General features: G+C 41.9%; 9 protein-coding genes and 2 pseudogenes across 9 annotated transcripts; 8 read left to right on the top strand and 3 right to left on the bottom strand.

Moving 5' to 3' along the window:
• The first annotated feature begins 4200 nt into the window (after positions 1–4200).
• On the top strand, positions 4201–14916 carry LOC127782155 (1-phosphatidylinositol-3-phosphate 5-kinase FAB1B-like). Its single transcript, XM_052309231.1, has 11 exons — positions 4201–5342; positions 6607–7308; positions 7571–7724; positions 7844–8188; positions 8673–9590; positions 9662–9990; positions 10059–10182; positions 10251–10421; positions 10538–11998; positions 12996–13259; positions 14208–14916. Exons 1-11 carry the CDS (start codon positions 4639–4641, stop codon positions 14529–14531), a joined length of 5496 nt encoding a protein of 1831 aa, XP_052165191.1. The 5' UTR covers positions 4201–4638; the 3' UTR covers positions 14532–14916.
• Positions 14917–15627: 711 nt separating this feature from the next.
• On the top strand, positions 15628–16443 carry LOC127782157 (transcription factor MYB77-like). Its single transcript, XM_052309233.1, has one exon. The coding sequence runs from the start codon at positions 15716–15718 to the stop codon at positions 16301–16303; it is 588 nt and encodes a 195-aa protein (XP_052165193.1). The 5' UTR covers positions 15628–15715; the 3' UTR covers positions 16304–16443.
• A 464-nt stretch (positions 16444–16907) lies between these two features.
• On the top strand, positions 16908–27633 carry LOC127782156 (conserved oligomeric Golgi complex subunit 3). The gene is made up of 25 exons (XM_052309232.1): positions 16908–17224; positions 17322–17405; positions 17946–18044; positions 18189–18233; positions 18315–18389; positions 18495–18590; positions 19475–19552; positions 20189–20274; positions 20363–20429; positions 20517–20579; positions 20657–20758; positions 20884–20988; positions 21073–21165; positions 21705–21793; positions 22374–22593; positions 23142–23225; positions 23547–23663; positions 23767–23799; positions 23915–24001; positions 24092–24154; positions 25165–25281; positions 25565–25657; positions 26128–26253; positions 26326–26426; positions 27251–27633. The coding sequence occupies exons 1-25, from the start codon at positions 17147–17149 to the stop codon at positions 27378–27380; spliced, it is 2331 nt and encodes a 776-aa protein (XP_052165192.1). The 5' UTR covers positions 16908–17146; the 3' UTR covers positions 27381–27633.
• Positions 27634–37198: 9565 nt separating this feature from the next.
• On the top strand, positions 37199–38510 carry LOC127781363 (uncharacterized). Its single transcript, XM_052308310.1, has 2 exons — positions 37199–37731; positions 37933–38510. The coding sequence occupies exons 1-2, from the start codon at positions 37337–37339 to the stop codon at positions 38117–38119; spliced, it is 582 nt and encodes a 193-aa protein (XP_052164270.1). The 5' UTR covers positions 37199–37336; the 3' UTR covers positions 38120–38510.
• A 3525-nt stretch (positions 38511–42035) lies between these two features.
• Positions 42036–51906, bottom strand: LOC127781386 (AT-rich interactive domain-containing protein 4-like). The gene is made up of 17 exons (XM_052308333.1): positions 51598–51906; positions 51382–51503; positions 49453–49671; positions 49189–49380; positions 48148–48201; positions 47593–47681; positions 47250–47502; positions 47100–47156; positions 46032–46063; positions 45493–45628; positions 45235–45408; positions 44191–44766; positions 43954–44091; positions 43731–43829; positions 42631–42731; positions 42456–42546; positions 42036–42359 (listed from the first exon to the last, which is right to left on the bottom strand). The coding sequence occupies exons 3-17, from the start codon at positions 49615–49617 to the stop codon at positions 42231–42233; spliced, it is 2286 nt and encodes a 761-aa protein (XP_052164293.1). The 5' UTR covers positions 49618–49671; positions 51382–51503; positions 51598–51906; the 3' UTR covers positions 42036–42230.
• Positions 51907–56475: 4569 nt separating this feature from the next.
• LOC127781388 (AT-rich interactive domain-containing protein 4-like) lies at positions 56476–67258 on the bottom strand (annotated as a pseudogene).
• Positions 67259–74377: 7119 nt separating this feature from the next.
• LOC127781387 (AT-rich interactive domain-containing protein 4-like) lies at positions 74378–89338 on the bottom strand (annotated as a pseudogene).
• Positions 89339–99715: 10377 nt separating this feature from the next.
• On the top strand, positions 99716–100957 carry LOC127783257 (E3 ubiquitin-protein ligase RSL1-like). Its single transcript, XM_052310495.1, has 2 exons — positions 99716–100596; positions 100718–100957. Exons 1-2 carry the CDS (start codon positions 99722–99724, stop codon positions 100788–100790), a joined length of 948 nt encoding a protein of 315 aa, XP_052166455.1. The 5' UTR covers positions 99716–99721; the 3' UTR covers positions 100791–100957.
• Positions 100958–102687: 1730 nt separating this feature from the next.
• LOC127783350 (probable E3 ubiquitin-protein ligase ARI9) lies at positions 102688–103371 on the top strand. Its single transcript, XM_052310607.1, has one exon. It carries the CDS (start codon positions 102688–102690, stop codon positions 103369–103371), a length of 684 nt encoding a protein of 227 aa, XP_052166567.1.
• Positions 103372–106364: 2993 nt separating this feature from the next.
• Positions 106365–109838, top strand: LOC127782791 (subtilisin-like protease SBT1.5). The gene is made up of 2 exons (XM_052310059.1): positions 106365–108929; positions 109145–109838. The coding sequence occupies exon 1, from the start codon at positions 106499–106501 to the stop codon at positions 108887–108889; it is 2391 nt and encodes a 796-aa protein (XP_052166019.1). The 5' UTR covers positions 106365–106498; the 3' UTR covers positions 108890–108929; positions 109145–109838.
• Positions 109839–129685: 19847 nt separating this feature from the next.
• Positions 129686–130646, top strand: LOC127782495 (auxin-responsive protein SAUR76-like). Its single transcript, XM_052309701.1, has one exon. It carries the CDS (start codon positions 129772–129774, stop codon positions 130183–130185), a length of 414 nt encoding a protein of 137 aa, XP_052165661.1. The 5' UTR covers positions 129686–129771; the 3' UTR covers positions 130186–130646.
• The last annotated feature ends 13533 nt before the right edge of the window (positions 130647–144179 follow it).

Below are 144179 nucleotides of genomic sequence, written 5' to 3' on the forward strand. Positions count from 1 at the left end.
CATTGTATATAATAATAGTTACACTTCACTAAGCATTTAAAACTCAACTACGTGCAACCCTAGTAATCACATCTACAATTATATTACATTCTAAAATACAAGCATTCTAAACCATAATTGTTCTTCACATTAATTTAACCTAAAACTATTTACCATTTCTATAACATTTAAACATATATTCATCCGTATATTTCGCAGTAAAACACATGACGTCATCATCTAATTGCCTTAGTACACAATCCTATTTAATGGGATCATCCGATGGAGAAAATAATCACCATATGATCTCATGTTGTCTCGGTAAATATCTTAGAGAAAAGCAATCGTGTCAAGAGCTACAATCGGAATGTCGCAAACGAGAAAATGACCTATAATAATTACGGACGTGCATATATGTGAGGGCAACAAACAATTGGTCAAACATTGCACAAAATAATTGAAGATGGCGCTACAACGTACCATGTGTCCATTATATAGTCATGCTTATGATCGATTTTCAAAACGGAATTGCTATATGTCATTCGAATGAAATGTTATAGATTTTGGATCATTGGATCCATGCCAAGATTCGTGCATCGGCTTCTCTCCTCCAACTCCGGCGGGCTCCCCTTCTTCTCCGGTGCCGGCGACACCCCTAACTCCAGCAGGGAGCATACGGGTTAGGGTTTGGAGTTGGGGTGGGGGTAGGAGAGGGGTTGGGCAAGGGGGAAGAGGGGGGTTAATTTCCTCGGGGCTTCGAGGGATGGCCGTGGGCAGCGGAGGACCAGCGGTGGGCGGTGGACTTTGGCGGGCGGCGAGGCGGCGGCGGCACCGCCGAAGCCGCGGGGATGGAGGAGGGCGGTGGGCCGGCGTCGGCGGCGGGGCCAAAGCAAGCGTGCGGTTAGGAGGCAGCGGGCGGCGGTTGCGGATCCGGCAGCAGGGAGCCACCGGAGACAGGGAAGATGGCAGGGTAGGGGCACCTCGCCGTCGTCGCCTTGAGGAGAAAGAGAGGGGGGAAGGGGGAGAGGGGAGAGGGGAGAGGGGAGAGGGGAGGGGGAGGGGGCGAGCCGGGGGGCCTCGCTGACGCTGTTAACTCTTTCCGATCAGCCGGCGAGGCGGGCGGCGGCGCGGTGGGGTGGTGGCGGCGGTGGATCGCGCGTGGGATGGGAGGAGGAGGGTGGCGGCGCGATCTGGAATGGGGGGGAGGAGGAGAGGAGTTAGGTTAAGTGGTCTGCATGAATCTTGAAGCATATCCAATGGTCTAAAATTCGAATGATAGGAGGTGGGATTTTCTGTCACAAGATGTATAGACAACACCTTTTCAAAATGTAGAATTTCAGCATGCACCATGATTGTTCATTTTGCATTTGGATGCTTCACAAGGGGAAAATACAGGATCTGAAGAGAGTTAAATACAACAATTTTTTTATAAGTTCCAATACGATGTCAGAATTCTTAATATATATATTAACATATTGGATTTGATGAAGAATAGGAATTTAATGGTTAGTCATAAACTTTATAGTGCTATGAGAGAGTGTGCAAAAGGTATTATAGAAGTATTATAGAAGAAATTACAACATAAAAAATAAACTAGGGAACTGAAGTCCAAGTCATCTCATCTATACTTTCTATATAGTTGGTACCCACTAACAATTATTAGAAGCTAAAGCTCAACATACATGCATGCTACATCATCATCCACTAGCAATTATATTATTCTAGCTCATTTAAAATCCCATGCAAGTATGCCACATCTTCTCTCACTAGCAATTACTATTCTATCATATTTTAAATCCTATGTAAGCATTGACACATCATCTATAATACTCCCTCCGTTTCTAAATATTTGACACCGTTGACTTTTTAGCATATGTTTGACCGTTCGTCTTATTCAAAAACTTTTGTGAAATATGTAAAACTATATATATACATATAAGTATGTTTTACTTAAATTTTTTGAATAAGACGAACGGTTAAACATATTTAAAAAAGTCAACGGCGTCAAATATTTAGAAACGGAGTATTATATTATAGAGATCAACAAGTATGTGTCAAATCATCTTCCTCACATTATTTTCTCAACATTTTAACTTTCATCATTTCGATAATATTTATCATATTCATGAATCCCGCAGCAAAGCGTGGGGCATCACCTAGTTTAGAGAATGCATGTCCGCCGAAAAAAGATTTAAAAGCATACTGCTTGTTATAAATATAAAATGCCTACGAAATCCTGTGCACAACCCATTATTTCACATTTTTTTTACTAAATATATTCATATTTTATGACAAAATAGAGAATATTATCTTTACCATATACGCAGCTGACCAAATTGCCATACGAGGTAAAAAAGAATATACCATATGGAATAATATGATTTGGTCTTTAATCTGCCAGAAACCTTATAGGGTTTCAATTTAAATAGATCAAAGGCTATTACCCACAAGTCAAGGATAAGTTAACCCATAAAAATGGTCGATACATCATCCCGTACTTGTTGTACTGCCAACTTAATTAACCCCTTAATATGGTCAAACACTAATGCAAGGTCTGTTAAATAGGTTACTTGTTGAACACAAAATCTGAGTTAATTTATCATATTTGGTTTAAGCTGGTTATTCTAACCCCAAACTGAACTCATCTTAGATCTTTGGTACAAAGTGGAGGCAAATAGTATAACGACAAATCTACAATCATCACAACTGATAAAGGTAGTTTGAGAAATAAATATCATGTTACAGTTCTTTCTTTTGCTTCTAAAGGTAATACTCTATCCATTCCTTTATATTTATCACAGTTGACTGGTACTGTTACAACTTTAACCACTTAAAAAATTTAAATGAAATCTTAATATTTATGTTTATTATGCTATACATTTTGACAATATGACATCTATTTAAGTATGTAGAATTTCTTTTTGCAAAAAGAAAGATGGTCAAAGTTTAAATGTGAATATTGCTTGGTGATAAATATAAGGGAACGGAGGAAGTAGTATCAAGAGTTAGTATTTGATGAGGACTTAATTGGGTTTAGATGATATTTTTGTGAGAGAATCTACTCAAAGACATTGAGTTTGTTCTAATTTAATAATTTTTCATTGACATTATCTTTTCCTATAATTACCATTATTTTAAAATGTACCACTGGGGTCGGTCTTTTTTTTTTTCTAACAGACCTATTACCCGTAAGATGCAAGGCTAATATTTATCTCATTAGAAGTTTCAAAATAATATATGAATTTTTTATGTAGCCTCCTTATACAATATAGAAATTTGCATATAAGTTCCATTTTTCATTTTTATTTTTTAAAAGTTATTTTTGTGCGGTATATGAAATTGTTTACGCAAAAGATAATGTCACACAAATATTTTGTGTACAATATAAAAGATGATTTACATTAAAAACAACAACTGGAAAATTTTATATATATATATATATATATATATATATATAGCATCTAACAAATAAATTACATTTTAAAAAAGAAATGCAAAAATCTTTTATACATATCATCCTATGCTAATGTTTAGCCTATCAATTCATGACTAAACATTAGCTCTCAAAATTAGCCATGAGCTAATCTTTCAAACATGGCCTTATTCATGTATGAAAGATACACAAAACAATTATTTGTTCATGAAAGGAAATGAAAGGAAACCATGATCATTCTAGAATGATTGAAAGAAATTCAGAAGGCATCAAATATGCTCATACGCTTTAAAAAGTTGTAACAACATCAATAAAAAGAATGTAGAATAAATATGTTTTGACAAAATTAATCGATTGGAGCTCATGTCCTCGAGCTACATCACGTGGTGAGTGGCGACTGTAACACAAAATTATAGTCTGCTTACGACAATGAAGCATACGCAAAGATATCCTATCTAAACCAACATACTGAAATTTGTCTCCTTTTTCTAAAAAGGATTATCAAAATTTACTTCTTTAAAGGGAAAACATCAATAAATCGTGACAACGAAGTCGATGAAAGAAAATCGTGAAAGAAAACCACCCAAGCGTCTCTTTCACACGCCTGTGAGATGAGGTAGCCGGAGGCGGCAAGAAAAAAAAGAGAAGCAAATAACCAAAAAGCCGAGGAAAAGAACAGAAACAAACAACACCCAATCAAGAAAAATGAAAATGAAAAGAAAGAAGAAAAAACAAAAGAATTATCTGCCTGAAAAAAGATTTGAAAAAACCCGGAGACGCGTTGGTTTAATCCATCTCCCCCCCTCCCCTTTTCTATCCCTCTCCTCGTGAATCCTCGCCTCTCCAGCCGTCCCGTGCTTCGCTCCACTGGCGCCCTTCTGGAACCCTCACCCCCTCCTAAATCCAACCAAATTTCCCTCTTCTCTTAGCCCAAATCACTTCCCCTTGTTCCAAATCCCGCTTCGATCCAGCAGCCGCGGTCGGGTTCGTGGCGAGGTTGGAGTGCTCCTGCCGAATTCGGGCGGTTTTGCTGGGGGCACCGAGAGTTGCTGCCATCTGTGGTGATCTGATCCGGCGGCGCGCGGCGGGAGTGGTGGTGGTCTCCGTTGGTTCTGGAAGTGGTGGTAAGAGCTATGTGGATTGAGGCGTCGCCGGATTGAGCATGAGGGGTAGGGTTGCTGGTGGTGGTGGTGGTGGTGGCGGCGGCGGCGGTGTGCGTGGCCTGGATGATGGGATCACCGGAGGGGCGGTTAGTGGAGCTGTTTGGCGCGGTGAAGTCGTGGATGCCGCGGCGGGGAGATCACTCTCCGCCTCCGCCGCTGCCGCCGCCGCCGGCGTCGCAGGTGGGTGCTGGGGGTGGTGGTGGCGCGGCATCGCCGCAGCCGCATGATTTGTCGAGGGACTTCTGGATGCCGGACCAGAGCTGCCGCGTGTGCTACGACTGCGACGCGCAGTTCACCATCCTGAACCGGCGCCACCACTGCCGCCACTGCGGCCGCGTGTTCTGTGCCCGGTGCACGGCCAACTCCGTGCCGCGCGCGCCGGGGGACGCCGCGCGTGAGGACGGCGAGCGGATCAGGGTCTGCAATTACTGCTTCAGGCGCTGGCTGGAGGAGGAGGCGGCGGCTCGGAGGGACGTGGCGCAGCCATCGAGCCCGGTGCTGAGCCCGTCGGCGTCTGCCGTGAGCATCGGGAGCGACAAGTCCAGTTCGACTGCGCGTAGCAGCGCCGGGACGAACGGCCAGATGTCGTCTTACACGAATGTTAGCTACACTGACTTCCCATCTATGGCAGTCGAGGGCCAGGGTGAGTGCTGCGAGAGGGAAGGTTGTGCAGAGAAGCAGCTGCCTGCAATGGAGCACGCTGGGGGCGTGGAGCCTGCGACTTATGTGGACAACACATCGGATCCATACAATTTTGGCATAAATAGGTATGCCTTTGTGAGCTTTTTGCTTTGCTCAATAAGAAAATGAAGCCTAACTAGTTGTACTGCCATCTAGGAAGTAAGATCACATATATGCATGGTTGTCTGATATTCTGATAGGAACTTGCATTCAGCTTCTGAGAACATTGCTGCATATCATGTTGGATTTTGTTAAAAGGCATTGGACAAAAGGTAGCTGCTAATTTGTTCAAAATATTTTTGTTTTCCTTCTGGATGCTTGGACTTGAAAATCCATGTAGTTGCGCTTTGATATTTTATATTGGAGAGCTTGCCCGCTGACATTGCTTTTGATACATGCGCACAAATGCTATCTCAAACTTAGAGTATACTCGTTGCTTTCATTTGGTGTTCATTATAGGGTGCCATCAAATTAGTCTCAAATCTATGCCTTATGGTGCTCATTTATGTTTGTTCATGGTAGTGTAATATAAGCAATTAAAATTAAGCATAGGTTATGGGCTGGCTGCTGGTTAGCCAACAAGTGTGATTGGAACTGGTTACACGATTTTGCTCTTAATCATCAGCATTGAAACAGTTGTCTGGAAGGTGCAGACAGGAAAGTATGGTCACATGCTATTTTCCATTTTTCAATACTCCAATTGTGTGGTACTACCTCCATTTCAGGTTGACTTTCTAGCATTGCCCACATTCATCTAGATGTTAATGAATCTAGGCACACATATATATCTAGATTCATTAACATATATATGAATGTGGGCAATGCTAGAAAGTCTTATAATATGAAACGGAGGAAGTATTTTTTTTTTTCAATTCATAGACATAAAGATTTACCCAGCTTTATTTAGTAAGCTTAGTGCCTTATAACTTCCAACTGACAATTGTTTAACTCATTATGGTGACATTCTGTTTTGCTTTTCCTGCTGATATCAACATGTTTCACACTCTGTGCCAATTTTTATTGTCTAATTGGCATAGCTGCCAATCTGTTATTGCTCATCTGTGCCAGAAACCATGTCAAATTGTTGCATATTCTGTAGTCCTTTTTTTTAATGAGATGCCACAAAGTTACTTGATAATCAGTAACCCAGTTTTTGCACTAGTTTAGCATTAGCACTTAATTTCATGATAATTAGTACCCCAGTTTTTGCACTAGTTTAGCATTAGTACTTAATTTCATGCTTTATTCTCTGGAAATATCTTGCACATGAATCAACAAATGAAAGGAAGATATGCATTATTAAGGTTCAAGGAGCATTATTTTGACAATCCAACACCTGTTTTGTGCCAGGAGTGATGATGAGGATGATGATTATGCAGTTTTCCACTCAGATTCAAAAACACAACAGTTGCAAAATTCTGATGAGTACTTCAAAACTGTGTGTTTTGATGCTCATCAAGTTGATTGTAGTCATGTAAAAGAATCTGTTTCTCCGATGCAAGATACGGAAAATTTTATTGGTTCTGTGGGAGTAGATAAGACTGGAGATCACATCATGGATAATACTGAGGAATGCAATACTCGATCTTCTTCCTTGTATAGCATGGAAATGCTAGAAAATGAGCCTGTAGATTTTGAAAACAATAGCTCACTCTGGCTGCCTCCTGAACCTGAGGATGAAGAGGACGACCATGATGGTGCTTTATGTGATGAGGATGATGGGGAGGATGCCACAGGAGAGTGGGGATATCTACGCTCAAACAGTTTTGGCAGCGGACATTGTCGAAGTAGAGATAAGTCAGCTGAGGAACACAAGAGAGCCATGAAAGACATTGTTGATGGGCATTTTCGGGCATTGGTTGCTCAACTTCTTCAGGCGGAAAAGGTACAGTTGGTTGATAAATCTGGCAAACAGAGTTGGCTAGATATAGTTACTTCTCTGTCTTGGGAAGCTGCATCTATTCTAAAACCAGATACCAGCAAAGGGGGACGGATGGACCCTGGTGGCTATGTGAAGGTGAAATGCTTGGCTTGTGGTCGTCCAAGTGATAGGTAAACAAATTTACCCTTCTGCAGATTATGGTCAAACTGTTATGATTTTATATCTGTCTGCTTTGGAGTATTCATTTTCCTTATAGTTAAAAAAATATGAATACGACACTGACTCAGCCTTTTGTAATTCAAATTCATGATGCAAACTTGCTGGCAATTTTGTTTTATCAAGTTATTGGCCTTTGAAATTTCACACTTTATTACTTTTTCGTATCTTATTAGTGCTCCATGTAAGAGCTTCATTTTGGTTCTTTATTTCCAGTTTTGTTGTAAAAGGAGTTGTTTGTAAGAAGAATGTTGCTCATCGGCGCATGGCGTCACGGAAAGAAAAGCCACGCATCCTGATCCTTGGTGGTGCACTTGAATATCAGCGCATATCGAATTTGCTTTCAAGTTTTGATACTTTACTGCAGCAGGTATTGCCATTAATATCTTTTTATGCATATGTTGTAAAGCCGAAGTTCATTTTAAGGGCAGTATAGATTGAATGTTATGTTGCTATTGGTGATGCGTTGTCATGTCCTTTTTGCTCCAGGAAACAGATTATTTGAAAATGGCAGTTGCAAAGATCAAAGCCCACCAACCAAGTGTCGTGTTGGTAGAGAAATCTGTGTCTCGATATGCTCAGGATTTATTCTTGGAGAAAAACATTTCACTTGTTCTGAATATCAAAAGGCCACTTCTGGAAAGGATATCACGTTGCACTGGTGCTCATATAGTTCCGTCAATTGATTACGTGTCATCCCAAAAGCTTGGGCATTGTGATCTATTCCATGTGGAGAAATATGTTGAAGAGCATGGGACTGCTGGAGAAGGTGGAAAGAAAATGCTGAAGACTCTTATGTTTTTTGAAGGCTGCCCAAAGCCCTTGGGTTGTACAGTAAGTATTCAGTTGCTAACTCAGTATCTCAGTTATAACACTTACCATTTGTCATATGTTGCAGCTCCTTTGCTTTATCTATTTAATCCTTAGTCTGTGAAGCATTCCTTTAAACCATACTGTACTTTATTTTTTCCTCCCTAAACCCTAATATGAGTATTCAGCTGAAATATAACAATGGAAAGGGGGAAAAAACAAATCAATGCATTTCAAGGATACAGTGAAGGTTGAGGTTGAATCAAATCAATACATTGAAAAATAACCTGCAAGTGATCATGTATTAATTTCTGTGCAATATGATTTGTTAAGAACCTATTCCTTCACAAACAACTAATATCATTTGGTATTACCCTGGCGTGGATGTTTGCTCCTTGAAGAGTGTAGCGCTTCACGATCAACGTTAATACTTACTCTAGTACTTTACGAAAGAATTGAATAATAAAATTGAAGTCAATTTCATGTGCTAACTATTCCTAATCTGTAGATATTGCTCAAAGGAGCTAATGGCGATGAGCTGAAAAAAGTGAAGCATGTTGTGCAATATGGAGTCTTTGCAGCCTATCACTTGGCTCTGGAAACATCTTTTCTTGTGGATGAAGGTGCAACACTTCCAGAACTCCCTCTTAAGTCACCAATTATTGTTGCTTTGCCAGATAAGCCTTCTAGTGCCGATAGATCCATTTCAACTATACCTATTTTACAAATGCCTACTGCTTCATCACCAAACGATAGCTTGCAAGCATTTGATGTGCAAACGGATGGTTCAACATTTAATGGTTTTCAAACAATGGACCAAACAATGGTAATGTGCTCTCCTGAGTATAAAAGCTGCAAAAAACTGGGAGCTGGTTCTGCCCAAACCGAATCTGCCCATTTCAATGGCCAGGATAAAAATATTGCCTGTTTGCATGGTATGGTTCCTTGGTCATCTACTGATCCCTTGGTTCAGCAATCGGCCAGTTCACTTTGTCATTGTCCTTCTTGTTCTAGAGATCTAGTTAATAAAAAGCATTTTGAAGAATGTCAACCTGAAACATCTGGACATACCCTGGATAATGATTTCAATGCGTTGTCTGCACATCGAACAAATTTGGAGTCTGTTGAGAGCGGTCACTTATTTGCCTATAATTCTGAGAATGGTGACAAGATAAGAGCTAAACTGTCTGTTCCTCTCAATGTGCAAATTTCTCTTGATGATGACAGTTCAAAGGATGATTCAGTAATAAAAAAAGATGAAATTCCGGCATCTCCTGCTGACAACCAGAGTATATTGGTTTCTCTGTCTTCCCGTTGTGTTTGGAAAGAAACTGTTTGTCAGCGGCCACACCTTCTCCGCATAAAGTATTATGGCAACTTTGACAAGCCTTTAGGAAGATTTCTGCGTGACCAGCTCTTTGATCAGGTTAGATTGTCATTCTCGAATTCAATTTATAGAAACTTTATATACTGCTTAACTTTGACATTTTGTTTCAGAACAATAATTGTATCTCTTGTGAGTTGCCACCGGAGGCCCATGTTTATTGCTATGTCCACCCGCAAGGCAGCTTAACAATTTCAGTGAGGAAACTTGCAGTGAAGTTGCCTGGTGAACATGATGGTAAAATATGGATGTGGCATAGATGCTTACGATGTCCTCGTGTTATTGGGCTCCCTCCAGCGACTAAAAGAGTAGTGATGTCTGATGCTGCCTGGGGCTTGTCCTTTGGAAAATTTCTGGAACTTAGCTTCTCAAATCATGCGGCAGCTAGTAGGGTAGCCAGTTGTGGCCATTCTCTTCACAGGGATTGCCTTCGTTTTTATGGGTATCCCCTCACTCCTCTTCAATTTCATTAAATTGGTAAATACTATGGCTTACATGTTTGTATTTTAGCTTTGGTGAAATGGTTGCTTGCTTCCGATATGCATCGATCAAGGTTCATTCAGTGTATTTGCCACCACCGAAACTTGATTTCACTTCTCAGCACCAGGAATGGGTAGAGCAAGAAGCAAATGAGGTAGGCTGTTTAATTTTGTGAGCAATTATGTGATAATTTCTGGTTGACGCTAATTGTCTATGATTCAGGTGGTTGACTCAGCTGAACTTCTGTTCACTGAAGTACTGAATGCACTCCACCAAATTTCAGAGGGAAGGCCAATTACAGGTTCTTTTGATGGCAACATGAAAATCCTCGAGTTAAGAAGGAACATCATGGAGCTGGAAGAGATCCTGCAAATAGAGAAAGCAGATTTTACGGTAAATTATTATTTTTATTTATGTTTTGTTATGGAGCCATGGCTCCATTTGGCTCTGTTCAAAAAAATGACACATTATTAAAGTTGTATGCTAATTATTGGAGCATTCACCTTTAGGAATCATTGAAGAATCTACTGAACAAGGAGATCAGAAAGGGGAAGCCATTCATTGATATTCTTGAGGTTAACAAACTAAGGAGGCAGCTACTGTTTCTGTGTTACCTGTGGGATCAGCGGCTAATCTTTATAGCAAATTCAGGTGGCAAGTACTGTGACACACTAGGAGGTTTACGGGTTGGGAGTAGGAGTTCTGACTCTAACGATAAATCAGTTGATACCAATGCAACTACAAAACTAGAGAAGAGCTCAAAGGGCTCCGAAGTTCTTTCAAATGCTAAGGAAGGATCCTTGAAGCAGAGCCAAAGTCCACTTCATGCTAATGACAAGGAGCCCAACCAACCTGATCAATCTAATGGAAATAGTTCAAGGATTGGTGCAGGGTTGAATGGCATGGAAGATGCGATTGCCAAAATCAATCATTCTAACAGCGCAGATGTTAAGGATAACCTGGATCATCAAGAATCCAGTATTGGTGTTCGTAGGGTTCTTTCTGATGGTCAGTTTCCAGTAAATGCTGATATTTCAGACACATTGGATGCAAAATGGAGAGGTGAAAATGGAACAGTTCCTGATACAAGTATCCTGAAACCATTAGCTCTGCTAGAAGGTTCAGCTGATCTTAAAAACCAAGCTAAGGCAGTGCCAACCAATGCTTCTTTATCTGTCAGGTCTGGAGATACAGTAGAAGACTTATCAAGCTGGCTTAAAATGCCATACATGACATTCTATGACTCATTAAACACAAATTCTGGGACAGCACCGAGATTTGGGGCCCTGGCTGACTACAATCCTGTGTACATTACATTGTTCCGTGAGTTATCACAGCAAGGTGGAGCAAGACTTTTTCTGCCAACTGGAGCTAATGATGTTGTTATTCCAGTATTTGATGATGAGCCGACCAGTATAATTTCTTATGCACTTGTTTCACCCATGTACTGTCACCAAATGTTGGATGAGAACAGCAAGAACAAAGATGGTCCAGATTCTTCACTTCCATTGCCTGTATATGATTCTGGAAATTTTAATCCTTTTCATTTATTTGAGGATTTCGGATCCGCTGATGATCTTGCTTCGTCAATATCTGGAACCAGAGGGTCATTTGTTCCCGATCTAGTTCACCTAAGAGTTCCCTTTGAGGATGGTGGCCCACTCGGGAAGGTGAAATACACAGTGACGTGCTACTATGCGAAAAGCTTTGAAGCTCTTAGAAGGTCTTGCTGTCCATCTGAACTTGACTTTTTAAGATCTATCAGTCGATGCAAGAAATGGGGAGCACAAGGTGGCAAAAGCAATGTGTTTTTTGCAAAATCTCTGGATGATAGATTTATAATAAAGCAGGTCACAAAAACAGAACTTGAATCATTCCTTAAGTTTGGACTAGATTATTTTAAATATTTATCAGAGTCTATAAGCACCGGAAGCCCTACATCCCTTGCAAAGATTCTGGGAATCTATCAGGTATATCCCTTTGACCTTCTGTTTTCTGTTTTATTGATCACTTTGGTTCTAAGAAGAAACTTAATTTTTTGATTCAAGAGAAAAATAGCTAGGGGCATTTGGCTATCAAGCAGAGCCTCGATTTTAAATGTAGCTCTGTCTGTCACTCATGAGTAGTGACAAATCTTTGGGCCACAGCCAAATTGTACAGCAGGTGGAAGAAATAATAAAATGTTTCTTTCCATCCAAGCAACTTATGTGATACTCATATGTTGTTAACTTACTTGTGGGTTAACTTATGTACTAGTTCCTATTTTACAGGGAAAAAGCAAAACCTGACTTTTCTAGAAAAAAAAACCACATTTATGTGATACTATTCGAGTTATCAGATTAAAATAGTAGCATTTGTAGGAAATCTCACTAAAGTTCTATGTTTTATGTGTCTGATATTTTCTGGTGTTTAGGAGCACAGTTTTTATTTCTTATCCAATTATCCACTTTACAATCATATTTTAAGTTTAACATGGTACAAGTTGTAACTGGAAGGGATATGTATTTATTCTGTTTACATTTGCTTGTTTAAGTTACATTCAGCTCTATTTCTTTATCTTTAAACATGATCAATTGCAAATTTCATTAAATATATGTAAGAACTGCGATCTATACAGGTTTTGGAGGTCTATTTTTTTCGTACAACTTGTTAGGCGACTACCTGCAATTGCTTAATTTGATCTAGTATGTGTTCCATTAAACGCTCCTTCAGAAATCTCAACCCATAACCCAGTATTTGGAGGAAGTATTGCAACTTTGGACCGATGGACCTATTTTTCTCTCTCTCAGAAGCTCCTGGATTAATCAAGAGCAATAATCCATGATTTATATAGTCATAGCATTATGCATGCTGTATTGATGATAGATGCTCACATTTATTGGCTGGAATGGCCTTGCTGAAGTATCTGATAGGTAGATTTTCCACTATGAAGCTTACTTATACTAAAAGGTCTATGTTTTTGCTTAGGTTACAATTAAGCATGTGAAGGGTGGCAAGGAGTCAAAAATGGATTTACTTGTGATGGAAAATCTTTTATTTGGACGGAATATTACAAGGCTCTATGATCTCAAGGGATCTTCGAGGTCAAGGTATAATGCTGATTCCAGCAGCAACAAGGTTCTTCTTGACCAGAACTTGATTGAGGCAATGCCAACGTCACCAATTTTCGTTGGGAACAAGGCAAAGAGGCTTCTGGAAAGAGCTGTTTGGAATGATACTTCCTTTCTGGCAGTAAGTTCAGATTCTGATAGTGAGAATTATCTCATTCATGCATGAATCCTTGAGCTAAGACTTAAAAATTATTCAATATTTTCAAATCTTCACCTTAACTTTGGCCTCTTACAGTCACTACCTAGGGTGCTCTTTTTTTTTTTTCAGTCTTCATCTTGATTTATGTCTAGAAGTTGCTTACAATTTATAAGAGGGTAGGGAATGTTGCACAGTTTCCTTAAAGATCTTTATTTTTCACTCACAAAAAAAATCTTTATTTCCTTGCAAATTATTCGTTTTCCCTTACTAGTATGAAAATAATCAGGAGAGGAGCCACTGCCCGGGCTCAGTAGCAAAAACACCATTAAATTTATATGTTGTTGAATGAATTTAATGTTCATTCAACAATAATCTTGTGCTGTTTTGTCAGACAATATATTTAGGATTTAGTGTTCTCATGCTTGAAGCCTTGAAGATCATCCTGTCTTCAGGCCTGTTCACTTTGATGTCATTTTCAACATTACCAAATTTTGGTAAAGTTACCAAAAAAGTGGCTGCATTTAGTTTGCTGCCAAATTTTGGTAACTATATAAGAAATCCTGCAAAAATTTTGACAACTTGCCAAAATTTTGGCAACTAACTATGCCAAAATTTCGGCAATGCCAAAATTTGGTAAGGTTTTTTTTGGCATCAAAGTGAACAGGCCCTTCGATGTTTTGGCTGTAGCTCCTGAAGCTAAGGTTTATAAGTTCCTAGCAGAGGCATATAGAATGTTTTTTTTTTTCAAGAAAGAGGCATATACAATGTTAACTTCATACTTGCCGCTGTTGTCTATTTCCTTATTGTATTTCATTCTCTTCAATTTTGGTAGGGTTTATGAGACAGGCTGATAAGATTTATTGCAGGCCAGTAGCAGCATTCGATATATCTTCTCATATGACTCATTAATGAAGTCTTGTCCTCTTGTAGGGAATTGATGTGATGGATTACTCATTGCTTGTGGGAGTTGACGAGGAGAAACATGAATTGGTTCTGGGAATAATTGATTTTATGAGGCAGTATACATGGGACAAGCACCTCGAGACATGGGTCAAATCGTCCGGTATTCTCGGCGGGCCGAAGAATGCCCCTCCAACTGTGATTTCACCCATGCAGTATAAGAAGCGGTTTAGAAAAGCTATGTCTGCTTATTTTATTGTAATTCCGGAGCAATGGATGCCTGCAATAATCAATCCGAGCAAATCATCATCAAATCTTTGCCAAGAAGATCCTCAAAATGCTTCACAAGAGTAGTACAATATTCAGTTCATTATGCCAGGCAGAGAGCACCTGGTTTTTTGTCTTGATCCAATCAAAAGCGCCAAACGATCAGTCTGGATGCTGCGGCATCAATGTGGTATTACGACTGCAATTATCAAAATGCTTGGACTCTCATTTGCACAGATCCGATTGCAGTGGAGTCGTCTTGGCTCAAGAATCATCGGGTGTATATATCCTTGAAACTGTAATTATGCATTAGTTTTTTTATTTTCTTTTTGATTTATTATGTAATAATATAATGTCGTCGCTTCTCTCTAGTTCCCATTCCATTTTGGTTGGATGTAAACAATAGAAGTGGGGCATTTTTTTTTTGTAAGTGCTCGTTGTATATTATTATATATATATGCCATGTTATTTATTTGGGGGGGCTATTGCCGTCTGTAATAACAAAAATAAGAGTAGTTCATGCAAATGTCCTGCGTCCAAACTCTTCTGGCAGGAGAATGTTGAGGTCTGGAATAAGAAACAGAAACTGCCATAAAAGAGAGGCCAGAAAGCTCCTTCTGTGTGCATAACAGCTACTGTTCCGCTTATGTGCATATGTTTGGAAACAATGGCTATATGGCTTGCCTAATTTCGCGCTCTGAAGAATAATAACTTCTTTTGCAAGACAAACGATACTGAATTGGCTAGACTGGTCGAATCAGAGGTTTGAAGACTTCAGATATAGTATTCCACAAAAATAAGGTTTGGATAATTTCACTATCCTCCACCGACTTTTTAGTACAATTATACATGATGGGATTGAGGTTGAAAGACAATATGAACATTTTCATGTGTGTTACCGGAAAAGTTCATTTCAATTCCACCTGCCTCCATATTGATTCGAATTGAAATTTGGAAGTAAGCTATTCATTTTTCTCTAGCAACCAGTAACCCTCTCCCGATCCTTCTTTATGCCATTAGATAGGCCGGTAGTGCCATATATTGGAAATCCATCCGGTTTTGGGTTGATTTATTTCCTCCAATTATCCCATCCACTTTCTTTCTATCAAGATTTCAATCCACTTTCTTTCTATACATTTCTCTGATTCGTGTAGTTTATACTATATTAACAGCAGCTTTTGTGTTTCCAAAAAAAAAAAGTAGTATTGGGTTCAGCTTAACCCCATGCCTCCACACGTTAACTCCGCCCCTGCCGGGATAGTTTGAGCAAGATGGCGGCGGACGGCGGCGGCAGGAAGACGCCGTGGACGCAGGAGGAGGACGAGGCGCTGCGTCGCGCGGTGCGCGAGCACCGGCGGCAGAACTGGGCGGAGATCGCGCTGGCGCTGCCCCGGCGCGGGCCCAAGTCGTGCCGGCTGCGGTGGTGCCAGCACCTGTCGCCGGAGCTGGACAGCCGGGTCTTCACCGCCGAGGAGGACGCGATCATCCTCGCGCAGCAGCGCGTGCACGGCAACAAGTGGGCCACCATCGCGCGCTGCCTCCCCGGCCGCTCCGACAACGCCGTCAAGAACCGGTGGAACTCGGCGCTCCGCAAGCTGCTGCAAGGGCAACACGCCCGCGGCGCCGGCTCCCCGCCGGCCGCTGCCGCCGCCGCCGCCGGAGACGACCGGGACGATGCCCCAGTCTGCCTCCAGCTGTTCCCCGCGAGGGCCGGGGGCGTGAAGGAGGCTGGCTTATTCGCCGGTGAGAAGGATGTGGAGGAGGAGGACGTGGCGACCAGCCTGACGCTGGGGTTGCCGGTGCTGTGCGAGGCGGAGCTGGAGCTCAGGCTGGGGCCTGCGTGGCCGGCCACCGCGTGAACCCGTTTCGTGGCTGGCCATTGCGACCGGCGTCGAACCGTGCATCTAGCTAGAAGTTTAAAGGTTTACTATTGTTCAATTTGGGGACATTTGTGCGAGTGCAATTCATTTTTAATTCCCAAAGCTAGGAGAAATCCCAAAATTAGCTCTTCCACCGTGCCACGTCAACTACTTTCTGGAAAATGTCACCGGATCCACCTCCTGATTCGGCCGGGGTAAAATTCTAGCGTCGCACCAAGGCTAAAATGCAGCCCAGTAGCCCACCAAGGCCATGTTTAGTATGGGCCAAACCATGTCGATCCTCCCGAGAGAAGGCCCGGAATTTTGAACTAAATAATTCGGCCTATGCCAAACAAGGCCGAAGTGAAGCCTCAGGTCCATTATGGAAGCCCATAATCTTTAGTCCACTCCTATTACAGGCCGAAATCTAAAACCACAATGGGCCGAAGATGTGGGCTGCCGAAACAGGCCTTACAAACTGGTGTGGTAAGCCCATAAATGTAAGCCCGTACGTGGCCCACACAACACGTGAAGTTGGGCCCAAGTCCCAAAATTCCATTTGACACAACCAAAACAGGCCCTACGTTTCTCGCTCTTCCAGTCTTCCTCCTCTTTCTCTCTCTCTCGCAAGTCTCGACTACTACCGGGAAGGCCATTCCCAGTGCTCCGACCGCCGCGCCAATCAACCGCCGTCAGCCACCGGACAGCCGGCCGCCGCCGCCGCCCGTCCCACTTGGCCCGCATCGCAACGCCACCAGGGGACGCGACCGCCGCCTCCCCACCCCTCCGGCAACGCCCGCCCGGGGCCGCGGCCGCATCAGCCGCCCGCCGCCGGGGACGCCCATGGCGACGACGCCGGAGACGCTGCCCAACTCGGAGGCCGTCTCCCACGCCTACAAGTTCGCCTCCACCTGGGAGAAGGTCGGTTTCCTCGCTTCGCTGCGCGTCGGGTGGGTGTGTGATCCAGTGGTAGCACTGGTGGATCTGATCTGATGGACTTGGGCTTTCGCTGCTGCAGAACGCGCCGCTCACGGAGCAGCAGAATGCCGCGATCGCCGCGCTTTCCCGCGCCGTGTCCGAGAGGCCGTTCCCGGCCAACCTGGTGAGGCGCCACATCTCGGGATTGTGTGCGATGGTTTGATCCATAGGCCCTGTTGCTTGCGATGACTAAATGTTGTGATCTGATGCTACCATGGTTTGGTTTAGTTTAGTTTGCCGTGCTATGCTCGGGATAGACTAGCCTGTCAATTGTACTTGAAGGATTTGAGATATTTCATTAGTTGCAACACAGCATACATACTCCATTTGGTAGTTCAGCGGTAGCGGTTAGTTTGGTTTATAATTGACAGTACATGAGTCAGGTGAATTTGCAGTTCTGTTTCGTTGGTGATGTTTCTGTGCCACTATTAGCTCACTCTCCACAATTCAATACTCTAGCTAGTGCTGGATTTGTGATGATGTTTGATGTTTCAATTGGGTATCAAATGGGTTTATAAGTGCGTTGTTTTTATGGTCTTGTTATGTTATTTCATTGGAGGGTTGCTTTTTTTAATTTGATAGAAGGCTGTATTTTGAGGTCTATTTCCCTTCCGGCTTTATATTATTGCTTGACATTAAAACATATTGCTGGGTGTTACATCAGGAGAAAAGTTTAGTGAAGGATGGGGGTGTGGTTGTGCCAGAAAAAGAGGCTGCATTAGAGGAGGGTGCAATGGATGCAGTCTTGGTGAATACGCATCAGGTTAGTTTCATAATCTTGTTGATATATCACTTGTATGATTGATCAGAGAATTTCGGTATTCTATCTATTCAACCTTAAGTTGTGTCAGGATAGAAGGTAAACTATTTCTGCAGGTTGAGCTAATACCTTTATTACCTCCTGTAGTTCTACAAATGGTTTTCTGAACTGGAATCAGCTATGAAATCTGAGGTTTGTGCATGTTCATTTCTTTTGTTAGTGATGGCAACTTGTGGTAAAACAATGATTTTACCCCTCTAGTTTATTTGACAGACGGAAGAAAAGTATCGTCTCTACGAGAGTACATTAGAGGAACGTGTTAAAACATGTGATGGTATTCTTCAACAAGTAGGTTTATGAACCCTTTTGTTTGTTAATATTTGCAAAATCTTTTAAGGAATATGGATGCTCTTATCCTTTTCAATATAACATATTTAAAATATGTCCATTCAGGTGGATGACACACTGAACTTATTTGAAGAACTGCAATCGTTGCATTTGAGTGTTGCCACAAAGACAAAAACTTTGCACGATGCTTGCGACCAACTTGTATGCACCCTTTTCTCTAAGATTCTAAATACTTGCACTTTTGCTATTCTTTCTGTTATTTTTTTGGCATTTTGTCAGATTAGTTATTTATAGTGAAACTTCCACTCTAAAGGACTGTTACTCTGCCATGTGCACATAAACCACTTTTAAGAATGTATTCAATATTAGTGAAACTTAACAGATCGCCTGCCTTGTATTGTGCAGCTTTGGTAAATTTACAATATGGCATTTTAGGTGCCCAAAGGAAAAACTCATTGGCCTGTTTGTCATCTTGGACCTCATGTTAATGATCTTATTAGTGATATATTTTGTATAGCTCTTATCTACTCTTTTAGTTTGAACAGAATTACAAAATTCTTTGATGCAGTTTCAACACATATAGATTTAACATTACAAAACTGTTGCATTAATAAAAACAAATCATTCTAGTAATCTTTTGTTTGTAGGAACTGTATTATGATCTACAAGCATGCTTCATTTCATATACCCCTGTTTGAGATAATTTTTTGACCAGATTATTGCTAAGGATTATCTACTTTAAAAGCAGGGAAAAAGGAAATATTTTGAGAAATAAACTTAACAAACAGCTTAGAACAAGTGATCTAAGCAATGCAGTAGTTTTTTTTTTGGAAAACGTATTTTTCGAAGCATGAAGCAAATAATCCGTTTCAACAATCTGGTGAATAATCTGAAAAGAACAGGGCCTAAATGAACACACGAGTTACCTTTTAACTACCCTTTTTTGTGTAGTATTTTCTTAGTTTATTCATGTCGTAAATGCAAATATATATTCTCATTTTGCCATATTGCTGGTCCCTCTTCCGTTTTTTTAATGAAGTGTTTCAGTCAATGGACTATCATTTCTAAATTCGAATGTAATGCAGTTGTTGGAGAAACAAAGGCTGATTGAGTTTGCAGAAGCACTTCGAAGTAGGTTGAACTACTTTGATGAATTGGAAAATGTAAGGTTTGGCATCCCTAGTTTGTCTATTGAGCATTAGATTAATAAATTTGATTAAATTAATGCCTCTCCTACAAGTTCTACATCTCACACAAGCATAATGAATTCTGCCATACATCTACTTTGAAATTTAATTGTTGAACTTATGTGAAACCTTATTCAAAATTTCCAACGTTATCTACTACATCCTAATGCTTGCATCCTTGATCATTTTGTTAGTTGGAGAGGTCAGCATGGTCTCCGTGGTTCATTTGTTCCAGAAAATGTTTATTCCATGTTTCGGAGGATATATACTTTAGATTTGATCCCAATGGATGTCTTAGATCTGAATTTTGAGCTGATTCGTATTGTCACCTTGTGGTTAGTGCTAACTTGTACATGATGATGAGTGGCTTGTATTTTTGAAGATCCCACTGTTTGCTACTGTTCTAGTATATTCTGTAGCTGCATAATCTTGAACATTTCTGGCCACTAACCACACTTATTCAATTCTACCATCCAAGTACACAATGTATCCTGATGATCTCATTCATACATTATCTGTAATGTTGATTACACAATCTGTTTTTTTTAAAATCCTATTTTTTCTCTGGTTAACCTGCTTCATATGGTTTAAAATACTGTCTCCATTTTGCAGGTCTCTACTAGCTTTTATTCTCAAACTATGAACATCGGAAATGAACAATTTCTTCCACTTTTGAAACGGCTCGATGATTGTATTTCGTAAGTAGTAATAGACAATGCTCTGTGTGTAGTTTTAGGGTGCTGAGATTTAAGGAGTTCATGCTGTATCCTGTTTGGGTGCTTATAGGTATGTTGAAAATAATCCACAATATGCTGAATCTGCGGTGTACTTGGTTAAGTTTCGCCAACTTCAGGTAAAGGTCTACTTGAATTGAACTACATGGATAGTCATCACAGGTTAGATACTTTGACCTGATAATTATATGCTTCTTTTATTGCAGTCTCGTGCATTAGGTATGATTCGGTCACATGTCCTGTCAATACTTAAAGCCGCTTCATCCCAGGTGATTTTCAGTTGAACTTTGGTAGGTAAATGCGATATGACTACTAAATACCAGATAATAGCTTGATTTTATTTCAGGTTCAAGCGGCAATTCGAGGTAATGGTTCAGCAAAAAATGTTGTTACAGAGGGTGTGGAAGCATCCCTTATCTATGTTCGCTTCAAGGCAGCTGCTAGTGAGGTATACCTTTTCATCAAATGATCTACAGTTATATAGAAAGGCTTAAACAAACTGTAGCTATGTGATCTATATACCAGTAACACCTCAAAGTTATAACTCTGCTGCCTCTGGTTCTTGTTTTCCAGCTTAAACCAATCTTAGGTGAGATTGAAAGTAGATCTTCTCGGAAAGAATACACGCAGATTCTTTCAGAATGTCACAGCTTGTTCTGTGAACAGAGGTTATACTTGGTAAGATCAAACAATTATTGGTTTTATATTTTCCTTTTTTGGCATGGACCTGATTATTTCTTATCACTTGTTATGCAACTAAAGATACGAGGCATGGTGCAGCAACGAATTTCTGAATTTGCTAGAAAAGAAGCTTTGCCTTCTCTAACAAGATCTGGATGTGCCTATCTGATGGAGGTAACTGCATGTTTAATACTTTCTAGTTTTCTTATTTTCATCTGTGTTGTAGGTTTCTCTTTCCATATTCAGAAAGTTACATCTTACAGTTGTACACGATAGCATTCTGTAATGTAGAAGAATTGAGCAACACATTGTATATTTAGTTTCCTAATATTACGTGCTCTGCTTACTCCTCATGCTGAGTATGATGCACTTATCATTATTATTTTTGGCATATTTGTTCTAAAGCATTGAAAGTTCTTGATTTTTAGTTTTATACAACTGAAAGTCTCGGGGTTCACTTATTAGTATCTCAAGGTCACCCAATTCCTCATTTTACCATTTCCATCCTTTTGAGGCCAATAGAAGTTAGTTATGATGGCTTCCCCTCAACCTGGGACTTTCAATGTCATAAAACTGAATTCTGAGCCTTTGACGGCACATAACCAATTTTATCTAATCTCCAGTATTCATGCTTTTATTTTTCTCTCCTCTTATAATATTCAGCTGATTTTGACTGCAAGACATATTTTACTACTTTTCCTGTTGCTTCTCAGGCATGCCAATTTGAGCACCAGCTTTTTGCTCACTTTTTCCCGGCATCTGCATCAGATGTTTCAAGTATTGCTCCTTTAATGGACCCACTGTAAGCTTTTAGTCCCTCTGGTTCTTATACTGCAATGTAAGCATCTGTAATTTGTTCTGCAAATTCGCTAAAACCTGACTTTAGACTTGCATAAGTTTTTCTATTAGCTAACCAACAATCAAGGAATAGGCTTTAGAATAAATAGGATTTTCAGGAACTAGAAATTATCTGGATCTTAATATAAGACCCCCCAAAAATTCCTCAGGCCTATACCAGCTTCCTATTAGTGGGCTAGTCAAGTATAAATGTGTAATCGAACCTTAAATTCCTATGTTAAGATGAGTTTACAGAAGATTTCATCAACTTAAGAAATAGATAGAAGTTCCTTTCCTAAACAAGAGAGATGATTATTGAAGTTCTGTCATACAAAAAGTTTAGAACCTATAGATATGTTGACATTGTAAATATATTTTCTTGTTAAAACATATGGAACACAGATTATTTGGTTAGTTTCTGCAACACCCTTGTTGTATGATTCAAATTTATATTGACGTGTGTATTGTGTAGCGTTCATACTTTTATGTTATCAACTTTTCATCTAAGGTGATTAACTGAATATCTGATATGCCTTTGTATTCAGGTGCACGTACTTGTATGATACTCTGAGGCCTAGACTGATTTATGAGGGAAGCATTGATTCTCTGTGTGAACTCGTTGACATTCTGAAGGTCGAAGTGCTAGGGGAACAACTAAGTAGACGAGGAGAATCAGTAGCTGGGCTTCGACCCGTATTGCAAAGGATACTTGCAGACGTTCATGAGCGGTTGGCCTTTTGTGCTCGGACTCATATTCGTGAGGAGGTACTATTTAAAATATGCCCCTTATTGGTGACTTCATGTTTTTTTTTTTCAGTCAGCATGTTTTCGTTTGAGTACGTGGTGCATATTTCGTTCATTTGTTCGCAAATAATGTATGGTTCCAATGTTGAGAACAGCTGTCATGTGGACTTATGTCAAGTTTGTTGTAGAACCTGCAATGCTTTTAGGGAAAACTTGATGGTTAAATGGCACTTAAAATAATATATTAGTTATTTGAAGTGCTTGACGTTCTTCACTGGTGATCTGAATGAGATTCTTTTATGAGCATTGCTGGATGTTGCATGCCAATTACAAGGGAAATGGTTGATTATTGTGTCATTTGAAGTTTTTGATAGTGAACATATTGTTAGCAATGTCTGCAGAACTAGAATGAACTAGCCATGAATTGAAAACTGAACTTGAAGATCCCCTGAGTTTTAGTTATTATTTAGACAATCTTGAGCTCAGGAATGAAGGAGACTTTTCTTATATATTGTTTAATCTATTTCATCTTTTTTTTTTGTTAATTTTGTTTTCTTACTATTGTTCAGATTGCAAACTTCCGCCCTTCTGATGAAGATCTGGATTATCCTGGAAAGCTTGAGAGATCCGTAGATGCAACTACAAGTTCTAATGTTAGTTTTGTTCTTAGTTTAATGAAAGTTCATTTCAATTTAACTCTTTATGGTCCTAGTCATTCAATAAAAATCTGTCCTAACAGTTGGTTCACACACAGTTTTACTGGCTCAGATGTGTGCTTAAGATGGTACTATCAGTTTTATAGATTTTGTAATTTCTTCACTCCCTTATGTGCTAACATCATTTTTCTCCATGCTGTCATCTGATGTTAAACAAAGCACATGTTGCTTATAACTGAATCCAGTTTTAATCACGAGCATTATGAATTATCAGTGTAGTTAAAACATTAATCTAATTTCTTATGTTTCAATCTGTAGGTTAGTGGCAACTCGGACATATATGTGACATGGTATAGACCACTGGAGAAAACAGTGTCTTGTCTGTCAAAGCTATATCACCGCTTAGAACCTACAGTTTTTACTGGATTAGCCCAGGTATTGGACCTCTTAAAGCTTAAGATATTTTCTGTTGTTCATTGTTCATTTCTTGATCGAGGCCATGGCATCGAACTTGACATATAATTTCGATCTTCACCAGGAAGCTGTAGAAGTTTGCTCCACATCTCTTCAGGTCTGTATTCTCCTTCCCTTATTGTTCATGTCTTAACAAGATCTAAAGAACATGTTTTATGTGTTGAACTGCACTCTTTGATATTCAGAGCGTATCTGTTTGATCCTGTGAACAGAATGCAAGCAAGGTCATTGCAAAAAAAGCAACTGCAATGGATGGACAGCTTTTCCTAATTAAGCACCTTCTTATTTTAAGAGAACAGGTGATACAATTTGTACAGTATGTCAAGTCAAAATTTTATAGCATGCATAAGTCCATCGGGCAACTCATGTGGTACTATACATGTTTTCAGATTGCTCCATTTGATATTGAGTTTTCTGTCACGCATAAGGAGCTGGATTTCTCCCATTTGCTGGTATGTGCAACTTTGTTCTTTTCATTTGAGTATGAACTGCTTAGCCGTTGCATAACCATGTGTACCATTTTTTACATGAAGCTTGATGTTTGAGGAAGTTATGGATTGTTTTTGCTTGTATTACATGTATACTGTTCATGCTTTTTACGGAAACTGTTTCACATGTTCACCTTTTTTTATAAGAAAAGGAGTATTCACTTGTTACATGCATGGAAAGATGTCGTTAGAACTATTTCACTGATATATAAAAAATGCCAGTATATTTGATAACTCTTGTCACCATGAAACCAGACTTCTAATAGACCATCTGGCAACAAACAAATTACTTGCGTTTTTTATTGCTTTCATCAGCTGTTTCATATTTGTGGTAAGAACACAAAGAATCATTAGTACTAGATGTCTCCGTAGACAAATTCTTATTGTTATTTTCTGTTTTTTCTTGCGCCCATATAACAAAAGGCTTTTGCTTTCTTTTCTCTTGCCCATTCACCAGATGAATAAGTTGAGAGATTTCTTTTTGCCTGTAGTAAGATATAAAGTAGGAAAAAAAGTAAAATGACCTCCCTGGCTCATCAGCTGAGACAAAGATATTAATGTCTATTGCATTCTATCAAATTCAACTCATGGGTTGGTCAGCTGAACTTAGCAAACATAAGGTGCTATCCCTGAAATATGGGTGTCAAGTACTGGTGTGCGGTCTTGTCCTCATAAATGATACGTTGACAAGATCAACTGTTACATTCTAGACTTTATTTAGAGAACTTTCTAATTGTATTGATGTTTGTCAGAAATCTTTGTAAAATGTCTGAAGATTCTAATTAGGTTGCCTTGTTTCGTGATGAACCATTTGAACTATCTAATATTCTTTGAATTAATTACCTGAAAATCCTCAGTAGAAAGGTTATGTTTTATTTGCTAGTTACACTTGTGCTCCCATAAAAATGCATACCGTGCACATGGTTTGTATCCAATTAACTAATTGCTGCATATAACAATGTTTCTTTTTACAGGATCACTTAAGAAGGATCCTCAGGGGGCAGGTCTCGTTATTTGATTGGTCAAGGTCAACATCACTTGCTAGGACGTTTTCTCCCCGTGTTCTGGAGAACCAAATTGATGCCAGAAAAGTAACCATCTTGAACTGATAGCTGATAGTTATTTCTTTTTGGCCTAAAAGTAAAAAAAAATGTTTATGTTAATTTCTCATTAGTTGATCTCATAAATTTTCAGTCCACATTGTGAAAATTAAAATAAGTCCAAACGTGATGCGGCTGTTCATACATAGGACTTGCACGTGCAACTTCACATGCATAAAATAAGGCAGCAGTCTAATGTGATTGCTTTGTAGATGCCCATATCCTCGATTTTTTAATATTTTTTCAGCTAATTTTGTTACTACTATTTTTTCAGGAATTGGAAAAAAGCCTCAAATCTACCTGTGAAGAGTTTATAATGTCCATTACAAAATTAGTAGTGGATCCAATGCTTTCTTTTGTTACTAAGGTATGGAATTGACCTCTTTTCAAGTGAGAAAGGGGGAAGCCTTTGCAGTAGTTGACTCACTTCTCAATCCATTTTTTCTTTTTTCTCTTTTTCTGGGAAAGGCTCAGTTCTCACTTTAAGGCCTCACTTGCCATTGGCAGTTGGCACCCTTTCCCCGTGAATGGATAATAAGGGTTTTAGTTCAAAATACCAGTCCACGTATGGGGATTGGCTGGGATTTGGCCCATGCCAAATGAGGCCAAAACCTCTTTTGATTCTTTCAGTTTGTCCATGCGGTATTAGGGTCCAATTCCTTAATGCAATGTTTCACAGTTCTCCTGCGATTTCGAGAACAGAAGTATTAGGGTCCAATTCTAACATCCCTTTTTGGGATTTCGAAAATTTCAGATTATGAACCTGCATTCTAGTATTCTTTTCAAAACCGAAAAGTAGTTTATTCTAATGGAGATGAACATGATTGTCTGGGCCAGGTAACGGCTGTCAAAGTTGCACTGTCCTCGGGTAGCCAGGGTCAGAAATTGGATTCTGTTCTGGCTAAACCCCTTAAGACTCAAGCATTTGCTTCTCCTGATAAGGTTGCGGAGCTGGTTCAAAAGGTATTTTCCAAGATGATGCAAGTCAGATCATGCTTCTTTTTCCATGTATTTCATAAAAATCCCTTTTTGTAGGTTGGGACTGCTATTCAGCAAGATTTACCCAAAGTAATGACCATGATGAGGTTGTATTTGCAAAATCCATCTACGCGGTTGATTTTATTCAAACCAATCAAGTAAGTATTTACATCTCCACAGCATCTACAAACCTATCTTTTGTTCACGTCTGCTTTTTACATAATATCCTGGTGTGATGGCTTAATAAATAATGTTATTTCAAAAATAATATCTCAAATTAAGTTCATTTTGCCAGAGTGATCAATCAGTACAATTTGTTGCCTATAAGAAATCTTATACATAAATAATTCATGTAACCCTATCCCTTAAACCATACGAGGTGAAAGAGAAAGCTATCATGGGCAAGCTATCACCAGTTGGTCACTAATAATTTTTTAACCTAGAGTGCATTATGATGAATGTGTATACATAGCATGTCTGATTTCTCTAGTTGACTTCTTGAAGGATGGACTTAAATATCACTGGGGGCATTTTCATCTTTTAACTACCACAAACTTTTTCGCTCTCAAGTCCTTTTAGTTGAGCAAGCTTTAACCTTTTAGTTGAGCAAGCTTTAAACTTAAAATCCCACTACTTTTACAAATTAATGTAGTTCTATATTTCACCCTTGTCAATTCTTTTGGTACATTTTATGTGTAAGTTATGTTTAGCGTCAGAATCTTTTATCTGAGTTCCTCAATGATCAATTTATCAATTCAGTGAACGTATAACTATCATTTGGTGTTATTCTTCTTTACTTCTAATGATTTGGGGTGTAAAAAATTGAACTTTGTACTTTTGAAGAAACATCAATCCCTCTGAAATGGATTAGAACTAAGCTGTACTTAGATGTGTGCGGAACTAAAGAAAATGTTCAGGCATTTCTGTACTTGCAAAAATATTGCTCTTCTCTGTATTTGTTCTAATTCCATGTTTGTCCCAGGACAAATATAGTTGAGGCTCATATACAGCTACACTCCCTTCTGAAGTCAGAATACACAGCTGACGAAATCCAATCAATTGGTATGTTGCCTATACCCGACCTCCAGTCTCAGCTCGACGCTCTTTTGTAACCGTTATCAAGATGCAAATGCGACCCTACGTTTTGTTCGTTGAGACGGTAAATGGTATCCTGAAGTACAGTAACCCCGTTGTACCAGAGTGATCAGTGATGTTGTAAAAATGTACTATGTTACTGTGGAATGGAGCATCATTCTTGTGTGGAGGTCAGTGTGCACAATGCCATGCTTGACGTGATGTTCCCACTGGGCCAGCAATGGCGGGTCCGTCATTGCGTCTTTTCAGCTAACAAGTTACTGTACACAAGTGGTTCCGTTTGGCCGAGGATAAAGTGCTGGACCACCACCCCCAACCCCTGCAGTTGTATCGTGTGATCACACTTTAATTTCTCCCCTTTTAATACACCTGAGATTGCTCTGTCTTGTGATTTTGTGAGGCCTGCCGATTAGCGTTGCAGTTCGCGAATTTCTCCGGCCAGAACACCTACGGCGGCCGGCGGCGTCGGCCATTTTCGCCGGTGTGGGCGAGCACCGGCGAGCCGGCCGGAGAAGAAGCAGAAGCAGGGGCATGGGTATTCTAGCCGCTGCAACGGACCAGCCTCGAACCCATCCGTTACCACGCAATCGGGACCCTACCTCTTGGCTCTTGTCGCAATCCAGCTCGCTCTCTTTTAAGCGCGACGCACGCTGGGTTGCTCCCTCTTGCTGTCAACCGAGCTGGCCAGGATATGCGATAGAACTGAGCACGTTACATGCTCGATATATCAGCTTCGAGGGCAGCAAAACTAATCGCTATCACATCACATCGCATTCATTATGTGTGATCTGTGTGCCAGCTTAGATGCTAAGCCCTCTGTTCTAAAAAAAACTCAACTTAGGACAACTCAACATAGAACAACGAATCCTCCATCCCATAGAAAACCATCTTTCGAGGATGAATCTAAAGAAGTAGCTGTCTAAGTTTTTCTCTGAAAGTTGATTCTTTTTGGAACGGAGGGTGTAAGCGTACAACCATTAGCTTCATCTCTGAAAGTTGATTCTTTTTGGAACAGAGGGTGTAAGCGTACAACCATTAGCTAATCATTCCCGATAAGACATCTTTCATTTTGAGCAATGGCTTGCTCACTAATCCCTCATATTAAAATATACATTTCAAACCTTTTGTTTTTTAAATGTTAAGGATGAAAGAAATAAGGGGTGTCTAAAGAACGGGAGGATAATAGGGGGTAAGATTAAGTGAAAATTAAATAAAGGATGATTGGTATAGACTGGGCAGTAACAAGTTAGATTTGGACACATTTTAGCATGGTGTTGTGATGGTGCTAGGTTGCTATATTCTGGAACGGAGAGATTAGTTGTTAGCAAGTTGGTGTTGTAAGCTTTCTTCAGTTGGCGCTGTTTGAAGTGCTCGGCGAGGTTTTTGTTGTTGATGTGGTGGTTTGTTTTTTCACAGGTCTCGGTTTTTACTTTTACTTATTAAAATATAATTGGTAGTTCCCTTCCGGTTTATTTTTTACAAAGACTAGAAGTAGCTACATTATATTATGGGACGGATGGAGTAGTAAAAGCAATTTGTTGTAAAAACTTGTCCGCACCAACAGTAGATGGATGTATTTGCAGAAATGGAACTTTACTCTTTGCCACGGTCACTTGCTTCGAGATTAATAGCTCACTTGTTAGCAACTTATCATAAATAGGTTCCGTTTCATTAGCATACTTTTCAAACTGCTAAAAGGTATATTTAGTGAAAAAATTCCTATATGAATTTTTTTTAAAATCAAATAAATCCATTTTTCAAGTTTAAAATAACTAAAACTAAATTAATTATCCGCTAATAAGTTTCTCGTTTTGTGTGTCAGTATTGATAGTCTTCGAACGGGGCCATATACGTTATAAGCCCATAAATATTACCAAAATAAAAATTTATACCTTCATCTGATCTCCGGTATTTGAGGGGAGTTCAGAGGAAGGGTGGTAATTGATCGGATTAAACGTACGTAGCATGGTGACTTGTGTGGCTCGTATGGATTTGAATATACCATAGATATTTTTCCGGTGAGGACAGAGAGTGACAAGCTCAGAGAATTCGCTAGCTGGACCACCCTATATGTTAATGCATCGATCGCATGAGATGAAATGATTAAATGAAATAGTTTGAAAACTTTCGTCGTTCAAAACTTAAAAAGGCAAAATAGCTCCATGGATGGATACTGCTGGGAAGGTGACTGGCTTGTGGCCCCACGTAACCAGCGACAAGTGTGCCCTACAGGAGAAAAACGAAATGCTGGCACGGTCGACGTAGCAAATCGAAGCTTTGCTTGGCTAAGAACGCATCAACCATCTAATCCAAGTCGCCCTCGATCCGTTTAATAAGAGTATTGAGACCAAGGAAAAATTTTTGTTTCGGAAAAGTTTATAGATTTTACCTTGATATATAGATTAGTATATGTTGAATTTGATGGTGCATATTCAGGCGCATATTCATTTTAGCCTGGAAAAAGAAACTTAGCCTGCAGGTCAGATTCTATTTAATTTTGTATGGGTTTGTGTACATTTTCACCAATTTATTGTGATTCTATATGGGATCGGGATTTAAAGGGAAGTCTGAGGCCTGTCTTAATTAATCCATGATTAGTATGTAGTGTGACATGAAAAGTATCACAATGTCGGCTTTAATATACAGGGTGATTGTGTTAGCGATTCTTATGTCCAACAAAAAAGAGATCAGCAAATGTACATATATGGGTGAATTTTTTTACTTAGGAATATTCTAAAGTATTGAATCCATGAGAAACGGAAGTGCACTTCTCCGATCAATCCTTCGGTATTTTGAAGTTTTCTTAAACAAGGTAAGAGATAGTTTTGTAAAAATACAGGTTTAACATCAATTTAGTCCAAAACTTGAACGTTAATAACTCAAACATAACATTAGTGCTGAGGATTTGAATCCCAAAATCTCTAGTTTTATAATAATTTTATTATTAGATTTGTAGTTTTGCGATACTTAGTCTTAAACCTATAGTTTTATGATAAATTTATTATTAAATCTATACTTTTATAATTCATCACCTTAAATATATAGTTTGTGATAATTTGATCAAATTATCTGTAGTCTTTTTAGGAAAAAAAACTACAAATAATTTACTCCCTTATTTATGAAATATTTTGTGAAAGTTACTGTAGTTTTGTGAAATTTACTTTCTTATTTATGATCTAACTTTACAAAACATGTTAAATTAACAAAACTCCTGAAAATACGAGTTTAAGGAAAGAATGTCAGGATAACATGTTGTCTTCTCTTTATTTATTAAAATTTTGACAGACGAATTAGGATTTAACACAACCGCCAACACACACCATGTTGAACCAAGGTTGTCAGTATCCCGATTCGTATTCTAGTATCTTACGATACTACGATCCTATCAAGCCGAAACGATACCGATCCCACCTAGTATCCTAATTTTCATAGTATCTCGATCCTACTATTAATTACTACACGATCCTACGGAATCTTAGGTGGTATCCTGATTCTACGATCCCTACGATACTACAAAATATTATTTAAAATAACATGGTTTGAAAATAATGTAACTAAATATGCTCAAATTTATATGAAAATCAGTTAAATATATCAAAATCAACGTGGTTTCTCTTTAATAAATGTCTCTATTTGCATGACATATACCATTACTACATTATTTTATATAGAATAGCTATATATAATTAATATAAATATTAATTAAACTTAAAAAAAGAAAAATCTCATAGTATCCCGATACTACGATACGATCCTACGATACGATATTACTTTGAGCAAAACGATACTACCTAGTATCCCGATCCTGACAACCTTGCGCTGAACATTGCTTGTCCCGAGCAAAGCTAAATGACAAGGGTAAAATAATATTAATACATTCATAGGGATAAGATGTGAATCTTACCTCCTATCAAATGATTACCGAAATAAATTATTTCTTGTTTTTTGCATTTGTTCTCCACTTATTGTTTGATCACGTTGACTAATCCAGAGAACTACTGACACTGCAACCTGAACTTTAAATTGGTGGACAAAAGTACATGTTCACCTGTAAATCATGGTCTTGCCGTTTGCAGCCATTGGCTCAACAGGTGAAGATTATTGAAGAGTGGCATCCACTTGGGGGGCACGACACGAGGTTCTTGAGTTTGCTTACTGCTGAGCACAGAACCAAATCAACCAAAAAGAAAGGAAGATATTGAAAATGCTTGTTTGTACGACTTTTTTGACCTAGCTTGGTGTCAAAAGCACTAAGCTAGGCAAGAGAGAATCAGATAACTAATACACAAAGGACCTTTTTTTCTTATCACCTACTTGCATTAAGCATGTAAGAGTACTAGCCAGTAGCCAGTAGAGCTTGCTCAAGGCTTGTTTGGGGAGCTTAAAATTCTGAGAAGTAGCTGGTTGGTAGCCAACTTTTAAAAATCTAGAAAAGCTGGGTTTCCCAGCTTCTAGCTTCGAGTGATCATTAGAAGCTCCCCAAACATGCCCTCAACAGCTGAAGCGGCATCACTGATCAAGAATTGGTTTGCCATTTTGGCTTCTTGTACGCACTTACTACTACTGCTGTGTACGACTGTACGATTGAATATGCATGTCTTTTTTTGGCTTCGCGTATTGGAATTATTTACTCATGATCTAATAGCTTAGTTTAACACAATATCACCAATTCTAAGATTAATGTGGAATTTCGATGATTAAAACTGACTGGTTGAATCGAAGCCATGATCAACTTATTTTGTTTTTCCTTCTTGATTCACCTGCGCGGAAGCGAATTGCATTACGAACCCCTTCCAGTGCTATGAGATCAATCGGGCTCTCTTTAGAGTTTCGGGATTTAGCATAGGAATTAGTCATCACTTGTTCTCAACGCCTTCTCCTTCTTTTATATGCGCTGGTGAGGGCTTGGGGGCAATCCGGATAGGATTATGATTTGTTACCATCTATGATTGTAACATTTTATCTCTTATCTCTTATTTCTTATTTTGTTTCTTCCCTGTTAGAGATGAAAACATTGGAATTATCTCCTCCCTAATTATATCAGTAGGGACCGATAAAATCAACCAACATCATGTAGAACATGTTGTTGGCTTGTTTGACAAGGCTGGCAGCACTTCACACTTATCAACACATATATAATACTTAATCAACAAGCTATAAAAAAATGTACATGCATAGGGTTATATATTTACCATATAGTATAGGCTAATTTACATAATTCTTCCACTCCGTTATTTCTCTCTACTCATCGACATGTAAAATAGGGACAGCATGTACCACATTCAACAGGAAATCCCCCCCCCCCTTCTGTCCCAATTTCAATCAGGTTTTGGATGGCTCGGACCATTTTAAGATTCGTGTTGCTCTAGTAAACCCTTTCTTCTCACCCTAATGCCTCTCCTCCCCGATGTGTGCGTGCTTGTGTAAAATGTTGTCGCCACCTCCTCCTTTCACCCCAGCATCCACCTTGTTAGTGACCTAAAGGCACAAATGACACCGATGAGACCCGCCATACCGGCCACCTCTCTTTCCTCTTTCTCCCCCTCCCCACCTTTCCTCCTCAAGCTAGACGTCGGTGAGATGCCCCCGCCCTACCATACTTCCCGTTTCCAATGGCTCCCTTGCCGTCCCCGCCTTCTAATTCCTTTATTTTCCTTCGTCCCCGCTTGTGATGCTAGCCCGCTACCCTCCTCCATCCCAGTGGCTTCAGTGTTGCTACCGGCGCCTCGCTGACGCCCATTGCCAGGCCGCCGTCTTCCTTAGGCGCCATCCCTTTAAGTCTAGGGAAACTCCCTGTTCCCCCTCCTTCTACCTCCATCCCACCCTCACCTCAACTTAAGACCCTAACTAGCTAGCGTTATCATCGCCGATCATCGGAGTTGGAGGAGAAACCTGCCGAAGCAAGAATCGTGAAGCGGATCTAAAGGCTAGAAATTTATAAAACTTTATTTTCATTTTTCTGTCGAGTATGATTTAGCAATTCAGTATAAAATATGCACAGAGACCCCTCTCTCGTTCCCTCCGCGTGTTAACATCGTCCTCAACGACTGTACAACTTTTCTTTAGCAAGGCTAGCTATTATCACTTTATCCGTGTTCAACTGTTCATGCATAGAGCATCATCATCAGCAGTGGCCAGTTGCATGTGCTGCAGGTACAAAGCATCTTCGTGTTCTACAGTGGCCAGTGTACTTACAGGAAATAATAAGACAGACGTGTTTTCTCATCATTGTACCTATGTGTTGCGCATGCATAGATTGCATGACATGCATGTGAATGGATCGATGCTTCACATATGTGCATATGGCACGTCCACTGTTAATTTCTAGCTAGGCTATAAAAATAACAACACAAATTGGAACAGTCGCCATGGAATCAATTTATGAACCGCGTGTACAGCTTGATCGAGCGCATCTTAATTTCCTTTAGTTTGATCTTTCCGACACTTTACACCAGATCTGGTACTTCCAATATTCCCTTGAGAATATATGGAGGCAAATATATAAAAAAAGAGTAGTCTAATTAACACATGCAAAAATTAAGCTACATTGAGAATGATTGAAACTATAAGATAAGGTCTAGCAACTATATAATAAATTAAAAAGTAATTAATCGTAGCTCGATCAACTAGTTAGATATCTAGTAGAGGAACCTATTCATTTGGGTTGAAGTTCTAGACATGATACGAGTGCTCGTATTTATAATTAATTGTTCTTTCAGTACCCATCGACACGACATCGAGGCGTCTACGATGACTTTACAAATCTCAATATATCACTAGTACATAACCCCCTGTAGCTGCCGTTTGGGAACTGGCTATAAGGGTGCCGGTTTCCCAGTCGGTACCTTTGCCTCATTCTTATTGGTGCCGGTTCTAAAACCGGCACATATACTATTAAAAAATAAAAAAAACGATGGCACCTACACTGCCACCGGCCTTCTCCACCGCCACCACCACCACCTCGTCCGGCCTCCACGCCACCACCTAGCCGTGCCCGCCTCCGCACTGCCACCTTGCCATGTCAGCCTCCGTGCCGGCGGCCGCCACCCAACGCCGCACTGGAGGAGGGGGGAGGTCCCCTGGGAGAGAGGGGGCCGGCGAGATCCAGCGACCGCGCCGCTACCTCGCCGCGTCGGCCATCACCCCACGCCGTGCTAGAGGGGGAGAAGGGAAAGGGGGCGAGGTCCCCCGGGAGAGGAGGCCGGTGAGATCCAGGCCTACTCCACCACCACCGTCGTCACCGCCACCTCGCCACACCAGCCTCTGCGGCGGCCTCCACCTTACCCACGTCACCGCGAGGAGAGGAAGGCAAGAGGGGCGAGCCTCCGGGATGGATGGATAGAGCTCTCGATGGTAAAAATAGCCGGCTCGGTTCTATTAAAAAACCGGCACCTATAATATAATAATATAGGTGCCGGTTTTTTAATAGAACCGTCACCTATAGTGTTTAAATTTTTTTTATCGTGCGGAGGTGAGAAAAGACTCATAGGTGTCGGTTTTAAATGATCCGACACCTATAAGATCGGTCCCTATGAGGTTTTTTTAGTAGTGTATGTTGGTCTTTAGAGGTGCTTTCATAGGAGTAGAGTGTGCGTGTGTATGTTTATAGAGGTAAGTGTGCATGTGTTTATGTGAGTGTCTGTATGTGTATCGTGTTTTGAAAAAACAACTTATAATTGATTAGTTTGTTTTGTTGACGGCACGTATTACCAGCGATGGTTCATGCTCATGCATGCAAACACGATCGATATATTGTTGATTCGTGCAAACAATCATAAGGAACTTTGTCTGCCCGTTTCGGAACATATCCTGAGAGCTTTTCCATATATATCTCTGAATGCCAATTCAAGATATTGCTTTGCATGGTCAGCAACAGCAAGGATGCCCTCCTTGTGAGTTTCCCCCTAGAAAACGCCATTTTGTATCTTTACATTTGTCATATATTGCTCTAAAGTGAAAAATATATATATAATATTGTCTCCATCTCTCACATACGTAGAGATAGTTTTTTTTTATTTTTGAAAAAAAAAGATCTTAGAGATAAGTTGGAAATATGTAGTAACAAACAAAATAACTCCATTTTGAAAGGGAAAAGCGTATGCACGATGGTTTTTGTGCAACCATGTCTCCATTTTTCATGGTGAAAAAGACATCCACAATTATTGAGATTCCCTCTTTTATGTATTGTACACGAGCAGAAAACACGTTGCTTGAGGACAAAATATTATTGTTGCTGAAATATTTTACTAAGCTTGGGCCCTCTTGGACTACTTTGATCTGACCTCAATATTTTCATCTACTCCTATCTCACACTCAACACACGGTTTTATTCATAGGGTCTCTTTTCCTGTGCACTTTTGCTTTGGTTGAACTTTTTCCCTTGGTAATAACCCATTTTTTCTCTGTTTTCAAAAAGGTTTCACTTGTGATTTAATAAATAATAGTTCAGAGAGGTGAACCTAACACATCAAATTGTGAACCAATTAACTAAATATATGCACATCTGATAGAGTTAAATCCTCTATACAAAAAAATAATGTTACCATCGTATCAAAGGAAAAAAAAACTTGATAGGTTTTAGAGAGTTGAGAAATATCCGCTACCGCGAAAGCAATTTTCGTAGATCCCCTCCCCTTAATTTCGCTGGTGGCATAAATTGGCAATGTATGCAGTACATATCATTTGTACCTTTCACCATATTTTCAGAAAAGATAATCAGTTAATAAATGTTGAGAGCATAAACTAACTACTACTAACCTAAGTAGCAAAACTATAGACAAAGAGTATTTAATAGAATCGCAAATTGTTTCTGTCCAAGATTCAAGTTTGTGCGTTTAGCTTTCTTTTAAATGTCAGGTCAATGAATAATTTGTTTCCAAAAAAATCACGCGAATAGAGCTGTTCAGTTTCTGAAATTTACCCAAATTAATTAACTCAGTCAATTCAATGCAATTATGCAAATCATTACTGTGGGTATGTTGGGTCTACTAGAGGTAAACAGCATAAAAAAATCAATATGTAATCATTTTTCCTACAAGAAGACACAATGGTCCTCATTTTTCTTGTACACGTCAATCTTTATCAGTAGTACGAACTCCAATTTAGACATTCTTTGCAATATATACAACATTTTTATAGGATATTCATAATTCAATTCAATTACAATAGGAATATATCAAGAAAATTTCTCACGTTCCAAAGAAGCCCCGAAGAGGATAAGGATTCCAATGAATGACATAATATGTTCATCCAAAAGTGTTCGACATATTTTATTATTTGGTTTCTTCAAAAATTAAGATGGTCATATTTGTAGTTTCTATGTGCAAATTAGTTGTTGACCGAAACCCAAAATTTTTTTATACCCATTGATTACAATGCATACGTAAAGTTTCTTTGTTTTATTAATTCCTCCTTAAACTTTTTTTTAAAAATTACACAGTACAACGCAGACACTCACAACGCACGCGCACTCATCCCTATGAATGCACGCACGCAAACCCTACCCGTATGAGCATCTTCGAAGACTGGACCGGCAAATCTTGGAGAGATTGACGAAGTCACCACAGGCGTCTCGCTATCGACGGGTACGTCGCCTACCACTGAAAGCACAACATCGTTAAATCCTGGAAAATTCCTCCTTAAACTTGATGACTCCTTATATGGACAGTTTTAGAGAGAGCATATTACAACCTTATACCATATATTGGGCCCCAATCTCAATAGAAGATTCTTCTTCTATAGATCAGCTACTATTGAGTCATATGGAAGCAGTGAACAAAAAATTAAAAAAAAAACATATTTTGTGGACATGGGGTGGTTTTAAATATCCATCACTCCTCTCCCCTTCACTTCCCCTCATCCTTCCCTCTCATCTCCTACCTCCACAACGTACGCCTAGCTATTCGGCTCCAAGCGTGGTGGTCTCACCGCCTCACCTGAGGTGAGGTGATTCCACCCGCCGCCGCCGGCAGCCATGCTTCCAAGAAGCCAGAGCATCTTCCACCTCGGCGAGGAGGGTGGCGTCGTCCACTGCCACCGCGGCGGTAACCACCTCGTCGCGGCGTCCATGGGGATGGGCGGCGCCGGTGGACACTACGGCTCCGGCACGCGCGGCGGCGGCCGCCGCGCGCGCGAGCGCGAGCGCCTCGTCGTCGGGCTCCAGATCATCGTGCACAGCCAGCACCACCACGGCCGGCACGCGCACGCGCACGCGCACGCGGCGAGCGTAGTGCTCAAGCAGATGGTCCGGCCGCGCGCCGCTGCCGCCGCCGCCGCAGGGCGCCACGGCGCCGTCTCGTGCAGCTTCCTCAAGGCCTGCTCCCTGTGCCGGCGTGAGCTCAGCCCTACCAAGGATGTCTACATGTATAGGTACCAAAAACCTAACAAACCTCAAGAAGACATTTATCATGCATATGCATCCATGCATGAACATGGGGAAAAATGTTTTCATCCTCGAGAAAATATCCCTTCGATTTTTACATCTCATCAATTTTTTTTAAAAAAACAAGATAGATTAATATGAAATATATTACTCTCATGTACATATCTGATAATCTCGTGTACATGTAGAGGTGACCAAGGGTTCTGCAGCGAGGAGTGCCGGTGGCAGCAGATCGCCGTCGACGAGGCGCGGGAGCGGGAGGCGGCGGTGACGGCAGGCCGGCCGGAGCGGCGAGGTCTGGCTCGCCACCACAGCCCTCACCGTGCGGCGGCGCCCGTCCGTGGCAGACCAAGGACGACACTAGCCGTAGCCTAGAGTTATTACTACGTAGTGTTAAAGTACTTACTGAGAAGAGGAGCACGTACTACTACTGTTCATGGAGAACTTTGAGAGGAAGTTATTAGCCAGGCATGTCAATAACTGAAGGACTTTGCATATGTGTATGCATGCATAAGAAGAAGATGTGATAAGAGAGTTAATTTGAGTGGTAATGAAGAGAGGTTAATCATGGAGTAGTAGAAAGGGGTTGATCAGAATATTGGGTCAGTATTTTTTGTTTCTATTTTTTGCGTGTTGTAATCCTAGAAGGGATATGCAACTTGTTGTTAGATCTGTGTGTTTGTTTGTTATACACGTACGATCCGATATGGTTGATTAATTATATTCTGGAAGGTTGCATGCAAGAAAGTTAAGTGGAGAACAATAAGAGATTCTGTGTGCTTGACTGCTTGTTGCTGTGTGATTCGTTAGGTTTCAGTTGTGTCCAACGTGTAGGTTCTCCCTGTAAACACTAGTGGTTAAAAAGGGTGCCGAATTTGATGCCTCGCTATGGAATTGGGGAACAAAGGATGGACAATTCTGTGGCATCCAAACAACTTGATGGGAAGAATCAATGTGCAGGCGAAAATGGGTTTCTTTTTCAGATAGTACAAACTACGAAATGTGAGCAGAATATCACATATATGCGTTCGTGGAAGTGAATTGTTCGGAATGTTGGAAGAAACTAGAACGACGATTAGGCCCATTGTTATATTTCATCAAATACCTATACAATCGAGACTCGGCCAAACATCTTTAGCGGTGTGCATAGTAAGATGAAATTGGGGAACAAGGATCGATGGACGATTCGGTGGCATATCCAAACAACTTGATGTGAAGAATCTCCGAAAATGGCCGGGTTTCTTTTTCAGATAGTTAAAAAACTACAAAATGTGAGCAAGATAGCACATGTGCGTTCATGAAAAGCGAATTATTCTGAATTGGAAGAAACTAGAGACGATTAGGCCCATTGTTATATTTCGTCAAATATCTTTAGCGGTGCAGTAAAATATGCAAATATTTTTCATTGGGATTACCAAACTATATCCCTACTGGAATTAGATTTATTATCATCGATCTATCGCGGTTCTTAAATTATAAACACGGATCATTAATATACGACTTGCTAAAAACGTCATATGTTAATGACCTAAGGGAGTATAAGCGTATAACTTAGAGCATCTCCAACGTACATATCGATTTATCTCACAGACAACCATACTCAAATTAATACTATATAATGGTGGGACCCGTGAAACCCACACTCAGCAACCATGAGTATTTTCCGGTGGAATCCAACAGTGAGCTCCTTTGCATTTGTATTTAAGTAATGGATCCATGATTTTTTTTGTCTCTTCTGTTCGAATCAAGAAGCCTGTTCGATTTTATGTGTCAGCATGATTAGCATGCTGCAGTGTTATGGTTCGATTTTTTAGCACACTGTAGATGCTTTTAGCCCCATTTCCCTCTTAAAATTGGACTAAGAGCATCTGCGGTGTGTCAGAAATGTATTTTATCATCTTCCATATCACTGTCCACTCCCAACTACATTCCTTTGTGCCACTTCTTTTCCCCATCTTGTTGGCACCTATAATATTGTATATGTGTATCCTCTTGTTGTCCTGTACTAACATTGGTTTGGGCTTGCAATCCAATCCACTAGTGGTTCCAAGTTCCAACACCATATGCTTGGCTGCTTGCTTGGCCATCCCCACCAACATTGTAGTAGGATTTTACCTCAACACCAAAACAAAATAAGCTGATGAGGTCACCACCATGTCATTGTCGCCAAACAATAAAATTTGCCAAGCATGAGTTTTGGAGCAAATTCAAAGCGAGTACATGTTATCAATTACCATTTTTTAAAAAATCTTTCCAGACCATCTAGCATTTTTTTTCAAACTTTTACAAAACATTATATTATACTCCCTTCGTCTCGAAATATAAGCCGTATAAGATTTTTATATGGTCTTCACGATTATATTTCGACCATTAGTTCCTTTCATAATATATCAACAAGTATTATAACTATGCAATGCACTTTCAAAATCGAATCTAATGATACCTTATGCATCTATTAGTAAGGCCCAATTCACAATCCAAGGCCCACCTCGAGTTTACCCGGCCCTTTGTGCTTGAATGCTTGTGCTCCAAGTCGATTCGGATCATGCGCCGCATTGTTCGTCTCTCCGGCATGCACGCCAGCGCCAGCCTATAACTGCCCACGCGCGTCGTGATCCGTCCCCCCAACAATCTCACGAAGCCACGAAGAAACCCTAGCTAGGACGAGACGGGCAGACGGCCATCCTCCCAGCCAGCTCGAGCGATATGGCGGCAACAATGGCGGCGGCGGCAGCGAGAGCCCTCCTCTCGTCGGCACGGGTCGCCGGCGCCGGCATCGCCGCGGTGAGCTGCTGCTGCCGCCGCTCCTTCTCGGCAGCGGCGGCCGCGGCGGTGAGGCAGCAAGAGCCTGCGGCGGCGGCGGCGGCCGGCACGACGGCGAAGCTGCAGGCGGCGGAGGGAGCCGCCGCCGGGAGTAAGGAGGGGTTCTTCTGGATGAGGGAGCCCAGGACGGGGAACTGGATGCCGGAGAACCACTTCAACGACGTCGACGCCGCCGACCTCCGGTCCCAGCTTCTCTTCGCCAAGAAAAACTAGCTAGATATGCCCTAGATCACTGATCATTGGAGCCACCATCAAGATGATGCACATATGCAAGCACACACACGAACGCGCGCCAGAAGTCTTCATTGTGTGTTGCATTGTGGATTAATCACCAAGTAGCAGATTCTTCGTTGTGTTTTTGTGTGTGTGGAAGTAGGGATTAATCACTTCGTTCATTGTGCTTTTGTATGTGTGCCACTTCATTGTGTAAGCACATTTTTTATTCAAATTTCTGTGTTAGTTTTTGTGTACGCGGAACACAATTTGAAATTTGTGTTAGTTTTTTCTTTTTGTTGGTTCAAATTGTGTGCGGAACACAATCTGAAAATTGTTGGTCTGTTTGTGGAACACAATTTAGAATCACGGACAGAGCTTGCCCAGTAACCCGATCAAGAAAATTTTTTAGCTACAGCTTATGTATTTTCATCATATGTGCACCCATCCAATCCAAACTCAGACACTCATATCAGTCTAAACTTGGTCTAAAGTAGAGTAAATAAAGTAAGTGAGAGTAGCACATCTCTCCATTTCCTTTTAGCTCTTGGTCTAAAATAGAGTAAAGCAAGCGAGTAGCACCCCTCTCTATTTCTAGAATCGCAATCCAAACTCAGTCTAAACTTGGTTTAAAGTAGAGTAAAGTAAGCAAGAATAGCACCTTTCTCCATTTCCTTTTAACTCTTGGTCTAAAATAGAGTAAGCAAGCGAGTAGCACCCCTCTCTATTTCTAGAATCGTGTTGTAGATCTTTGTATTAATCACTAGTGCCAAATTATTGTGTAACATAATTTGAGAACTGCTTGACAATACTTTCTAACTAGGAAAATAATAGTTTCGATATGCCTCAAAACAGGTCAAATTATCAATTTGCGGTATATCGTTGAACATTACTGCGCGAAGATATACTTATCGGCAGATTTATTATGCATGGAAGAATACTTCAACAGATATTTATCAACATTTGTGCATTGAACTGACAAAAATCTGCAACACACTAGCAATGTGAGATCCTTGATCTCCGGAAGCAACTAGCAACAAGCAGTAACGAAGTATGCCTCAACAAGAGGCAGATGTCTGAATCTAGAGTGAATCAAGCATGTTCCATAAGCAAGACGTACATGAATAAAAAGAATCACGAATAAAAGTTATCAATGGTGCTTACAGAGTTCAGAGACAAATCGCTTCTCCCATGTTCCCATATTACGCAAAAGGGGTAGCTATGAGCAACAGGTATCCAGCATGGAAATGGAATACACGATTGAACCCAGCAATTAATTAGAGCCTTTCTGAGTTGTCACTTCACTGATTACAATAAATATAAAACCTTTCACTAAATAAATGATATTAATGACATAATACAGCTAAACACTACATTGTTTAAAACATGCTATCTACCAGCCCTGTCTTACCCAAAAGTGGGACAGTAGGCTAAAAAAGAGTAACAAAAATTAAATATTCCGTTGTGCAGATGCTATTCTGAAGCCATTAGCACTCTCGGGAGGCGGTGGCTTCTTCTTATAGTTCGCGAGGCTGCAGTGAGGGCAGATATATTCCAACCCATCTGTCTTCGCATAGTCCTGTTACAGCAGCAGCCCAGATCAATGCACAACCTAAATAATGAAATTATTGAAAGGAATATAAAACGTTAGATACAGATCAGGAAATATTTCTACCTTGAATGTGCCTAGCCCTTGCCGTCTATCACACCCAAAGTGCGCCCATTCACCGCACAACCCACAGTTAACCCAATCACCTGGAGCACTACTGGAAATAGTTGGAAGGAATATGTTAGATTATACCGACAGGAAACAGTTGCAACAGCTCCATACTAAAATCGTGTCCTCGAACCTGTGGCAGAGTAAGCAGCATTCCCCACCGACATCATCATGTGAAAGTTCGTATTCCAACAAGTATGTCTCGTAATGTCTCTTTAACGTGTTTCCAACACCCTATTGCAACACATTTAGCACATCAGAAACAGGCAATGAAATGGCAGCTAACATACCGTAAATAAAAGATAACAAAAGGAAACAAAAAAGAATAAATGTGTTACAGACACTATGATTTGTGGTTAACCGCTATAGCAACTATCTGTACATTAACCGCAGAGGCTCGTGTACGGCACAAAGGACTCCAAGATCAAGGCTTTTCGTAACACCCCTGAGCCCCATCACTGCCTAATAGGCCCACCTTTTAATTATTTAAATTAAATAGAAGAAACGAAGATAGCAAGGTCATTTTCAAATATTTCTCATTCAGCGTGCATATTATTTCAGTGGGCAGAGTGTCTGCTAGCAAATACCACGAATACATGGGTTGTGTGGTTTGAGGAAAGATGGACAATTGATGACATGGTTCTAAATATGTTATTTGTTTGGAGGAATGGAATGTGTTTGTCCATCATCAGCTCATCTCTAAAAGCACACACTAGGTAGAGAAATGAAGAATGGAGTCACTCCACCAAATTTAAGGAATAACCACATGATGGATCACCAATCCTAGATGGTCTGAAGCCCATTAGAGTGCGTTCTAGCCAAGACCACATTTAGTGTTCCATAGTGAATTTTGTCAGCAAATTATTGCAGGCAGGCCCAGTGGCAGAGAGAGGGGGAGGCACGAGCAGGAGCTTGGCCTACCCATAATTTCTGAGATTTTCAATGCTAAAAGCTGTATCTTAAGTGATTTTAAAATGAAATTAGCACTCCTGACCCGTCGCTTGACAAATAAATCTTAGGATTCCTGGCTCCACCTGTGCAGCAAATTTTCCAGGAATAGAACGTTCAAAGCTGACTATGTGCCAAAACATGTCCCTCTTACAGGCTGACCCATATAGTAGAGTAAATCTAAGTAGCATAACAACTGAAGTGTGATAAATGGTACCACAGAAAATAACCAATTCACTGCAGCAAATCTAACAAGATTGAAACAAATATCAACTACATGCATACCGTCATTTTGTTTGTAACAGTATGGTTGCTCATCTTTGAAAAGACTTGACCTTTCCAATTTATGCCATTGCCTACATAAAATCCGCCTCTGGATACCACCTGAATGATCAATCATCATTTTCATCAGATAAATGATTAAATCAGCATTTCTCTCTCCATATTTAACCCCACAAGGCGATAAGCCCATAATTAATGCATGAAAATAGCAGCAGCGAAGACCAACCTCTTTATACAAGTTATATAAATCAAGGCGTTTTGCATTTAGTACTGCATCAGGAAATTCGGCTAGTCCTCCTTGAGGAACAAGTCGGGTGTGCCCCCTCTGAAGTAGAAATTGCATGACATCTTTTAAGAAGTCTTCCTGCAAAGGACAAGGGGAAAATATGTTTGACCTTAACTTTAGAGAGCATTTCAGCATAAAACAATAAAAAAGAATAGGAGAGATGGTAAATGAGAGTACTTCAGAGCAAATTCCAATAGGCAACCGATCACACCCATGTTTCTTCATTGGCAGAGGATTTAACGGAACAGCTGGTTCAACACGTGATGTCCCAGATGATAATTTTCTTTGAGTTGTTGGAGCAACAGGTAATGCATTATGCCTTACCGGAGGTGCCGGCAAGCTAGGCTTAACTTGACTAGCATCATGAATAAAGGACGGAGGGATACCCACAAAAGGGTGCATCTGCCGCTTCGAAGAGTGTGGAATAGGCCTCATTTTTGCAGATTTCAGCTTTGGTTTGACTAATAGGGAAGTCCCTTTCATTGGATGTTTCTGGTACTCTCCAACTCCATTTGCACTAAAAGTACTTGATTTTGACTCTGGAGTTCCCTTCAGTCTGTCCTTAACAAGGGATGCTGACCATCTTGGCAGATGAGAATATAGACCATTTACAATAGCTTCATTTTTGCAAAAGAAAAGAAGCCGATCCACATCTTGTCTATCAAACGAAGAAACTGGAGTTCCATTTACACAAGCAATTCCAAGTGGAACCAGGCTTTTGTAAGAGATTTCCGGAGCAAGATATTTCAAAACCTAGACAGTAGAAAACAATCTTCAGTTAGTGATGAATGATCCATTGAACATAACCATGTAAGGAAAGATAATTAGAATCCACAATGGTATAAAACACCATATGGTTGAGTTCACACATTGAGGTTTGACTTGTCAAGAAAGATTGGTGATACAATTAAAGAGCATAGGGGTCTTGGTAGTCATATTATGTATTAAAATGTCCAAACCACTTCTGTTTCCTGATACATGTGTTTTTAGCCCATTTTTTTTAACAAACAAAAGGTGTTCCCAGCTTTACTGATGAAACCAAAGTACAGACAACAGCAGAGGAAGAACGAGATACTTGACAGGATTTATCGTCCACAAAAGGACAACATGATATCCAAAAAAAATGACACAAAAGACCATGGGGAAATTAGTGGGTATTTTTTTACACATATTACCAAGTTGTGTTCAGCACACTACTTCAACTTTTTGAAGAAAACAAACCTGTCCTGCCCACTTAGGTAGGGTCATCCAGACTTCAAAAGTAGAAGCTCCAGAAGCCACAGACATCGAAGTCAAAGGCTCAACTGAAGATGGTTTGTCGTCCTCCCTAACTAAGACAGCACGAACTAACTGGCCCTTCTCAACAATTTCCTTTTTAATATAGTTCTCCAAAAGCTACAAAATTCCATGAAGCAGCATATGACACTGTAAATATCAAACTGAAGACTAAAAAATGTTCCATAAATACAGAAACCATACCTTGTCATCAAAACATGTTTGCGGACTGCCAGAAACAAGCAATGACACGTGTGAAGAACTGCATGTTGTGATATCACAACGCATTGTAACCACCCCATGTGGAAGAGTTTCAGCATGAAGAGGTGGAGGAGCAGCACTGAAAAGAGAAAATGTTGAGAGTAGAAACCAACTAAACATCTCTAGCAACCAAGTAATGACGCAGAACTACAAAATAAGGATAGCAGCATCACTTAAAAATATGACCACAAAAAGATAGTGTTAAATACTCTATTGTGACTATAGTTTACAAGACACCGATGGAAGCATTTAATCTGGCTACCATTTAGTTTTTTCTTTAGGGAAATATCGCCGCAGTTAACCTTTAAATTATAGGCAGCACAAATCAAGATTAGTTAATTTATTTGATATACCACCAGTTTGAGCTTTATTAAATTTGTGGTAAAAGAACATGACTCACACATGAGCTAGTATTTATAAGACACAACAGGTTGCCAGATATTGAATATATATTATATATGCCACACTGCAGCTGAAGGTACCTGACTCTGTTCTGGAGTCTACACCCTCGAATCTGAAAAAAAGGGGAAAAATCAAACATTAAACAGGCAGTATGTGCCATATTATCTTGCTACAAAATTCATGGTGCATAAATATTAACATACAACGGTACTAGCTGAATACCAGTGTCTTGCAATAATCAACAAATATATGTTCTAAACTTTAAAGTCGTATATATTTCTTGGAAAAAAAAACATATACAATTCGCAATCCAACATCAACCAGAAATTGAAATTGACAAACCAGAAGATCCTACCAACTAAATAGGAGGTGATGGGATGGCAGACTCACCAGTCACCATCACCACCACTAAGTTTTTGGTGGATTACCCAATCTACAGCTATTTTTATGTAAATTGTTTTGGTGGATTACCCAATCTACAGCTATTTTTATGTAAATTGTTTTGGTGGATTACCCAATCTACAGCTATTTTTATGTAAATTGCGCATAAAATACATAACACAAGGTGTATAATGAAAGAAAAGATGTGGAAAGGACATAAAGCAAAAAGAAGATACTAGGTGGGCTGTCAACCAGACAGCCCACTTATATCTCCAACCCTGCCAATACTATTCCTTCTCCAGAAACCATAGAGAACAGTGATGCCATTCGTGACTCAACCATTGATTGGGATGAACCAGATCAACCATGAGCCACAAACTGAGATGATGAACCAGGGTCGTGGGATGTGGCGGTGAACCACAAATCCGGTCACCATAGGATGTGCAACATACTCTAGAATGCAAATTCACAACTCAGAAAATGAGATTGCAACCAAGCTGTATCATCAATCTACTCCATAGCCATGCCATTATGGAGTATGGACTTTGGGACCCAGCCCCACCAGCCAGTATAGGTTGCCTACAAGTCACAATACTTGTTGGCTGCAATAATGCATACTTATAATCCGTAAGCTAACAGACTCATAGTTCATTACTCCAATCAACTAGCATTTCCATGAACTAGATTGTTGGGGTATACTATTCAGAACTCAGCACTTCTATGCAGAAATAAAGCAACACATGGTAAGTACAAGAATGGACCCATACTTCAATATTGAGCAGAGCATTCAAACCATCCTCCAGTGAGCCCAACAAACTAGCATCCTGTAAAAGAGATGGAAGTATTGGTTGGGATAAGAAAAATGCAATAATATATAAGAAAATATTACAAATTTAGGCATGACCACTAACACTTACCAAGATGCATGGTGCTCCACAAATAAGAAGCTTCATGTTCACATCTTCATCATATATCTTTATGGCTGGAAAATGTTCAGAGCTACCTTCTTCCTCAACCATTTCATTCTCAGGAAGGAAGATATTTATCTTTGGAGCATCCCCTAGTAAACGAGGCCCAAGCTTAACACTTTGCGCATCATTATTTCTTGCACAGTACAGTCGAAAAGAAGCTTGTGCAAGCTGAAATGCATCCCATGTATGGCTGCAGGAGCTACATAAAGGAACACTCAATTATTGGATGAAAAAACAAAACTAAATGGGACTTACGATACATACAACACAGACATGATGAATATGATACCTCTGAACAACTGATATCAAGGCTTGGCGAAAATGAGATGCTGCATACGATGAAAATGAATTTCTCCAATATAATACATATGGAATCCCCTGGGAATGAAAGTGTCAAAAACACAAATTCCAAAATCACAAATAAGATTCTGAAGTAATAGGAGAGTAGGAATTGTTGTTGAAAGAAAAAAGCTCAGTAAAACTGCAAAAATAATTTGTAAATGTTAGCAATCATCTTGCCGAAAAATGAATAGCAATTGCTCATCTTACAAGCATATAATGATATAAACATTCCAACAATAGAACAACACCTATGCTAGACAAAATAAACTAAACAAATGCAGTTTGAGTATAGCAATTGTTTATGGAAACTAAGCTCACGCTACAGATCAGAGCAATTTTTTTTTTAAAAAAAAAGTATGAGGAATCATTTGGATATTTACAAGTATATATGCATCCCAACAAGCAGATTCACAACTGTGGCAAAAAGACATATGGAACACCACAACCTGTTCACAAATTTTTTTAAAAAAAAACTAATTGAAAATATCACAAAACAAACTACCTTTAACTGAAGAGATTGAGCAAGCTTTTCCCCAGCAGGAACTTCCAAATAAACCTGTATAAAAGCTTAGACAGTAAGATAAATAGATAGAAGGAAGACGACCATGGAAAAATTGGAAAAGAAAACCGTTTATGAAACAAAACAGAAAAACAAGGAGCATAAGGTTTTAAAAAATAAAATGTTAGTAGCTACAAGTCAGACAAATATAAGTGGAATATGTAAATCAAGTTATGGGCATTAAAAAAACAAAATATTGGAATATCAGTTTTAAGAACCAAGTTGGAGCTGTTGTGTTGCGTTTGTGTTGTGATTACATGTTTAAGCTGTTGACGGAATACGATTGTTAAATTAATTGTGGAGTGTTTGAGGAATCAAACTGAGGTTAGATAAATCCTACTCCCTCCAGGTTGATAATACTTGTCGTTTTGGACAAGGCTATTGTCAAACTTTAAAAACTTTGACTATAAATAACATCTAAAATATTTGTCTTAGAAGTATGGTGACCATATATATAGACTGATCTTAAAAAGTACTTCAATAAAATCATATATTTATTGATATTTCTATATATATATATATATATATATATATATATATTGTAATAAAAAATAGTGGTCAAAGTTGTTTTTAAAGACCGTGCCCTTGTCCAAAGCGACAAGTATTATCAGTCCAAAGGGAGTATTATACAACTTCTGATTCATCCACATTTGTTCATTTTTTTGCAAGTACGTGACCGAGCATTGCTTTTGCCTCTTAAGCATGCCAGCACCAGTATTGACATGCATCTCAACAGTTAATGCAAGGTATTAGAGGAAAAGAACCCATAAAAAGTGTTTCGGGAAATATGTGTGTCCCACAAATTCTTATAGAAGCCCTAAGAAAATTGCCCAACATTTTCTACGGAGGGAGTATAAATGTCTGTCACATAAATAAAATCGAACAGCACAATGAAACGGAAGCTTATGGTAGTATCAGTTATCATTTAATTGAAAGCTAAGAGCGCTGACCAACATTGTTGCTAGCTAAGAGTTTGGTGCTTACTATGGTCGGAAAAGGTGGACTAATGAGTGAACTAAATATCTGTGGATCAGATACATCAGCATCGCCCCAGACAAGTGTACCAATTTCTTCCTCATTCTCAAGCTGCTGACCCTGGAGGTACATCAAGTTGGGCTGCACAGCCTGTTGCGCTTTCCGGAATTGATCAACTGTGGGATTGATCAGCGTATGCACCTGCATCCCGAGCCGGTTCATAACACAACAAAAGAAATGCATCACCACAGTAAACAGCAAAAGCCTACTAACCTCCAATCTCCCAGACGAGATCAGCTCTGGGAATGGATATGAAAGACGTGGTCGCTTCACCTCGGGCACCAGACCAGGTGGCTTCTGCTGTTTGTCTGTAACCTTCCCACATAGCACCGCAAGCAGCGTGCAGTTCACCAGTGAGCTGCTTTGGATTTGAGCCATGGCTGAACCGGTAAAATCACATCTCCCCAATTCAGCTCACTCCACCATTGAACCCTGCAACACCACTAGCAACAGCAAATCATTCATGAAACTGAGATCACCCGAACCAGTGAGTGGATCAAAAAGCAAACTGAACAGCTTAAGAGATTGACTGAAAGGTTAAATATTTCGGGTGACTGAGAACTAGCAATTCCTGGTCGTCTAGTTTTCAGTCACCTGAAAATTTAAAATGTGTCAGTCACATTTGCAACCTTTGGATCTGCACATCCAATGATAGCAGTTTGTCCATGCTATGTTGAATCAAACAAAATGGTTACAATTCCAAGTGGGCCCATTACAAAATAATAAAAAAAAAAGAACAGTTTGGTAAGTAGTTTGGTCTTTTGCTTGTGTCCAGAGGATTGGCTTCCTCGTTCTGTGGGCTTTAAACACCGGCTTAATGTGTCAGGAACATTTCCGCTCTTCCGGCGAGATTTAATTGCTGCTAGTTTAGCCCAGGAAGAAAGAATATATTTGTGTAACACTTTTGGTTGTTACTCCTTCATACTTCTTTCCTAAAACTGTATGGGTAAATCTGTGCTAGCTGAACAAACATTACTTTACTGTGATAGATTGCTAATCGCAAAATATAACATGTGTATGTAATTTTCAATTTACAACTCCAATACCACCGTAAAATTTGATACAAGAAAAATTAACATGCTTCTGCATTCGACAAATGCAAACTGGAACCATCTACAAGAGAAGAATGAACATCCAACAGTACAATAATTGCATTAGCCTGCAGTGGAAATAGCACTATAATGTGCAATTCAAAAATATCAACACAATGTGCAATTTTGAATTGATTATCTTTATTTACCAGGGCATAAAAAAATTTCTTTTACCTATGGTTTCCCTAATAACTGCATTTGGTTTATTTTAAAATTGCACAAACATATAAACTGCAAGACATAACGATGAGCACTTCGCGAAGCATACAAACTACCAATCGCAATCAACTAACTGACACCTGAACCAAAATCGATTCACATACAAGCCTCACCAACATACTGCATGGCACAATGGGACAAGTAAAGATGTTCATTAAGCTGAGATCACTAAACCAGTGCACGGACCAAAAAGCAAACCGAACAGCTTAAAAAAATGACTGAAAAAATTGAATATTTCAGGTGACTGAAAACTGCAACTCCCTTCACGAAATTTCCAGCCAAAATCAGAACAAACAAGCACCAAATCGAACCAAGCGAACCGAATCGAATCGAGCAACCATACCAGGAGACCCAAATCGACGAGCGCAGCCCAAAACCCCGCGACTCCGAGCCGCTATGACACCGGCGGCGGCGCCGGCGGCAGGATGCGCTCGATTTGTGCGGCGACGGCTAGGGCAAAAGCGTGGAGGCGAGAGAGCATGGAACCCTAATTTAGCCGCCGCACAAATCCCCCTCTTCGAATCATTAATAATACAGACAGAACGAGAGGGGAATAAACGCGTGGTGAATCGCACGCGAGCCGACCCCCATCCCGTCAAAATCAAATCCAGTCAACCACTCCGGAAAAAAGAATCTATCTGTCTAACCAAAAAAAAGGAAAACCACTGGAATTTTAACCTAAATCCACCAACCCTCCTCCCCGTCTTAATCCCTCCGCGGATTAGCAATGCAAACCCCTCAAATAATAAATAACCGAGCAAGTAGCAATCTCCAGGAAATATTTTGATTGGCCGGGACGAACCGCTCGAGCCACTGGAGATCGTAGTCGTACCGTGCACGGAAGCGGAATCCACAGCTCCTGCTTGATCCCTCCTGCGCTTCCTCTTCCCCTCGTGGCTAGGATGATGATGATGATGATGACGGCGACGACGACCGCGGCGATGATTCATTTACCTGCGGAGAGGAATAAAAACAAAGAGCACGGATTAAATTAGCTTTTTTTCTTTTCGCAGCGGGATCGCGAGGAAAAGTTGGGAGGAAATTATACGAATTCTTTTTCTGCGGTTTTTTTTTTCCTCTTCCTTCTCTCTGATTCTCTGCTGCTGCACGAGTGCTTTTTAGATTTTTTTTTTTTTTGGCCACAGCACAGCCTAGTTGCGATCGTATGTTGTTTTGGCGATTTGGGTTTGGTTGGTTCCGGTGGTGATCGGAGGAAGGAATTTGGGTGGGGGGAATCGGGGAGCGTGCGACGCGACGCCATGTGGATTGATGTGGTGAGATTGGTGCGTGGAGTTCGTGCTGGTTCGTCGGCCTCTGGATACCGGGGGAAGGGTCAGGGCCTCAGGGGACGGGCTGTCCCTGACTTGTGAGCCCACAGGGCTTTGGGAGAATAAAAGTGAGTAGTCTGTACTAAAATAAGTGCAATGACAAATATCCATATACAACGTTTGACTATCGGTCTTGTTTAAAAAATTTATGAAAAAAATTAAAAAATTAGTTTTTATCATCTAATGACAAAAAAATATTAATCATAAAAAAATTTAAATAAGACAAATAGTAAATGTTGTTAATATTGATCATAAAAAACCTTTAATAAGATAAATAATAAACGTCGGATATGAACGTATAAAACTGTACTTGTTTTTGAGATGGAAAGAGTATTACTATAGGGAGATTTTTTAAAAAAAAAACAGTGGCGGGAATATCCCCACGGTAGATTTTCATTTCATAAATAAAAGCATAATAAAAAATTTGGGGAGATTATTTGCTATGTACACCCTCTGATTCTTTTTTACGATGGCGTCATAGATTAAGGATGTGGGTAGTACAATGATTTGATTATATTACTTTCTTACTCAAAGTTGTATGTACGATGTAATATTGATGTAATATTGATGTGATTCAACAAGTTCCTGTCTAATAGAGAAAAATAAGAGATATTCCCTTCTCCCAAAATATATTCACTCCATTCTAAAATAGATTATCTAAAATATAATAATCTAGGGGTCTCATCGGATGGCTGTTTGGGCCAAGGCTTTTCAGCCAAAGCCCAACGTCTCACTTATTGGGCTGAGAGCTTTCAGCCAAATATAGGTAGGGCCCACAAGGATGTTGGAGCATACAATACTCATCAATCCATTTAAGCCAAATAAGCCAATCAATGGATTTTCTTTAGCTCAATTGAAGAAGCCAACTTTGGCTTATCAGCCAAAGCTTTTGGCTTACCGATGAGGACATAGAATAATATTCCCTCCATCTACTTTTGATAGTCATATTTTATCTTGGCACATAGACCAAGGATAAGTAATTTTACTTATCATCCATTTAAACATGCTACTAGTCATTTCTCGTAAACAAGCAATTCATTAATATTTACATTTCTCAAGGCCCATGTAGCCAATCATGTGTGGAAGAATAGAGAGTCACGCATTAAATCCGAGAAAATCATTAAGAGGATAGGTTGTTGGATTGAAATATGACTATCAAAAATAAAATTTTCAGATTTAGAAATATGACTATCAAAAGTAGATGGAGGGAGTATTAGACACAACCTTGTAAGTTAGTACTACTAGAAAAGATGCTCATGCGTTGCAACGGGTAGAACCAATTTAATTTGTAAATAGTGTCGGTGGATAAATAATCACAACCCATTGTTTCGTTTATTCATGTGTTTATCCGGATGACTTGTTACCAAATAAAAGACTATTTGTGAGCAAATCTTTTATATACATGTTCTTAACTACTCAAAAGCAAATGTTGTAAAATAAAGTACGATAAAAAACCAAAAAGTCGAATTCAAAATTAAGTTCTAAAATTTAAAATTTGACTTATAGGAATAAGCATAACCCAAACAATGAGACCTTCAAACACGAGCTCGATTTGTCGTCAGGTTCTATATCAAGTCGGGCAGAAATTGATAACTGACGAAATCAGCAACTTCGATCATCCTTTATTTCAGTTGGCATGATCTTTTTGAAAGTAAAACTGATTCTTATGGATTGTTGTTATGGTATCCCTGGTAGTACGTACAAGCATGTGTGAAGACTGATTTGATATCATGCTAACATGCCCCATGAATCGTGTCGTGAAATACGAATAGAATCAAATGATTTGGGCAACAACGTACGTGATATCCACACTGACTGTGAATTTTCATTCGCTTGGTATCCACATCACACGGACTCTCTTTCGTAGTTCGCTCGCGAGTCGTGACTTCGCAATGCATGTTACGCATGACGGGAATTGCATACAGACGACGTACCATAGTTTTGATAAAAACATCTTCAATTTTAAAATCGTGGGCGAGTGCAACAAAGTCCCAGTCGGACATGTGGCAAGGGCAAATCACGTGCGCGAGGCGTTGCGAGCCCAATCACGGTGGGGCACAAAGGCGCGAGTAGAAAACGGACTTAGGTGCGAGCCCGATCGCTACGTGCGACAAGGGGCACGTGAAAAGATGCATGCCCAATTAATTCGCCTGCGTCTTGATAAGAGGGACACTCTGGCATAAGAAAAAAATGAAATGATTTGACAGAAAAAAATTAAAACCGATTTAAACACGGATGATGTAACAAAATTCTAGCGAAAATATTTTAAATTTTTATAATAGTAGAGATAAATATGTACTATGTTGTATCAAATCCAGTGGTTGCTATATCTTTGGACGGAAGGAGTAAGAAATATAGTCACTAAAAAAATCATAAAAGAAACACATGCTACAAGATATTACTAAAATATCTAGAATAATACAATACAAATGGTGGAATCTAGATAATATGAGACGAAGTGCTAATTATATGGAGGGTAATTCTCTTTGTCATATGAAGATCTCAAGACTCGAGAGCCAAATCTGGCTGGTTTTCTATATATATGTTCTTGTAGCATCATATGTCAAATTAATATGATGTCCTCAATTGTATTGTTTTCACTCAAGAATAATACAGTAAACTTGAGGGTAAAAAAGAAACACCTACTTGAAAATATCATAAAACATATTATTTTAGAGATGAATCAAGAGATGTAAAATCCATTTTTTTTTCTTTTTAAATCCATATGGATTTCTAGTAGGCATGTCTGTTGAAGGAGTTTTTAAGGAGGAATAGGAGTTAGAACTTAAGATGGACAAGGCTATTAACTACTTTGTTCGGTTAGGGGACATGAAAGTAAGGTGGGAATGGAGATTTAATCACATTGTCTATTGTATCGTGATGTTTGCTTGCTATCAATCCATGGCACCTGGCAGGGTGGTAAACTGTTAAGTGATACCACCAACAATCACCAATTAGCCTATCTAAATTCTCATCTAGATACCCCAAATATCATAGTTAAGTGTTAGGGCCTGTTTGGTACAGCTCCAACTCCTAAATATAATTCCAGGAGTTGAGTCTGGAGTGGAGTTGTGGAGCTGCCTAAACGCAGCTCCACAACTCTAGTACATTTTGTGAGAGAGCTCCACCCAACTCCACTCCCAGTTCTAGTGGAGCTGAAACTATTTGGCTGAGCTCCAGCTCCAGAAGGGGTGGAGCTGGAGCTAGAGCTGTGCCAAACAGGCCCTTAACTTGTAAATGGTGTACTGGTGTATCATTTTATTGCTTTTTCCTAAGTAAACCATTCACAGTATCATTGTACACAGAAATCTGAGTTCTACGCAATAAAATATCCCTAGTGGCTTGGTTATACATCCTCAATGAAAAGTGCCTATATAGACATACAGGTGCTTAAGGAGAGAAAATAAATGACAAAAATCATCAAGTATCTTGTATTAGATTGGTATCCTACAGTGCAAGCAATTTGATGGGTGCTCCAATTGCTTCCAATTTGATACATGTAGGAAAGTCATTATTTAGGTCTAGTATCGCCTCCGACGAAGAGTTGAATGCCTACGCCAAACATCTCGCTAATCCGACATGGCAAATAACCAGTTTAGTTTCATAAGCACCTTTCTAAGCATTTGTGTTGGGATGACCTATGCGCTCCCCTCCTGGTTCCACCACCTCTTTCCCTTCCCAATTCCTGCTCCAAAATTATCCCATGAGACGGGACACTAATTTCTCAAATTACTATATTCTCTATATTATGTATGGATTGGATAAATTATACCGGTTCTTCTCTTGCATAATTCTGATTCCATTCCATCTTAGTAGTAAATTCACCATAATTTAGCCCCTGCTGATCTCATCCTTCGATGATACTTTTACTACCATTAATAGTTATTTTTACTCTATTTTGCTAAGATAATGGTAATAGTAATTCAGTAATTCTTTTCACCATTAGGATGTCATTGAGTGATTTCTTTTCCATTATGATCGCACAACATAAAGTAAATAAATTGCACATGTAATCTAAAACAAATAAAAGGAATACATTTTGGACCAGAGTACAACTACGATTGATGCCGCCACCACCATCCTCCTCTTCGCCTATCCTCCATGTTGCTGCATGGAGCGCCAGAAGGACTCTCTGGAGACGAATCCGTCGGCATAGATGTTCAACTACTGCATCCTCCAAATCTAGCTGGCGTAGAGGACGATGTTGACAGTAGATTGGCCAGCCAATGCCATAGCCTCTAGATTTGGTCGACACGCATATACGATTCAGAGGATGAGGCTCAATGCTGGTGTCGCACTTCACCATCGCATGCACCCAATAAAGCCATGCTACTCAATTTCGATCTGAACAAATAAAAATGGTGGATTGGTACATGAGGATATTGCAGGTTGCAATAAATACATATATTATGCGAACAGGATAACTTAAAACATACCCTATTTGAGGGTAGGAGCGTTGGGGTTGACTACTTAGATGTAGGAGGGACACACCAAGCATTGCTCGGGGTATGAGGCATGACATAGTTCTGATTTAAAACTAATACCTTTCTTCTAATATAGTACATCATTTAATAGAATACTTAACAATGAGGCTTGATGGTATCAAGCATTGTGAAAGATTTCAATAAAGCATAAGAAACTAGATGAATCCCACATTATAATCTTTATGGGCTATGTACATTGTTGATGCTCTTACATATCATGTTTTATTTATTTATTTTCAGAGTGGTGATGAAGAGTCACCACCACCACCAATAACATGTGGGCCATGATGTCAAAGTACTTTGCTAGCTTTTTTTTTCTTACTTGTGTGTAGTAGTTTTGTAGTCCCTAACCGCTCTTGCTCTGATAGACTAATTTTGTTTTAACCAAGGAAAAACTGATTTTTTTAACAAGTACATAATATTTCTTTAACTATTTAAAATAGTCTGTTGTAACGCACAGGTATTTAGCTAGTATTGTATACAAAAAATAGTTGACAATGATCTTCCCAAAATTTTGCAGGTTTGGCTTCTGAGTTCTGCTACGGATGTGGAGGGCAATCGGCTGTCATTAATCGTAGTTGCAGCACAGCGTAAGATCGTTTTCTATTCAATCTAGTATTTGTTTTGAACGCATAAATTTCTCATAGAATTTATGGAAACTTTCAGTTTAAATAATCCTACTGCCCATAACAGATTTTCTACGATCTGATGATGCCGTCGTAGTACTAGCAGGAGAGTAGTTATCTGTTACAGGATTCTCAACATTTCGATTCTAATCAGTTGGACTACCGTTGACAAGCTGTAGAGAACTGAATGAAGCAACCATAAAAAAAAAACATGTTAAGCGATTTAGAAGCCTAGGCTAGAAAATACACTACAATGAAACAAAAAAAAAAATCTAAAATCAAGTTTCAAGATTCAAATTTTGGCCGCTGTTAATAAACCAACAACCGTACAATGAGATTCACACAAAAAAACAAGACATGTTCATCAAAACTATAAGTTTGGATTAGCTCAACATAGAACCTTGCCCTTGCTATGACGGTGCAAGTGAGCTGCCCATTCTCTCAACATTCAGCATCGACACCACCTTTGCACAACTACAAATTGCCATTGCCCTTGTATCCTTCACCTAGCTGAAAAGAACGTGAAAAATAATAGGTTAATCCCTTTCATAAGATGTTTCTAGTCCACTCCAACTCCGTTTGCATTAAGAATTACCTGGTTTTGACACCATATTTCCCTTCACTCTGTCCTTCGCAAGGGATGCAGACCATCTTGGCGGATGGTGATATAGACCATTTGCAATAGCTTCATCTTCATCTTGGTTTGTGCAAAAGAAAAGAAGCCGATCCACATCTTGTCTATCGAACGAAGATACTGGAGTGCCATTTACAGAAGCAATTCCAAGTGGAACCAGGCTTTTGTAAGACCGTTTCTTGAGCAAGATATTTCAAAACCTACACAGTCAAACGAATCTTCAGTCAGTGATGAACAAGGGTATAAAACATGATATGTTTTAGTTTCGTAGTGGATAAATTGTCAGTATATCACACATATTACCAAGCTGTCTAGTCAGTGTCATTTAAACTTTTCTGAGAAAATTAACCTGTGCTGCCCACTTAGGTAAGGTCATCAAGACTTCAAAAGTGGAAGCTCCAGAAGCCACGGACATTGAAGTCAAAGGCTCGGCTGAAGATGGTCTATCATCCTCGCTAACTGAGACAACACGAACTAACCGGCGGCTCTCAATAAGTTCTTTCTTAATATGCTTCTCCAAAAGCTACAGAAAAAGCGAATGGCATTGCAAATATCAGACCGAAGACTAAAAAAATGCTCCATAAATACAAAACCATACCTTGTCATCAAAACAGGTTTGCGGACTGCCAGAAAGAAGCAGTGACACGTGTGAAGAACTGGATGTTGTGATATCACAACATATTGTAACCACCCCGTCTAATAGAGTTGAATCAACATGAAGAGGAGGAGCAGCACTGCAAAGAGAAATGTTGTGAGCAGAAACAAGCTAAAAGTTTTATAGCAATCATGCAAGCAACGATGCAGAACTGCAAATAAGAATAAGAAGCACAACTTAAAAAATGATTACAAAAAGATACATGTTAAATATTCTATTACACTGTAGTTTACATTTTACAAGACACACCAATAAAAGCATTTAGTTTGTTACCATAAAGTTTTGTCTTTAGCCTATAGGGAAATGTTACCTCAGTTAACCTTTAAATTATAGCAGCAAAATATAAGTTAGCTCATTTGATATATCATCAGTTTGAGCTTTAAATATTTCTGTGGCATAGAAAATTACGATATGATTACTGAAGCAAGGACACAGACACAAACATAACTCACATGTGAGCAATAATGTTTAAGATACAACAGGTTGCAAGATATTGAATATGTATTATACAGCAGTTGAAGATACCTGACTCTATCCTGGAGTTTGCACCATTGAAACTGAAAAAAGGAGAGAAGAAAATAAAAACATTAAAAAGGTCCTACCAACAATTTTGCTACTTGCATCATTTTTCTCGTGCGGTTTACTAGACAAAAATGAACAGAGACTAGCAGTATGTGCCATATTATCTTGTTCCTAAATTCATGGTACATAAAATGGTGCTAGCAAAATATGAGTGTATTGCAACAATCAACAAATATACAAGTTCCAATTTTAAAATTTTTATATATTTCATGAAAAAAACATATACATTTGCAATCCCACATCAACCATCAGAAAAATAAATCTACAAATTAGAAGATCCCACCAACCAAAAGAGGGGTGGTGGGATGGCAGACCCACCAGTCACCACCACTACTACTAAGTTCTTGGATGTGGGTATGCTGCACAGTCTAAAATGAAAATTTACAACTCAGAAAGTGAGACTATGAGCAATCTACATCAAGCTTCACTCCATAACCATGCAAGCATGGACTATGGAACCTAGACCCACCAGCTCGTATAAGCTGCTTACAAGTAGCAATACTGACTGGTGGCCACTAGCACATTACTTAGGATGCAGCAGTATTTATGATTTGTAAGTTAGCATCACATACTTCATTACTCCAATAACCTAGCATTTCGACAAAATAGGTCTCTGGGGTAATACTCTATTCAGAACTCAGCACTAATTAGCCGTAGAAAATAAAAAGCAGCAACATATGGTAACTAGAAAAAGGATTGACACATACTTCAATATTGAGAAGAGCATTCAAACCATCCTCTAGTGAGTTCAATATAGATGAATCCTGTAAAAGAGATGGAAGTACAATCATTGATTTGGAATAAGAAAAATTGCCATATTTTAGAAGAAAAATCTCGGCATGATCGCTTTTACTTACAGGGGTGCAATGTGCTCCACAAATAAGAAGCTTTAAGTGCACATCTTCATCGTATATCTTTATGTCTGGAAAATATTCGGAGGTATCTTCTTCCTCAGCCATTTTGTTTCCAGGAGGGGTGATATATATCCTTGGAGCATCCCCAAGTAGATGAGGCCCAAGCATAAGACGTTGCACCTCATTATTTCTTACACAGTATTGTTCAAACGAAGTATATGCAAGCTGAAATGCATCCCATGCATGGCTGCATGAGCTACAAACAGGAATACACAATTATTGGATAAATACACAAAACTTAATGGCTTAAAATATATTCAACAAATGCAAGACGGACATGAGATACCTCGGAACAACTGACATCAAGGAATGGCGAAAATGAGATGCTGCATACGATGATAATGAATATCTCCAATACATTATATATGAAATCCCCTAGCAATGAAAGAGTGTGAAAATTACAAATATGAAATTAGAAATAAGATTCCAAAGTAATAACAGAGCACGAATTGTTTTTTTTTTTTGGGGGGGGGGAGGGGGTGGGGAGCTTAGTAAAATTGCCAGAAAATATAAATTAGTAATCAGCATGTGGGAAAATGGACAGTACTGCAGATATTAAAAGCACAGAATTATATAAAAAATCCATCAATAGAACCTCACTATGCCAGTCAAAACAAGTTAAACAAATGCAGTTTAGTAATTGTTTTGTGGAAACTAAGCTCTATAATACTCTACAAGAAAATGATATTTTTAACAATAAATGGGGACATTTGGATATTGCATCCACAAAGCAGATTCCCACCTATGTGGCAAAATGAGATTTGCAGCAATAAACAATCTACAAGCTCAAATGTAAATAAGAAACAGCTACTTGAAAATATCAGAAAACAGACTACCTTCGATTGAAGAGATTGAGCAATCTTTTCTCCACTTGGAACTTCCAAATAAACCTGTATTAGAGCTTAAAAGGTAAGATAAGTAGCTACAAGGAAGAAGACTAAGGAAAAATTGGAAAGAACAACTTTTATTAAACTAAACAGGAAAATGGGCAGAGGAAGCTGAAGAAGAAATTTAATTGTTAGTAGCTACAAGTCAGAAAAATATACCTGGAATATATAAACAAGCTTCCAAGGGTTAAAAAACAAAAATTAAAATATGTAATTTTAAGGGCCAATCTGTTAATCTCTAAATTGGCCCTTAAATCACAATAAACCTCAGTAACAAAGGGAGCCTAGATGCATGCAATTATGAACTACTACCTCTGCAGAACTATATAAGGCATATATTTTCATCGCATTAAACCATGATATCCAATTAGATAACCTAAATGCCCATATTTATAGCTCCATAAGAGTATTAATGCTATCGCTGCCTGGCTCTAATCCCAGCTGCATGCATGCATGAATTAATCATACTATTGATCACTCAAATAAAAGATCAATACCGTATGCTAAGAGTGGTGATAACTACTTTAGCAAGCGCTCTAGCACCCAAATTATACAAATTGGCAAACTTCATCAGCAAACACTAATAACTAAAGTGGATCAGTAAACCAAACATGTAAGGGAGCATATAGATATAACTATAAACTGCAGCGCTAAAAGAAGCATAGTCCAGGTGCTATGGGAGCTGAAGCGCCAAGCAGCCAAACATCACTACCCAAAAATCGGCGCTAGGCGCCTGTTAGCCACCTGCGATTATGCATTACATGGTGTATTAGGCGGCTAACCATCCTTTGGTGCTCTTATGCTGCTATTTTAGTGTTGTATTGTGTAATTTTTATGTAATATGCTTGCTAATTTCCTAGGCACCAGCTCTGCAGACCCTCTAGGGCTCTTGTATTGTCTATCATTTGCCGGTTTAAGTTAGACATGATAATATGATGTAGTACATAGAAAACCAGCATAGTTTGGTGCTTACTATGGTAGGAAAAGGCGGACAAATGAGTGAAGAAAATATCTGTGGATCCGATACATCAGCATCGCCCCAGACAAGTCTACCAATTTCTTCCTCCTTGTCAAGCTGCTGACCCTGGAAGTACATGAAGCGGGCCTGCAAAGCACGTTGTGCCTCCAGAAATTGATCAACCGTAGGATTGATCAGCGTGTGCACCTGCATGCCAACTTTTCAAGTTCAGAACTGAAACAAAATATGTACTTAAGAGCAAGTTTAATAGTAGAGCTAACTACTAGCTATAAGTCAATCTAAAAGTAGCATTAGAGCTCACATGTCTAATAAATTGGTTATAAGGTTGCCTCTAAATTTCTTCTCTCACTTTCTCTCATTTATATAATTAATTCATTTATCTTAGAGCATATGTATAGCTAGCTTTTGCATAAGAGCTCAAACTTATTATTTTCCTGGTTATCTCAGGGGCATATCCATCGCTGGGGCTGGGGGGCTTGTCGGGGCTCAATCCCCAGCTCTAGCTGCCGAACCTATCAGCCACTACAAGCTGCAACGCAGTACTGAGAGCCAATAAGAATGGCGAAAACTTAAAAACCTGCGAGCATTAATCGGCCAGATTGCTTGTTAGCTTGTTAATCCTATCACATAATAGATGAGCAGATTCTGAGATTTTTACCTCATGTGCCAACTAGTCAACGTGGAGAATTCCAGTTTATTAATTTTGGTTTTTTTAATGTTCCAAAAACTATAAAGTCATAGATAATTTGGGAATTTGGTTATACGGTTAAACTATTGACTTGGCCATGGGCTGCACCAACAATTTTGAATTATAATTTGGTTAGACAATGCATGTTTTCTTTGTTTTATTTATAAATTAATTAACTGAGTTAGAAAATGACAGGCATATGCATATTTACTTGGCTGCTAAAATAATTTACATGTATATGAGCACACCCTCGATTTTCATTCAAGATTCGCCACTGGGTTATATCTCCTCCACATAGGTTTATCTTGAAATATCTTGAAATACCAAAAATTTTTGTGCAAAATTAGTATCTCGACACTCCCAGTACTTCTTAAGGATGGTAAAATAACTCTATGAGTTTTGTCTTTTGCACTGGTTTCCAACAAGAAGCAGGCTTCAAGAGTGTACTGCACATTTTTCGGTTTCAAGGTAGTTGGGTGGACATGATGCTATTTTGGGGATGGACTGGTTGGCACAGTGGGGTGATATGTCTTGCAATTGGGCCAACAAAACTTTGAAGTTTATGTATCAGGGTACTTGGGTTGAACTTCAGGGAGTCCCTGATTCTCCTCCCCAAACTGAGTTGAGTGCTATGTCTTTGTCTCAGGTTCTTAAGTGTCAAAAAGGGTGTGATATATGGGCAGCTGCACTGCTGGAAACAGCTGACTTCCCTTCTGCTGATTCAGTTCCACCTGCTGTTTCTCAGTTAGTGCATGAGTTTGCTGATGTTTTTCAAGATCCACACAGTTTACCACCTCACAGAGTTTATGATCACGCTATTACTCTTTTCCCTGGTTCAGCTCCTGTGAATAGCAAACCTTATCGGTATTCTCCTTTGCAAAAAGATGAGATTGAACGTCAGGTCAAGGACATGATTGATTCTGGGTTGATCACTCCCAGTATGAGCCCTTTTGCTTCTCCTGTTTTATTGGTTAAAAAGAAGGATGGCACGTGGCGTTTTTGTGTGGATTATCGCAAACTCAACTCTATTACTGTGAAAAGTAAGTTTCCTATGCCTATTGTTGATGAATTGCTTGATGAGCTTGCTGGTACTCGTTTCTTCTCTAAACTTGACTTGAAAGCTGGCTATCATCAAATACGGATGGTGGAGGATGATGAATATAAAACTGCTTTTAAAACACACCATGGTCAATTTCAATTCCGTGTGATGCCGTTTGGGTTGACCAATGCCCCTTCTACTTTTCAATGTGTGATGAATTCAGTGTTTGCACCCTTAATCAGGAAGTATGTTTTGGTGTTTATGGATGATATTCTAGTGTACAGTCCTGATTTACCGTCTCATCTCACACACTTGAAACAAGTTTTTGAACTGCTGAGACAACACAAGTTATATGCCAAAAGGTCCAAGTGTTCTTTTGCCTGTTCTCAATTGGAGTATTTGGGACACATAATTTCAGATCAAGGAGTCAGTACTGATCCTACTAAGACTGCAGCTATGTTGGCTTGGCCAGTCCCTGCCAATGTGACAGAACTCAGAGGGTTTTTGGGGCTTACAGGGTATTATAGAAAGTTTGTTAAAAATTATAGTACCCTGGCAAAACCTTTAACTGTCTTACTACAGAAGAAAGCGTTCCAGTGGTCTGATGATGCTCAGCAGGCTTTTCAGAAGCTGAAACTTGCTATGAGTTCAACTCCTGTACTGGCTTTGCCCGATTTCTCCCAACCTTTTATTTTGGAAACTGATGCTTGTGCGTTTGGAGCGGGAGCTGTCCTCAGTCAGCATAATCATCCTATTGCATATTATAGCAAGACTTTGGGAGTGGCTAATCAGAAGCTTTCTATATATGAAAAAGAGTTCCTGGCGATTATGATGGCTGTGGATAAGTGGCATTGTTATTTGCAACGATGCCCTTTTATCATTCGCACTGATCACAAAAGTCTTTGTCATCTCAATATCAGGTTCTGGGGACTGATTTACAGCAAAAGGCAATGACTAAATTGATGGGGTTACAATATACTTTCCAGTATAAGAAAGGAGTGGAGAACGTGGTAGCTGATGCTTTGTCTCGAGTGCCTCCTCAGTCTCACTTATCTGCTCTGTCAGTGGCTAGCCCCATTTGGTTGCAGGAAGTGTTAAACTCGTATGCTGTGGATACTCAGGCTCAGAAGTTATTGGTAGAATCGGCAGTCCATTCTCCTAATGATCAGGGTTATTCTTTGACTGATGGTCTCATTCGTCATCATGGTCGCATTTGGATAGGAGCTAATCTGGGTTTGCAGACTAAGTTAATCACTGCTTTTCATTCCTCTCCAATTGGTGGTCACTCGGGCACTATGGCCACTTATCACCGGCTCAAAAAGTTGTTCTCTTGGGTTGGTCTGAAAACTGCAGTATTCAACTTTGTTAAACAGTGTCAAATCTGCCAACAAGCTAAACATGAGCATTGTCAATTGCCTGGGTTGTTAGCTCCTTTACCAGTACCGAAAGAAGCTTGGATCGACATCTCGATGGATTTTATTGAAGGTTTGCCCAAATCTGATGGTTACACTCTTATACTTGTTGTGGTGGATCGTTTCACTAAATTTGCTCATTTCATTCCTTTGAGACACCCTTATACTGCTTCACAAGTAGCGGTCGCAGTGGATAAATTTGTGTTTAAGACCCATGGCTTACCACAGTCAATTGTGTCGGATCGTGACAAAGTGTTCACTAGTCGTTTTTGGGGTGATTTGTTTAAAGTATGGAACACTCAATTGAACATGAGTACGGCATAGCATCCTCAAACCGACGGGCAAACCGAAAGAGTGAATCAGTGTCTCGAGATGTATTTGAGGTGCATGACTCAAGCTACTCCCACCAAATGGAACAGTTGGCTGCATTTGGCTGAGTACTGGTATAATACATCTTTTCATACATCTTTGGGTTGTTCCCCTCACAAAGCTTTGTTTGGAGTGGAACCTCATATCAGTCAAGTGCCGGTGCTGCTGTCCTCAGTTCATCATTCTGTGGTGGACTTAATTTCTGAACGCAATCAGTTGTCTGTCTTTTTACAGCAACAGTTACAACGAGCACAATTGCGTATGAAGCATAAGGCTGATAAAGGGCGATCTGAGCGTTCCTTTTCTGTTGGTGATCATGTCTTTCTTCGCTTGCAACCTTATGCTCAGTCTTCGGTGGTGAATCGCCCATATCCCAACTGGCATTCAAGTTCTTTGGACCATTTCAAATCTTGGAGAAAGTTGGGTCGGCAGCTTATCGTCTGGCTTTACCTGAAGGCAGTGCGGTCCATCCTGTGTTTCATGTGTCTCAACTCAAAGCTCATGTGCCAGATCACACTCCAGTGTTTACTTCTCTACCCACACCGGTTGTACTGGATGCTGCCGATGTGTGGCCTGAACTGATTCTGGACAGGCGTCTGGTAAAAAAGGGGAATGCAGCTCATGTTCAGGTGCTTATCAAGTGGTCATCTCTGTCTGCTGATGATGCCACCTGGGAGGATTATGATGTGTTGAAGACACGATTCCCTTCTGCGCCAGCTTGGGGATAAGCTGCATCTTTGGCGGGCGGTACTGTCACAGCTGATGGTATTCAGTGCGACGCGCCACAGTAGTCGTGATGGACAGCTACAGTAGCGTGCCAGGAATAGAGTGAAATGGGCCTGCGCGCTCACATGAGTTGTGTTGGGTTGTTGGGCCTGCGAGCTCATGCTGTTGCTTAGCTGTAAGGTCTATAAGACAAGGGACCACTCGGTGGGGAAGACATCATGAATGAAAAGGAAGAAAACTAATCCTCCCCCAAACTTTCTCTGTTCTCTCCTCTGTTCTTCCTCTGTTCTTCCCAAAATCCCCATCTATTTCTGAAATCATCGCTGCGAATATTACACAGGCTAATATGGAACCACAAGAGAGCAAATGGAAAGTAGGTTTAGATTTTAGGGGTTTTGACAACAAAGTGAGCCACTTAATTTAATACACAACTGTAAAAGTGTAAAGATCTGTTTGCAACATGATTTATATTCATCCTTCCATCTGTGCTAACAAGATTTGGCTCGATCAATTGGCTATTGGGGTAATATTGCGAAATGGATTGCTTTGCTGGCCATGAATAGGAAAGTTGAAACTTGCAAGAGTGATTTCTTTAGTTAATCAAGGCACACATGCATGTTTACGAGTTTCTATAAGTAATATTATATGATAGATGATATTAACCTGTGCTGCGATCCTATTTTAACTTCATTAGCCATGTGTGGGTTGTCGTCATGTGTATAAAACACTTTTGGTATTATTTTAGGCCGAATTAATAAAACTGAAGTGAAACGAGTATTTGCCTGAACGCGGCGTGTCGCCGCCTGGGCACGTCTATTAAGTATAAGTGAGTGGTGACACCAGTGCCCCAACATCCTCGATCTGCCCCTTAGCCTACTACTACCTCCGTCTCAGAAAGACTGCAGTTTTGCACTATTTATATCTACTGTTTGATTGTCCGTCTTATTTAAAAGTCTTATTTAAAATTTTTTTATGATTAGTATTTTTGTTGTTATTAGATGATAAAACATGAATATTACTTTATATGTGACTATTTTTTATGTTTTTTAAAATAAGACGGACGGTCAAATGTTGGACATGAAATTTTCATAACTGCACTTAAAATAAAATAAAATAAAATAAGATGGAGATAATATTAAACTTGCTCTAAAAAAAATAAATAGCAAAAGGATACTTACGTCCAACCTCCCGGATGAGATCAACTCCGGGAATGGGAATGACGGCCGCGGCCGCTGGGACTCGGGCACTGGATCAGGTGGCATCCGCTGCTTGCCTACCTTACCGCACAGCACTGCGAGCATCGTGCACTTCACCCTTGAGCCGCTCGGGAAATGAGGCATGGTTGAACAAAGAACACCACAGATCCGCAACCGCTGAACCCTGCAAAGGCCTGCCACACCAAGCACAACAACAGATCAAACCTCCACAAAAACATGTCAACCCAAAACTAACAAGAACTAAAACGAAAAGAGAAAATCAAACAACACACCAGATCTGGATCTAGCAAATCGAACCTCTAACACAAGCCCGAAATCAATCGACTACCACAACACGAAACCGGGGACTTCCGAGACGCTAGGACGCCGGCGGAGGTGCAAGGCGCGCTCGATTTGGTGGCGGCGGCGGCGGCGGCGGAGAAGGAGGAAGGGGTAGAGCTGGGTTGTGAGGGGCAACAATGCTATGAACCCTAGCACAATCCTCTCTTCGAGCATTTAATAGAGCCAAAAATGAGGGGGAAACGCCAATCAATCCCCAGAAGCAAGCAAAAAAGGCAAGATCGTAACGGCAAAAAAAAAAAAAATGATTGCCGGGAGGGACGAACCCGCTCCAGCCAGTGGAGATCGAACGGCGCACGGAAGCGGCCGGGGATCTCCTCAACTCCTCACATTGCTACGGCTGCTGATGCTAATGCCGTCGCGGTGGAGATATCCCTAGCACGTTTCCCCTTCTCGCGGTCGCGTCCACGACGAGATGGTGATGACGACGACGACGATTCATAGCTTGCGGAGAGAAAAACAAAAACAAAAGAGTAAATTAAACAAGGTGACGAATTAATTTAGCATTTTCGCAGCGAAATTGCAAGGAGAAGTGGAGAGAACAAAAATGCATACGAATATGTTCCGTGTTTTTTTCTGGGCGCATACCTCAGCTTTGATTATCTGCTGCTGCTGCTTTCGGGGTTTTTCGGCCGCATCCACCTCGAGAGCAATACGCGATCGGATGCGTCGATGAGGTGAGAAATTGGACATTCGGTCACTACTAATAGTAGGTTTCGTCACAATGCCAAAATTTTCACCATTTTTCATACTTCAACTTACCAAGATACCTTTCTCTCCTGCAGTTTCTTTCACCTCCTCCTCCGGCGAACATGTGGGAAGAGGCGAGGCTGTGCGAGGAGAAGGGGAAGAGGCAGCGCTGTGCGAGGAGATGTTCTGGACACCGTCGCCGGCAAGAGAATGACGAGGCGGCCGTCCTCGTGAAGCGCGAGCACCCGAGCCGCGCTGTAGCGGCCGACGCGGCGAGGCGCGAGCACTTGGACCGCACGGCGGCGTCTGACTCAGCGGCCGCGGCCTGCCATTTGTGGTCGGCGTTTGACTTGATGACACGGCGGAAGGATCCTCTTGATGGACTGAAGCTATACTCCGACGACGAGCACTACTGGTTCGTGAGCTCTTCATCTTCCTCCTCTCCTCCTCTTGATCCACATGTCCATCCTCCATTCTTGTTTCATGGCTGTTTCTTGATTTGATTCTGCTCGTCGTTCGTGACAAAGCATGCGTGCAGTCGATCGGGTTCACGGCGGCGCCGGTGTTCGCCTCAGCCAGGATCTGGTTCGTCGTGTTCGGCGTCGCTTGCCGCTGCGTACTTAATTTCTCCTGTCACCTCGCCGCCGGTGAGTAAACTAACCGCCGCGCCATTGTTGCAACGTGGGGTGCGGCGTGCTGTACGATAGGCAGGGGCAGTTCGACGGGAGCACGACGGCGACGGTGGAGTACATGACGGGTAGGGGCGGCGAGCGAGGTGAATATCTTGGCGATGGAGCACTTCTTACCGTTGTCCCCTCCTCCTCCTCGCTTTTGCTTCCAGCCAACGTTGGTCATAGCGGTGGCGACGGCGTCGTCGAGGCTGAGCGGTGGTCCTCGCTTGTGACGGCGACGAGGTGGTGGACGTCGGAGAGAAATACCGCCCGGAAGGGTATTTTGGTCAGCCCGGGTGTGAAATTAGGTAAAAATAGAGAGAATTGGCCCAAATGGCAAAACAAATGTTTGGCATCGGTTGGAAGTGGCATTTTAACGACGCGGAATGGCATTGTGGCGAAACCCAGTCTTTGCAGTGGCTTAATGTCCAATTTCTCCGCTGGGGTGGTGTTGTGTTTTGCTCTTGGCTTTGGATCCGGAGGAGTAATTTTGGGCGGAAATCGGGATCGCATGGCAGGTCTCCGACCGGGAGGCGTGCGAGCGCCGAGTGGAGGCGCCATGTTGGATTGCTTCAGAGTGCGATGGTGTGCGTCCAGTTCCTGCTTGTTTGTCCGGCTCTTGATATTTCAATGACATCAGTGCAAATGAACGATACTAGGGCAAGGGGGACTAGGGAAGTAGGGAGGGGATAGACGGTCCATGAGAGAGAGGATGCCCAGACTTGCACGCGGGGCCAACTAAATAACTTTTTTTTTTACTTTAACTTAAGTGGGTTTAGTTCACGCCAAGATTAGAAGTTTGATTGAAATTGGAACGATGTGATGGAAAAATTAGAAGTTTGTGCGTATGAAAGTTTTGATGTGATGAAAAATTTAGAAGTTTGAAGAAAAAGTTGGGAATTAAACCAGGCCTTATTCTAAAACTAGCACGAGCCTCATGGTCATAATTTTTTTTCACATAATCTTAACTTAACTTTTCTATCGTCACCGCGATTTCATCTGTCAATTTTGTGCTAATTTATCATTTATATACGAGCGCATACGATTACGCCATAGACTCGCCCCCGATCCCCTAGCGCGTATATAAGAAAACTTAATCCCCATACGTTTGTGACGACCTAAACCCCAAGTCCTACCGATTCTAAAAGTGAGTTAAGAAATTATTAGAAGGAGGAGACTCGTATCGGTATAAGAGTAAGAAAATCCCCAAAATTTCCCCGAAATTCAAAACCTTTATTTTGATTTTTTCCAAAAATTCTGAAACCCTAAACTCAGAAATTCCCCAAAAATTAAGAATCCAAATCCTGATTTCAGTTAACCCCAAACCAGCGAATCCCCAACTCAATGAGAAACCCTACGACACTGAGTTTAGGGTTAGTTCGTCGGATTTCGCGGCGCATGGCACGAGCTCCGCCGTGTGCGTGCGCCTCCAAACTCTCAATTGCCTTTGTGTGACTGGTGCATGGCTTCACGCGCCGCCGTGCATCCCTTAGCCGCCGTCTTGGACCGGCCTCGCACCCACATCAGTTAGTCGCGCGAGGTCGAGGCTCACCACATTATAGTCTTGATACGTGTCGTGGAGAACTAAGGTAGGAAGAGGAATCGACGCATGGCATCAGCTCATAGCGTGCCGTTACCACCATTGCCGCCATTTCGCTCGGTGCCAGTGGCCTCGGCTCGCACGAATTGTCGACTTGGCCATGGCATCCCATTGCATGTCGCCGCCCTAGGCTCGGGGGGCCATGCGCGGCATCAAGTTCGCCGTGCATGGGTGCCTCAATGTTGTCGCCGTGTAGTCGCCGCTGCTCCGTCAGCGTTCCCGTGACCGCGACCCCTCACCTAGTGTTGGAAAAATCAGGTCGGGGAGAAATGGGAATAGGGTTAGGGTTTCAGCTGGTGGCAATTTTTTCTGGGGTTTATCGACGGCCCACGACTCTCCCGCACTGCATCAGCCACCCATCAGAGATCGTCGCAATCCATTAGGATAGGACAACTCACACTGACAGGTCGCGCTTGGTCTTCGCGTGCCTCACGGGCCAGCTCTGGCCTCTAGGCCACGGCCGATCTTTGGGCCAAATTGAATTTCTCTTATTATTGCCCGAATTAATGATTTCCTCTTTATATAAATGCATTTTAATCTGTTTAAGCAATTATTTGATGACATAAAGTTGCATTATAAACTTTCTTATGCAATTGAGATCATATGTAGCTAAATGGAACCAACAAGAAATTTGGCTACAAAATTTAATTTATCACCATTATTCATATATTAATGTGAATTTTACCTTATGTCACTTTATGTTTTAATATTTTATTGTTCCATATTGTCTTACGATATGAAGGAATAGGTTTTTATTTATGTGCACAATTAATATATTTTATTTCAATCATGTCATTTCACTCTATTTTGGCCCAATGATATTATGGAAATCTTACGGGCTGGGCCGAAGAGACGCAGACCAAGCAGAGGGACATAGGAGGCAGCGGATTGGGCTGCGGCTGAAAAGGAAGGAAGGAATGAGCTTTCGACCCAAAAGCAAGGAAGGATTTTAATTAACCTTTCCAATTATAATGTATAGCGATACCCATGTTTCAATTTTTTTTCTCAGCTCCTAATAATTGTGGTGCCATTGGAAAAAATGACTTTTATTGTACCACTGGAAAAAAAACGACTTATGCACGAGCATTTTTCTAGTAGTATTTTTTTCACATTTTATTAATTAAATATATTAAAATAGTAATAGAATTTTTAATTAATGGCAATATGTTCGTGCATTGCAATGGGTGAAACTAATATTTATATTATCGATGGAGTAGATCGTGACTACGGTATTCGCAGGGTATGGGGATCGTTAGTATCATGATATACGTGAGATTGTGGTAAAAGAGACGGAGAAAAATATTTTTATATAGGTTCGGGCCCCTTATCTATATGGTAACAACCTACTCCTGTTAGTCGAAGCCGGTGTTGCTCTTATTCATCAAAATCACATAAGTACAATATTTGGGATAACATATCTGGTCATCGTCGACTTGGTGACATGGAACACCACATGAGGGTGGTCTTCTCCCTCGAATATGAACTCGGCGAGGTTTGGGTAGCGCTAGATCCCTCATGTCTGCCTCTGGGGCTCTGGATTGGATCTATCTGGGCTTATCTCTCATGCCGATATCTATTGGTGTTGGCTTGTATTGGTCTCTATTCTGACTGGACGTGTCCTCTCCTCCAAGAGGGTTTTCTTTTTATACCCACGGATATCCCATTGTCTAAGTAGAACTAGCGAGACAAGTATGTATACGATCTGCGTAGTTCTTGTAGTTTCTCTGTAGAACTCTGCTTCTCCTTCCTTATCCGGAACACCTCCCGTATATGAGGCATGGTTCCATATAAGACTTGGTATATGGTGGGCCCCGCCGAGCTTAACTCAAGACTATTGAGTATGCCTTATCCATAGTACTGACAAATATTAACAAAAAAAATAAATCCTAATAATTAAAATTTAAGTATCATAATGATAAGGAAAATTTTATTTTTTTCACTAAATTTCTTGTTGGTTCCATTTGGCAAAAAAAGAAATTCAAAGTGCAAAAATATTCCTAAATGGTAAGTCCGTTGGGCCAAGACGATAAAGGAAATAATTTAAAATGCACATGCATAATTTGCTGCAGATATATAGCTTAAAATGAAGGCTCAAGGTGACTAAAATTAATTACTAATTTGTGACTAAAATAATTACTAATTAAGTATTATAATATGTAATTTTCGGGTGAAACATAAATGAAAAATGAAATTTTTACCAACATGCCGGTGGTGGCCCAAAAGGCGTGCTTGCCTATGAGGCATGAGACGGCCTAGCATCCGCGTGAGTGTGACATCCTAGACTAATTAGGATTTGAACTGTGTGACCCATAAGAGTTGTGTGCGCATGTTTAGTACTACCTTGATAGTTGAGTAAGGTTGAAACCAACTTATAAGGGTTTGTCACTCCAACCATATCACTCCCGGTTTAATCTTTTTACTGAAGCGAGGACGAACGTGTAAATGAGATGGTATGTGTAAGTGGACCCTCCCATCGGATGGGCTGGGCTACACCGTTGTGGTGGGCGGGATGTTACAAATGGTATCAGAGCTGATCCTCGTGGTTGCACATATGGATAAATGTGCGTGCATATTGGTATCAGAGCCGACCGTCGCGGTTGCACGTATGGGTCTGTGCGTGCATATTGGATTTGCTAGATGTACGGATGTGCGCTAAGAGGGAACATGTTCCTGGATTTGCCTATATGCTTGTGCGACTATACAAGTAAGTTGGACTGACAAGGACATCAGATCCTTTGAGGGGTGTGTGACATCATGGCCTAATTGGGATTTGGCCTGTGTAGCCACGGGGATGTCGGGTCCTTTGAGAAGAGTTGTGTGATATCCTGGCCCAATTAAAATTTGACATGTATGGCCCATGAGAGCTATGTGCATGGTTAGTATCACCTTCCTAATTTAGCAAGGTTGAAACCAACTTACAAGAGCTTGTCCCTCCAACCATATCACTTACGGGCTAACCCTTTTACACGAAACGAAGATGAAAGTGTATGTGAGCTCACCCATTGGATGGGTTGGGCTAATGCCGCACACAGCTCCGGCGGAGTTGAAGCCAACGGCGCATAACGGGTCGACGTCCCCAAATTAACACAAGTCGGATGTTCTTGCGAGTTGAGGGTCGACAACGCCGAGGTGATAGCAGCAGCGGCGATGGCGCACGACAGGCTGAGGCCGGTGAACCACACCCCACCATGGCTTCTCTTCCTTGGTGTCGCCAAAGCCGCGGCCGAGGCAAGCCTCAGTCTCATGCGGCCAACTTAAGTAGGGACCGGTTTGGGCGGTGGAGTCGAACTGCGACAACACGGATGCGTGATGTGGCAGCGACACTCGCGTGAAGGGAACCGGCATGAAGCTAGTGGAGGAGCTCAGATGTGCACATGCGGGTTGAAGTTGGTGCCACGTGGGGAGGGCTCCAACGACCGAGGTCCCAATCCGGTGAGTTAAGCCCCAAGTTCTTTAGGGTTTGCACCGATTTAGGGTTTTGATTTGGGTTTGCAATTTGGGAATTTAGGGTCCTTGATTTGGGGGAATTGAAAATCAGGGTTTATAATTTGGGGAAAATACATGGGAAGGATTTAGTTGGCATTCTGTTATATTCTATGTATATTTATGAATCAAATTGGCACTCGTTATTCCTTTTCTTTTTCTTTTTATCTACCGTCATGTGCAGTTGAATCAATACTAATATAAGGCCTACATCCCTTAAAAAAACCTTCTATGCAAGGTCACAATGCATTTCTCAATACTAATATAATACCAATCTCTATCACATTATCTGGTGAATTTCTCAATACATCTGCCCTCCATTTGGAAATAAAAAAAATGGTCGAAATAGCATTGTAGCAAGATGGCTTCGTTTGAAAGTGGCATTATAACAAAGCCACATCCGGAGTGGCATTTCAGTGAAACCCCACCCTGAAGATGGCAAAATATCAATTTTCTCGTTAATGCAAGGATGTGGTTTGGAAAAAATAATAGCTTGTGTTAACACATTTTGGAGGAAAATATCTCATAAAAAGTGCTTCGGGAAATATGCGTCCCACAAAATTCTATAGATCCCGGAGAAAATCACGTACATTTACATTTTCTATGGAGGGGTATTAATGTTCGTCACATAAATAAAATCACTAGCACATTAAATCAGAAGCTTATGAAATGGGAAATAAGTGATAAGCGATTTAGAAGCCTAGGCTAGAAAATACACTACAGTGAAAAAAAAAATCTCTAATATCAACATTCAAGATTCAAATTTTGGTTGCAGTTAATAAACCAACAAGTAACATTCAGATCAACACTAAAAATAAGTTAGGTTCATCAAACTACAAGTTTGGATTCCCTCACATATGACTACTGTCAGCTCGATTCTTTGAATATCGCATCCAAATTTTCATGCAGTTCATTGTGCCAAACAATGAGCCTTGCCCATGCTATGACATACTGTTCATGTGCGAGTGAGTAATCACCAACTTTAGCATCGACACCGCCTTTGCCCCACTCCACATTGTCGCTGCCCTTGTAACCGATCTGCCTCGCTGAAAAGAGCATGCAAATAATAGGTTAACCCCTTTCAAAGATGTTTCTAGTCCACTCCAACTCCATTAGCACTAAAAATTACCTGGTTTTGAACCTATACTTCCCTTCACTCTGTCCTTCTCAAGGGATGCAGACCATCTTGGCAGATCAGAATATAAATCATTTTCAATATCTTCATCTTCATCTTGGTTTGTGCAAAAGAAAAGAAGTGGACCCACGCCTTGTCTGTTGAATGAACAAACTAGAGTGCCATCTACACAAGCAATTCCAAGTGGAACCAGGCTTTTGTTCTGTTTCTGGAGCAGGATATTTCAAAACCTACAGAATTCAAATAAAGTTTCCGTTAGTGATCAACAAGGGTATAAAACACCATATGTTTGAGTTTTGTAGTGTATAAATTGTCAGTATATCACACACAACACCAAGGACGCTGGAGAAGCGCAGGAAGCACTTGATTTGGTGGCTGCAGCGGCGGCGGAAAGGGTAGAGCGGGGCTGCAGGGTGTTAGATGTATATGTATTCTTGTATTTCCCCATTGTATAAGGGGCTTTTGTGCATATTTACCCACTCTTGTACCTGTATATATTTGGGCCTAGTGCCCCTATAACGAATAGAAGAGCTATTCATAACAAAGGAGTGAGAGCTACGAACCCTAGTTTAGCCTCAGCACAAATCCCCCTCTCGAAGCATTTAATACAGCCAGAATGAAGGGGAAAACGCCAATAAATAGCAGAGCAATTAGAAATCACGAGAGGCAAGACAAAATGGCAAAGATCATAACGCGAAAAAAAATGATTGGCCGAGAGGACGAGAGTGACGAACCTCTCAAGCCACAGGAGATCAAATGGTGCACGGATCACATAGCTACGGCTGTTGCGGATGCTGATGCCGCCCCCACGATGGATAACATGGCATCCAGTAAAAGAGATGGAAGTATTGATTAGAATAAGAAAAATGCAATATTACATAAGAAAATAGTACTAATTTAGTCATGATTGATAAAGCTTACTCGGGTGCATGGTAAGAAGTGTTCCGGGGAAATATGTGTGTCCCACAAATTCTTATAGAAGCTCTAAGAAAATCACCTAACATTTTCTACGGAGTATAAATGTCCGTCACATAAATAAAGTCCTACAGCGCATTGAAACAGAAGCTTAATGTAGTATCAGTCATCATTTAATTGAAAGCTATACTTCTCTTCACTCTGTCCTTCGCAAGGGATGCAGACCATCTGGCAGATCGGAATATAAATCATTTCTAATAGCTTCATCTTCATCTTGGTTCGTGCAAAAAAGAAGCCGATCCACGCCTTGTCTATCGAATGAAGAAACTGAAGTGCCATCTACACAAGCAATTCCGAGTGGAACCAGGCTTTTGTAAGACGTTTCTTGAGCAAGATATTTCAAAACCAGCAGAGTTCAAATAAATCTTCAGTTAGTGATAAACAAGGGTATAAAACACCATATGTTTTGAGTTTAGTAGTGTATCGATTATCAGTATATCACACATAACACCAAGGATGCCGGCAGAAGCGCAAGAAGCATTTGATTTGGTGGCGGCAACGGCAGCAGAAAGGGTAGAGCGGGGCTGTGGGGGCGAGAGAGCTATGAACCCTAGTTTAGCCTCAGCACAAATCCCCCTCTTGAATCATTTAATACAGCCAGAACGAAGGGGAAAACGCTAATAAATAGCCAAGCAATTAGAAATCACTATAGGCGAGACAAAACGGCAAAGATCATGATGCCAAAAGAAAAATTATTTGGCCGGGAGGACCAGAGTGACGAACCTCTCAAGCCACGGGAGATCAAATGGTGCACGGATCACATAGCTATAGCTGCCGCGGATGCTGATGCCGCCGCTGCGGCAGATCACATAGCATCATGTAAAAGAGATGAAAGTACTGATTGGAATAAGAAAAATGCAATATTACATAAGAAAATAGTACTAATTTAGTCATGATTGAGAAAAGCTTACTAGGGTACATGGTAAAAAGTGTTTCGGGAAATATGTGTCCCACAAATTCTTATAGAAGCCCTAAGAAAATCGCCTAACATTTTCTACGGGGTAAGTATATTGGGCTTTTGCTTGTGTCCACAGGACTGGCTTCCTCGTTGTGTGCAGTTCAAACACCGGCTTAATGTGTCGGGAACATTTCTGCTCTTCTGGCAAGATTTAATTGCTGCTAATTTAGCCCAACTAACTAGCATCCTGTGAAAGAGATGGAAGCATGATTATTGGTTGGAATAAGAAAAATGCCATATTATGTACTCCCTCCGTTTTAAAATAAATAAACCTAGTACAGGATATGATAGAGAAAGTATATGTGAGTGGTGACACCGGTGCCCTAACATCATCCTGGATCCACCCCTTAGCCAACTATTAAACTTGCTCTACAAAAATAAACAGCAAAAGGATAGTCACGTCCAACCTTCCAGACGAGATCAACTCCGGGAATAGGAATGACGGCCACAGCCGCTGGGACTCGGGCATTGGACCAGGTGGCGTCCGCTGCTTGCCTACCTTACCGCACAGCACTGCAAGCATCGTGCACTTCACCCTTGAGCTGCTCGGGAAATGAGGCATGGTTGAACAAAAAAACACCACAGATCCGCAACCGTTGAACCCTGCAAAGGCCTGCCACACCAAAAATACATCTCAACCCAAAACTAACAAGAACTACGACAAACCAAGAAAATCAAACCAACACGCCAGATCTGGATCTAGCAAATCGAAGCTCTAACAGAAGACCGAAATCGACTACCACAACACGAAGGAGCAAGGCGTGCTCGACTTGGTGGCGGCAGCAGCAGAGGAAGGGGTAGAGCTAGGATGTGGGGGCGAGAATGCTATGAACCCTAACACAAATCCCCCTCTCCGAGAATTTAGTAGAGCCAAAAACAAAGGGAAAATTGCCAATTAATCCCCAAAAGCAAGCAAAAAAGGCAAGATCGTAACGGCAAAAAAAATTGATTGCCAAGAGGGACGAACCGCGCGAGCCAGTGGAGATCGAACTGCGCAAGGAAGCAGGGATCTCCCCAATTCCTCACATTGCTACAGCTGCTGCGGATGCTAATGCTGCCGCCGCAGCGGATCACATAGCATCCTGTAAAAGAGATGAAAGTACTGATTGGAACAAGAAAAATGCAATATTACATAAGAAAATAGTACTAATTTAGTCATTATGGATAAAGCTTACTAGGGTGCATGGTAAAAAGTGTTTCGGGAAATATGTGTCCCACAAATTCTTATAGAAGCCCTAAGAAAATCGCCTAACATTTTCTACGGAGTATAAATGTCCATCACATAAATAAAATCGAACAGCGCATTGAAACGAAAGCTTATAGTAGTATCGGTTATCATTTATTTGAAAGCTAAGAGCAGTGACCAACATTGTTGCAATAAGCTAAGAGTTTGGTGCTTACTATGGTCGGAAAAGGTGGACTAGTGAGTGAACTAAATATCTATGGATCAGATACATCAGCCTCGCCCCAGACAAGTGTACCAATTTCTTCCTCATTCTCAAGCTGCTGACCCTGGAGGTACATCAAGTTGGGCTGCACAGCCTGTTTTGCTTTCCGAAATTTGGATTCGCTCAACATAGAGCCTCGCCCTTGCGATGCTTGTTGATGTGCAAGTGAGTTGTGCATTCTCTCAACATTCAGCACTGACACCACCTTTGCACAACTACAAATTGCCGTTGCCCTTGTATCCTTCACCTAGCTGAAAAGAACGTGAAAAACAATAGGTTAATCCATTTCATAAGATGTTTCTAGTCCACTCCAACTCCATTTGCACTAAGAATCACCTGGTTTTGACACAAAATTTCTCTTCACTCTGTCCTTCGCAAGGGATGCAGACCATCTTGGCAGATGGTGATATAGACCATTTCCAATAGCTTCATCTTCATCTTGGTTTGTGCAAAAGAAAAGAAGCCGATCCACATCTTCTTTATCGAACGAAGAAACTGGAGTACCATTTACAGAAGCAATTCCAAGTGGAACCAGGCTTTTGTAAGACGTTTCTTGAGCAAGATATTTCAAAACCTACACAATTCAAACAAATCTTCAGTTGTCAGTATATATTGAGTTTAGCAGTGGATAAATTGTCAGTATATCACACATGTCACCAAGCTGTCTAATCAGTTTCATTTAAACTTTTCTGAAGAAAATTAACCTGTGCTGCCCACTTAGGTAAGGTCATCAACACTTCAAAAGTAGAAGCTCCAGAAGCCACGGACATTGAAGTCAAAGGCTCGGCTGAAGATGGTCCATCATCCTCGCTAACCGAGACAACACGAACTAACCGGCGGCTCTCAATAAGTTCTTTCTTAATATGCTTCTCCAAAAGCTACATAAACAGCATATGACATTGCAAATATCAGACTGAAGACTAAATAATGCTCCATAAATACAGAAACCATACCTCGTCATCAAAACAGGTTTGTGGACTGCCAGAAAGAAGCAGTGACACGTGAAGAACTGGATGTAGTGATATCACAACATATTGTAACCACCCCGTCTAACAGAGCTGAATCAACATGAAGAGGAGGAGCAGCGCTGCAAAGAGAAATATTGTGAGCAGAAACAAGCTAAACATTATATAGTAATCATGCAAGCAACGATGCAGAACTGCAAATAAGAATAAGAAGCACAACTTAAAATATGATTAAAAAAGGATACAGGTTAAATACTCTATCGCGCAGTAGTTTACATTTTACACACCAATAAAAGCATTTAATTTGTGTTACCATTAAGTTTTGTCTTTAGTCTATATGGAAATGTAACCTCAGTTAACCTCTAAATTATAGCAGCAAAATACAAGTTAGCTCATTAGATATATCACCAATTTAAGCTTCAAATATTTTTGTGGCATAGAAAATTACGATATGATTGCGACATGAGCAATAGTGTTCAAGACACAACAGGTTGCGAGATATTGAATATGTATTATACAGCACACATAACTCGCACATGAGCAATAGTGTTTAAGACACAGATGCAAACATAACTCACACATGAGCAATAGTGTTTAAGACACAACAGGTTGCGAGGTATTGAATATGTAATATACAGCAGCTGAAGATACCTGACTCTATCCTGGAGTTTGCACCACCGAAACTGAAAAGAGAGAAGAAAATCAAACATTAAAAAAATGCCCTATCAACAATTTTACTACTTGCATCATTTTTCTCGTGCAGTTTAATAGACAAGAATGAATTGAGACTGTGCAGTATGTGCCAAATTATCTTGTTCCTAAATTCATGGTACATAAAATTTGCATACAATGGTGCTAGCAAAATACCGGTGTATTGCAACAATCAACAAATATACAAGTTCTAATATTAAAATTTTCATATATTTCATGAAAAAAACATATATATTTGCAAATCCACATCAATCAGAAAATAAATCCACAAATTAGAAGATCCCACCAAACAAAAGAGGAGGTGGTGGGATGGCAGACACACCAATCACCACCACCACTACTAAGTTCTTAGATGTGGGTATGCTGCATAGTCTAAAATGAAAACTTACGATTCAGAAAACGAGACTATGACTAATCTACAGGAAGCTTCACTCCATAACCATGCAAGTATAGACTTTGGAACCTAGCCCCACCAGCTTGTATAAGCTGCTTACAAGTAGCCCATTACTTAGGATGCAACAATCTTTATGATTTGTAAGTTAGCATAATAGCATCACGTACTTCATTACTCCAATAACCTAGCATTTCTACAAAATAGGTCTCTGGGTAATACTCCATTCAGAACTCAGCACTAATTAGATGTAGAAAATAAAAGGCAGCAACATTGATTGAACACATACTAGAAGAAGATTTGACACATACTTCAATATTGAGAAGAGCATTCAAACCATCCTCTAGTGAGTTCAATACAGATGAATCCTGTAAAACAGATGGAAGTACAATCATTGATTTGGAATAAGAAAAATTACCATATTTTAGAATAAAAATCTCGGCATGATCACTTTAACTTACAGGGGTGCAATGTGCTCCACAAATAAGAAGCTTTAAGTGCACATCTTCATCGTATATCTTTATGTCTGGAAAATATTCAGAGGTATCTTCTTCCTCGGCCATTTTGCTTCCAGGAGGGGTAATATATATCCTTGGAGCATCCCCAAGTAGATAAGGCCCAAGCATAAGACATTGCACTTCATTATTTCTTACACAGTATTGTTCAAAAGAAGCATATGCAAGCTGAAATGCATCCCATGCATGGCTGCAGGAGCTACAAACAGGAATACAGAATTATTGGATAAAGAAAAAAAAACTTAATGGCTTAAAATATATTCAACAAATGCAAGACGGATACGAGATACCTCTGTACAACTGACAATAAGGAATGGCGAAAATGAGATGCCGCATAGGATGATAATGAATATCTCCAATACATTATATATGAAATACCCTAGCAATGAAAGAGTATAAAAAATACAAATTTGAAATTAGAAATAAGATTCCAAAGTAATAACAGAGTTGGAATAGTATTTTGGGGAAAAAAAAGCTTAGTAAAACTGCCAAGAAAATTGTAAGTTAGTAATCAGCGTGTGGGAAAATGGACAGTAATTGCAGATATTAAAAGCATATCTCTACTATTATAAATATTGAAGATGTTTTTGCCGGTGCTTTGGTACGTCATTTGTGTATGAGTCGGTTTTCAAGTTCGTTCACTTTTGGAAATACATATCCGTATTTGAATCGTTTATTAAGTTCATTTGCTTTTGGAAATAAAGAAGAGTGATATAGGAAATCTCTTTTAAAAAGCTCGCATGCTAACTTGAGATGATCGGACTCTAATTACAGTTCATGATTTTAAGCGAATTTCCACAGTAAATTTCACCTTAATTAAACCGTATAACAATAATAAGATTAAAATAGCATCCACCTGTCGCAACGCAGGGGCATTTTTTCTAGTAGTTATATAAAATTGCCATCAATAGAACCTCACTATGCCAGTCAAAACAAGTTAAACAAATGCAGTTTAGTAATTGTTTTATAGAACAAGTTAATTTAGGCATGATTGCTAAAGCTTACAAGGTAGGCAGGGTGCATAGTGCTCCACAAATAAGAAGCTTCATGTTCACATCTTCTTCATATGGAGTATATCTTTATGGCTGAAAAATATTCAGAATTTATCTCCTTCCTCAGTCATTACGTTTTCAGGAGGGGAGATATTTATCCTTGGAGTACCTCATTATTTATTACACAGTACAGTCGAAAAGAAGCATGTGCAAGCTGAAATGCAACCCATGTAGCGCTGCAGAGCTACAAACAAACAGGAATACTCAATTATTGGATGAAAAAACAAAACTAAATGACTTACACTACATTAAACAAATGCAAGACTGATACGGTACCTCTGGCAAACTGACACCGAGACCAAGGCATGGCAAAAATGAGATGCTGCATAGGATAAGAACGGATTTCTCCAATATATTACATATATGGAATCACATGGGAATGAAAGTGTCAAAAACACAAATTCCAAAAAAATGAAAGTATAGCAATCATCTTTTCAAAAAATGAATAGCAATTGCTCCTTACAAGCATATAATGATATAAAAAGAGAAATTCCAAGAAATGTTATTGACAAGGACCTAATCCCATTAGAATCTTAATTAACCCTACTGCCGTTACTAATAAGAGATTTTCCCATAGTAATAATTTACAGGAGTGTTCAACGTTTTGGCTCTAACAAGTTGAACTATGGGTGATAAGCTATAGAGAATTGAATGAAGCAACCAAAAAAATGATAAGAAATTTAGAAGCCTAAGCTAGAAAATACACTACAATGAAAAAAAAAACATCTCTAATATTAACTTTCAAGATTCAAATTTTGGTTGCAGTTAACAAACCAACAACCATACAATGAGAATCACACAAAAAACCAAGACATGTTCACACAAAAAAAATTTGGATTCGCTCAACATAGAGCCTCGCCCTTGCTATGCTTGTTGATGTGCAAGTGAGTTGTGCATTCTCTCAACATTCAGCATTGACACCACCTTTGCACAACTACAAATTGCCGTTGCCCTTGTATCCTTCACCTAGCTGAAAAGAACGTGAAAAACAATAGGTTAATCCATTTCATAAGATGTTTCTAGTCCACTCCAACTCCATTTGCACTAAGAATCACCTGGTTTTGACACAATATTTCCCTTCACTCTGTCCTTCGCAAGGGATGCAGACCATCTTGGCAGATGGTGATATAGACCACTTCCAATAGCTTCATCTTCATCTTGGTTTGTGCAAAAGAAAAGAAGCCGATCCACATCTTCTTTATCGAACGAAGAAACTGGAGTACCATTTACAGAAGCAATTCCAAGTGGAACCAGGCTTTTGTAAGACGTTTCTTGAGCAAGATATTTCAAAACCTACACAATTCAAACAAACCTTCAGTTGTCAGTATATATTGAGTTTAGCAGTGGATAAATTGTCAGTATATCACACATGTCACCAAGCTGTCTAGTCAGTTTCATTTAAACTTTTCTGAAGAAAATTAACCTGCGCTGCCCACTTAGGTAAGGTCATCAACACTTCTAAAGTAGAAGCTCCAGAAGCCACGGACATTGAAGTCAAAGGCTCGGCTGAAGATGGTCCATCATCCTCGCTAACCGAGACAACACGAACTAACCGGCAGCTCTCAATAAGTTCTTTCTTAATATGCTTCTCCAAAAGCTACATAAACAACATATGACATTGCAAATATCAAACTGAAGACTAAAAAATGCTCCATAAAATACAGAAACCATACCTCGTCATCAAAACAGGTTTGCGGACTGCCAGAAAGAAGCAGTGACACATGTGAAGAACTGGATGTTGTGATATCACAACATATTGTAACCACCCCGTCTAACAGAACTGAATCAACATGAAGAGGAGCAACAGCGCTCCAAAGAGAAATATTGTGAGCAGAAACAAGCTAAAAATTTTATAGTAATCAGCAAGCAACGATGCAGAACTGCAAATAAGAATAAGAAGCACAACTTGAAATATGATTAAAAAAGGATACAGGTTAAATACTCTATCGCGCAGTAGTTTACATTTTACAAGACACACCAATAAAAGCATTTAATTTGTGTTACCATTAAGTTTTGTCTTTAGTCTATATGAAAATGTAACCTCAGTTAACCTCTAAATTATAGCAGCAAAATACAAGTTAGCTCATTAGATATATCACCAATTTAAGCTTCAAATATTTTTGTGGCATAGAAAATTACGATATGATTGCGACATGAGCAATAGTGTTCAAGACACAACAGGTTGCGAGATATTGAATATGTATTATACAGCACACATAACTCACACATGAGCGATAGTGTTTAAGACACAGATGCAAACATAACTCACACATGAGCAATAGTGTTTAAGACACAACAGGTTGCGAGGTATTGAATATGTATTATACAGCAGCTGAAGATACCTGACTCTATCCTGGAGTTTGCACCACCGAAACTGAAAAGAGAGAAGAAAATCAAACATTAAAAAAAGGCCCTATCAACAATTTTACTACTTGCATCATTTTTCTCGTGCAGTTTAATAGACAAGAATGAATTGACACTGTGCAGTATGTGCCATATTATCTTGTTCCTAAATTCATGGTACATAAAATTTGCATACAATGGTGCTAGCAAAATACCGGTGTATTGCAACAATCAACAAATATACATATATTTCACGAAAAAAAACATATACATTTGCAATCCACATCAATCAGAAAATAAATCCACAAATTAGAAGATCCCACCAAACAAAAGAGGAGGTGGTGGGATGGCAGACCCACCAATCACCACCACCACTACTAAGTTCTTAGATGTGGGTATGCTGCATAGTCTAAAATGAAAATTTACGTCTCAGAAAACGAGACTATGACTAATCTACAGGAAGCTTCACTCCATAACCATGCAAGTATAGACTTTGGAACCTAGCCCCACCAGCTTGTATAAGCTGCTTACAAGTAGCAATAGTGGTCGATGGCCACTAGCCCGTTACTTACGATGCAACAATATTTATGATTTGTAAGTTAGCATAATAGCATCACGTACTTCATTACTCCAATAACCTAGCATTTCTACAAAATAGGTCACTGGGTAATACTCCATTCAGAACTCAGCACGAATTAGATGTAGAAAATAAAAAGCAGCAACATTGATTTGACACATACTAGAAGAAGATTTGACACATACTTCAATATTGAGAAGAGCATTCAAACCATCCTCTAGTGAGTTCAATATAGATGAATCCTGTAAAAGGGATGGAAATACAATCATTGATTTGGAATAAGAAAAATTGCCATATTTTAGAATAAAAATCTCGGCATGATCGCTTCAACTTACAGGGGTGCAATGTGCTCCACAGATAAGAAGCTTTAAGTGCACATCTTCATCGTATATCTTTATGTCTGGAAAGTATTCAGAGGTATCTTCTTCCTCAGCCATTTTGTTTCCAGGAGGGGTGATATATATCCTTGGAGCATCCCCAAGAAGATGAGGCCCAAGCATAAGACGTTGCACGTCATTATTTCTTACACAGTATTGTTCAAAAGAAGCATATGCAAGCTGAAATGCATCCCATGCATGGCTGCAGGAGCTACAAACAGGAATACACAATTATTGGATAAAGAAACAAAAACTTAATGGCTTAAAATATATTCAACAAATGCAAGACGGATATGAGATACCTCTGAACAACTGACAATAAGGAATGGCGAAAATGAGATGCCGCATAGGATGATAATGAATATCTCCAATACATTATATATGAAATCCCCTAGCAATGAAATAGTATAAAAAATACAAATTTGAAATTAGAAATAAGATTCCAAAGTAATGACAGAGTTGGAATTGTATTTTTGGGGAAAAAAAAGCTTAGTAAAACTGCCAAGAAAATTGTAAGTTAGTAATCAGCATGTGGGAAAATGGGCAGTAATTGCAGATATTAAAAGCATATAGTTATATAAAAATACCATCAATAGAACCTCACTATGCCAGTCAAAACAAGTTAAACAAATGCAATTTAGTAATTGTTTTATAGAAACTAAGCTCTATAATACTCTACAGAAAAAAAAAATTGAACAATAAATGGGGACATTTGGATATTGCATCGATAAAGCAGATTCCCACCTACGTGGCAAAAGATATTTGCAGCAATAAGCAATCTACAGGTTCAAATGTAAATAAGAAACAGCGACTTGAAAAAATCAGAAAATAGACTACCTTCGATTGAAGAGATTGAGCAATCTTTTCTCCACTTGGAACTTCCAAATAAACCTGAATTAGATCTTAAAAGGTAAGATAAGTAGCTACAACGAAGAAGACTAAGGAAAAATTGGAAAGAATAACTTTCATTAACTAAACAGGAAAACAGGCAGAGGAAGGTTAAGAAGAAATTGAATTGTTACTAGCTACAAGTCAGATAAATATATCTGGAATATATAAACAAGGTTACAAGGGTTAAAAAACAAAAAATAAAATAAGTAATTTTAAGGGCCAATCTGTTAATCTCTAAATTGGCCCTTAAATCACAATCAACCTCAATAACAAAGGGAGCCTAGATGCACGCAATTATGAACTACTCCCTCTGCAGAACTATATAAGGCATGTATTTTTATCGCATTAAACCATCAAATCCAATTAGATAACCTAAATGCCCATATTTATAGCTCCATAAGAGTATTAATGCTATCGCTGCCTGGCTCTAATCCCAGCTGCATGCATGCATGAACTAATCATACTATCGATCACTCAATTGAAAGATCAATACCGTATGCTAAGAGCGGTGATAACACTAAACTAAAAGATCAATACCGTATGCTAAGAGCGGTCATAACCACTTTAGCAAGCACTCTAGCACCCAATTATACAAATTGCCAAACTTCATCAGCAAACACTAATAACTAAAGTGGATCAGTAAACCAAACATGTAAGGAAGCATAGATATAGCTATAAACTGCAGCGCTAAAAGAAGCATAGTCCAGGTGCTATGGGAGCTGAAGCGCCAAGCAGCCAAACATCAGAACTCAAAAATCGGTGCTAGGCGCCTGTTAGCCACCTGCGATTATGCATTACATGCTGTATTAGGCGGCTAACCAACCTTAGGTGCTCTTGTGCTTCTATTTTAGTGTTGTATTGTGTAATTTTTATGTAATATGCTTGCTAATTTCCTAGGCACCAGCTCTGCAGACCCTCTAGGGCTCCTGTATTGTCTCATTTGCCGGTTTAAGTTAGACATGATAATATGATGTAGTACATAGAAAATCAGCAGAGTTTGGTGCTTACTATGGTAGGAATAGGCGGACAAAAAAGCATAGATATAGCTATAAATTGCAGTGCTAAAAGAAGCATAGTACAGGTGCTATGGGAGCTCAAGCGCCAAGCAGGCCAGCAGCCAAACATCAGTACTCAAAAATTGGCGCTAGGTGTCTGTCAGCCACCTGCTATTATGCATTACATGGTGTATTAAGCGGCTAACCAACCTAAGGTGCTCTTATGCTTCTATTTCCGTGTTGTATTGTGTAATTTTTATGTAATATGCTTGCTAATTTCCTAGGCCGGGCTCTTGTATTGTCTAACATTTGCCGGTTTAAGTTAGACATGATAAAATGATATAATACATAGAAAATCAGCAGAGTTTGGTGCTTACTATGGTAGGAAAAGGCGAACAAATGAGTGAACTAAATGTCTGTGGATCAGAAACATCAGCATCGCCCCAAACAAGTGCGCCGATTTCTTCCTCATTGTCAAGCAGCTGTCCCTGGAGGTATATGAAGCGGGGCTGCAAAGCCCGTTGTGCCTCCAGAAATTGATCAACCGTAGGATTGATCAGCGTGTGCACCTGCATGCCCAAATTTCCAAGTTCAGAACTGACAAACAAAATATGTACTTAAGACCAAGTTTAATAGTAAAGCTAACTACTAGCTATAAGGCAATCGAAAATTAGCATTAGAATTCACATGTGTAACAGATTGGTTATAAGGTTGCCTCTAAATTTCTTCTCTCTTTCTCTCATGTATATATAATTAATTAATGCATTTATCTTAGCATGTGTATAGCTAGCTTTTGCATAAGAGTTAACACTATTTTCTTGGTTATCACAGGGGCATATCCATCACTGGGGCTTGTCGGGGCTCAAGTCCCAGCTCTGGCCGCCAAACCTATCAGCCACTGCTTCAGCCACTGCAAGCTGCAACGCAGTACTGAGAGCCTATAAGGATGGTGAAAACTTAAAAACCTGTTATCTGATCAACTGATAGAGCGATGAACCAGATGGATTTGTTCTCGCAAGATGCTTGTTAGGCAGAGAGGGGAACTAGCTTACTAAGAAAACGTACTATATCTATGCTTGCTTTGAAGTGGAACAGCAGGCTAATATGGAACCACAAGAGAGAAAATGGAAAGTAGGTTTAGATTTTAGGGGTTTTGTCAACAAAAGTGAGCCACTTAATTTAATACACAACTGTAAAAGTGTAAAGATCTGTTTGCAACATGATTTATATTCATCATTGCATCTATGCTAACAAGATTTGGCTCGATCAATTGGCTATTGGGGCCGTTTTGCGAAATGGATTGCTTTGCTGGCCATGAATAGGATGCTGAAACTTGCAAGAGTGATTTTTTATTTAACCACGGCACACATGCATGTTTACAAATTTCTATAAGCAATATTATATGATAGATAATATTAACCTGTGCTGCGATCCTATTTTAACTTCATTGGCCATGTGTGGATTGTAATCATGTGTATAAAATACTTTTGGTATTATTTTAGGCCGAATTAATAAAACTGAAGTGAAACGAGTATTTGCCTAAGCGCAGCATGTCGAAACGCGGGCACGTCTAGTAAGTGAGTGGTAACACCTGTGCCCCAACATCCTAGATCACCTGTGCCCCAACATCTTAGATCCGTCCCTTAGCCTACTATTAAACTTGCTCTAGAAAAATAAACAGCAAAAGATACTTACATCCAACCTCCCGGACGAGATCAACTCCGGGAATGGGAATGACGGCCGCGGCCGCTGGGACTCGGGCACTGGACCAGGTGGCGTCGCTGCTTGCCTACCTTACCGCACAGAACTGCAAGCATCGTGCACTTCACCCTTGAGCCGCTCTTGAAATGAGACATGGTTGAACTTGAACGCTGCAAGGCTGCAAAACCAATAGCAACAACAGACCAAACCTCCTCCATAAAAAATCTCCACCCAAAACCAACCGAGCAAATCAAACAAAAAGATCTCCACCCGGAACCAAAAAGGAACGAATAGAACCGAGCAAATACAACAGATCGGATCGAGCAGAACAAATCGGATCGAGCAGAACAAATCGGATCGAGCAGAGAAAATCGATCGAGCAGATCTAACCTAACAGGAGACCAAAATCGACTATCACAACACCGAACCGGGACTCACGAGACGCTAGGACGCTGGCGGAGGCGCAAAGCGGGCTCGATTTGGCGGCGGCGGCGGCGGCGGTGGAGGAAGAGGAGAGGGTAGAGCTGGGATGTTAGGGCGAGAATGTGATGAACCCTAGCACAAATCCCCTCTCCAAGCATTTAATAGAGCCAAAAATGAGGGGAAAACGCCAATTAATCCCCAGAAGCAAGCAAAAAAGGTAATATTGTAACGGCAAAAAAAAATGAGAGTAGAGTGACGAACTGAGCCAGTGGAGATCGAACGGCGCACGGATTCCTCACATTGCTACGGCTGCTGATGCTGCTACTGATGCCGCCGCGGTGGAGATATCCCTAGCACGCTTCCCCTTGTCGCGCTTGCATCCGCGATGGGATGATGATGACGACGATGACTCATAACTTGCAGAGAGAAACAAAAACAAGATGACGGATTAAATTACAGCGGGATAGCGAGGAAAAGTGGGGGAAAATGCGATGCATACCTTCTCTCCGATCCGTGCTGATTTTTGGGATTTTTTTTTTGGCCGCATCCAGCGCATACGCGATCGATGCGCCGCCGGGGTGGTGATGTGGTCGGCTCCTGTCTTCGATTCCGGCGGGGATCGGAGGAATTTTGGATGGGATTGGGGAAGGGGCGACGCGGCGGCGGTGGATGGTGAGGCAGTTCATGCTTGTTCGTCGGGTTCTTGAGGAACGCTCGCGTTGCGATTACTAGCGGAGTAGCGGGGAGCCGGGGAGCCAGGTTGGGTCTTGGGTGAGGCATGTCACAAGGTGAGGTGAATCTGGACACTCCAAAATATATCCAACGGCTAAGATTTATCCACATCATTACGAGTTAAAATTTTCCTCACAGATTTACTCAGGATTAAAAATTTTGCTGGCGGTGGGTGGGGAGGGGATGGACGGCCGTCACGGGCTAACATGCGGGACTAACAATGATTTTTAATTCTTTTTTAAATTCATGGCACTGTTTAAAACATATTTTCCTCTACTCGGAGTTAAAAAATAATCGGTACAGTACTGCCTGAGAATGAGTTCCCAACCCATCTCCCTTATTTTCCACATGCACATTTTTTTAAACTGCTAAACGGTACGTGTTTTGTGAAAAGTTTATATAGGAAAGTTGCTCTAGAAATCATATTAATCTATTTTTTTAATTTTTTATTGCTAAAACTTAGTTAATCATGTGATAATCTATCGCTCCGTTTTCCGTGCGGAGTGGAGGGGTTTCCGTTGGGATGAAAACGTAGCGGATACTGATGGATAATGCTCATACCATATTAGTTTTCATAAAAAAATTTAGTTTTCATAAAAAAAATTTTCAGATGCTGTTAACAACCAAATGTTTTTCCGTGTCAGCAGATGCGGAAACAAATACGGATAGTTTGAATACGGAACATAAACGGATTATCTCGAATACAAATAAGAATCGAATATGATCGGACACAAATACGAAAACATTTTTTTTCTCGGAACAACAAAACCAACTCAACTTTTAATAGAAACAAATATCCAACATATATAATTACCTCATTTTATATAAAATATAGTATAATTTATAAATATTTTTTAGAAAAAATAAATAATATTAATAGCGTGGACCAGTGTCAAGAGATGAACTACTATTAAAATCTAAAAAGGTACATTGAAGGACATAGAGTTATAAAGAAATGGGGTATGGGTCATGGCTTCTGCGGATATCCGAATAGCACTATTCACCGGATATCCGAATTATTTTCCATATCCATCAAAAATTCCAATACCATATTCGTATTCGTATCCGGGAGAAAATATATGTATTCATATTCGTATCCGAAGTATCCGAGAATTATCCGATCCAAAAGGTATTCGTATTTGTTTTTCTCCGGAGCGGACGGAAACTATCCGCTCCGTTTTCATCCCTTCCCAACCCCTCCAAAACAACACAGCCTTAATTAACATAGAATAATATTTTAAAAAAAACTTGATAAATATAATCTTTACAGTACTTCATTAACATAGAATAATATTTTGAAAAATAAACTTCATAAATAGCTTACAACAATTGGTCTAAAAAACTATGAAATATTTTTGATTTGGAAAATAGATAAATAGCTTACAACAATTGATTTTGCGTTTAGAAAAATAGATAACCAAAATTTAGAAAAGGCTAAAAAGAACCGTGCCTATATTATACATTTGATTTGGTTATATTGTTACTTTATTATTGAAATTTGTATATTCATTTTAATATTAAGAAGCAATATGTCTAATAGTAAGTAAACAATTCTATCAGAGCGGTTCTTCTAATTTATTCTAAAACAATACCCATAGTTAGATCTCTAGTAAACATTTAATTTTAAATTGTAAATTTAACATTTTACATTTGTTTAGCATGCCATAATGGATTCAAATATGTCTGACTTTGCTAAGAATTGGTATGAAGTGATACCAACGAGAATGTGAGCTTGACATGCATATGAGTAAATATATTCACAAACCTTATATTGACAAACTCCTACTATGCATTAAGGCAACATCAAGTTGCCACATATTGCATAGACTTTTAAAGAGCTATAAACACTTTTCGACTGTAAATGCTGCATTAAACATGTTAAAAATACCAATCCATAATATATAAGCTTTTAGGTTTTAGGTATTTGGTCGACACTTAAGGACAAGTTTAAATGTCCGTGTAATTTACTCAAGAGCAATATATAGTTTCTAATTGGGTCGTATCAAGTCTAATGGAATTTTGATCATTGGAATTTTGCCCTAAAGCGTTATATTTCATTATTCTCCCGTCCACCCACCCTATCCCTGATTGAGTGAAAATTGTCACATTTGTTCGCTTGCATGCTTTACCACTTGTTAGGTCATCAACATATTTTAGATAGAGAACGTTGCTTTCATTAATTTATCTGTCAACTATGTCAACAAAAGACAACTCAAAATAGAGGATAGTGCATGTATAAGATATGATATGGCCTTCAATATCAACCTACTTATGTTCCTCTACCTTTTCCCTCATATTTTGTGTTCGAGCAATCTCTTCACAAAAAATAATACTAAGCCATTTATATCCCATACCCGCTCTTCATATATTTGACGTGATGAGACAACTTCTTTTTTTTTTCTCGAGGAGGGCAACTTTGTTTGATGATGCTTACAAACAACTTGTTCACTGAAATGTAAAAATTTGCTTACTAGGATATATAGACTTGTATGTTTATAAAGTGACATATTTATGTTCATCTATCTTATTATATTTTTCACCTTTTTAGTGGGCTATTTAAATGGCATGAAAAAGGCGAAGATATCCCCTCGAGAGATAAAACCATTTTCCCTACTAAATGGCATGGCTCTAACTTTTTTTAATGAAACAATGGTCTGGCTCTAAATCTTGACTATTGTAGAAAACATAGTTTGTATATAAATAAGGAGCTTGCATTGCGGTGTGTGGGGTAAATCATACACTCCTTACATCCCAAAATGTATGACGCCGTTATCTTTTTGCATAACGTTTGATCATTCATTTTATTTAAAAATTTAGTATAAATATAAGTAAATATTATAGTTCATTTGATGATAAAACAAGTCATAACAAAATAAACAATATTTATATAATAAGATGGATGGTCAAACGTTATGCGAAAAGTCAACGACGTCATGTATTTTATGATGGAGGGAGAAAATTTTGTGGAATCGTGAACATGACGTTTTACATAGTACTACTATGATACTAGAATATAACAATTTTGCAAATATTTTGAAAAAATAATTTATTTATGGCAAAATCGTAATGATATTAATTTACTTCTAAATAACCCTCTAATGGGCTTTCAATTTTGTGTTTGTCGAAAGTTGAGAATTGAAGTATAATAGTAATATATGAGCAACATTGCTACATTGGTAAAAAAGGTACTAAAAAAGATACTTATCCGACACATGGAAAGCATAGCCATCGTAGTGATGGTCGCAGTGGTCGCTGCATGGGCGAGGATGGAGGGGTTGACTTTGGGGATGGTCGGTGTCAATAGTACCGCTGTTGCGGCTATGATGGCACACAACTGCTTTTAGTTGGTTGATCAACACCACCAACCCACAACCATCGTCTCTGCCGAGATGTTAGCCATCATGTCGTCATAGCCGCATAGTGTCATTGTCTTGTCGCCTCCACCGATACTAACACCACCACTCCACCAGTCGTCATCGCTGCCGCCTTTCTCACCATTGCGATATGATCATCTTCTTGATCGATCAATCGATCTATGCGCAGTTGCCGCCTTCAGGTGCATGCATTAGTATATGGAGGAGATCTGGGTTATCTCGTCTTGCTATGCAAACATAGTCTAAATATATGAATGTGGCTTACATAGGACAACGAAACGAAGCTGGAACACATGAACGATCTCGGTGTTGCTTGGATTAACACACGTTTAAGTAGTAGAGAAATGCATATTTAGTAAAAAAACAATTGTGTAGCTTTTAATAAATTAGAAATTTTGTTAGAGAGCTCTTAAAATTTCAATTTTATCACATTCAGTTGACCGGTTCTAGCATGCCACCGACGATTGTATAAGCAATATAGTGTGACTGTCATCGGTGTGGCACCTTTTTTTTTTATATATTTTGAGCTTTCATCTATCTCTATTTATTTCAATTTCATAGACCTACGTGGAATGTAAGGCGTGTTGAATTGTTGATTTTTTTTCTAACGAAGTCTTAAGGTCTCATCGGTTACCCATATTCCGTGGCTTATTAGAGAATAAAAATTAATTATAGGTAAAACTTTTACATATGTGTTCTTAGCGATTAGGAATATGGCTTATTAGAGAATAAAAATTAATAGGTAAAACTTTTACATATGTGTTCTTAGCGATTTAAAGGCCAATGTTGAAAAAAAAACTATGTATAAAATATCTTAAAATCAATTCAAAATTAAGTTTGAAAATTCAAATTTTAACTTTGGTTTTGGCTTATTAGGGGACCAATGAACCTCTTACGTTTTTCTTTTCTTTTGACCACCGCTATTTGTTTTCCTTCCAAAGTATCATTATTTATTTCACATTTTATATTATATCTTAGTTTTTCCTAATTTTTATTTTGCAAATTTTCAGACTGTGTAATGTTTATTATAGTCTAGTGGTATTGTTAACTCATTTGAAGGATCTAGATATTCCTAGTTTAGTTTATTGATAATGAGCTTAGATGTCGGGTCCCAAAACTAATGATTCGGAAACCGACATGTTTAGACTGTATCAAGCCCTGGATCAGTAGATTGATACAGGTTCAATGATCTGGATCTTCATTGCATACATTTGATCAAGGTTTTAAAGGAGATTCCTTTACATAAAATAATAGGGTATTTACAAACTTGTGGCTAACTATTACAGCAGAAGCTATACGATGACATAACTCTAGTGTTTTGCTATAGAGTTAAACCATCTATCTAATCTATACTTGAGAACTAAGTTAAAATGAGATTAACTTATATGATTGAACTTCCAGCTTCGGCAAGAACTCCAAAATGACTCTGAAAAAGGGGTTGAAGCAAGGGTGAGTACAACGTACTCAGCAAGCTATTATATTAACCAACAATGAATGCATGAAATGGTAATTTCTGTGTAGAACTAGGTTTACTTGCAGAAAGCAGAGAATATTGAAGGAAAATCTATAATGTTTTAAATGCAACAGTATTTAATAAAGTTTGAAATTATGTTTCTAACCAAAATGCCATTGTGAGTCCCAATGCCCGATAACCGCAAGCACGGCTATTCGAATAGTTTTAATAATATTCATACTGCAGTAGATGTACGCTTTACCCACAATCCATGACGTGCCAAACACATTAGCCTTGTCATGTCAAAGCTTTTCGGTTACTAACATCAGTGGTACCTGTTCCATGAACCCTAGTCCCCATGCGCTCTGAACGTAACGTTATCAGCAGCGAGAGGAGTTCTGGTGTTCCCGGGGTTTTTAGAGAGAACTGGTTGAGAGACCCCCGTCATCTCAATCAGGTTTTAATAATACACAGGTTTTAATAATACACACACAGCTCGCGAGATAATCAAGATATTTACCTGCACCTCGGTAAATATCACAATAGCCCTGCTCGGCGTAAGTTTGCCTCCTGCGCGAGGACTTAAGAAGAACCACTATACAGAGGTACCACTTTTGCTAGATAACTTAATCAGCTAGGTCTATGCCCATACGAGAATTGCGGTCGTACTCGTATGTTCTTCACATGTACTTGGCAATCTTATGTCGGTTGGAACAGTACTAGCCACCCGGAAATCAACCATTTCTACCGTACTATTCCAATCTAAGTTCATTATATTTTATGCAGTCTAACTAGGCAGGGCTAAGCAAAAGCTAGCATATCTGGTTTGCTATGTTCAGGTTATGCATTTGAAATCATGTATGACTAATGCATAGAATAGAGATATAGAATATAGGGCATTTATGCTCAAAGGAGAGGAATAATAACTTGCCTTGCTCTAACGCAAATAAATCCGAGATAGGCAACCTGATTATCCGATCCTTGAAATACCACAGGTTGCCATTCAAAATATAACAGACTCTACTGTAGAAGAGGAAGATCCAAATTCAATAAAAGCCATAGAATAACAAGAAAACGACAAACGGTTAAGAGGGCTAGGGTTTAGGGTATAACCTATCTTTTCTATAGGGTATAGGGATTATTGGCTAATATTTTATGTGCAGGTTCTAAAGGGTTGGAGGCTAAGGTGGATAAGAGATTAAGCAACTAGGGTCGCTTATATTTAATGCATGGGCTTCTGTGGTTTGGAGGATAGGAAATATACTGGATAAATGATGTGGTTAAGTAGGCATGTGGCTGGTATAGGTCAAGGTCGGGCTTTGATAGAACAGTGGCTAGAGTTTAGTTGTTCTCGAGTCGATGCTGAAATAGGATAGCATATTGGCTCGTAATTCTTGCATAGGCTATGGGTAGTTGGAGGGTAAATGGTTGAGATTATAGCTGGCGGGGAGTCTAGCTAATAAGTTGACTAAGGTTTCAATTGTCTAAGCCGATATCGAGGTAGGATAAATATCGGCTAGGGTTTGGGTGTTCGCTAGTCGTCGCTAAAGCATGACGACTAGGTTTGGTATCTTCTCTAGCCGGTGTCAACAGACAATATAATGGCTAGAGGGATGGGAGGTTTGTGCAGGTTTAGTGGGGCGGAAGTGTTACTCCGACAACCGTGAGTGGCGGCGGAGCGGCTAGGATCACACATGGCCCGAGAGCTAACTGTGCGGCATGCTGTGGAGGTCGATGGAATAGTGAAGCTCCGACCGCTATACGCATCGAGGCGTGGGGTGCCAGGAGCAGCACTTCGACCTTAGGTTTGGTTTTGCCGGGCTTTACAACCAACGGTTCGACGTCGGGGCCAGTAGACCACACGAACGTCCCCATGGAAGGCGTAAAGTTCCAACCGGCGGCTTTTTAGTGGCTGATGGGTATTTTGGGGTAAAAGAAAATATTTGAAAAAGGCAAATATAAATCAAATGATATTTCAATAAATTCAAATAAAATTATAAAATAACAAATTAGGCATCAAAATGAAGCATTTGAATTTAGATGAATTTAGGTCCAGGTTTCACTGAGATCGGATCTACGGTTTAGGAGATATGGGCTTCTAAAGATTGTGATTTGAATTAAATAAAGAAAATATGAAAGGTTACTATTCATGGGCCTACCTGTCAATGTCTATTCCCTTTTCTCTTCTTTCTCTTCTTCTTCTCGTCTTCTTCTTCCTCCCGCTTCACAGAGAGCCGAGAGAAGGGAGAAGAGAGGGAGAAAGGGGCGCTGGTGCTCCCGTGGTCGATAGGCTGCGACGTCGGCGGCAAAACATGTTCCCGAGCGACGCGCATCCGGGGAGGGTGGTAGCTAGCTAGGTGGAGAGGGAGATGGCCGGAACAGCGACGGCAGGAGCTCAACTCCGGCGATAAGAGAAGGTGGTGGTGGCGGTTTATCTCAAGGTGGAGGGAGAGGGGAAAGGGGAAAAATGGAATCACCTCGTCGAGGCGAAGCCAATGGCGCGAGGATTTGGTTAGTGGAGCTCTGGTGAGGGAGATCGGGCGGTGGCGGCAATAGCCGGTCATGGCTGGGAGAGAGAAGGGAAAGAGCTTTTAGCTCGATGTGTGGGGGAGAAAGGATAGGTTTAAAATTAAAGGATGGGTCGACAATTAAATCCAATTGGAATCATTTGGTTTAGGTTCTAGGACAATAGTGGAGAATTTCTTGGACCATAATTCATAAAAAATAGAAAGGGGTTTTCAAACTAAATTTGAATAAAAGAATTTTTTGTCAAAAGAAGGTTTTAAACCAAATCAAGAAATACCTCAATTTAACTAAATATATATTTTAAAATGAAAAACACAAAAGAGATTAAATACCGCATAAGGATTCTGTGCAAGTTAGTTTTAGGAGGTCCCTCTAATTATATTGTCCTAAATTTAAGAAGTTATTAAGAATATAAGAATCGGCATGATGCAGGATTGGAAAATGACACATTAGAAGTCCAGAGAGACTGCAAGCTGCAAGAAAGCTCGAGCGATGTGGCATCTCTTTCTTTGTTACATGTGTATTTATTTATTTATTTTTCGCATTTGACTCCATAATCTATTTTAAAAGCTAGTTCTGCCAATTGCACCAACTTTAGAAGTATTGAATATTGATTGATTAAAAACATTTTCTACCCCTAACTCGAACGACAATAATATTTGAAGCTAGAGAGATGGTACTAGTTAAAAAAGTTTGGAGTTTGAATTAAACAAACATGGCCAACATGAAGATGAAGACAATGACACTAGCATTCTCATTAGCCAAACCAGCGTTAAGTCCTTAAGTATATATCGATTTCCATCAGGAATGACACACAAATTCAATGAACAAAAATAAAATTACCTAATGTGGTATAAAAAAAAATCAATAGATGCTCCAAGCCAGCGATAGCAGTCCACCCTACCTTAAAAAATGAGTTGAAAGCAAAATTGGAAGAGAGAAAGAGCTGTAGCCGGCGACTAAATTAGCGCCAACTCCTCACGAGTTACAAGATAGTCAGGACCAGTCCTGGGTTTTTGGGCCCCAGGACGAAAACTTATAATGAGGCCCCTATATATCTATATAAACTAATACATATATTTATATAATCTTATAAACACAACATTTAATATTCGATGTGATAAAATATTATCTATATATAACATTTTAAAACTTCAAAGAGAAATAACATAATCATAAACACTTACTAGTTGGCACTTTCAAAATTTTGGCTCATTGATGCATTAGCATTACTTGTGAAAAATTATGTCAATAGTTCCTCGTTGTGTTTCAATGAAATCGTCCGAACGCTTTTTCCGTTTCCTTTTTTCGCTACCGGATGCATATTTTCTCGACCACATGATTAATGTTGTGCTGAAAAAATAATCATCATGCGCTGGTGATTTTTTATTTATGAAGAGGAGAAAAAGATGGGGAAATTTAACAGATGAAATTTACCTCGAACGAGGAACACGACCCGACGAGCGTGGTGAGCCGCGACTGCGAGCGCCGAGCAGCAGAAGCAGGCGAGTAGCAGGCGCTTCGCGCGGTGGCGCCGATCGGCTGATGAGGCGATGAGCAGCGCTGCAATAGGAGTTGAGGAGCAACAGGCGCCTGCCCATGGCCACCGGGTGATTGGCGTGAATCTGAATGGCTGAATCCTGATGGCCTCTGGCCCTAGACGACGACGTAGACACCCAGAGATCGAGGCGACGTGCGACGGGAGGAGTCAGATCGCTTCTCCTCCTTTGCTCCTCAGGCCTGGCGATGGATGTCCCATGGGCCATGGTCCATCACCCATGGGGCCCCCTACAATTTGGGAGCCTCAGGCGGCCGCACGGGCTGACCCCCCTAGAGTCGGCCCTGAAGATAGTGCAAAGCTTAAGTAATTGGCTCACGAATAGCTGAGCAGTACTTGCTCTATACAAATGAAAAAGATACAATGTGATAAATAAAATGAAAAATAATATTTAGAAAATTATGCACTGCAGCTTATTATTGTACTCTAACCATGGCTCTACATGATATGGAAATTTTTGGAGCCATCCACTGGCTATACTATTGATCTCGCTCTTAGCGCCATTTTCCAACCATGGCGCCCTAAAGCCAACAAACTTTCCACCACACTTAAAAGCGATATTTCGGGAATATGCATATGTAAACCACCAACAGTCACCCACTCACCTGTTAATCCGCCCACATTCTCATCCCAGATACCCAAACGCCGCTGCCGTAGTTAATCCACTCATCCACTCCTCAGACTGTTGAGTGCCTCCTATTTAATCTCCGCGCGAAGACGTGCGAGAGAAACCGCCGCGAAACGAGGCAATGGCGTCGGGGTCTTCCAGTTCCAACGACGCCGCCGCCGACCTCACCGTCCTCGTCGACGACTTCTACTTCTCCGTCCTCTCCCACGGCCGCAACGACGACGACGACGCCGCCGATGGAGACGACGGCGAGCTCTTCCCGATATCCGACGAGAAGTACGCCTCCGAGCTGCAGCTCCAGGAGGTGATCATGTCGTCCTCCGTGGCGGCCACCACGGCGCGCTCCTCGTCGGCGCCGGTTATCTTCATAGGTGAGTGCTCCTCCTCCCACGCCGCGTCGTCGTCGTCTCGGTTGACCTCGATCCCCGCCGCCGCCGCGACGACGCTCGTCTTCTGCAAGATCTGCATGGACGCCGTGCCGCCGTCCGCCGCGCACCGCGCGAGCCGCGGGTGCGACCACGCCTTCTGCGCGGCGTGCCTCGCGGGCTACGTCGGCGCCAAGATCCAGGAGAGGATCGCCGACGTCCGGTGCCCCGAGGAGCGGTGCCGCGGCGCGCTCGACCCGGAGCTCTGCCAGGGGATCCTCCCGCGGGAGGTGTTCGACCGGTGGGGCGCGGCGCTGTGCGAGGCCATGGTGCTCGCCGCCCCGAGGGCGTACTGCCCGTTCAAGGACTGGTCGGCGATGATGCTGGACGACGCCGGCGAGGCCGTCACCGAGTCGGAGTGCCCGAGCTGCCGGCGCCTCTTCTGCGCGCAGTGCGCCGTGCCGTGGCACGCCGGCGTCGACTGCGCGGCGTACAAGAAGCTCGGCAAGGGGGACAGGGGCAAGGAGGACCTGCTGCTGGTGGAGATGGCCAAGGGGAAGAAGTGGAAGAGGTGCCCCAAGTGCAAGTACTTCGTGGAGAAGTCCCAAGGTTGCCTGCACATCACCTGCAGGTGCTGCATCATTTTATCGCTCAGATGTCTTTTCTTCCATATCTTGAATTTTCTTTGCAGGAGTATATATGTTGTATCAAATTGTTTTTGAGATGATCATGATCATCACAACATTTTGCAGGTGTGGCTTCGAGTTCTGCTATGGATGTGGAGGGCAGTGGGGCGTTACTCATGCGAATTGCAGCACTGCATGAGAATTCCAGTTTAATTTTGGCTGGGCTGATCTGATTGAATTTTTCTGTGTTCTCAGTGAGACCCTAGTAGCATCAATTATAATATTTAGGAGACCGATGGTCATCAGTAGCATGAATTATATGTCATTCTCTCACCGAATTAAGTTTCGGTTATCAAAAGTATGAACTTGGAGCTAATTTCTAAATCTAAATTCGCTACACATGGCACACAGCTACCGCGATAATATTCGCTTGAATACCACATTCAAATTATTTGCAATCTATATATTGTCTGTTAAACGTTCGACCTTGCTTCATTTGACGATTTTAGATCTGTGAGTGATTAAAAGTGCTTCCAATGTGTATACACTCGGGTGTTCAATAATTCTTCTGGTAGATTATGTACCCGTTAACATAAGCTAGTCCAATCTTCCGGAGATGTGTATAGTGGTAGTGTGTGCGTTTATAGCGATGGGTATATGCGTGTTATAATCGTCTGCGTTTGTAACGTGTTTCCTAAAAAAATATATACTAGCTGGCTAGCTGCCATTCTGGCCCGTTCTAGCCTCCTTGTTTCGTTAATTAGACAGAATTGAGAGTATCTAGCACCACAGAAAAAAGGGTTAGTTATCGAATTGTTTCCATCTCTTCAATGTTAGCACTTGTAAACTTGTGGATCTTGTCCATTTATTTGATCCCTCAAATCCGATGCATGAGGCCTTCTTTGAAATGGACGAATCTCAAAGTTTTTCTTTTGAGCAATTTAACTACATCCAATGATTTTTCCTTTAACATAAAAACTGCGTGTTAATGGACTGACTGCTGTAAATTTTCAGTCCCAATCAGAACGCAAGATAGGAAAAAACACCAGAATTGAAATGGTTACTTTCATATAAATTGAGTCAGCCTAAAATTATACTATTTTACCTAGGCTGAGTTTTTTTCCCAACTTTCCTAACTCATCTACATTTTTCAAACTGCTAAATGATTTTTTTTTAAAAAAATTATATACGAAAGTTGCTTTAAAAATTCATATTTATCAAAATTTTAATTTTTTAGCTAATACTTAATTAATTATGCATTAGAAGCCTTAGTAGATTGGTGCCAAAACAGTGCATTTGGCGCATATTACAACTGTAACAATATTTAGGCACCACAAGTCCCAAACAAATTACTAGCTGATTCTTAAAACGAAAAATAATTCTGGCCCATTCCATCTCAAAACTATTGTTGCAAATGTGCAATGATCAATATTGGCACGATGGCTGTGTTTATTTCCTTTCAAACTTCTAATTTTTCCGTTACATCAAATGTTTGGACATATGCATGGAGCATTAAATGTGGAAAAAAAAATCAATTGCGCAGTTTGCATGTAAATTGCGAGACGAATCTTTTAAGCCTAATTACGCCATGATTTAGCAATGTGGTGCTACAATAAATTGCTAATGACGATTAATTAAGTTTAATAGATTCGTCTCGCAGTTTACAGGCAGAATCTGTAATTTGTTTTGTTATTATTCTACGTTTAATACTTTAAATGTGTGTTCGTATACGTCAAAAGAATTTCGCCAAAACACAGGCCATCTTTTTTTTAGAGCAATATTGGGACATCTTGGGGGAACGTGGAGCAAACCGCACGAACTCGTCCCGGGAAACTGAAACGGTAGGCCGGCTCCTCAACTCCCACTAAACCCAACCCAACGGAAAAAAAAATACCAACAGAACCCACCAAATCCCCACGTTCCTAGGGTTAAAGTAAAACAGATGGATTTGGTCGGTTTTTACCAAGCGAAGATAAAGCGGTTCATTTATGTTAAATCTATCCACTACCCCAACTACATCGATCGATCACCGCATTTTCAGCAGCGAGAAAGCTTTCCCATCTTTCCCGGCAAAGCTGGCGCCGCGCACGCGAGCCATGGCGATGGCGGAAGCGGCCGAGGGACAGCGGCCGCGGCAGCGGCAGCGTCGGCAGCCGCAGCCGCAGCGGCAGCAGCATCCAAGTTGCGGCATCTGCATGGAGCCTATGCCGCCCTCCGAGGCGCACCGCGGCGGCGGCGGCTGCGCGCACGCCTTCTGCCGCGCGTGCCTCGCGGGCCACGTCCGCGCCAAGGTCGAGTCCGGCGGCGGCGCGGGCGCCGTGCGTTGCCCCGACCCGTCATGCGGCGGCGCGCTCGACCCGGAGCTGTGCCGTGGCGCGCTCCCGGGGGACGTGTTCGAGCGGTGGTGCGCGGCGCTCTGCGAGGCCATGTTCGCCGGCGCGCGGCGGACGTACTGCTCGTACCCGGGCTGCTCCGAGATGATGGTCGCCGACGCCGACGACGAGGGGTGCGCGGGCGTGACGCAGTCGGAGTGCCAGGCGTGCAGGCGGCTGTTCTGCGCGCGGTGCGGCGTGCCGTGGCACGCCGGCGTGAGCTGCGCCGAGTTCGGGCGGCTCGGCGAGGGGGAGCGCGGGCGGGAGGACCTGCTGCTGGTGCAGGCCGCGCGGAACGGCGGGTGGAAGCGCTGCCCGCGCTGCAGGTTCTACGTCGAGAAGTCCCATGGCTGCCTCCACATCACATGCAGGTGCGCCATCTGTGATCCGAGGCTCTGTCGCTGGTGATCTTCTTCTATACTGCCCCGTTCTTTTACGATGAAGATAAAGATTTTAACTCGGTTTCTGTTAACACGTTTTTCAAACTACGAGAAAAACGTATGAAACGTTTTTCAAACTACGAGAAAAACATATGAAACAGCACGTTTTATGTGTGAACTTTATATATATGAAAGTTACTTTAAAGTATCAAATATGTATAATTTTAAATATATATAATTTTAAGTTTGTAATAATTAAAACTTAATTAATCATACGTTAATATTTTTTTATGCCCATATTTAATCTGAATCTTTATAAGATTAGAACGTAGGCTACTATCTAAACTAAAGATCCATTTGTTACCACGGATATTATAAGAGATAAAGAAATAAGTATAGATGGTACGTAACAAAAGTATTAACGTGTTTAAAGTATAGAAACTTATATGTCAACCTAGAGATATCATCGCTAATTAACATCACTTAAAGATATATGCTTTAGGGCAGTAGAGTTACGTTGATGATTTATTTGTGATTAATCACTTAAAGATAATGTATCTATGTCTGGATTCACCAATAATGCCATGCCAGGTGCGGCTTTGAATTCTGCTATGGATGTGGGAGACAGTGGCAGCTGATACATGACGGCTGCTCTGGGTAACGATGCCCTGGTGGTGATAATACTCCTCGATGATAGTCAAGCAGAAGTCGATTTAATTACAAGCGAACATGCCCTGATCTCTCGCTCGAATGACATATGCCACTTAATGTTTTTTTTTTAATGTTTGTTTCGTTGATCTTTTCTGATCACTTGGACTCACCAGTGAACACAGGTTTTCCTACTGCCTTTATTTTTTATGGGAATTTCCGTGATGAATCCATTTGTATGGGAGTCTAGAAATTTCCTTGGTGGAACAATTGTGTCCAAGTCTTACTCTTCCTCTTAGATGCACCAACTTTTGCCCATTTTTTGGGAGTTGATTAAACTGATTCTTATGAAGTATGAACGTCATGCAAAATTCAGGCTGAAGATGAAAAACGCGTCCTCCAAACGAGGAGAAAGTTGATATTTTGCCACCCTATCCGGTGCGCTTGGATAAGATACAACCCTCTACATTGCAACTAATAAATGTCACCCATTTTGTTGTAACCTCTAGGATTTTCCTCTGTTTTGGGATTAAGCGAATTTTAATTTCTCTTTGCTCTCTAGTTCGTCACTTTACCATAATATCCCATCCAGATCTGATACCTCACTAGTATCAACTGATATTTGTTGATATAAGATTTGATATTTTATTGATATTTGTTGATATAAGATATGATATTTTATTAATATTTGTTGATATAAGATCTGATACTATATCGATAGCAACTGATGTACTTATTGATAACCAGTCAATACCAGGTTGATATCCTCTCTTCCCCCTCGATATCTTATCTGGTGACGATGACTTGCACCTCAACGACGCATCTCTCCTCTTTGGCGAAGGCGGCGTGCTCCCCGTCGGCGTGGAACCCTTCTCCAGTAAAAACCCCTCCCTTCCCCCACCCCTCTCTCTCTCTGGAGACGAGCTCCCTGATGACACAACAAGGTGACACAGGTCCGCTCCCTGATGACACAACAAGGTGACACAGGTCTCTTCTCCAGCAACATGATTCGGTGGCACGGCAAGGCGATTTGGCACTTCTCCAACGAGCTCCCCCTTTGCAACAACGCTTGTCATGCAACTAGGCGATGCATCGAGGTGGACATGTCTCTTCTTCGGTGATGTGCTCCCCGACATAGCGGCAAGGCAAGGCGGAGGAGGCCTTCTCCAACCAACTTGCCACTGCGGTACACCGTCTTACTTTCACATCTCTCTTCACCAACATCGATTGTGTTGGTCCCCCTTCACTCTTGATGGCGAGCTGTAGGTGCGACATGCTCTTCCTCCTTGCACGACGGTTCTCCTCAACAATAAGCAACAAGCTAGAGTTTCATGGCTTTTATCAGTGTTTGTAAGAAGACAATTTTGTTTGGTATATTTATGAATTATGTGCCGAAGCGAGGAAGGACTCCAGAAGAGGGAGAGTGCCGTCGGTGGTTGGAGGAACTGTATCGGGAAGGGGGGCTCCTGATCCCTACCAGCGGCGGCAGCAACCAGCTTCTTGCTCAAGCGACGAGAAAAGGTAAGGAGAGAACGATGCGAGATTTGATAAACAGAAGGGCGATCGATCCATCATGTATTCAAGGGGCACAAGCACAATGGTATTTTTTGGCTTGCTAATCTTTGTAGAAGATAATAAAAGAAATTAAAGTTGGGTTAATCCGTTCAAAGTGGTAATCATCTTATCATAGTCTATTTATCTATTTATTAGAGTGCAAATCGTTGATTTACATCTTCTACCAAATGAGGCACTGAATAGCAATGGATCTATCAAGATTGGTTAGGGCCGGCCGGCTGTTCCGTTTTCAACATTTAGCAATCCTACCTGACTCTGATTTGGGCCCACCTAGGGTGCTATAGGGCTACTCATATCTCGCCCAATTTAGCACGAACTAGTCAGCTACCTTGATTTGGGCACGTTGGGTTGGGCCGAATTGGCCTAGACAACGTTCCCCTTACCTGGCTCGGCACAGACTCATCTGGTCCTCTCCCAGAAACATTCCCCCGAAACAGTAGTGTAGCTAGCCAGGACAAGCTGCAACAACAACAACAACACCACCACTCACGCGGTCGATTTCGAGTTGGCAACGCACGCACGGAAGGGCCGAGACGGTGAAACGCCACGGGTTTTACACGCCAAATCTACCCCGTTTTTTTGGCCCGTCTCCCCGTCAGGTTTCCGCCCGTGACGAGCAGCAGCAGCAGCAGCTAGTAGCACACCGAGCGCACAAGCGTACGTATACGTGCGTACACGGACTGACGAACACATGGGAACAAGCGGTTAATCCAAGGTCCAAACACACGCTCTGGCCCACTACGCCTCGGCCCATCCACCCCCACCCCCATATCCGTCCCCCTGCCACCGGCCACCGCCACGGCCACGGCCACGCCGCATCTCCCCCTCCCCCTCCACCACCACCCCACCCCGTGTCCAGCTTTGTGCTTTCCCCTCCTCCTCCTCCCCCATCTCCACTGATCTCCTCGCCTTTCCGGATCCGGCATTCCGCCATGGCGTCGTCGGCGTCCCGCACTCTCCTGCTGCTGGTGGTGGTGGTGGTTGTGGCCGCTGCCGTTGGAGGAGTGTTGGGTGGGGGAGGGGAGGAGAGGACGTTCATCGTGCGGGTGGATGCGGACGCGAAGCCCTCGGCGTTCCCGACGCACGCGCACTGGTACGAGGCGGCGGTGATGGCAGCGGAGGGTGGTGGTGGTGGAGGGGAGTGGCGGGAGGGGGGCCCGCTGATCCACACCTACTCCGCCGCCTTCCACGGCTTCTCCGCGCGGATGTCGCCGGCTGCGGCGACGGCGCTGGCGGAGGCTCCCGGGGTGGCGGCGGTGGTGCCGGAGCGGGTCCGGCAGCTCGCCACCACCCGCTCGCCGCGGTTCCTTGGGCTGCTGTCGTCCCCGCCGTCGGCGCTCCTCGCGGACTCGGATTTTGGTTCCGACCTCGTCATCGCCATCATCGACACCGGCATCTCCCCCACCCACCGCAGCTTCCACGACCGTGGGCTTGGTCCGGTGCCGTCCAAGTGGCGCGGGGTGTGCTCGTCGGGGCCTGGGTTCCCGCCCAACTCCTGCAATCGCAAGCTCGTCGGCGCGCGGTTCTTCTCCGCCGGGTATGAGGCCACCTCTGGCCGCATGAACGAGACGGCGGAGGTCAGGTCGCCGCTCGACACCGATGGGCACGGGACCCACACGGCCTCCATCGCCGCCGGCCGCTACGTGTTCCCGGCGTCCACCCTCGGCTACGCCCGGGGGGTGGCTGCCGGGATGGCGCCCAAGGCACGCCTCGCCGCGTACAAGGTGTGCTGGGTGGGCGGCTGCTTCGACTCCGACATCCTTGCGGCTTTCGATGCCGCCGTCGCCGACGGCGTCGATGTCGTGTCCCTCAGCGTCGGTGGCGTCGTCGTGCCGTACTACCTTGACGCCATTGCCATTGGGGCATTCGGGGCGACGGAGGCTGGGATTGTTGTTTCGGCTTCGGCCGGCAATGGCGGCCCTGGTGGGCTCACTGTGACCAATGTGGCTCCCTGGATGGCCACCGTTGGCGCTGGGTCCATGGACCGCGCCTTCCCGGCCAACGTGCAGCTCGGCAATGGTCAAGTGCTCGACGGTGTCAGCGTGTACGGCGGGCCAGCGCTCCAATCCGGCAAGATGTATACGCTTGTATATGCTGGAGCAAGCAGCGGCGCTGCCTCGTCTGCGGCTGACGGCTACTCGGCGTCCATGTGCCTCGACGGCTCGCTCGACCCCGCCGCGGTGCGGGGCAAGATCGTGGTGTGCGACCGCGGCGTGAACTCGCGCGCCGCCAAGGGCGACGTGGTTCACCGCGCGGGCGGCATCGGGATGGTGCTCGCCAACGGGGTGTTCGACGGGGAGGGCCTCGTCGCCGACTGCCACGTTCTGCCAGCCACAGCCGTCGGCGCGGCCGCTGGCGACAAGCTCCGTAAGTACATTGGGTCGTCGACGCGGCAGGCGCCGGCCACCGGCACCATCTTGTTCGAAGGCACCCACCTCGGCGTGCATCCGGCGCCTGTGGTGGCCGCGTTCTCCGCGCGTGGCCCTAATCCCCAATCCCCGGAGATACTCAAGCCAGACCTGATTGCCCCCGGCCTAAACATCCTCGCCGCATGGCCCAGCGGCGTCGGGCCGGCCGGCATCCCCTCCGACGGCCGCCGCACGGAATTCAACATCCTCTCGGGCACGTCCATGGCTTGCCCGCACATCTCCGGCCTCGCCGCATTGCTCAAGGCGGCGCATCCTACCTGGAGCCCCGCGGCGATCAAGTCAGCGCTCATGACCACCGCCTACATCAAGGACAACAGCAACGGCACCATGGTGGACGAGTCCACGGGCGTCGTGGCCGACGTGTTCGACTTCGGCGCAGGGCACGTTGACCCGATGCGCGCCATGGACCCTGGTCTCGTCTACGACATCACCCCCGTGGACTACGTCAACTTCCTCTGCAACCTGAACTACACCGAGCAGAACATCCGGGCGATCACGCGGCGCCCCGCGGACTGCCGCGGCGCGCGGCGCGCGGGGCACGCCGGGAACCTCAACTACCCGTCCATGTCCGCCACGTTCGCCGCGGACGGCACCAGGGCGACGATGAAGACCCACTTCATCCGGACGGTGACCAACGTCGGCGGCGGGCGCGCGGTGTACCGCGCGACGGTGAGGTCGCCCGAGGGGTGCGCGGTGACCGTGCAGCCGCGGCAGCTGGCGTTCCGGCGCGACGGGCAGAAGCTGAGCTTCACGGTGCGGGTGGAGGCCGCGGCGCCGGCCAAGAAGATGGAGCCCGGGAGCTCGCAGGTGAGGAGCGGCGCGGTGACGTGGAGCGACGGGAGGCACGCCGTGAACACCCCGGTCGTCGTGACAGTGCAAGCGCCGCTGCAGTAAAGACAAGACAAATCCGACGCGATCATCTCAGTGTTGTTCAGTGAGTGAGACATTGCTCCTTGGACCATAATTGCATTAGTATCTAGTAGTGTTAGTATTATTATTATTATACATATGTATAAGCTTAAGCTATACTGGGACTCTAGCTCAGGGTTCTGTAATCTTCTTCTTCTACCTCCCTTCCAGTCTCTCCTCATCTTGATCATCTCTTCTTTTCTTCTCTGAAGCATATGCCATTATTATGTGGTTTTGCAGTGGTGCTACTACTACCACCACAGTACCACTACAATGTGAGGGTTTTCAAGAGGTTTTATGATGTGTGTAAAGAGGCAAGGAATTAATCCAATCATCTGTGCTATCAACACCCATGGTCCTCACCTGAGCTCACATGGACGTGTGAAACTCGATTGAGAGATTTGGCCCAACGTGTACTTGCTAGTGTACCACCTGGAGCAAGCTTAACTGCCTTCAATTCAACCTACCTCATCCTCCTCCTCCTGCCTCTTGAATTTTTTGGGAGGAGATGGAGGGAAAGCCAAAGGCGGCTGCCTGCCGCTGCTGCTGGGAGGAGGAGCATCAGCAAAGCAAGGCAAAAAATCATCATCATCATACGCGGCGTGGCTTTTCCGAAAGGTGCCTTGCACTGTGAGAGCAATTACGTGGCATCAATGGCAGCGAAAGGGGGTGGCAAAAGCTGGTGCGGTCCGGAGACCAAAAATGAAGCTTGTGCCTGGGCGGAACATGCTGCAAGTAATTGCTGCAGTGCCGTGCTCGGGACAAGGATTTACTTACAGAAGCCGTCCCTTGACGGTGCTAGTGGCCATACAGAGACTTTTGTGTGTGTGTGTGTGTAAGGGTGGTGTGGTTTACCTGTGCTGGTGGGTGGGTGACTGTTTTGTGTTCCCCCATGATGCTAAACAACTGATGATAATAACCGCTTTTAGTAGTACTGCTGCTGGATACTGTATCGAATAATGTTTGTTGAGTTGTTGACTTGATTTGACCACATGTACGTAGTGCTACGTACTCCCTCCGTCTCATAATATAAGGGATTCCCTCCGTCCCATAATATAAGGGATTTTGAGTATACTCCCTCCGTCCCATAATATAATGGATTTTGAGTTTTTCTTATACTGTTTGACCACTCGTCTTATTTAAATTTTTTTTAAAATTATTATTTATTTTTTTGAATTACTTTATTATCTAAAGCACTTTAAGCACAACTTTTCGTTTTTTTATATTTGTATAATTTTTTTAATAAGACGAGTGGTCAAACAATATAAACAAAAATTTAAAATCCCTTATATTATATAGGAGAGAGGGAGTACAGACCATGGCTAGTGGATCAGTGTACTATAGTACTCTACTACTAGGAGATTGTGACCATGGAGGCGATTTTTTTTAATTTTCTTTTACTGTTGGGATCACACGCACTTGTGGAGCTGTCGTGAGTGGAACACAGAACTACAGAAGAAATAGGGCACCGAGATCTTTTTTTTTTTACTACCAGAAATTTATTTCAACTAGAAACATAGAACATGTTCGATCATACAGGTTTCCGATCTGAAGAGGTTTTTCAGAGAGCTTCCTTTGCACCGTGCAAGTGTAACCACGCGGCATTTTCTTGTTGGTTCGTTTTATTCCATCCGGCCAGCTCTACTAAACACAAACACAAGTGCTTATCAAAGCACAGGCATGTGTTAGCTATGCCCGTGATGCTCACGGCTCACGGCTCTACCATGTTCACTTAATTCTACCATCTGCTACATGCAGTTACATGCAAATGCAATGCGAGACAAGACTTGTAATTCTTGCATTGAGCCTCATGAGTACACACTATTGAAACTAACCCCACTTGTAACACATGGATGCACGCGTTACCAACTAACTCAGGGAGGTAACAAGACTTTGAACATGCACGTAAACTTGCACGCGAATATGTATGCACGGTTACATCATTAGTACATGATAGTGATACTCAAAAGTCAAAACGTGCACTCGGCAGATATATCAACATGTAGCTATATATTGCAAAGACAGTAACTGTGGCTTCTATCTTTCAAAAAGAAAAAGAAAGAAAAGAAAAGAAAAAGAAATGCGGCATGCGAATCTCTAATAGTCAGCACTCCTAATGGAAAAACAACTGCTCGGACTAACTTGTTTCTAGGCTTACGTCTTCTTTGTACTTTAACCTTTTTCCCCACTGTCATCGCCGGATATCGAAATTCAATAGGCCAAATTTAGGGGAAAATAAGCAATCACAAATGTGGTGAAAACTTGAAAACTACCGTTGGACCGAGAAATGAACATCCGAGATTCGTTCACGTCATCATGAGTAAAAATTTTACTCCCAACAAATTTTTTTACTCATGAGTAAATCTGCGAGTGAAATTTTTAATCGTGATGATGTGGAAGAATTTCGGACGTCTATTTTTCGATTCAACGGTAGTTTTCAAGTTTCCATCACATATACAGCTTCCACCATATATTTTCTCCAAATTCAGGGGGAATAAGTCCACATTGACTCCCTTAAAAGTGACCCGAATATAATCCGTGACCCTCAACCGCAAAACGGATAGGACGACTCTTCGAACTATTGAAACTAGTGCAATTTGACTCCCTCAGCGGTTTTGTAGGGCGGTTTTACTGATGTGGCGCTGATGTGGCAATGTTGACCTAGTCTACGTCTCATGTGGCGCTTCTGTGGCATTTGAATTAAAAAATATACGTGGACCAATCTGTCATTCGTACACAAAAAATATATTGTGGGACCCACTGACATGCGGGACCCACATGTCATCCCCTCTCTCTCCCCTTCACCGGTCTGCAGGGGCGGGACTTGACAGGCAGGCGATAGTAGGGAGGCGGCGGCGGCGAGCAACCAATAGTAGCGCGGCGGCGGTCGAGGGACTAGTCGGCGGCTGGCCAGAGCGGCAACGGTCGTTGCGAGGTCCCTGCCTTTCCCCACACATGGATCTCGCCGAAGCCGAGGTGACGCAGATGTTTCCCTCCATCTCGCCGATCTCCTAGAACGGTCGGGCCTCCACCTCGGGCGACGCGGGGAACTCGTGGGGGTAGCCTTTCTCCGAGTAGTATTAGAGGTCGAAGCCGATGGAGGTGTGCCAGAAGGCGCGGCCGCGGGCGCCGAGGAGGAGGACTCGACCTGCTCGACGATTGAGATCCCGGAAGAGACGCTCCACTCCCATGTCCTAGAGGAGGAGGAATCCATGAAGCCCCCGTCCTCGGCCTCGGCAGTGCTCGCCGCCGACCGGCTCCAGATCGACGCCGCCGACGCATCTCCCCGCCGACCGCCCAGCCGACGCTCGTCCTTGGGCAGGCCGCTTCCTCCCACGGCGACGGCGAGCTGCGATCAGGGAGCGGGGTAGGGAGCAGCGCGAGGGACGTCGCTGCCCGCCGCAGCCTTCGCTTCGTCGGCCGAACGCGGACGGCTCAGCCATCGCTCCTCGGGGCGCGCTGCCGCCGATCTGCATGGGACACCTCTGGGAGATCGGCGAGATGGAGGGCAAGAGAGAAAGAGAAGAGAAAGGGGGAGAGAGAGAGAAGGGAGAGGGAGGAGGAAGAAGAGAAAGAGGATGACATGTGGGTTGGGGCTGTGGCCTATAAGTCAGTGGGGCCTATATGTGGGTCCTATATTTTTTTAATTTTAATGCCACGTAAGCGCCACGTGGGATAAAGATTAGGTCAATATCACCACGTCGGCACCATATCAGCAAAACCACCCTCTAAAACCGCTGAGGGAGTTAAATTGCACCGGTTTCAATAGTTCAAGGAGTCATCTTATCCGGTTTTGCTGTTGATCAGGGTCATGTATTAGATTAGGGTCACTTTTAAGGCAGTTAAAGTGGACTTATATTCAGGGCAAGAGCGGGACCGATTGCTGATTTGCTGTCTCATAGATCGACACAATCTAGGGGCCCATTATGCTAGCCCTGAAAAGGTTTCGTGAGGACATGCTTAAGTGCAGCCCAATTGTCTCTGGACAGCCATGGCTCCGCGACTTAAAGTGCGGCCCTAGTGAAGTGATCAGGGCGGAAGGTCTACGTGCAGGGGAATAAGTTCACTTTAGGTCCCTAAATTAGACACCGAGTTTGAAATTCAAATATAACGGGTGCCTCAACTTACAAAACCAGTATGCCCAAAATTCCAAGCAATATAGTGCTTGATTTTAACTAACGTGGTGAGTGAGACCTATATGGAACCCCACATGTCAGGCCTATTTCTCTTTCTCTATTATCCCTAGTGAGAGTGGATTTTAAACTCTTGAAAGTCGAGAGAACGTCCCCACGTTACTTGCATGCTATTTAAATAGTTATGAACTTTTTTTAAAAAAAATAAGAAGACTATGAATACACGTTTTCTAGCTGTAATTTAATTTGATTTTTCGTTGCGACTGTTGAACTTGAATGTTTGTAGAGTGATATATCACATATTAATAAATATTCTCAGTTTTTTAAATTTTTTCTTAACTATTTAAGTGACACGTAAATAACGAGGGATTGTTTCTCCTCTCTGTATCTTCCATACCCCATCTCTCATAGCTCTCTCCCTCGCCGCCCCCTTCTCATCGGCCCCCTGCCGCAGTCGTAGCCGGCCGGAAGCAGGCCCCTCGTGGCCCCCGCGGGACAGCTGCCCAGCACTCGTAGCCGTGTTCCTCCCTCTGCAGGGAAGGCATCTTCTTGCCGGCCCACACTATTGGAGAAACCATCTTTGGTCGATCGGCTAAATTTCACAATAGTCCCGGTTTTATTAAAAACCAAGACTAAAAAACATCTTTAGTCCCGGTTGGTCACACCAACCGGGAAAAAAGATCGGCATACGTGGAGATCGAGGCATGCGTGCGGATCGGATCGAGATAGCTATCTCCTCCCTCCTCCCGGTTCTATCTCCTCCTCCTCTCCTTTAACTCCTCTCCTCCTCTCCTCACTTACCCTATCTGTTCCTCTCCTTCTCATTCTCCTCCCCTCTCCTCCCCACTTCTCTGCACACCCCCTCCTCCCCACTTCTATGCACGCGGCGGCCGGCTGCACGGAGGGCGGCGCCCGGTGGCCGGCGGAAGGCGGCAGCCTGCGTGGCGGCGTGGCCGTGCGGCAGGTGGCGGCCTGCACTGGCGGCGAGGCGGCGGCCGGATTTTTTTTTTTTGAGAATTTGTGATTCGGATCTGAGATGTATTTGATTTGTGTGTAATATGAATATGTGATGTATTTGTGATGAATTTTGTAGAACTTGTGATGTAATTTTTTAAAGATTTTGTGATGTATTTGGAGATGATCTATTTGAAGATTTGGAGGTGATAATTGATTTGGGATTTTACGATTTGGGGATGGGGGATGGAGTGAAATCAATATATTAAAAACAATGAAGAAAAGAAGAAAAATAAAAGAGCAACCGAACCTAGCCCGGCTCCATTTCACTAACCGGGACTAAAGATAGATTTTTGCTCCCAATTATTTTACACGGGAAACAGGGGTTATCCACCGGGAGTAAAAATTATTTCTCCACCGGTGCTAAATTGGAGTAACAACAAACAAAGAAGCGAGCTTCTTGCTGCTGCTAGCTAACCCCGTATCCTACCGGCGCTGCAGCCATCGAGACGACCGGTTGTCGCCGTCCAAACCCAACAGACAAGCGCTCCCTTTCTCATTCATTGATTCATTTGTCAATTAATTAGTGCGCATGCGCGAAGATGAACGATCGGCTGCTGCTAAGCTTGGTACGTAATTCTGCGCGCGGCGTGTCCGTATGATCAGGTGAGAGATTCATTCAATTTATTTTCAGAGATCGATCCGACAATCCATCAGTTCCCAATATACTGCAGGATTTTTATTTTGCAATTTGCATGCCATGAGGCACGCATGAGCACTATACCTATCTTATACGCAGCCTGAGGCCATGCCGACGCCTTCGGAGTCGATGTAGCCACTGGGGAATCGGGGATGCCTGAGCCAGCCTCGCCTTCGCGGCCATCGGCGCGAGCTGTGTTGGCACAGGAGTGGGTCGACGCGGCGATGGAGGTAGGCCGCATTCGAGGTCGACCTCGTTGATCTCACGAGGGTAGGAGCGGCTGGCAGCCACCGCAACGCTCCTTCCCCTCCAGTTGCTAGCCACGCCTACCGCGCTGGCTCCCCGCCGGCCATCGTCGCAAGAAGGTGAGGACTGAAGAATAGAGGAAGAGAGGTGCAGGGCCTTATCTTTTCGCTTATACTTATACTTATTTGCCAAAATTTGAATTTACAACCTTAAATTTGGAATGGATTTTAAGGCTTTTTTTATCGAAGTTTATTTTTCAGCCTTTTCTTTTGGATCGATAAGAACACGCATATAAAAGTTTTATTTGCAAATTACTTTTCATTTGCAAATATGCCGATAGCTCCGCAAGAGAGGATAGGAACTTGGGAAGAACTAGTAGCTGCCTCATCTTACCACATCAATTAAAATAGGGCATAATACTACCAAGAACCTTAGGTAATCGGCTTTGTAAATTAAGAGACTGTTATATCTGATATTTCGGTTTAGAGATGAATCTTATACTGGGCGATAATTTTAGGGACCTAAAGAGAACTATTCAATGTGCAGGCTAGACCGCCATAGTAGTTGGGTCGTGACAGAGTTGCGACTTACGTGCGGGTCATAAACTTTGGGCCAGAAGCGGAGATGCGACTTAGGAGGAAAAAGTACACCGAAGGTCCCTCAACTTGTCATCATGATACGAAAACGTCCTTAAACCGCAAAACTAGATATGCGGGGTCTCTTAACTATACAAAACCGGTCACCCGAGGTCCTAGTGGTTTTGACTCCGGTGTTTGGTCTACGTGGCGGCTGAGTCAGCGTGGGACCCACGTGGGCCTCACATGTCAGGTCTCCACGTCACCCTCTCTTTCCCCTCCTCTCTCCCTTCCTCCTCCTCTCTCTCTCTTTCCCCTCTCTCGCACGCACGTGGAACGCCGGGAACCTTCTGACGCGCCGCCCACAGGAACAACGGGAGGGCGAGCGGCGGCGGGCGAGTGCTGAGGACCTCGGCGACGAGCTCGGGAGCCACGCGGCGGAGCTTGGAGAGGTCCGCGACGATGGGCGGGCCCCAACGCTGGTGGCGGCGGAACGCGTCGAGGAGGAACCGCGCGAGCGGGGAAAGGCGGCGGGCGGCCGCGGTGGCAGAAGGCGAAGGCGGGGAGGAGGAGGAGGGGGGAAGGCCGCGACGGCCTCGGTTGGGAGGAGTCGGTGGTGGCGCGGAGGTCGGCGAAGACGCCGCCTCGGTTGGGAGGAGGCGGCGGTGGCCGTCACCCCCGACGGGTCGCTCATCGCCTCGCTCTCCCACCCGTCTTGCCTCCATCCACTCCTGCTCCACCTCTCCGCGCTGCCTCCACACGCGCTCCACCTCCAGATCGACGAGGACTACTCGTCCAACACGCCGCCGCTTCCAGGTTCCCAACGTGGCGACAAGGCGGCGCGTCCGGCCGCTGACAAGGGAAAAGCACAGTGGCGACGCTCGGCTCCTCGCTGGCTGCCACAGCCGCAGCCGTCGCCGGCCGTCGTCGCGGTGCCGCCCTCCTCCTCTCCCACCTCACCCCGCTGAGCTCCGGGCCAGCCACCGCCCTTCACCGCCGGAGTTGCGACCATCGTTGCCTCGCCGGCTCGCCGCGCCGCGCAAGGGAGGAAGAGAGAGAGACAAGAAAAGAGGGGAAACAAAAAAGATGAAGTGTCATACTGACATGTGGGGCCCACGTGGGCCCACGCTGACTCAGCTGCCACGTAAGATAAAACTGGGGTCAAAACCGCCGAGGGACCTATTTTGACCGTTTTGTATAGTTAAGGGACCCTATATATCTGGTTTTGTGGTTGGAGGATGATTTTGTATCCGGATGACAAGTTGAGGGACCTTCGGTGTACTTTTTTCAACTTAGGAGAACGTAGTTTACGTGCGTGCGGTGTTTGTTGGGCCAGATATGTGCTGCGACATCCGTGTGGGCCATCATCAATTTCATCACTGCGTGGGCCAGTGGGCTGAGCTTAGCTGCGACATCGCAAGTCGCCTGTCGGGCCGTAACTTCCATTCACGAATGCATCGAGCTCAGCTGTGGCCTGGAAATCTGAATTGATCGAATTTGATCATCTCACTACTACCTCCATCCTCTAATATAAGAGATTTTCACATTTTACTTGCACTGTTTTACCATTCGTCTTATTTAAAATATTTTGAAATTATTATTTATTTTTTACTTACTTTATTATTTAAAGTCTTTTAAGCACAACTTTTCGTCTTTTATATTTGCACAATTTTTTTAAGTAAGACGAGTGAATCAAACAGTATAAGTAAAATGTCAAAATCCCTTATATTAGGGATGGATGGAGTAGTACAATAGGTTTCATGGCGTGTGCATTCGTTTTACGCATGACATGCCTTAATGCGGAATGGGATGTGTGTCTGTACTGCATAGTGTAGTTCTTTTTGGGCCCTGTTTAGTTTGTAAAAAGTTTTTCCTCAAAACATCACATCGAATCTTTGGACACTTGCATGAAGCATTAAATATAGATAAAAACAAAAACTAATTGCATAGTAGAGGGGAAATTGCTAAACGAATCTTTTGAGCCTAATTAGTTCATGATTAGCCATAAGTGCTACAGTAACCCACATGCGCTAATGACGAATTAATTAGGCTCAAAAGATTCGTCTCGCGGTTTCCAGGCGAGTTATGAAATTAGTTTTTTCATTCGTGTCTGAAAACCCCTTCCGACATCCGATCAAATGTCCGATGTGACACTAAAAAATTTTTATTTCGCGAACTAAACAGGGCCTTGGTGCGGGGTGCAGACTGCAGTGTGTAGTTTAGAGAAGGTTTGCTTTGCCCTCCTGGACTCTCCTATCCACGCACATCATCATCATTCATCATGCGCGAACCGGAACAACGAGAGGGTGAAAAAACGTGCGGAGCCCATGCCACGGGAGCACTAGTGCGATGCAGCTCATCGTCTACGGCGGCGGAGCGGAAATACTTGGACCCTGGAGATCAAAACGCCGGAGATTCCTGCGTGCGCGGCGCTCGCCGGATTACACGAGCCACAATTCTATCGTTCGCGGTGACTGACACACCTGCTCACATGCTTGTCCCGTCAAGCCTTACTTTTAAACTTGAACATTACTATAGTATTTCAAAAGAATGCTACTCCTATTTATAACCACGTTTCAAAAGTTTAAAAAAAGTCGCTATAGTATTATTGTATTTGTGCTCCTCGAAATTTGAAAAAAACGAGATGACAATGGTGCATGTCTAAATATCTGGCTATTTAATTTGTAGATGTATGCGCAGCCTTCCTGTGCTTGGCCGCTTGGGCCCTGTCGGTTTGCTCACCAGCTTTGGTCCACTCCACCCATCGTGCCTGGCAGCGTTTATGCGTAGTAGTACGTGCGCACACAGTTTTGTGACAGGAGACTGCGTGCGCAGATGTCTGGGAGGCGAATTACAACATGTGTGTGCACATAACGTAGGGGCTGGTGATTGGTAAATGCTGACGAATAAATGACCCGAACCACACTCTAGACAATCGGGGGGGGGGGGGGGGGGGGGGGTATAGGTTGTACGTACACGTAATATTCCCTTCGTCTTAAAATATAAGAACTTAAATTAAAATCAAATGAGACATTTAAAATATAAGAACTTAAATTAAAATCAAATGAGACATTTTCTATTACAGTTTGTTAAGATACGTTGTACTAGAAAAACGAAATATCTCCTTTAATTCTATATTATTATATTTTAAAATAAAGGAAGTAACTATTTTTCATGAATATAACATATTTTAATGCTACATCTGTCTATATCTCATCCATCTAATTTTATATATTTTACAGTACAACGAAGAAAGTAACGGAAGTAAAGACTGTAGGATCCCATGCATGCGTCCACTCACGAAATGGTTGCTATAGCTACCACTAGTAGTACGTACTCAGACAGCAACTCTAGCAGGCGGTGAGGACCGTGCATCGGTGCATGCATTCGTGCATCTCCAAGGGGAGCAACTTGCACGTATCATAACTCTATCGATATCAATATACTCCTACACCTAGTATCGTGCGTACGAACTATATACTAGCTAGGTGTATATATGAAGTGAAGCACATGCGATCTAGTACTATCCATCTATATATGCGATTCTCGCGCGCGCTACAATTTCACTAGAGTATTTTACTCCATGTATATACGCACAAGTTTTTGATGCTTTAGTTAATTTTCGGACAACTCTCTCTCTTCTCGCTCGGTATGATCTCGACACCGACGAACCGACACACACATGCGCACATATAGCTAAGCACTTACTCCGGAGTACGTGTTGGAATTAAGAAATCAAACAAGAAGAAACGGTGGATTAATTACTAGGAGCACGCTACTCCTATTTGATACTCCCTCTATCCCAAAATATAAGCATTTTTAGCTATAAATCTGAACAACTGTATGTTCAGATTCATAGCTAAAAGTTGTTACATTTTAGGACGGAGGTAGTACACTCCTAGTTCTATAGTACTTTCTCTGTAAAAAAAATCACTATTTTATCAAATCATTATTATAGAATCTTAAATATGTATCGACCTTAAGATGCCAATTTTTTAGTTGATAACTAGTAGTCTGGTATATAGTTATATAGGTATCAGTTATTAAATCGGTACCTATACTATTATGGCTGTGTTTAGATTTAAACTTTGGATCCAAACTTTCAACTTTTCTATCACATCAACTTGTCATACACACACAACTTTTCAGCCACATCATACCAATTTCAACCCAAACTTCTAACTTTGGAAGGAACTAAACACAGCCTATGTATTGGTACTCTTAAATTGATTTTGGCTGAGAAAACGGTACCTATAGCCGATTCTTAACTGGCACCAATAAAGGTTCCTGCCGTAGTGAATCATAATACAACTATTTCTCATTTTATCTATTCCCAATATAATTATTATCTATTTTGATAAACTCTGACATAATAATTACTTTAAAAATAGATTTATTTTAAAATAAATAAAAGGAGTTAAAAATAAGGTTGTGTTTAGTTCACGTTAAAATTAAAAGTTTGGTTGAAATTGGAATAATGTGACGGAAAAGTTGGAAGTTCATGTGTAGGAAAGTTTTGATGTGATGGAAAAGTTGGAAGTTTAAAGAAATATTTTGGAACTAAACACGGCGTAAATGTATTATTGCGTGAAGGAAGTACTAGCTACTACTCCCTCCGTCCCACAATATAAGAGATTTTGAGTTTTTACTTGCAACATTTGACCACTCGTCTTATTCAATTTTTTTTTTGCAAATATAAAAAATGAAAAGTTGTCTTAAAGTACTGCATATAATAAAGTAAGTCACAAATAAAATAAATAATAATTTCAAAAATTTTAAATAAGACGAGTGTTCAAACATTGCATGTAAAAACTCAAAATCACTTATATTATAGGACACATGGAGTACTAGCTAGCACCAGCAGCAGTCGTGACCAAATTCGTAAGCATCGATCTCTGTCAAGCCTTGCTGTTTACTGTACGAGTGACCACACAAACGAGGAGAAGTGGGTACTCGTACGTAGCCATAGCTAACAGCTGTGGCTCTGACTCCTCTATCTGAAGTTCTGAACCTCTCTATACCGCCCATGCCTGTACGCCCTGAGCTGGGAAAACGCTCGCGCCGCTCGTACTCCTACAAAAAAAAAAAGCACGTACAACAAACCCTGAACCCACACGGCCGGGCGGCCGGATGAGGCCGCGACACGCAGAGCCGAGCCGATGCGATGCGCGCGGGTGTACGCTGCCACTTGCGGCATGGGCGCAGGCCGCATGGCGTGCAGGTAGCGGGCTATCGGCCAGAGCCAGCAGGCAACGCGGGGCGCGGCGGGGGCCTGGACGACTCTTCGTCCTCTCGTCGTCTTGTGATATCTGAGCCCTCGAGCCCCGCATGCATATGGTACTCCTAGTAGTACGCGCACGCGGTGACGCGGACGCAGGCTTTCCCCGTCATATCCCTGCGTCCTACCGAGGCAGCAGGCGGCATCCGTCTGGTTGCGATGCGAGCGCCCACGAGAGGCCGCCACTGTCACGCCCTCCATCCCCACGTACCGCGTCGGTAGGGTAGATGCCCTGTATGGTGTACTATACTCGAGCGGGCAAGGCCAACGATACTAGTATGCGAAATCAACCAATCTAATAAAATAAACCGCACTGATGCATGGGGCCTACCTGTCATCCGATTAAAGCCCAGTACCACCATGGGACCCACCTAATTAGCAGTTCTTGTTCCTTCCTTGGAAGGGACTCCTATGCGTGAGTGACCTGGCGAGGCAATCGGACTTGCAATTATTGGCCATGGTCAATCGAACCTATAGCCACGTAAAAAAGGAGACGTCAAACAGGATGAAAACACGCTTATGAAGTTACGATATCCCTCGTACTCCCTCTGTATCAAAATATAAACATTTTTAGTTATGGATCTGGATAATTATATGTCTAATTTATAGTCAAAAGTTATTATATTTTGGGACGGAGGTAGCACCTGGTAAGCCATAGCTCTATTTTGCTTTTAAATCCTTGTATTTTTTTATTTGCATCTATGTCTATTATTTGTAGTATGCCCGTGAGTATTACAAACATATAAGGTCCACCTCTTCCCTTTCCCCATCTTTTTCTGCCTCTCCCCTTCTAGTTCCCAGGCGCACAGTGGCGCCGCCTCTCCTCTCTCTCTCTCTCTCTTTTAGGTAGCACCACCAAGAAGGCGTGGATCAACGCATGGATGGCTGATGGAGGCGCCGGAGGTGGGGATCGATGCGGCAAAGACGAATAATCGACGACGGAGGTAGGGATCAACGTGATGGCTGTGTGGATCAACGCATCGGTGGCAGATTGACGTGGCGGCGATCGGCCAAGTAGCAGGCCCGACACCCGACGGTGGCAGATCGATGCAGCAATGGCCGACGGAGCTTCTTGGGTAGGCTCTTCTCTCCCGTCCATCCCCTTTCCATCTTCTTCCTCGGCGCGGGAGCCGCAATGGTGTAGGACGAGGCCTCTCCCTAATACGGTACCTCGCCCTTTCCTCACCGTGGCTCTGATGAAATTATGTAACCCTCTGGCAGGGGGTCACGCAGTTTTGCTTGGGTGCGGTCCCATCCGAGCTGACACGAATATTCCTCTCAGGCGAGGTGAGATCATGCTCCAGTTTGGAGCGTTGGCCATGGCCTTAAGGGCTTGTCTACCTCATTACCAATTCCCCCCCCACCCCCCCCCCCCAAAAAAAAAACACAATATGTTGAAAACTGGACTAGCACATCTTAAAATTTTATTTAAATGTGTGCATACATATCCCTATGAGCACTTATAAAAGCTGGATTGGTATATCTTAAAATTTACAAATTCATCGTAAACTTAATGAGTTGAGCTATGCTCACTGTGCACCTCATTGCCAATTCTAACCAACTAAATTTTGGTTTTTTTGAACACACCAACTCTCTAAGACATAGGAATAGGAAAAATATATGAATAGAATGTATGTATATTTTAATCCATAGAAATTTTTTAAGAGGTTTGAGTGGATGAAAATTTTCCTATGTTTTCTCTCTACGAATTGTAGGAAAGGAAATATTTTTCTTTGATTTTCCTATACCTACATTTCTATATACCAAATAACACTCATAGGAACTAATTCTAAGGAATCTAAGTCCTTTAGTTTTCCTCCCAAAACGAATAGGCCCTTAAGAACTTTACTAGAAAAAAGGAAGGGCGCTTGGGATGAAAGAGTGTGCTTGGGACTCTCTTTATTGGATTGATTCCGGTTTCTTTCCATCAACCATAAAACTTTAGATCCAATATCTCGTGTGTATGAGCAAAGGGTGTGGCCAAGAAGCTGGCAGCTGACCAAGCCCCTTCAACCCTACCTAGCTATATTCACTGTGCGAATAAAACCCAAACCAAGCATATCTCAACACTACCAAATTTTAGTTGATTTGGGTTGAGCAATAAATCAAACAAGTCTTAAGTGCATTTTGTACGCATTTTATTATAGTTAATTCGCTTGTTTCTCTGCCACCAAAGAAAGGCACACCTCAAAAGAGGGCAGGGAGTTCCCGCTTTATGTTAAGTATAAAAGCGTCGAGCCAACTTATGAGAAAAACTAGGTCAAAAAAAAACTTACATATGTATGGTTAATTAAGCAAAGAAAAAACACGGAGAGCTAAAACCAAAAATATACATGTGACGGCACAACTGCTAAGACCCGACACAAGTTATCGTTGACGAGCTTATCACGAGACAAGCAGATGTAACAGGGTTGCATTGGCATTAATTACCCAAGGCTTGATTGGGCATTACCCAATTTTGGTAGCAATCCTAACATAAACAAAACGCCCATAGCTGTACCAACATTTTGGATGGTGATAAGATCTTTCACGTCCCAAAATCCACATAATATGACTCCATCCGATCCATCGATATTATTCTCCAACATAATGGCTGTCGTAGCTGATGACCCTGTCGATCTATGATCAATTTGAGGATAGCATGGTGCCAAACTGCCAACTATGTATGCATACACTTGACATCAATCAGATCTGGAACTTAACTTGTAGGGGCTCGATCCAGGGCCCTAGCTATAGCTTGCTACATTAAGCAATCCCGTTGAAAATTGCACGTAGTACATTACAAAAAATCGGACATATATGGGCGTATGTTGCTGTCAAGCCAGGGTTTCTCTAGCTAGATACTTTTCATCTGACATTTGATCTTCCTCTGCAACCGCGACTAGCCAGCCACCGATAACTAATCTACGATTAATTAGTTTTCTAAATGGAAGAAGTACTAATTAAGACGACATGAAAGTATGAAACAATATATATGAAATCAGTAAGACATGGCAGCATGTAGCAGCGCATGGCTTTGTCGATCGATCGGTTTCATAATTCATACGCTTAGCAAAATACTAATTAAGTCGAAATGGGCCGCCTCTCAAACCTCTAACTGAAACATTTTATAATCACCGATAAACGGGTTTAAGATGAAATTAACTATGTATTGTAAACACAACATGTTTTCTTTAATACTGCATCCTTTCTTTTTATAATTAGGATTTTTTAGGACGGATGTTGAAGCACCAAACTTGTGTGTCGTCTCCCATGATTGTGTTGATGCGTGTCGAATCAAATCCTACTAGTTGACAAGCATGGGCATAATAGTATTCTCGTTTGACGAAATTGATCAAGTTATCTTTAACCACTCCTAGTGTCGGAACTTATTACAATATTATTAGTGGCAGACCTCAAGCATTTTACTATTAGAAGGATGAGCCTGGGAGGTTAGAGAAGAATCTAAAAGTGCATTGTTAGATGTGTCTGTAACAAATCATTAGTACCAAAAGATAGATATGCAGCTAAATATAGTTAAGCTAGCTAGGTGAAGAAGAGAAGGATACAATATATATACAATTAAGGCCACAAAGCAAGGCAAATATGATGATGTCCTTTTGTTGCTTCCTCTGGCCACTCTTGTGGTTGGTTCCCTTAATTCTTGCAATGGGGGATTACTGCATGATTAGCTGATTGCCTTTTCCATTAATTAATCAAACTGCACTGGTGCATGCATGTAAGGTGGCACGTTGTATTTTATTTTGTGCTTTGGCCTGCCGGCTCACTACTGAATTCAATTGGGTGTCCCCTCTAAAATAAAAGGAGGATTGCATTGGGGTGTCTCGCACTGGCAAGTCATCAAAGTAGAGCGGTTGGTCCTTGAAAAGAATACGAAATCTATTTGGACTTTGGACTTTAGAAGTTAAGGCAACTACCATTACATTCAGACTGGGACTTTTGGGACAGCGGGGATGCTAAAGCGATCCCTCATCCATCGCCGTACGTGCCCGCAAATTAAACTCCTTTTGCCGTGTACAAAAATGTGTTTAGCATAAACTCGTACAATATAATTAACCAGAGGCCAAAAAGATTATGTTTTTGTGTGCAGAGAGCAGGACAGAGTGTTGATTAGCAGCTGGAGGACGTGCATTACTCAAATCTGAAAACCTCAATTTGGGTTCAGTTTGTTGCGTAGCTAGCTTTGACTGATGACTCTGGACGGCAGCTGATACGTGGCATGCAATTAGCTCCATCATTTTGGCGCTAATTTAGCGAAATGGACGCGTCAGTGACAGATTATATCGTAGCGCAACGCAATGACGGCACCAAACTAAAGAAAAATTTTTCAGAGCAATTTCGGCGTGATATTGATATGTGGTGTGCAATAAAGGCAGGAACAGTATGAGCTCTTGTAATTGCCTGCATACTTGTTTCTGAATTGTCACTGTTGCAATGTACAGGTATCATGGAAATGTCACGTCAGTGCATGCTGGTTGATTGTTTAAATCAAGTCCTAATCCAATCAGGATACCAAACAGTTACACTATTCAGTACCAAATCTGCATAGAAAACGGAAATTTTCACAGGATCCATGCAGATGCAGGGCGGCGTCGCACTCTTGCATGGAATTCATGTGTTTCAGACATGACATTATACCTGTCAGGATTAAATTGGAGAGAGCACATTGGTTAATTTCATGTTGCTCACTTAATGCAGTAGTACCTAATTGATTTAGCACTTGCCAATTGGAGTATAATTAGCGAGGAATCATCAAAATCATAATGCTAATACTGTCGAACACAATCTTGCGCCACAAGGGCAGATATCTCCGAGCGATTCCCATGCTATCCTCGCTTCGTTCTGCATCAGCTACAGTACAAGCGAGAACGCATCCGGATCAAATCTCCTAGCTCCGGCGGATCAAACAGTGAACACTTAACAACAAAAAGAAGCGATTTGATTAATGGAAACCTAAGTAGCAGAGCATCATATATCTAGATGAATTAACAAGAGCAGGGGCGGAATTAGCCATGGATGGGGACCCTGTCCCAACTTCCATGCACATGTCTGTCACTTTCAGCAATCTTAATTTCGTATTTGCTGATCTATCTATCTATCAGAAATGGAATATAGATTTATTATATATTTTTCTTGGAATATTTTGGAGACCTGGCTGCTCTGTTTGTGTGTCTGGTACGCACACGATGCAATATAGAATTGACTAAAGACGTCCTGAATAGTTGATATTCACGTTTTTCGCTTTGGTAGTTTGATGTAGACTTTTGTCTGCATCTGCAGAAGCCACAATTCAACTTGAAAGTGTTGCGCCGCATGCAGCTATATTAAGTTTTTCATATATATTTTTTAATTATTGTCCTCAATGTGTCATCGATCAGAACCACTCGTTAGAAACTACAAACACTGTTTATAGATTCTTTACGGTTTTTATTTTTTTCGTAGAGTGTAGTTTATTGATTGGAACTACTATTATTATATACTCCATTCAGTATTAAAAACATACTACTACTGTTTTAGATATTCACAATATTTTAAAACAAATTTAAACAGTAGTATATGCATATTGCAGCATATTTATAAAAGGAGTACTTCTACAATGCTCTCTACTCGTGGCATAAACGATTTAACACAACTATCTGTATATACCAACTGTGGAAATGATATATGAGAAAAGGGAAATGAGAAGATTGAAAAGATACGCAAAAAAGATAATGGAAATGACAAGATTGAGAAGATACGTAAAAAAATGAGCCATTAGCGTATGATTAATTGACTATTAATTATTTAAAACTTGATAAATGAATTGATATGATTTTATAAATGCAACTTTTCTATATAATATTTTTAAAGGAAAAAGTATGAATTATCCCCCCGAACTATCACGGTCGATCGAATTACCCCCTGAACCACAAAACCAGACATCCTTCACCCGAACTATGCAAACCGGACAAATAACCCATCTAGCTCAATCCGCGGTTGTTTTGGTCCTACATGGTAGTCCAGTTAGCAATTTCTTTTTTTAAAAAATCAACAGGCCCCACATGTTAGTTTCACCCTCTACCTCTCTCTATCCTATCTCTTTCCCCAATCCGCCCCCATCTCTTCTCCCTCACCTCAACTGCATCACTCACTAGCGGCGGCGAGCCAAGTACAACAGCGACGAAGCTGGGTGCAGCAGAGGGGGGTCGAGGACCGCGGCAGGCGGGGGTGGAGGCCGCCGGATCCAGAAGGACATTGCGGGCGGTTGGCACAGATGACGTGCTCCACCTCCGCCTCCACCGTGACCACCCGAGCTCACTTCGTCTCCGCCATCAGCTTGCCAAGCTCGCTCCACGTCCGCCTCCACCGTTGGCCACTCGAGCTACCGTTCGTCGAGGTAAGCTCTGCATGGATCCAGCCACCTCGAGGTCAAGCGCGGCGCCACGGTGGTTAGGGGCGGAAACGGCAAGAAGAAGGTTGGGGACGGGGATGGCACAAGGGAGATTGGGGGTGTGGATGGTGCAGTGGAGATTGGGGGCAGGTGCGGCGATTTCGCAGAGGACACCGATGGATCTGCGCAGACGACGCGCTCCGCCTCCGCCTCCACCGTTGGTCGCACGAGCTCGCCACCTCCACCGCGACCACCCGAGCTCGCTCCGCTACAGTCGGTGGCCTCCCGAGCTCACTCCACCTCTAGCCACTCGAGCTCGCTCTGCCGCCGCCACCGCTCGCCCGAGCGAGGTCCACCTACGCCACCAGCAACCTAAGCGCACGCTCGCAAGAGAGAGGGGGGGGGGTGGTGTTGAGGGATACGTATGACACGTGGGCCTAGGGAATTTTTTATTTTCTTTGCTGACTAGATTGCAACGTTGACGCTACGTGTACACACTCAAGTCTAAACCACTAAGAACAATGCTTATGGCGGGGGAGGGGGTTATTTGTCCGGTATGAATACTTGAGGGTGTAAAATATATGTTTTTGTGGTGGGTGGGAGGGGGCTAATTCGATCGACTGTGATAGTTCAGAGGGGTAAATCGTACTTTATCCTTAAAAAAATAATGTTTAACAGTTCAGGAAGCATGTATACATAAAAACGAGACAAATCTTCTTCCTTTAATTCCATCCTAAACAAACGTTATCATTGATTTATGATTTATGTGATGGGTAGAAAAACTATTTAAAAAAGTTCTATGGTTTGCCTTTGGCATGTGATCCATTACAAGAATCGTCATCTATTAATGTGGATTCAACGAAATGCCATCGAACACGTGCTACTCTTCTCTTTCTTTTTCATCATTGTCTAGATTCATTAACATTAATATAGATGTGGGAAATAATAGAATGACTTATATTGTGAAACGAAGGAAGTATATTTTACAAGACAATCATGGCTTACATACCCTTTCCATTCTAAAATATTTTAGCCTAGGACACGAATTAATCCTAGGATATGTTTCATTTGATCTTAAGTAGGACTTTCCTGATCCTCTACATATTCTCAAAACAGAGGAATGGAATTACTCCTACTTAAGCTTCCAAACAGGGCATTGACTGGTCCAGCAATTCCATGACGTTTCATTGTACCACCCCTCCATTTGGATGTAGGCACACAGCTAAGCTGCAAGCCTACATATAGCATGTCCAACTCAGTCATAATTTGTTGCTTTGCTATGACGACCGCGACGAACTTGCCTCGATCAGCTGTTCTGCTCATCTGCATTTCTGCATACAGGCACGCAGCCAGTTGTTTATTTGCAGAAATTCAGGTTTTTGGATTATTTCCAGTGCACGCATGGTAGTATAGCAATTAGGCCAAGCAACAGCCAAGATTTGCATGAGCCTGGCCAATCTGTTGCACAGTTGCAGACTGCATGAGGATATGCACACCAGCTGTTCCTTGTTTTGGTGCACCAATTCTTACAGTCAAAACTCACCAAAATTTAAGCAGGGAGAAGTCTTCAGAAAGAAATACTGTACTACAACAAAGCTGTAAGCACACAAATTGGAACAGTTAGCAAGTACCACTCCCTCTGTTTTTAAACACCTGGTTATGCTATTACTTTATTATCATGCCGCACATTTCAGAAATTTATTAATTTTTCAACATTTACAAATTTATTCGCAGCTGAAACAATGCCAATGGTTTGTCACTGCGTGACTTGTGAGACTAAGGGCATGTTTTGCACAACTTTAGCTCCAATTCTAGATTTCCTAGAGCTGGAGCCCAGCTAAATAATTTCAGCTCCATGTAAAATATGAACAGAGTTGGGTGGAACGCTCCTACAAAATAAACTAGAGAGTTCATAGCTCCACTCTACCCAACTTCTGAAACTAAATTTATAAATTGGAGCTCTACAAGGACCTAAAATTAAGGGTGCCAACTACTAGAGAATGTTTTCACGAACACAACTACCATAGAATGTAACATTCTCGACGATGTTCTGATGCACTAGCTGCTCTAAATTTAGAACTTGAAGCTCTACCAAGGCCGAAAATTACAACTGCTGTAGCCGTGCGACAACCAGGTCAGCCGAACTCCGCCCTCATTTATCAAGCAGTACGGATCATACCTGAAATTTAAATATATAAAATAAATTCAAAAAACGGAGAATTCGCTACTTGACAGTTCACACTTCGCTGTGACACCGTGAGTTTACTGCAACCATATTACCAGGAGCCAGCCTTGCAAACGCAAGAGAAAAGAGAGAGAGAAAAAAAAACAAATTCAGCTCTATTCACCTCCGAACAAAACGCTACAGTTGCCTCTCCACTGTTGCTCGCTCAGCGCCAAACTAATCTCCCCGGTTTTACCGCTCGCCGACATGCGGGCCCCACACCCCTCCCCCTTCTTCTCTTCTCCCTCCCCCCATATATAGCGAGCCAGCCTTCCTCTCCACCTTCCCAATCATAATCATCATCGCCTACTCCCTCTCTCTCTCTAAAACCTCGCTGTCTTTCTCTATCTAGCGGGTCGCGGTGAGTCGTCGTCGTCGTCGCCGGCGATGGGGAAGGGAGGCGGGCTGAGCAAGCTGAGGTGCATGATCAGGAGGTGGCACTCGTCGAGCCGCATCGCGCGGGCGCCGCCGTCGGCGGGGGAGCTGGAGGAGGGCTCTGCGGCGGCGGCGGCGGCGGCGGCGGGGAGGGCGGCGTCGTTCCACGGCGCGGACGAGGTGCCCAAGGGGCTCCACCCGGTGTACGTCGGCAAGTCGCGGCGGCGGTACCTCATCGCCGAGGAGCTCGTCGGCCACCCGCTGTTCCAGAACCTCGTCGACCGCACCGGCGGCGGCGGAGACGCCGGCGCCGCGACCGTCGTCGGCTGCGAGGTCGTGCTGTTCGAGCACCTGCTCTGGATGCTGGAGAACGCCGACCCGCAGCCGGAGTCCCTCGACGAGCTCGTCGAGTACTACGCCTGCTGAGAAAGGCCGCCGCGCCGCGCCGCGCGGCTTACCTCCCCCCACCACCACCGGCCGTGACGGCGGCGGCGACGCGCCGGAGTTGGAAGCTTCCAGAAGCTGCGGTAAAATCTTTCGAAAAAAAAAAATTCTGTGTTTTGGTAGGGGTAGAAGTGAAATTTCGGACGCCGGGGTCGAAGTGAAGAGTACGAAGCGGCAGCTAGCGTTTTTTTTTTTTACTTAACCCCGGTGTCGGTGCTAATTGGGGAATTTACCATTTGTTACTGTGCTGTTAATTCTCTCTGATCGTTCATGTATTAGCTATTGGGTTTCTCATTATTTCTTTTTTTTGCCCCAAAATAAGATCTATGGGCAAACATGCCCATCGGTCCAATGTACATTCCAGTGTAAAAAATTATCATGTAATTCCCGAGTTAATTTGTCACCTTCTGCTACATTGTGCTTAATAGAAGGCTTTCATTATAGGGTTGAGATTTTTTTTAGATAATGGAAACGGGTAATATCTCTGTCCTCTGCCCATAGGCACATAGCCATAGGATTGAGAATGTCCTCTTTTTGTTCAATATAATCTGCCCTGTTTCGGTGCTGATATGCCATCACAAGGTGATAAGAGTTTACGATTTGTGGCATGTTGTCCTATACTACCTTCATGTAATTTCTCACTGAGTAGGAAATCCTAAAGTACTTGGATTTCACGTGGCAAATGATTAATATTAATTTTTTTTGACCGTATTGCTTAACAAAAGAATTTCAAGGATATCAATCAAGGGACTGTTCATTTTGATGTCATTTTCAATCTTACCAAATTTTGGTAAAGTTGTAAAAAAAAGTGGCTACATTTAGTTTGCTACCAAATTTTAATAACTATATAAGAAATCCTGCTAAAATTTTGATAAGTTATCAAAATTTTGACAATCTTTTTTTTAGTATCAAAGTGAATAGGCCCCAAATATTGGGTCCATACATATCTTGTAAAGCAGGCATGTTATGTATTCTACTCTTTGCTTATTTCCCTTATAAAATCATATATAGAATTCCACTTCTACAGGTGTAGTTGAGAACTGACCTATACATTGCCGAGGTGATTTATCAGATATTACCTTATTTGTCGTCTTTTCACATAACATAACTATTCATCTTATTTAAAATATTAGTATAAATATATAAAAATATAAGTTAGTATTGTAATTTCTTTGATGATAAAATAACTCATAAGAAAGTAAATAATATTTATATTTTCAAATAAAATGAATGATTAAATATTATTTAAAAAGTCCATATGGTCATACATGTTTATTGGAGGGACCATTTGGATGACGGCCACCTATACGAGTGTATGCCATTCTGTAGATTCATGATAGTAATCTTGTTTATTCTAACTTGATACTACTATCTTATACCAGGATAAATCTCCTAAATAAAAAAAAGAGGTCCTTGTATGCTGCGTGCTGGTCATCGTAAGATTGGGTTGAATTGGAACAAAAATGCAAGTGACCTGATTTAGGACCTCTTTAAATCAAAGAATTTATGGAGAAATTTCCTATTTGTCCCTTTGAATCAAGGGTTAATTGGATCAATGCCACTACAAATATGTCAAATTAAAAAAATGTCACTGCTATTCACGATATTGGTTGGGTACCACTGCAATTTTGAGAAATTGGATCGATGCCACTCCGTCGCGTTTTCCATCCACTCCCCGTTAACGTCGTCAATTAGTGTTATATTATAATCCTCTGATTTTTCCAATTCCTTAATTTTTATCGTTCTTGTTATTCAAAGGGGCGTTAACCAAAGAGAGTGAAGACACTATACGCACTATATATCCAAGTGAGATCTAGTGCAGTTGTTATTGTGACTGCACAATGATAACTACTATTCGTTCCGCGGTTCAAGGTCATTGCTACAGTAACATCTGAACATCACTCAAGGTTACAGTGTTTTTGCTAGCTACAGTAGCCAAACGCGTCTTCACCCTTCGTGTCAGATCCTATGACGTGCTACTATACAGTAGCCAAACGCATCTGCGCCCTTCGTTTTAGATCCTATGATGCACGTTTGTCTGCTTAATTTGCAGTTACAGATACTACCAACGAATCACCAAGTTCACAGGAACTGGATCCGGCACTATCATGCTCTTGGTTTCTCCAATGACCACAATGGTACTTGTGCGCGTAAGAATCTGATTGACTAAAGATACCATGAATCGCTGGTACATGACATTTTGATGTTGACCTGCGTCTACAAAGAAATTTGTCATTTTTTCCCTGCGTCTACAAAGAAATTTAAGTTTACTTTTTTGTGCTGTGTAAATATTAGGGATACGTCCATTTTACAACCATCCCATAATACGCGCACGCTTTTAAGATTCGACTTTTAAAATATTTGATCAACAATTTATACAGTAGGAATTAAATTTTATTTGATACAAATAATATCATTGGATTGAAATTTAAATTTACTTTCATATGATTATTTTTTTCTACAAGCTTTATAGTATATGTGAAATTATAAGCTAAATAGTATTATTTCAAAAAAACCGTGCCTTATATGAGACAGAGAGAGTATAGGTGAAAATAATATCGGTAATTCCTGACCGACAGACTATTACATAATATCTTTTACCATCTTTACCATCAAATCATGAAAAAATGGTTGCCGACCAAAAAGAAATGAAAATTCTCAGTGTTATGGATACCACGTACCTGATAGTAGTTGACTAAATCTCGGCAGGACCCACTACATACCATGTCTTATACGGAAACAACCTTCAAATATAGGAGTAGTTCCGGATAAGGAAAGATAACTAGAGTTCTACATGGAAACGACAAGGACTACTCAAATTGTATCCATATTGGTTTCCCTAGTTCTATTTAGACAAAGGGATACATATGGGTATAAATACAAGCCCCCCTAGGAGGAGAGGGGACAGGAAACAATAGATCAACATACAAGCCAACATATGCCAAGACAAGCCGCCGGATATCGACATCGGAGATAAGCCTAGTTAGTCCCCATACGGTTCCTACGACCACCGTCAGGAGGGATCTAGCGTTGTCTCTGATCTAACCGGACACGGATTCGAGGAGGAAGACTACTCTGTTGTCGACTACGGGATGGGTTTATGGCCGCCAAGTCGACAACAGATAGATAGGCTACCCCAAATATTGTACTGGTGTGATTACGATGAATAAGAGCAACACCGGCTTCGGCCAACAGGATGTAGGGCTATTACCTGTAATAAGGGGCCCGAACCTGTATAAAAATCCTCATCCCCATCTCTTTTACCTCAATCTCGCATATATCCTAGTACCAACTGTCAGGGTTATGGATACCACATACCTAATAGTAGTTGACTAAATCTCGGCAGGACCCACCACTTACCATGTCATATACGGAAACAACCTGCGGATATAGGAGGAGTTCCGGATAAGGAAAGACAACAGAGTTCTACATGGAAACGACAAGGACTACTCGGATTGTATCCATATTGGTTTCCCTAGTTCTACTTGGACAAGGGGACACCTATGAGTATAAATACAAGGCCTCCTATGAGAGAGGGGAGACAGACAATCAATACCCACCATAGAAGACACGAACAATAGATCAAGACAGAAGATCAACATACAAGCCAACATACGCCAAGACAAAATGCCAGATATCGACTTTAGAGATAGGCACGGCTAGTCCCCTACGGTGTCTCCGGATACTATCAGGAGAGACGAAAGCGCTATCTCTGATCTCGCCAGGTACGAACTCGAGGAGGAAGACTACTTTGTTGTCGACTACGAGTCAGACCTTTAGACCGCCATGTCGACAACAGTTAGATAGGCTACCCCAAATATTGTACTGGTGTGATTATGGTGAATAAGAGCAATACTGGCTTCGGCCAACAGGATGTAGAGTTATTACCTGACAATTCAGAGGCCCGAACCTCTATAAAAATCCTCGTCTCTGTCTCTTTTACCTCAGTCTCGCGTATATCCTAGTACCAACGATCCCCATACTATGCAAATACCGGAATCGCGACATCAAACGTCGACACCAACGATCCCCATACTATACAAATACCGTAGTCGTGACATCAAACGTCGACAAAAATGATAAAAAGATATGAAACAAAATGGAAATAATTTTGTTATTTTTACCGTCCATTTCCTTTGGTTTGCCGAGTTTTTAATTATTTTGGAAATTACCTTTTCACAGTGTGATAAATTGTCGTATTTATAAATACCCCTAGTAGGCTAGTACATGCGGCTCATGTCTCCATTTCTGATACTAATTTTTCCATCTTACTACTTTTATTATGTTTCAAAGAAAAAGTATGATCAAGGAAATGGTTCAGCTTGTTGTACATGTTCCGACCGATTCATCCCTAATACATTTACTCCTATATGTGAAAACACTCTCTCTCTTTTTTTCAAATGTTTTGGAAGAGCTTTTTTTTTTTTTGCAAATTTCAATGTGTTTTTTTTAAATTACACAGTACAACACAGACACTCACAATGCACACACACTCATCCCCTATAAACACACGTACGCAAACCCTACCCCTATAAGTACTCTTTGAAGATTGGACCGGCAAATCATAGAGATTAACGAAGTCACCACAGACGTCTCGCTGTCGATGGGTACGTTGTCTACCACCGAAAGAAATCCTGAAAAATTAGCTTTTATAGAGAGTCGAATCCAGAAATTAAGGTGCTACTAAGGCTATTATAACCACCAAATTACGTGTCCTTTCGTAGGTACTTTTTTTTAATATCGGGCAGCACGGTGGGACATGAGATTCTCTCCTACCTACGCCAACTTCTCGCCAAAATAAAACTGACGACACACACCAGCGTAGACAGTTGATTAGTTGACCCACATTAATTACTGTGCGAAGCTGGCGTCCGCACAAGAGTCCCACACTCCCATGCGCAGCCGACAAGAGGTACTCCCTCCATTTCTGGTTAACGTTTTAATTTGATCAAAGTTTAATTATTTTAAATTTGATCAAATTTACATTAATTTAGTAAATATTACTATATTTATATATAAACTTAAAATAGTTTGATTTTAATCAAAGTCAAAATGTCTTATAAGCTAAAAGGAGGAAGTAGTATATTGGTATTGCTCTTGGCTTTCCATCCGCCGTCGGACGACGATCGGACGGCCAACGAGTTACCAACCGAAGCTAACCACTGTTGACTGGATTGATCACTATCCTGCGTTAATCTTGCACGCTCAGCGCAACAGCCAAGCTCCTGACCTCGCCGCCGGCGATAATTAATGTCGCCGCCGTCCGTCGTCGGCCGGCGACTTGACCAGCGTCTGGGCGATCGATCGATCGAGACGGCTGATCCGGTCATGGCTGGCATTGCCGGCCGGGGGGCCATACATGCAGCGCAACGCCTCAACCGATCTCCACTCCGCTTCATCACGTAGTACGTCGTTTGACCGGATGATGACACCTTCGCGGACACCCCGGATCCACGCGCAGGCTGGCGGTGAGGTTGAGGTCGGTCGGTCGGTCGGGCAAGTCACCGATCTGGTCGTCTCGCGCGCGCGCGCATGGTCCCCCCGGATTACGGGGGGCATGCCTCTCTCTCTCCCACGACCAGACCCGTACGGTGAATCGTGGGAGATATTTCTACTATTTTAAAGGTGTAGTTGTCATTTTTTCGATTTTTTTTACCTTATGTAGAGGTGACGCTTATTCGTACGTGAAACGATAGTAGGATATAGGATATGTTCACATTACTGCTATTTATGAAATTATCAGGTTTTAACGTTACCAAAATTTGGTAGAGGTAACTAACCAAACATAACTTTATCATTGCTATCATATCAAATCAAACAAACATTGATAATTCCGAAAGTTCTCTAAAAAAAACTCTATTAAATTTTGGTAAGGCTTCAAACCAATCAAAACCAACACTAACAAATTTTGGTAAGATTGATTTTGACAGTAAAGTGAACAAGCTCTACTAGTACTTTCTTCTCAATTCACCCCTCCAACAAATGCCTAATTATATGGGCACAGTCTGTTTCTTCCTCAATCTACTCACCTAGCCGATTCCTAATTATATGGGTCTGGCCTGTCGTAAAACAGGGATACAAATATCTTACTAGCATGAGTAATAATGCAGTGCCCGTGCGTTAAGGATGTTCGTGCATGGCCGCCGACAGACGCTGAGGCAGAGGAGTGGAAAAACACACTGGCTGATGGACTCAAATGAGTGCTAGAGATGCAGGTGCTGCAACAGGGAAGCCGTAGAACAAGTGCAGCAGCCAAGAAAGTTCTCAGCCAGCTCTGCAGTTCATGATGGGGAAGGAGGGAGGCCCATCCATTGATCTAGGTTGTACTAGTAAGGCATGGTTAGATTTCAACTTTTTTTCTTCAGATTTTTAACTTTTCCGTCATATTAAACTTTTCTAACACACACAAATTTCTAACTTTTTTATCACATTGTTACAATTTCTTTAAACTTTTAATTTTGGCGTGGAACTAAACATAGCCTAACTCTGTGTATGTATGTTAGCTGAAACTGCAAAGTGTGTGCAAGGCTGCAAGCTCATTTCGAAGCTGCATGCATGCTATCTTCTTTTCTTTATTTTTGTTAACTAAAGACTTATCTGCTTATAATCATCACCCATTGCAATGATAAATCAACCAAAGCAGCGAGCATGCACTCCAACTAATTAACAATTGCTTGACCGGTCCTATACTCCTATTCTCATATGGACCACGGCCAACCAATGACTAGCTCCATTGATCCTCATGTTAGGGGACACAAGATTAATATATCTATCTAAGCTAGCTAAGAACACATTTCATTTCAGGGAGTTCAATATTGACAACTTGGATTGCCTCTTAAAGGATGGCACGCACGATCGGAGACGGCTTTGCTCTGGCCATCATATCCCGGCGATTAAACAAATCAAGTTTTTTTTATATGTTCAGAACTTTAAACAAATCAAGTGGTGCTAGCTAGCTAAGCTAGGACAAACGAAGGCTCTCATGATCTCATCCTGTTTCAGTGTAGTAGCTTGCTAACCGAAATGGAGGTTTTTAATTTGGTTAAATTAGGTTCGAAGTCGGTTGATTAAGTATGATTTTGGAGCATAATTTGACGGTGATGTTTGATCATCTTCCTGGAGGAGAATATTTTGATGATCGATTCGGTTTTACATTGGCTGCCGGCTGGCCGATCGAGTTAGCTGGCCGCTGCCTGGTGATAGTAGGTGGACTGTCTTAAGTACATGCATGATAGCTAACACATATCCAACCAATCCAAAATTTTGGTTTGAGATCTCTTAAGCTTAGGTGAACACAAACAATCGTCCATGCAATCTTATTTGGAATCTACTGTGCACTGAAGTCCTTTTCCATCAAAAATCAACGTCTAGATCTCAAAGGATTTTGTAGTACAGTGTATACAATACTGCCCTGTACAATTGTACTACTATCCAGTGGCTCTGGACATGAACCAGCTTTAAGATTCGTGCGATGCAGAGTACGCTTGTACCAGTACATTCAAAGGAGGAAAACGATGTACATTGGCGGCTAATAACTGGCACTGGCCTAATCAATATCGTATCTGTGCGTACGATTAACACCTGTAAGCAATTAGAGCAAGCTATAGTGAGTGCCCCTGTTTTGATTCTTTCGTCTTTTCAGCAAGCACAATATATCCTTTGCTGGAATGCAACAGGAGCATTAAATCGTACGTGATTTAATTAATTTGATCGTGTACAAATCTTGGAATTAATAGGGATCCGTTTGGGGCCGTGACACACTCTAGCTGTACAGTTAATTACCATGTGTAGACTCAGCTTATAGCAAGGTCGATCGATAGTACACCTAGAGTATAGCCAAACCATTGAACCACACTACAGCTATAAAAATTTTCGGCAAAATTTACCACATGACACACAAAAAATGTGTAATTGGCTAGAAGACACCGAAAAACGTGACACGGCTGATGGACACTATAAAAAAACGTGTTAATTGACCGTAGGACACCGGTCTTGTTATTTTATTATTTCTGGGTCAAAAGTGGTGATAAATTTTTCAAAATGGCGAGATTGCCCCTAGCGCCATCTTCCCCCACCCGAAATCACAAAAGTTTTGTTGTTGACGGCGAGGTAGCTGGCGTGGAGGTGGCAGACAACGCGGAGGTGGACGTGGTCGGGGAGGGACGGGAGGTGGAGCAGCACGATCCCTAGCAGTTGGAGGAGCACGAGATCCTGGCACGGTGGCGAAGGCTGCTGCGCTGCCGCCATCCTCCTCCTCATCGTTGGCGGCGGCATGGAGCGGCAGACGGCGCGGATGCGAACGTGGTCAGGGAGGGATGGGAGGTGGAGGAGCACAAGCCCTCGCAGATCCGCCGAGAGATCCTGCCACGGCGGCGAAGGCTACTGCGCCGCCGCCACCCTCCTCGTCGTCGTCGGTGCCACCGGCGGCGGTGTGGAGTGTGAGGAGGAGGTGGCTGCCAATGTCGTCATCGTCGGTGCCGGCGGCGGTGGCGTGGAGTGCGAGGAGGAGGTGGCCGCCAGTGTCGTCATCGTCGGTGCCGGTGGCGGTGGTGTGGAGTGCGAGGAGGAGGTGGCCGCCAGTGTCGCCCCACCGCGCCTCCGAGGCCGCCATGCTGTTCCCGGCGAAGTCAATGGGAAGGGGAAAAGAACGAAAGAGAAGGAGAAAAAGAAGGAAAGAAGGGGCAATCCGGGCATTTAGAAAAATATATCATCTCTTTTGACTCGGAAATAATAAAATAATACGACTAGTGTCCTATGGTCAATTACACGTTTTTTGTAGTGTCCATCAGCCGTTTCACTTTTTGCGGTATCTCCCAGCCAATTACACTTTTTTGCGTGCCCTGTGGCAAATTTACCAAAATTTTCATATCATCTTTAGCCCATTTAATTGCTCACTTATATAATATTTAACTATAGATACATGCTATGTTATTAATACTTTAACTATCTCGTTCTCTCACAAAGTTAATTGGTTTTGAGGTTATGGTTCAACTGACCCGTTTCTCTTCTCTCTCCTCCTCGCCCAATTCTATTTTAGCATAAATTTATTGTGGCAAGTCCTGTAGCCTACTTACTTGCTTGTAGGCCACTCCCATTGAAGTGAGAGATACAGCGAATTTCATCTAAACGAAAGTATGTCTACACCGTTTCTAATACAGTTTGTCTCTTGCATGTATAATGTATTCACTGCTAAATACAAGTTCTTCTTTTAGTTTGCATTTCAGCAACGCTGCTGGACTGTTGATCTTCTTCAGAAGCGGGGTATCGACAACCACTCTGCTTGCCTCTTTTGCGCTTAGGAGCTTGAGACGGCGAACCACATCCTTCTTGACTATGTGTTCACTCATCAGGTTTGTCTCCGTGTGCTATCACCTCCTGGCTGAGATGCCCTCTCTTCCCCGTGACAGCTGGCTATAGGACTGGTGGCCATCCTCCAGGTCCTGTTTACCTGAACACTTCCGCATCGGCTTCGACTCCTTGGTACTCCTGGTCTCTTGGCTGTGGAAGGAACGAAACTCCAGGATTTTCGACTCCGCGCTCGCTTCGATCTCTGTGGTTATGGAGTCCATCCGCTCAGAGGGCTAGCTTTGGTCTTTAGCTAGCGTTGCCGCTTTTAGGGATTTCCTGGGAGTGTAGTGTGGTTCTGCCCCTTCCCACTCTTCGGAGTTGCGTTTTTAAGCCGTCGTAGTACTTTCCTAGCTTCGGTTTTTGTTTTGTTTTTTTTCTTCCCTTGGCATAGGCCGGTCTGTCCAATTACGTTGTGTAATAGAACTCTTTTCTTTCTACTATATTGACGTACGATCATTTTATGCGTTCGAAAAGAAAATATTACCTACTATGAGATAACAAAAATGAAACTATGCATTGCATGTGTTATTTCAATCATTAATTAATTAATTAAATGTTTTGTTGCTTATATGGTACCGTTGAAAACATAAAAATGACATCTACTGGGAATGGTATTACGCTCTTAATTTGGTTCAGATCTTGAACCGACCAGCTAAAATTAACCTAATTAGTTATTAGGGCATCGGACGCGCTTTTTTTTTTTGTAATAATATGCTCACTGTTAGCTTGTACACTGTACCAGTACTACAACAAACCTATGATTGTAACAAGTCTATTTAAAGCACCACAAGACAAAAAAAATATTACTATTGCTAAGTTTTCGTACGACAAGGGAACGGAGAAGACAAGCTAATATGCCATTAGCTATGTAGCTTGAAGAGCTGTTGCAGTCTGCTTGGACATGCTTAATCGGAACACAAGAACTTGATCGGTACATCGTGTGCTAGTTGTGTTTGTAAAAGCAATGAAAACAACACGGGTTCAGCGGTTATTGATGGGTGCAAACCGGTAAAATATGACAGAATTTGTGAGAAACGCAATAACCAGGAGGTTGTTGGTGATTAGTCGAGGATTGGTATATATTTGAAGCCTGATTGGTTTTGCTAATCCTAGCTGCTAGTATTATGCATAGTTGTTCTCTCTAAATATTTTAGGAAAAATTACGACTTACCACGCTAAACTATTACGACATTATGAATTATCCCTTAACCATAAAACCGGACATTTAAATCCCTAAACTATCTATAATAGATGAATAACCCCCTCAACCTAATCCGGAGTTGTTTTGTCATAAGTGATGTACGCAACCAACAATTTTCTTTAAAAAAAATTGGTGAGACCCACTTGTCAGACTCTCTCTCTTCTCTCTCTATCCCCTCTTCCCCTCTCTTTCGATGGCGTTGTCGGGAGTGTCAACCAAGTCGCCGACGATGGGCAGTCGTGAAGGTGCGCGGAGCAAACGGTGGAGGCGGCGGCCTAGAATGGCGGCGCAGGGAGCAGTGCGGCGGTGGTGGAGATTGGTCCATGGCGGCGAGGTGGAGAGGATCCGGTGGCTGGTGACGGAGGCGGGGGTCGATGGCACCATTGACGAGGAGCTCACGTGATCCCAGGTGGAGAGCAGAGGATGGTGTCGGCAGAGGGCAGGCCTGCCCTCCACCTGGGCACGGGAAGGATGGCGCTGGCGATGGGCGGTGACGGCTTGGGCGAGGGAGGCCGACAACAGAGGACCCGGATGAGGGCACAACAGTGGTCTCCTGGCCACCACCCGCCTCTTTGCCACGCTCACCGCTCGCTGCACCACCGCCACGCCCGTAGTGGCCCAGCAGCCACCGCCCTCGAGAAAAAGGGGAAGAGGGGAAATAGAGAGAGGAGAGATAGTCTGACAGGTGAGCCCCATCATTTTTTTAAAATAAAAATGCTGGTTGGATTGCTACATGTATGTCACGTAGAACAAAACCAACCGGATTGGGTTGAGGCGGGTTATTCGTCCGGTATAGACAGTTTAGGGTTTAAAATATCCAGTTTTATGGTTTAGAGGGATAATTTGTACTGTTACAATAGTTCAGCCGGGTAATTCGTACTTTTTTCAATATTTTACTACCTATGTTCCCAAAAAGGATAATATCCAACCTCAAAATTTTAGATCATTAATAGATTAAACGGTATTAGGATTTAATAGGTCAAAAATGCATTAATAGATTTGTCATGAAACATGGTTTCAGATGGTTATATTGACGAAAACAACACGGGTTCCGCGGTTATTGATCGGTGCAAACAGGTAAAATTGAACAAAATGTTTGAGATAAACGCAATAACTATGAGGTCGGTGATGATTGGACAAAATTTTATCTTGATCGATCCTTTAGTTTGTATCTAAAACAGAGGATGAAAATTAATAAAAGGTGCCCTACACCAAGGTCGAATGTTTACGATTCCGATCAATTTTCATGAAAACCGCTAGGTTCTGATTTACGAAAGTCGAGCAGTTTTACCTGGTTTTTGGAATTAACCGAAAAAGAGAAATGCTATAGAACAATATCTTGTTGGGACAGGATGATACCTCACTCGTATTATCTTATACCTAGTAGGTGGCTGATATATCCCGTTTGGACGGGATGATACCTATCACTTGATACCTGATAGTTATCGATTGATACCAAGATATTATGTGATACCTCATATCTAGAAGGTACCATTCCGTCTGAACGGAATACCGTCCAATAGTATTGGAGTATCGAAAAATTATCATCGGTTTCTACTAGTTTCCACCGGTTTTGGATAAACAACCGGCGGGCCGGTTTTTGGATCGAAACCGGTGATGTGAACCCTGCCCTACACGAAACAATGGGCTCCTTATCCCTGGCCATAATAATGCTCGCTTCTGTTCGACATAAATAGTGTGGGTGATGGCAAAATATCCATCGACCCGTCCGTGCGAGCCGAGCTGCCGAGGTACGTACAGTTGGCGTAATGATCTCGTTGCCCACTCACAACTTGGAAGGAGCTCCTGTTCTCCATGATGATGATGTTTAAGTTAGTTGCTCGTTCAGTTCACTCCTCCATACTCAATTCTCATGTACTCCTATCGCTTCAAGCATAGGGCCCGTTTAGTTCCAAAAAGTTTTTTCTAAAAACATCACATTAAAAATATACATGGAGTATTAAATATAAATAAAAAGAAAAACTAATTACACAGTTATGGGGGAAATAGTGAGACGAATCTTTTAAGCCTAATTAGTCCGTGATTAGCCATAAGTGCTACAGTAACCCACATGTGCTAATGACGGTTTAATTAGGCTCAAAAGATTCGTCTCGTGGTTTCCCGGCGAGTTCTGAAATTAGTTTTTTCATTCGTGTCCGAAAACCCCTTCCGACATCCGGTCAAACGTCCAATGTGACACCCAAAAATTTTCTTTTCTCCAACTAAACACGCCCTTAATTCCTTCCCAGAAGTAGCTGCAGTGTTCACTCCTCTTACGGGCCCAACCATCCTGACAAACTGCCGGCCTTCGGCGACACGCTATTGTTAGCTTTTTATTTTTTAAGAAACACAGTACCAACACACGCGCTTATAACGCGCGCATACTCACTCCTATAAAGGTTCACACACACAACTTATCTCTATGAGCACCTTTGAAAGACTGGGTCGACATATTTGAAATTGACGAAGTCACCGTAGGTGCCTCGTTGTCGATGGACCACTGAAAGAATAATTAGTTATAAATACAAGCACCGGTACCAAATCTAGGATTTAAATCCGAACGAGCTGGTTCCACCATAATAAATCTAACCAATTGAATTGAATTATGCTCATTTTCGTGTGAACTTGTTTAGTATCGAACCCAGTGGCAGATCTGTTATTGGACGACAGGGGCACATTTAAAGGGCTCAGTTTGAGTTAGGGTTTACAATTTCGAAATTAGATTTTTTTTGCCGGGTGGACTGAAATTTCGGAAATTCCAAAATTTTTTGGACGGAATTATTTGAAATTTTGACTGATTTTGAATGAATTTAAATAAAAGTTGACCAAATTCACAAAAAATTACAAAACCCCGAAAATTTCGGGTGAGATGTGAGCTTGCTGGTGGGGGACGAAATTACCGAAATTTCAGAAATTTAGAAACGAAACCCTGGTTTGAGTATGACACGAATCAACTAGGTAAAAAAATGAGTAATAATCCAGAACCTTTAATTTGCATGTTGAAAGAAATGAAAGAAATTTGCGTGGGGCCAATGTGGAAGATTATCTACCCTATAATTCACCAACTGTGTCTTATATCCTCATTCCTCATTGATCGGTCAGGATCACCCCAATCAAATCCAACGGCCCACGTTACTCCCACCTTCCCCATACTCTCTCTCTCTCTCTCTCTCTCCACAAACTCTGCCCCATACAGATCGCCTCACGCACAATCGCGCAATCTCCGCTCCCGCTCTCTCATCGCTCCCTCTCTGCGCCATCGCTAGTGCTAGCCGTCGCCTCAACTCGCCGCCGCCGCCGATCGATCATCGCCATCGCTCCCTCTTTCCCATCGCTAGCGCAGCCGTTGCCTCAACTCGCCACCGCCGCCAACGACAACCAACGATGTCCACGTCGTCGATCTCCTCCGCACCTCCGCCGGAACTCC

The sequence above is a fragment of the Oryza glaberrima genome, chromosome 8, assembly GCF_000147395.1.
Source record: "Oryza glaberrima chromosome 8, OglaRS2, whole genome shotgun sequence".
NCBI lineage: Eukaryota > Viridiplantae > Streptophyta > Magnoliopsida > Poales > Poaceae > Oryza > Oryza glaberrima.

Excerpts from the sequence above, each read along its gene's own strand:
- LOC127783257 (XM_052310495.1), top strand. The coding sequence starts at position 99,722 with ATGGCGTCGGGGTCTTCCAGTTCCAACGACGCCGCCGCCGACCTCACC. Across the intron at positions 100,597-100,717 it reads TGCCTGCACATCACCTGCAG|GTGTGGCTTCGAGTTCTGCT; the intron begins GTGCTGCATCAT and ends AACATTTTGCAG.
- LOC127781363 (XM_052308310.1), top strand. The coding sequence starts at position 37,337 with ATGCTTCCAAGAAGCCAGAGCATCTTCCACCTCGGCGAGGAGGGTGGC. Across the intron at positions 37,732-37,932 it reads AAGGATGTCTACATGTATAG|AGGTGACCAAGGGTTCTGCA; the intron begins GTACCAAAAACC and ends GTGTACATGTAG.
- LOC127782155 (XM_052309231.1), top strand. The coding sequence starts at position 4,639 with ATGATGGGATCACCGGAGGGGCGGTTAGTGGAGCTGTTTGGCGCGGTG. Across the intron at positions 5,343-6,606 it reads TACAATTTTGGCATAAATAG|GAGTGATGATGAGGATGATG; the intron begins GTATGCCTTTGT and ends GTTTTGTGCCAG. Across the intron at positions 13,260-14,207 it reads ATGATACTTCCTTTCTGGCA|GGAATTGATGTGATGGATTA; the intron begins GTAAGTTCAGAT and ends GTCCTCTTGTAG.
- LOC127782157 (XM_052309233.1), top strand. The coding sequence starts at position 15,716 with ATGGCGGCGGACGGCGGCGGCAGGAAGACGCCGTGGACGCAGGAGGAG.
- LOC127782156 (XM_052309232.1), top strand. The coding sequence starts at position 17,147 with ATGGCGACGACGCCGGAGACGCTGCCCAACTCGGAGGCCGTCTCCCAC. Across the intron at positions 20,430-20,516 it reads TTAAGTTTCGCCAACTTCAG|TCTCGTGCATTAGGTATGAT; the intron begins GTAAAGGTCTAC and ends CTTTTATTGCAG. Across the intron at positions 23,664-23,766 it reads TTTTTACTGGATTAGCCCAG|GAAGCTGTAGAAGTTTGCTC; the intron begins GTATTGGACCTC and ends GATCTTCACCAG.
- LOC127782791 (XM_052310059.1), top strand. The coding sequence starts at position 106,499 with ATGGCGTCGTCGGCGTCCCGCACTCTCCTGCTGCTGGTGGTGGTGGTG.
- LOC127783350 (XM_052310607.1), top strand. The coding sequence starts at position 102,688 with ATGGCGATGGCGGAAGCGGCCGAGGGACAGCGGCCGCGGCAGCGGCAG.
- LOC127782495 (XM_052309701.1), top strand. The coding sequence starts at position 129,772 with ATGGGGAAGGGAGGCGGGCTGAGCAAGCTGAGGTGCATGATCAGGAGG.
- LOC127781386 (XM_052308333.1), bottom strand. The coding sequence starts at position 49,617 with ATGGCTCAAATCCAAAGCAGCTCACTGGTGAACTGCACGCTGCTTGCG. Across the intron at positions 49,381-49,452 it reads TCTCGTCTGGGAGATTGGAG|GTGCATACGCTGATCAATCC; the intron begins GTTAGTAGGCTT and ends CTCGGGATGCAG. Across the intron at positions 42,732-43,730 it reads CTGTTACAAACAAAATGACG|GGTGTTGGAAACACGTTAAA; the intron begins GTATGCATGTAG and ends GTGTTGCAATAG.